At 43.0% G+C, this 121,907-nt stretch overlaps 3 protein-coding genes across 5 annotated transcripts in view; all 3 read left to right on the plus strand.

Moving 5' to 3' along the window:
- LOC110503856 (geminin coiled-coil domain-containing protein 1) overlaps nt 1–6,562 on the plus strand; it is a 14,402-nt gene extending 7,840 nt beyond the window's left edge. Inside the window, exon 4 of the mRNA XM_021582417.3 lies at nt 4,391–6,562. Within this exon, the coding sequence (XP_021438092.3) occupies nt 4,391–5,287 (897 nt within the window). The 3' untranslated portion in view covers nt 5,288–6,562. The remainder of the gene's footprint in view (nt 1–4,390) is intronic.
- A 24,820-nt stretch (nt 6,563–31,382) lies between these two features.
- Nucleotides 31,383–65,556, plus strand: LOC110503857 (carboxypeptidase D). The gene is made up of 21 exons (XM_036961938.2): nt 31,383–32,198; nt 32,917–33,164; nt 53,325–53,467; nt 53,764–53,933; nt 54,320–54,661; nt 54,791–54,903; nt 55,378–55,569; nt 57,851–58,018; nt 58,105–58,214; nt 58,432–58,534; nt 58,614–58,756; nt 58,940–59,109; nt 59,236–59,538; nt 60,111–60,306; nt 60,557–60,692; nt 60,802–60,948; nt 61,028–61,126; nt 61,259–61,323; nt 61,607–61,738; nt 62,176–62,464; nt 62,945–65,556. The coding sequence occupies exons 1-21, from the start codon at nt 31,540–31,542 to the stop codon at nt 63,175–63,177; spliced, it is 4,161 nt and encodes a 1,386-aa protein (XP_036817833.2). The 5' UTR covers nt 31,383–31,539; the 3' UTR covers nt 63,178–65,556.
- A 574-nt stretch (nt 65,557–66,130) lies between these two features.
- Nucleotides 66,131–117,958, plus strand: gosr1 (golgi SNAP receptor complex member 1). Of its 3 annotated transcripts, none has more exons than XR_016491341.1 (9): nt 66,131–66,242; nt 66,976–67,087; nt 67,383–67,473; nt 67,582–67,689; nt 67,882–67,973; nt 76,684–76,758; nt 103,306–103,335; nt 108,189–111,348; nt 117,232–117,958. XR_016491341.1 is itself a non-coding variant. In XM_021582419.3 (9 exons), the coding sequence occupies exons 1-9, from the start codon at nt 66,212–66,214 to the stop codon at nt 117,354–117,356; spliced, it is 747 nt and encodes a 248-aa protein (XP_021438094.1). In that variant the 5' UTR covers nt 66,132–66,211; the 3' UTR covers nt 117,357–117,958. The 3 variants fall into 3 exon arrangements, 2 of the variants coding, with proteins under 2 accessions (XP_021438094.1, XP_021438095.1); XM_021582419.3 differs by having other exon boundaries at nt 66,132–66,242; nt 111,266–111,348; XM_021582420.3 differs by having other exon boundaries at nt 66,234–66,311; nt 111,266–111,348.
- The last annotated feature ends 3,949 nt before the right edge of the window (nt 117,959–121,907 follow it).

Genomic DNA, 121,907 nt, shown 5'->3' on the forward strand with positions numbered 1-121,907 from the left:
TTGTTGGAAAGAAACCACTACTAAAGGACACCAATAGGAAGAAGAGACTTACTTTTGCCAAGAAACACGAGCAATGGACAAGTGGAAATATGTCCTTTGGTCTGGAGTCCAAATTGGAGATTTTTTGATTCCAACAGCTGTGTCTTTGTGAGATGCGGTGTTGGTGAACAGATGATATCTGTATGTGTATTTCCCACCGTAAAGCATGGAGGAGGAAGTGTTATGGTGTGATGGTGCTTTGTTGGTGACACTGTCCCGGAGTCACTTCTTCATTGTTGCCGTTGAGACTGGTGTTTTGCGTGTACTATTTCATGAAGCTGCCAGTTGAGGACTTGTGAGGTGTCTGTTTCTCAAACTAGACACTCTAATGTACTTGTCCTCTTGCTCAGTTGGTACCGGGGCCTCCCACTCTTTCTATTCTGGTTAGAGCCAGTTTGCGCTGTTCTGTGAAGGGAGTAGTACACAGAGTTGTGCGAGATCTTCAGTTTCTTGGCAATTTCTCGCATAGAATAGCCTTCATTTCTCAGAACAAGAATAGACTGACGAGTTTCAGAAGAAAGTTCTTTGTTTCTGGCCATTTTGAGCCTGTAATCAAACCCACAAATGCTGATGCTCCAGATAGTCAACTAGTCTAAAGAAGTCCAGTATCATTGCTTCAATTGCTTTAATCAGTACCACAGTTTTCAGCTGTGCTAACATAATTGCAAATGGGTTTTATAATGATTAATTAGCCTTTTAAAATGATGAACTTGGATTAGCTAACACAACGTGCCATTGGAACACAGGAGTGATGGTTGCTGATAATGAGCCTCTGTACGCCTATGCAGATATTCCATTGAAAATCTGCCGTTTCCAGCTACAATAGTCAATTACAACATTAACAATGTCTACACTGTTTCTGATCAATTTTATGTTTTAATTGACAAAAAATGTGCTTTTCTTTCAAAAACAAGGACATTTCAAAGTGACCCCAAACTTTTGAACGTGTGTATGTGTGTGTATATATATATATATATATACACAGTGCCTTGCGAAAGTATTCGGCCCCCTTGAACTTTGCTACCTTTTGCCACATTTCAGGCTTCAAACATAAAGATATAAAACTGTATTTTTTTGTGAAGAATCAACAACAAGTGGGACACAATCATGAAGTGGAACGACATTTATTGGATATTTCTAACTTTTTTAACAAATCAAAAAATGAAAAATTGGGCGTGCAAAATTATTCAGCCCCTTTACTTTCAGTGCAGCAAACTCTCTCCAGAAGTTCAGTGAGGATCTCTGAATGATCCAATGTTGACCTAAATGACTAATGATGATAAATACAATCCACCTGTGTGTAATCAAGTCTCCGTATAAATGCACCTGCACTGTGATAGTCTCAGAGGTCCGTTAAAAGCGCAGAGAGCATCATGAAGAACAAGGAACACACCAGGCAGGTCCGAGATACTGTTGTGAAGAAGTTTAAAGCCGGATTTGGATACAAAAAGATTTCCCAAGCTTTAAACATCCCAAGGAGCACTGTGCAAGCGATAATATTGAAATGGAAGGAGTATCAGACCACTGCAAATCTACCAAGACCTGGCCGTCCCTCTAAACTTTCAGCTCATACAAGGAGAAGACTGATCAAAGATGCAGCCAAGAGGCCCATGATCACTCTGGATGAACTGCAGAGATCTACAGCTGAGGTGGGAGACTCTGTCCATAGGACAACAATCAGTCGTATATTGCACAAATCTGGCCTTTAAGGAAGAGTGGCAAGAAGAAAGCCATTTCTTAAAGATATCCATAAAAAGTGTCGTTTAAAGTTTGCCACAAGCCACCTGGGAGACACACCAAACATGTGGAAGAAGGTGCTCTGGTCAGATGAAACCAACATTGAACTTTTTGACAACAATGCAAAACGTTATGTTTGGCGTAAAAGCAACACAGCTGAACACACCATCCCCACTGTCAAACATGGTGGTGGCAGCATCATGGTTTGGGCCTGCTTTTCTTCAGCAGGGACAGGGAAGATGGTTAAAATTGATGGGAAGATGGATGGAGCCAAATACAGGACCATTCTGGAAGAAAACCTGATGGAGTCTGCAAAAGACCTGAGACTGGGACAGAGATTTGTCTTCCAACAAGACAATGATCCAAAACATAAAGCAAAATCTACAATGGAATGGTTCAAAAATAAACATATCCAGGTGTTAGAATGACCAAGTCAAAGTCCAGACCTGAATCCAATCGAGAATCTGTGGAAAGAACTGAAAACTGCTGTTCACAAATGCTCTCCATCCAACCTCACTGAGCTCGAGCTGTTTTGCAAGGAGGAATGGGAAAACATTTCAGTCTCTCGATGTGCAAAACTGATAGAGACATACCCCAAGCGACTTACAGCTGTAATCGCAGCAAAAGGTGGCGCTACAAAGTATTAACTTAAGGGGGCTGAATAATTTTGCACGCCCAATTTTTCAGTTTTTGATTTGTTAAAAAAGTTTGAAATATCCAATAAATGTCGTTCCACTTCATGATTGTGTCCCACTTGTTGTTGATTCTTCACAAAAAAATACAGTTTTATATCTTTATGTTTGAAGCCTGAAATGTGGCAAAAGGTCGCAAAGTTCAAGGGGGCCGAATACTTTCGCAAGGCACTGTGTATATATATATATATATATATATATATTCTAATGAGTAAATAAAATAATGAAGATATCATTTGTATTGTTGATATTTACTATTTTCTTCCTTAATTTTCCTAAGCTTCAAGACACATTGATACAAAGAGAGGAGGAACTGGCAAGACTGCAAGAGGAAAATAACAATTTAAAGGAATTCTTAAACTCCTCATGTGTAAAAGCCTTGGAGGAAAAAACGAAGGTAATTACTTCATGGATGAATTGGTTGATTAATTTCATCTGAGTTTCTCTAAAGGTTCATCTCTAAACATAGCATAGTAAATAAGGTTGCCCTTTGGAAAGCCTGCAACCAATGTTCACTCTAAACTGCGCGTGTCCCCCTGGCGCGCAGCAGACCCGAGACTGCCACGCCGCTCCCCTTGGACTGCGGGGTAGAAGAAATGCAGTATCAGCCCATGGAGAGAGAGGCACGAGATTGAACTTCACTCAACTTTCTAGATTTTTTTTTGTTAGTTAACACTGTCAACGTTTCCATTTACTGTGGCAATTGTGATCAAATCAACACAATATTAGTGTTGACATGCTCTACACAGACCGGTTCGGCATAACCAATCAGAACTGCAGTAGGCTTATTTAAGCAATTAGGCCCGAGGGGGTGTGGTATATGGTTAATATACCACAGCTAAGGACGGTTCCTATGCACAACGCAATGCGGAGTGCCTAGACACAGCTCTTAGCCGTGGTATATTGGCAATATACCACAAACCCCCGAGCAAATATTGCTATTTTATACTGGTTACCAAGATAATTAGAGTAGTAGAAATACATGTTTTGTCATACCCATGGTATACAGTCTGATATACCACGGCTGTCAGCCAATCAGCATTCAGGGCTTGACCCACCAAGTTTATAAATGCAATTAAACCATTACCATATATGGATCTGTGCCATTTACTCTGAACTGGACTGTTTAAAGCATGAGTGGTCTTGAGTGGATGCGCTTGTTTTGAGATCAAAGTGAGAGTAGCATGTAGCCACGTGTGCACATTTTGTTAATATCCTTTGTTAGTTTGTGGGTTATTAGCCCAGTTATAGATAATTTGTAGTCAGCAATAGGGGAGTGATTGCTTCTTACAAGAGCACAAAACGTGTACATTTCTAGACTTCTTTGAAAAGTCAGGTAAAGAGCTTTTTTGTTTTTAAAGGGACAGTGGTGTATTTTGAGACAGGCTTCAATAAGCTAAGTAGCCAATAGGCAGAGGGTAGCATAATTTGTCTGATTCTCTTAAATAATGGCATGGGAATAATAATGCATTTAATTTTGTAAAGTGGTTTCTTGCATCAAACACAACCACATTTTCAGTCACCTCCTTGTCTGAAGGACAAGTGGATAAACAGGTTTATGTGAAGTCCTGCATGTTTTTTCAAAAGTCTCATGGAACGTAGGCCTACATTGAACACAACACATTGGCTGCTACTGTAGGCTGAATTATAGAACAGCTATTTCCATGTTCAAATGTTATGGGATGCTTTTTCTCCATTGTTTTAGTAGGTAGGCCACTATTAACTGTAACTTAAAGCAGGTACAGCCTCAGTGTTCACAACATTCAAGTTTGTGCTCAGTAGACCTGAAGTTTGGTCAGTGCCCAACATTTTTTGGGGGAATATTGCCTGCAACATGATGGTGCATTTACTTCATATTCCCACTTTACAGAGGTGTAGTTTCTCTCAAACCGTCTCTTTCACTTCTTCCTCCTTTTCCATAGAGCCTTCTCTCTGCTCAGAGTGGCGATGGGAGGAGGAACCGGAAGCGGAATTCTGAAATCCAGAATCTGCATGGTGTTGGAGAATTCCGGAACCTCAGTGCCAGTCAGCTGCTCCTTGGTTCTCAGGTGAAACGGACCTGCCGGAACTTGTCCATGGAGTTTTGTCCCGAAGAGGAGCTAGCCTGTATCGATTCTGTGGACCTGTGGATCTTGCAGACCTTGGGCCTGAAGGACGAGGATACCATCGATACATCATCCACTGAATACAGCTTCAACTGCTCCATTAGCTCCCTCACCAAATGCAGCTCTGTCACAGACACCTCTGGTGACTACTGCCAAACAACCGATCACAAAAATACAGCTTATGACTCAAATGCTGATGGCCTGTGCAATGGTGCCAGTATAGGACATTCCAATGATTACTGCTTTAACACCAACAGTGACTACAGTCTCTCTACAGACTCAGGCTCTGACTTCACTGGAACTGTGCTGTCTGTCCTATACAGCCCTAGCATAGAAGTCCCCCCCAATTTCCATGTTACCCCTTATGAACCCCCACTGCCCCAATCGTTTAACACTCTCTCGCCACCTGATCCAATACAGTCATTCAGGCCCATCTTAGCCACCTCACCCAAACTGTCTCAAGACAGGAGTCCCGGGCTGCACCACACTCCCAGCCTGCACTGCCATAGCCTCTCCAATCCCATAGGGGGTGACGTGATGAATACCCCATTGTCTACCCCACGTAGCCAGACAGAGCTGGCCTTCAGCGTGTCCCTAAACCCTTCCAGCAGCGTCAGACTCAAGACACACAGCTTTCCTCAGGGACAGGCCTTCGTCCGCAAGAACACCCAGGGAGGCTGGAACTTTACCTGGGTCCCCAAACAAGGCCCGTAAGCCTCATTTATGCCCTACGTACGTACAAACACAAGCTCTACAATTAGCTATGCAAAATGCAGACCCTAAGTAGTTGGATAGCAAAAACATGTTAACCCTACTTTGAGTGTCAATGATGATAGCAGAGATGACGGTAAGAAGTTCCTGTATAGGGACCAGAGTTTTTCATGGTCAGGTCAATTGGATAGGAAAAATGTGTGACCCTAGCTATTATCCTACCCCCCTTCTACAGACCAGAAACAGAGCCTGTCATCCAACCAGAGCTCAATCAAACCAACCGATCTTGACTTGATTCAGCAGCCCTAGTGCCAGGAATGCAAAGTGTTCCCATGTTGAAACATTTAATGTGTCTGAAGGTAGAACTCCGCCTACCCAGCAGGTCCAGATAACAAATCAAGTGCACCTATTAGGCCTACCGCTGGCCAATCAGATCACTCAGATCAGTGTCTGCACAATTTGTTTGAACGCACAGCAAAGTTGATAATGTGATATTTCAAAACTATTTTGATAATGTGATATTTCAACACTATTAAAACCATGATTAGAGAGAGACTCAACAAATACAGCATAGAGCAACTTTTTTAATGAGTAAGTTCATGTTTAAGTTGTTATTCAGCACCGTCAACACTTATACTTTTTATAAGCCATAAAATGTGTGTTGTCCCTACTTCCACTCACGCTACAACCAGCACTGCAGCTGGAATGAATGAGTATAGCAAAGTGTTTCAATGAACTTATGTTTTTATTATTTTTGGCTTGTCTTTTTTAATATCGTGGAATATTTCACTTTCTTTTTTCTTTTTTTGTCATAGGAGTAACAACATGCATTGATGCATGAGGCAGAAATAATACTGTGTGACTTATGTTTTGCCATCAGCTTATAAGAATATTTGGAAGATAAATACACAACGCAGAGGACGAGAGGACTAGAATGAATGATCAATAGGGAATTCTCAATGGAAATAGTTGGTTTTCAGTTCAACAGCTGTTTAGAATCTGTGTAATGTCAGTCCTGAACTCAGAGCTACGTGTCCCATGTTTTCATTGGTTTGTACATTGAGTCTAGAACAGGATACTTGTTATTTGACCATTGGCCCAGTTGTACTGCAAGGACTTCTGATTGGTCAACCCCAGGCTAGGGTGGGGGGTTATAAGTGGCATCCTGTTTCTTTGTTCTGTGGAGAAAAACTGAGGACAGGGAAGACTGAACGTCTACTTCTAATGCATAACATCTATGATTTGTCCTTCTCAAATAAATCTATTTTCTCACCCTGATTTGCTTTGGGGTCTGTGTTATTGAAGAATAACATCAACTGCTAACAAGCTGGAAGACTGTGTCCCCTTTTCTCAGCGGAGAGAGGAGGAACTGTGATTTGGTGAAGGTGTAGGCTACATTACATGGATTTATTAGACTTTTTAAACTGTAGATGTTCCAAAGGTCTGCATCAGTGGCTTGTAGGTTATGTGTGGATGCCAGTAGATGCTAAATGGGTTTATGTTAATTAACTTCTTCGGGCTAGGGGGCAGTATTTGGAGGTTTGGATGAATGCGGTGCCCAAAGTAAACTGCCTGTTGCTCAGGCCCAGAAGCTAGGATATGCATATAATTGGTAGTGTTGGATAAAAAACACTCTAAAGTTTCCATAACTGTTAAGATAATGTCTGTGAGTATAACAGAACTGATATGGCAGGCAATCCATCCAGAAATGTCTTCCCAGCTCACCCTTGATTACTATGGCTGTCAATGGGAATATAAAAGGAATACCTCCCAGATTGCAATTCCTAGGGCTTCCACTAGATGTCAACCGTCTTTAGAAAGAGTTTCAGGCTTGTTTTTTGAAGAATGAGCTAGAATTTGTAGTTTTAGATAGTGGCTCCCATTTTGGCTGTAGTGTTTGTTGCGTGTTCCGGTGAGAGCGCGTACTTCGTTATTTATCTCCGGTAATGGTCTCCAGTATTCTCCGTCTTAAATTTGATCGTTTATTTACATATTAGGGTACCTGAGGATGGATTAGGATCGTTGTTTGATATTTTATGGAGAAGTTTATTGGTAATTTATGGGATTCATTTGTATGCATTTTGAACGAGGGAAACCGGTGGATTACTGAGACTAGCGTGCCAATGAAACTGACTTTTTTGGGATATAAAGAAGGACTTTATCGAACAAAAGGACCATTTGTTATGTAGCTGGGATCCTTGTGATTGCAACCAGATGAAGATCTTCAATGGTAAGTGAATTATTTTATCTCTATTTCTGACTTTTGTGACGCCTCTGCTTGGTTGGAAAATGTATGTAATGCTTTTGTGGGTGGGGCGCTGTCCTCAGATAATCGCATGGTGTGCTTTCGCCGTAAAGCCTTTTTGAAATCTGACAAAGCGGCTGGATTAACAAGAAGTTAAGCTTTTAAAACGGCCCTTTTGTGAGGCTCATCCGGGAACTAGTTCTGTACAATGGTGAGTGGTGGGGTCAATAAACCAGAATTGGAGGGTCCTCCATCATCGTTTAAATCTCTAGTTTGATAAACTTTTTGGCTTCCCAGTAGATTACAACCACAATGGCCAGAGTTGCGGATAAAACTCTTAACAGTATGTTGCTTCGCTCAATGAGAATAGCCTATGCAGCTGCCACTACCTCAAATATGTTGACACATTTACGCTGACATCACTCCCAGTATACCGGAGCAAGACTGAATGTAATGAAACAACTATACTCTATACTGGGCTCTTCTCTGCTCTTCTCTGCATTCAAGCAGCCCTTGAAAATAAATGACAATAGCGATAGGTAGGCTGTGTTTATATTTTTTACAGTCTTTGGTTTATAGCTGTGGATAGGCACTCATGTGTGGTCGAGAATAGGGGGTTGTGGTCGAGAATAGGGGGTTGTGGTCGAGAATAGGGGGTTTCAGCACCTCATGAAAGTGCTCGAGCCACGTTACGAATTTCACTCTTGCACCCATTTCAGCAAACAGGTAGTACCCGCTCTATACAAGCAAGCCAAAGACTAAGTTTTCAATGAATTAGCCAATGCACCCAGTATTGATGTAACGATCTTCTTCATCTGATGAGGAGTAGGAAAGATCGGACCAAAACGCAGCGTGGTAAGTGTCCATTTTAATGAAACATAACTGAACACTGAATACAAAATAACCAAAGTGAAACAACGAAAATTGAAACAGTCCTATCAGGGGACAAAACAAAGACAGGAAACAGGAAACAACTACCCACAAATACCAGGTGGGAACAGGCTACCTAAGTAAGGTTCTCAATCAGAGACAACAAATGACAGCTGCCTCTGACTGGGACCATACCAGGCCAAACACAGAAATACAAAACATAGAACAAAACAGAATGCCCACCCCAACTCACGCCTTGACCAACCCAACATAGAGACCTAAAAAAGGAACTAAGGTCAGGACGTGACAGTACCCCCCCCTCAGACCCCACTCCACCTTAGTCTTGGCCCACTTCTGTGGCGCCTCTGGAGTGGCGACCCTCGCCGCTGACCCCGGACTGGGGACCCTTACAGCGGGCCTCGAATAGGAGGGAGACTCCAGCGGCGCCGGACAGGAGGGCGGCACCGCCGGAGTCTCCCTCCTATTCGGGGCCCGCTCTAAGGGTCCCCAGTCTGGGGTCAGCGGCGAGGGTCGCCACTCCACACCTGGCTATCAGCGAAGTCTTATCTGGCAGCAAAACAGTTCACTCATTTACTGCCTTTTAAAAAACATAGCTGACATGGCTGACTTGCTTGAACAAATTATTTTTTTACTGACAATTGAGATGTACAAACTATGGCATAAGGGGACGACGAGCAGATAAGAGGCAATCTGTAATTTCGATGAAGACATTAATGAGAGAGCTAGGACGAACGTAGTCAATATAACTATCTGTTCAGCACTTTTGAAATTTACAGCGACAGAATTCAGAACATGGGCCGTTCTTACAGTATTCTTCCTGTACACCAAGTCAGAGTCGTAAGATAAATAAAGGAGGCATATAAGCAATGACAGTTCTTACACTATTAGACCATGACATTTCTCCAAAACAGGCTATAGGCTACATGTGCACCACCGAGTCAGAACAGTAGGCTAAATGATGAGGGGAAAAGGGACCAAATTATTAGGGTGAGGCACATGGGCTACTAACAGCTTATGACACAACATCCACTTACTATTACTAGCTACAGTATACATATCTCCCTGGCATATTACATTATTTGTGCAGCAGCATACAATACATTTTTGGACTCACCTTGTGCTGTGCCCAGTCCTTCTTGGGCAAATGTTCTCATCAAACTTTGTCATAAAAGTCTGGCATTCTTTGGATTTAAGCTGCTTTCAAGACAACTGGGAACTCGGAAAAAAACAAGGATGAATCATGATGTTATTGATCTTCAGGTTGGAGCTCTAAAAAGAGGCCAGAGTTCCCGACTTGGAATTGCAAGTTGGATGACTGTTCTAATTGTATTTTCCCAGTTGGAGCTGTTTTTTTCAGAGTTCCTGGTTGTCTCTCTGAATTCTGAGATTTCCCAGTTCCAAGTTTCCAGTTGCTTTGAAAGCAGCAGAAGTCATGTTGGAATGACAGCATGGCCAATGTTGAATGTTTATCATTTTAAGCTTGGAAAAGAGACCCTTAAACCCAGACATGGACCACACATCCACTCCACTGAATAGCAGGCTAGTGATTGCTTTGCAATGCTTGTAGTTAGCCACTGATTCCTTCCAAACCACTCATTGTAGAATTTGCGATTTCCAACTTGTTGTGTAATGTTTATGTCCAATTGCTGATGAGCACGATACGTTTTATCTATCATTTCTCTTCATAATTTCTCTTTACCAGTAGATTGTCGACTTGATTCATGATGATGACTGCTAGCTTGCTAGCTAAGATTTTGAAAGTATGATGTTGACATGATCAGTCCAATCAAAGCTACTGTAGATAGGTGATTTAATGTCATTTTATCTGTGGCCAATGACCTTGAGCCTTCTTGGATGGGCACTTCTAATGTAACTCTATGGCAGCACCCAAGGGGCTTGAGATATTGAGCTCTCCCAGTAGATTTTGCGGTGATGTAGTGTTCCCATGAGTGACAGAACACTGAGCCAATCACGGCGCAACTAGAGAACATTACCAACCTCTATGCTCTGATTCTGTGCTTCCAACTTTGTGGCAACAGTTTGTGGAAAACCAAGATGGCGGACTGAACTCAGCTATGTAGACCACCTCAAGATAAAAACGTAATATTCAATATCGGTAAATTAGACTAAATATTAGCACTACAAAATCTGGTGGGTAATAACTTTCAATCTGGATAACAAAACAAATCAGAAGACTAGAGAAATGTATCGACAAATATTACGAAAACAAGCAACACCCAAACATGACGGAGAGTAAGACTGGAACCTATTTCAAAATGAAAACATGACTTCTACAGACACAGATGATTTAATATTTTCACCACTGGGAATGGTAAAGGTTGAAACCGATCTTTTAATATCAATAAATGACAAACTGGGCATACTTGAACTAGTCAGTAAGGATATAAAAGATTTGAAGGCAAGCCTCAAGATGAGTGACGAAAAAGCTGCGACATTGGAGAAAGACACAAACAAGCTAAAGGTTCAGTCAATAAGATTGAAACCGAAGTTAATGAACTTAAATGAACATTGTTCTGAGAGAAGCCTTACTTGACATACTGACTAAATCCATGAGAGAGAATCTGGCACTTACAGGTATCCAAGCGAAAGAAGGAGAAGTTCCTGAATGTGTAGTTAGAGAGTTCCTCCTGCCAGAGTCTCCCGCCAGTTCGGCGCTGCCAGAGTCGCCCTTCACTCAGGCGCTGCCAGAGTCGTCCGGCGCTGCGCTGCCAGATTCGCCCGCCTGTCCGGCGCTGCCAGAGTCGTCTGGAGCTGCCAGAGTCGCCCGCCTGTCCGGCGCTGCGCTGCCAGAGTCGCCCGCCTGTCCAGCGCTGCCAGAGTCGCCCGGCGCTGCCAGAGCGGCCCTAGTAACCCTAGGTGTAAAATAGTAAATAATGGCTACATCTCAGAAAGTTTAAAACTGTCTAGAGGAGTAAAACAAGGTTGTCCACTATCGGCATATCTATTTATTATTGCCATCAAAATGTTAGCTGTTGAAATTAGACCCAACAATAATATTAAGGGATTAGAAATCCGTGGCTTAAAAACTAAGGTGTCATTGTACGCTGATGAGTCAGGTTTTCTTTTAAAAGCACAATTAGAATCCCTCCACAGCCTCATAGAGGAGCTAGATACTTTTGCTAACCTCTCTGGATGAAAACCAAATTATGATAAATGCACAATATCTTATTTATTGGATCACTAAAAAACTTTTACATTACCGTGTAGTTTACCAATAAAATAGTCTGACGGGGATGTGGACATACTCGGTACACATGTCCCGAAAGAAAGAAATGATCTCACTACAACACATTTTTATAGAAAGTTAGCAAAAATAGATAAGATCTTGCTACCTTGGAAAGGAAAATACCTGTCTATTTGTGGAAAAATCACCCTGAGTAACTCTAGTCATTTCCAGTTTACCTATTTGCTTATGGTTTTGCCTACACCTAGTGACCTGCTTTTTAAATTATATGAACCAAAAATATTCAATTTTATTTGGAACGGCAAGCCAGACAAAAGTAAAAGGGCCTATTTATATAATGAATATGAATCGGAAGGCAGAAATGATTAAATATTAAAGCATTAGACCTCACACTAAAGGCATCAGTCATATAAAAGTTATACTTATATCTGAAATGGTTCTCTAGTAAATTAGTAAGAATGTCTCACCCCATGTTCAAGAATGGCCTTATGCCCTTTATTCAGATTACAACTGCTCACTTTCAGTTATTTGAAAACAAAATAATTTCCAAAATATCGTTATTTTTTAAACAAGCCTTAGAAAGTTGGTTGCAATTTCAGTGTAATCCACCTGAAAAGACAGAGCAAATACAACAAATATTGTGGTTAAACTCAAATATACTCATTGATAAAACTTATTTTTCAATAACATTTTGAAAGAGGTACCATTGTTGTAAATGGTATCATAAATAGGACATACAGCTAACACAGACATATGGAAATGTCTGCTCTACCCAAAATTACAACCAACTAATTGCAGCGTTTCCACAAAAATGATAGAGGCAAGTGGAAGGGGGAGAAAGTAAGGAACTTGTCTGTCGGCCCTGCATTAAAGACCAAAAATGTTTAAAGAAAATTGTGATAATTAAAAATATTTAAATTTCCTTTAAGGACCAAAAAAATGACAGCTGTGCCATATGAATTGCAAAATAGTTGGGAAGAGATTTTCGATGTACCGATTCCATGGCACACGGTTTATGAATTGACACGCAAAACGACGCTGGATTCAAAACCTAGAATTTTTCTATTTGAAATATTATACAAAATTATTGCAACCAATAGAATGTTATATATATATATGGGGGATACAATCCTCCCAGCTCTGCAGAGTTTTCTGCGAGGAGGCAGAGTCATTAGATAATTTATTTTTGTACTGTCCATATGTAACTCGTTTTTGGTCACAGGTCCAGGAATGGCTGAAGATTGCAACATTTACCTAGAACTAACGCTGCAGATAGCAATACTGAGTGATTTGAAAAGTCCTTATCAATTGATCAATAATATAATTATTTTAGCAAAAATGTTTCTTTAATTAACAAGAAGCTATGAAAAAATAAAAGGTTCAGGAATTCTGTGAAGCATCACAGCACAGTTGAAAAATATATGGCAAATCGAAATCCAAAATGGATGATGTTGAGAGATAGATGGGAGGGGTTGAATGGAGCTGAAGGGTGGGACTAATAACAAGGTAACCAATGTAAAACATACACGGTCTGTAAAATGTATATAGGTTCAGATATTGTGACTTAGCACAGTTACAAATAGAAATCAAACTGGATGGACATCAGAAATAGAGGAAGGACTAAAAAGAAACAAAATAAAACCATTATAAAATGGATTGTTTGTAAAGTGTGTATAATATGTATAAACTGAAAGTAGAAGCCTAAGTGTTATTGTTTATTAGGTTACTCCAATTGGAGGAGGGGTGGTAGGGTTTGCGGGGGGAAATAAAGGTATTGTAGCAGGCTTAAGGGTGTGGGGTTTCCACGTCACCAAGTTCAATAACAAAACAGGCACCAGTAGCACAAATAGACTGCAAATGGAAAGTTTATTAGGGGTTTTGGTACACTGGGGAAGAGGGGGAAATGCACCTCACAGTCCACAAGCCGTTCTCATTGTCCATTCCATTTTCCAGTGGTACTCCTCACACTCAGGTCCTCAGCCAATCCGGTACACAAATAGGATACTCTGACAGTCCAGGTCACAAAGTCACACCGCTACTTTTCTCACTTTTCATACCACTCTTGGTTCTCCCCCACTCTGGGCAGGCTGCCTCCTCTTTTATTGCCAAGCATTCCTTGGCTTAATGAAGGACAGTCTTGCCTCGTTGGAGCAGGAAGTCCATATAAGGCTTGGGGGTGGAGCCAGCAACGTGGAAGATATCTCTCCTCAATTACCACTCCCCTCACTTCTCCCCGCAATTTGCCACAGTATATTAAAAAAGTGTGTATATGTATGAATTTTAAAAAGTGTGTACATTATATATATATATATATATATATACACAGTGCCTTGCGAAAGTATTCGGCCCCCTTGAACTTTGCGACCTTTTGCCACATTTCAGGCTTCAAACATAAAGATATAAAACTGTATTTTTTTGTGAAGAATCAACAACAAGTGGGACACAATCATGAAGTGGAACGACATTTATTGTATATTTCAAACTTTTTTAACAAATCAAAAACTGAAAAATTGGGCGTGCAAAATTATTCATCCCCCTTAAGTTAATACTTTGTAGCGCCACCTTTTGCCTGCGATTACAGCTGTAAGTCGCTTGGGGTATGTCTCTATCAGTTTTGCACATCGAGAGACTGACATTTTTTCCCATTCCTCCTTGCAAAACAGCTTGAGCTCAGTGAGGTTGGATGGAGAGCATTTGTGAACAGCAGCAAAAATGTCAGTCTTCCCACAATAAGTTGGGTGAATTTTGGCTCATTCCTCCTGACAGATCTGGTGTAACTGAGTCAGGTTTGTAGGCCTCCTTGCTCGCACACACTTTTTCAGTTCTGCCCACAAATGTTCTATAGGGTTGAGGTCAGGGCTTTGTGATGGCCACTCCAATACCTTGACTTTGTTGTCCTTAAGCCATTTTGCCACAACTTTGGAAGTATGCTTGGGGTCATTGTCCATTTTAGAAAACCCATTTGTGGGTTCCTGACGGGCGTCTTGAGATGTTGCACATAATCCACATCATTTTCCTGCCTCATGATGCCATCTATTTTGTGAAGTGCACCAGTCCCTCCTGCAGCAAAGCACCCACACAACATGATGCTGCCACCCCCGTGCTTCATGGTTGGGATGGTGTTCTTCGGCTTGCAAGACTCCCCCTTTTTCCTCCAAACATAACGATGGTCATTATGGCCAAACAGTTCTATTTTGGTTTCATCAGACCAGAGGACATTTCTCCAAAATGTACAATCTTTGTCCCCATGTGCAGTTGCAAACCGTAGTCTGTCTTTTTTTATGGCAGTTTTTGAGCAGTTGCTTCTTCCTTGCTGCACGGCCTTTCAGGTTATGTCGATATAGGACTCCTTTTACTGTGGATATACATTATATACTTTTGTACCTGTTTCCTCCAGCATCTTCACAAGGTCCTTTGCTGCTGTTCTGGGATTTCGTACGTTCATCTCTAGTAGGCAGAACACGTCTCCTTCCTGAACGGTATGATGGCTGAGCGGTCCCATGGTGTTTATACTTGCGTACTGTTGTTTGTACAGATGAACATGGTACATTCAGGCGTTTGGAATATCTCCCAAGGATGAACCAGACTTGTGGAGGTCTACAATCTTTTTTTCTGAGGTCTTGGCTGATTTCTTTTGATTTTTTTGTATGTAAACTTCCGACTTCAACTGTAACCTTTTGACAAGGTTTATATCACAACTAAAGTGGCCAAATAACATCTTAAAATGAAGCCCATTAATCTGCTTTAATCCGCTTTACAATGGGTGTAGCGCCTAACATCTTATAATAAAAGCATTACATGCACAATCTCATTTGTGGTCCCTTTTGAGAATGGTGTTTTCCTGGTAATGGTGTTTTCCTGGTAATACTGCTGTGTGCACATTGCTGCGCTTGTAATATGAAGAAATAGCCTAATAGTTTATCAACATATTAAGCTAAACTTTCTCATCTGCTGCATCAGGCTCATTGCTTAAAACAGTATTTTGATGCTAGAGGTTGGATTAATTTGAGATCTCTCTTATCCCACATCTGTCCCGGACTATGTTTGGAATATTTATTTCTCGCAAAGAATAGAATAGGTCAACTTTTGTACTATGGGACATAGACATGCTTTTACTGTTTGTTAGGCCTACTCATCTTGTTGGCTGACGAAAAGTAAATGTGGACAGTTCTTCCAATAGATTCAATATTGGAATTGGATAAGGACGCGCACAGTTGTGTCCCGGATGTGAGAAAGATCTGATCACGTGACTGAAAGCCATGTGATTGAGAGGTGCTTTGGCATACAGCAGGGAGAAAGGCCACTGGCCGCAAAAGGCATGGATTTTTAGGGGGATTAGGGCCACACAAAGGGGATGCAGCCGGGAAATTTGAGGCATTATTAAGTGCTTGTGAAATTGTGAATGAGAGACTGAGGAAGTGTGTACACCGTGCGCAAAAAACAAAGCAGAACTCGTGCCTTTCATGCTACTTTTTTCTAATCTTTAGTCGCATCATGCAGCCTTAAATATCAAAACATATAGCCCAACATTTGTATCACAACTAAAGTTACATAAATAACAATAATTTAAGCATATACTGTAGGAGTACCTGTGTCTTTGTTAATCGCTCAACACAGAATAGCTGTGCACTACCTCAAACCGTTTGGAGAAAATATCCTTATTTATTAGACTTTAAAATGTAGATGTTCCAAAAGTCCAGCAGAGACCGGCAGTTATTTGCTTGACAATCAACAGCTGACAAAATGTAATGACCGCCACAGCCCTAGCTGCACAGCTCAATGCAGGGGTCGCTGAGTTGAGTAAGTTTGAGGGGTGAATGTAGCACATGGGGATGTGTGAAACTTCTTAGCCTGAAGTGTCCCAACTTGTGTCAGTGAATAGGTAGCTTTTCGCGTTTTTCCTTCCTAGTAAGACGCTTCAGGAGGGCGGTCACGTGTGCTAGCAAGCCAGAGGTCCCAAGTTCGCGCCAGGTATTGGCCGAATTGGGAGGAAGTGGTACTTGCTAAGAAAGCAGTGTGACGTCCTTTACAGATTGAAATGACATATAGAGGAAAGATAGAGCAGTGAGTGTGCTGAAATAGCAGTGGGCTGGATTCAAACCCATGCTGCAGCAGTATATTTGATCGGGAGGCATTGGTTTAGATAGCTCTACCACCTTAGGTCACTCCAGGCCAACCTTTAAAGCTCTGTTACAGGGGTGACCTATCATGCTACGTTAACTAAGCTCACTACGGCACCTGTCTCTCCACACTTTCCACAAGCTTTTTGTTCCCCTATACTAAAAAACAAGAGATAACCAGAAGCTCCTGGGAGAGATACGCACACTGATCCACCCACCTAGATAACGATGGGCCGCGCCTCCTGGACAGCCAGAGACGGGATACATAACCCCCTCTCGGGCTAAGGGAAAGTTACCAGCGTTAGCCATGGTGGTGCCTGAGCGGGTGGTCTATCCTTAATGACAAGGTAAAGTCCCCTACAGATGTCTACCAGATTGGGTTGGGTTGGTAAAGCGTATGAAAGGCAGACAGACCCTGAGACAGGAAGCTTGGCTGGCTAACCCACAGTCAGTCCATTGTTTCCTGGCAAAGGATCGGGCAGGCAAAGGGGTCATTAGGTGGGCCTACCCTGCTGAAACTCAATGTGGCTCCCAGTGTTTCTGAGGATGGGGATCAGGTTGTCAATTTTCATCTAGCTGACAGCCTTGCTAGCTGCTCTAACTATATCATCATCGCTGGCGTTGACTGACGTTAGTTAGACTCACGTATACTAATTTGCCTATTGCAGATGTTTTTAAATGAGAGAATGAATTGAACATTTTAACCTAACATTATAACCTAACAAATCTTCAACAATAAATTAGAATTAGACACTCAGGGCGGGTTTCCCGGACACAGATTAAGCCTTAAACGTTATTTTAGCGGTAATCGCGGTTAACCCAGAACTAAAATCTTGCATAATTTGGTCAGCTGCGTGAAGTTCTGGGTCTATACGCATTAGAAATGTTGAGTTCCGGTTTGTCAAGTCTCCACCCTCGCAAAAGGAAACTCAGCCAAAGTCCCCAGTTTGTCATGCCTTGATCTGTTTCACCTGTCCTTGTGCCTGTCTCCACCCCCATCCAGGTGTCGCCCATCTTCCACACTTATACCCTGGTTATTTATACCTGTGTTTTCTGTCTGTCTGTGCCAGTTCGTTTTGTTTGTTCAAGTCAACTAGCGGTTTGTCTCAACACTTGCTTTTCCCCAGTCTCTCTTTTCTCGGACTCCTGGTTTTGACTCTTGCCTGTCCTGACTCTGAGCCCGCCTGCCTGCCGTCCTGTGCCTTTGCCCCTACTCTGGATTACCGACCTCAACCCGACCTGACCCTGGGCCTGCCTGCCGTCCTGTACCTTGGCTACTCTGGATTATCGACTCCTGCCTGCCTTGACCTGTCGTTTTCCTGCCCCTTTTGTTGCAATAAACATTGTTACTTCAACACAGTCTGCACTTGGGTCTTACCTGATACAGTTAGTAAGTAGGAATGGTATGACGTGTTATTTATGACTGGGAGTCTACAGTCTGAGACAGACAAAAGGTTTATTTCAGGGGTGTATTCACTAGAAACAAATGTTGTCATAGTTGGATGACAACAACAGTCAGTTCCATTGATCTTGGTACCCTGTGGTCTCTCTTGTGTCTAGTTTAGCGTTTATCATGATTTAGCATGAGGCTGAAATGAGAACTGCTAGGCCTACTATAGGTCTGTTTTTCTGGTTATATTTGTTTTTCATAACTGATGGTTATCTCATAGGCTGCTGTTTTCTAGCTCACTGACATCACAGCTAACCTGTGAACAGAAATCTGGACAAATCATTATGCTGTAGTAGAGAACTATATTGAAGAACATATGTGGCCTCATTTACGGTTACAATACTGAAGGCCGATTTGCTCCAGCTCTGCGCTGAATGTTATTCAAACAAGTTTGTTTTCCTGCTAGCTGGATTAGGTACCCTGTATTCATAGGCCTTGCAGATTTGTGTTTGCAGCTTTTGTCTGGATTCTGGAATGAATCAATTCTTTACTGGCGAATGAGAACACGGCTGGTTGAGTGAGGCAATAAATAGGTCACTGTGGTTTGGGTAGGAAGCCAGTACAAACAGTATTGCAGGCTTGGTAGCCTAATGCTACAAACATTCATCACTGCAAACAGAGAGAACTACAGACATGATGGTGATTGTAGTGATGACGAGCGTAGTTATTGGGGACTTCTCTTTTTAAAAGTTTATTGCCATAACACAATCACATGTCTTGAAGTGAATCTTGTCGAAGGTCTGTCCTCTTATGATTATCAAAGTCAGTCAATGATCCTCTTGTCTTGGGATGTGAGGTTAATGTGCAACAACTCCCTGGGAGACTCTTGGACAATAGCTGTGTTAAGGATGTGTTTTGTGACATTGTGTTGGAAAATATATAATTTGAAATTCAATCAAATTCAGCTACTACAATATACTACTATAGATTTGAAAGTAAAGCCTTACTATTTAAAAAAAAAAAAATGGTGTGTGTGTGAATTTTACCCCTTTTTCTCCCCAATTTCGTGGTATCCAATTGTTTTTTAGTAGCTACTATCTTGTCTCATCGCTACAACTCCCGTACGAGCTCGGGAGAGACGAAGGTTGAAAGTCATGCGTCCTCCGATACACAACCCAACCAAGCCGCACTGCTTTAGCGCGCACTGCGCCCGGCCCGCCACAGGAGTCGTTGGTGCGTGATGAGACAAGGATATCCCTACCGGCCTAACCCTCCCTAACCCAGACAACGCTAGGCCAATTGTGCGTCGCCCCACGGACCTCCCGGTTGCGGCCGGTTACGACAGAGCCTGGTGGCACAGCTGGCGCTGCAGTACAGCGCCCTTAACCACTGCGCCACCCGGGAGGCCTCATTACCTTACTATTTTAACCTAGGCCTGGTTTTCACACATGCCCATTTCGGAATCAGAATGTCAGAAAACCCACAAACCACAACAAGGGCTGATAACAAGTGGTACATTCATTCCTGTTTACCTTTCTCTTTGTCCTCTACCACTTCAGAGTAAAGTAAAGAGTGAGTAACTAACAGGCCTAGTGTATTTACATGTAACCCCACGTAGTCTCTTTAACGCCATTCGTTCTTATATTATGTATCGTTGTCATCTGTGAAAGCTGGGGGCTTTGCCCAGGGCATGGGTCAGGTGATAGATATAGACCCAATGGTTACCTCACAGTGAGATGAGGGTGTGTCGCTATCACTCCGTGTGTATCCTGCCGGGAGGGAGAATGTGGAGGGTGGGTATAATTGAGCTCATGACAGGACCTCTAGCCTATGTCTGGAGGATGTTTACTCTCAGATATGGTCTAATATGACATGTTGAAATATGATAGACATCACAGCTGCTCACAGGCAAATTTTGTTAAACACGAAAAGTCAGTATAAGATTGGTATTTTTACGAGCATTGTTACAATGCACACTGTACAGTCTTTTTCATGCTAAGGTTATTAACCAGTGTCCATAGAGGCACTGTCAGAGACATAGCCTAGGCCTGTTGCACCCTGCTGGTGTCACCATAGGGGACTAAGCCCTTGGGAACTATTATATCTAACATCTCTAAAGTACTCTCTAACAGGCTCACATGGGGCACTGCCCTGTTGATCTGTTTCACCACAGCTGTCGGCTTAGCATAACTAGACTGGGGCTTGCACAAACCCTGACATTTAACAGCCATGCAAGGCAGTCCAACAAGTGTTGCAATGTTTCCTCTACCATGTCTCAAGCAAAATACTCAAGAAATAATATATGTTATGCTGCCACCATAAAGCCTGCATCAAATAGATGTATTATAACCCACCAAATAACTGTCTTGTGGTTTTATATCTAAACTCTTTACCAGTCAATGAAAACAACAGTCAATGAAAACAACAGTACCCATAATGAATCTGCAGGCCAGGCAGTCACAGTGATGCAGCCATTTGAGAGGATGTTCAACAGCTGTACCACTCTGTGTACCACTCTGGCTTGTATTCTAGCTTGTCCTGGGCTGACTCAGTATTGTGTCAGTAAGGGCTTACTCTGTGCTTTCTGATACCTTTCCTCTCTCAGTGAGAAGTTGCCTAACACACACACACATTCAACCCTGATGTGTGTGGATTAAACAGCCTTACTAGAGATGGCTTTTTATCTGGTGCCTGGTAAGTGATTACAGTCACTCACTGAGGATGGATAGATGGATGGACTGACACTTGTTTCCTCTTTTCCTTTTCTCCCCACCTCATCTCCTCTCACTGCATCGTTGTCAAATACCTTCTGAGGATTCCTGTATTAAAGCCACAGCCTGTAGTTGGCCAAAACTAAAGCAGCCATGTTAGCTGTCTCTGCAGCTCTGTGTGTGTGTGTGTGTGTGTGTGTGTGTGTGTGTGTGTGTGTGTGTGTGTGACTATAAATGTGGGGACCAGAAGTCACCACAAGAATAGTAAACAATCTCAAATTTGACCGACTGTGGATATATAGTTAGTCCCACAAGGTCAAATTATATTTCTAAGGGGTTTAGGGTTAAGGTTAGAATTAGTGATAGGTTTAGGGTTAGGAGCTAGGGTTGTCTGGCTCTGTGCTGAGGGCATTCTGGGAATGCTGCCTGAGCAGCAGGTGGCACCAGGCCACAGCAAACACATTCCTCCACCAGGCAGCCCTGGACTGGAGGAAAGGCGGGTGCTGGCTACAGCCTACTCTGCTCTGCCAGAGGCACTTTGCATTGATCAGCACTTTGTAGCCTACATCCTGGGTTATGTGAGGATTTAAGGTTTCTGATTCAAACTGTTAGGCCTGTATCCATGCTGTTGCTTTCATGACCTAAATAGAAAGATTGAGTCAACACACTTGCTTGTGACAGTCAAGTTTATTTTGTATGCTTGCCCACTTTCTTTGGTTTGTGCTTCCAAAAGTAATTGGTTTTGAAGCAGAGACAATGACGTGTTTACAGGTAAAATGTTTGACATAGGCAATTTTTTGTCATCTCTGTTCGGGAGGCATGCAGGACTATAACTACCTGAAGCCAACTTCCTGTTCCTGCCAGACAGGCACTATGTGGGCTACGTTCCAATAGCCAGTCTAGCATTCCACTTAGAATTCTTCATTCACATAGTATGCTAGTACTTATATTGGAACAGAGGCCCAATAGTGGAACAGAAGCCCAGGTTCCGGCCTCAGTCCATGTCTTTGGCTCTTGTGACTGACACTGACAGAGTCTGGCTCTACTCACTGTTACTGACACTGTCATCATTACATTTAACAGATACAAGTAGCTATCCTTGGTTATCTCTCCCAGCGTTATTGAAAGCATTGAATGACTAAATGAATTAAAGATGTAGGACATCATGGAAAGCAAACACATAATTATAAAGACCTTGTACAATCCATCATAATTCTACACAGTATATCTATGGTAAATAGGGCTGAAACAGGTTGAATGTGCCCTGAAATTGACCACTCCTCTGTCTGAACTGCACAGAACCATGAGTCCAATATTGTGGTGTTGGAAAGGGAGAATTTAATTGGCAAACAGTGAACGATGACTACCCCTCTCGTAGTCCATGGGCTGGGGCAACAACGAGATTGGATCCATGCAGGTCCAGAACAGAGTGTAAGTAAAATGAGTAAAAGTCCTGGCTTCCTTTTTCACACTACAGAAGATTATGCTCATAACAATCAGAAATAGAAGAATCAATTGAGTCTAGTGGTCGCAAAACTTGGACAAACTGCAAAAAAGTGCAGTATGCAGTAAGAATAGCACAGAATAGTTCAATATAAAATATAACACAAGCCACTATTGTAAAGCTACAAAGTCTATATAAAGTCTGTGAAATGTATATAAAGCAACTTCATTACTTTTCGGTCTTTTCCCCTTCAACAGTGTTCTGGCCGGGTGGTGAGTCTGATCTACTAGATAAACTGTGACAGGATAATCCTTTCTGTCATTGATCATAATAGAACTAAGCGAAAAACTATTTCAGGCCTGAAATGATGAATTATCTAAATGTGTGTCTTGTGACCTTACTGACCTCTCTCTGTCAAATGTGTTAAAGGGACACTATGGTGAAACATTTGAAACAATGAGCTATTATATGGTGTCCCTGGATATTATACAGAGGACTAACATGCACTGTAGAGGCTAACTCTTTCTGATCTACAAGTGCCTAGATTAAGGGCTGGGGCTTGTTTTGGGATATTTTCTCCCCTCTCCTCTTTTAGCTGGGTGTGTTACCAGTTCCCCGGTTACTGCAGCTACCAGTACATCATGGAGTGCGACTGTCATGGCGGATAGTACAAAAACTACAGGGAGTGGGGCTCCCACACTCAGACTTTCCAGGTCCAGTCTCTGCGCCGCATCCAACAGTGAGCGCATCCACAGCCGCCTCCTCCTCTTATCCTCCACCCTATCATTCCAAGCTTGGCCAGTAGTCTTGTCAGACCAATACCAACGTCTCCTGAAGCTTCTAGTGCTCCACAGCGACAACCATGTTTACCTGCACTTTTGTTTTGTTCCATCGTTGAAAAAAATAAAAAAGAGAGAACAAGAGCAGAAGAAAGAAAATAAAAGTGACTGAACCACCCCACAGCAAGCGGAGAGTAGGGTCTCGGGTGGTGTGGTGGTACAAACCAGACTTTGATGCTGTTCTTCAGTGTTGTCATGGGGAATTCATAGCAACAGTGATCAATAAAGAGAGAATGAGCAACAAAAATAAACAGTGCTATAAGAGTGCTATTAACCTGCTCTGGTGTCAATTGTCTTTACTTGTTTTAACAGTTGTTTCTCTCTACTAGTATATGTTTCAGCAGTTCTCAGTAGTCCCATCTCTTTGAACAAACTATTTCCACCATTGGTTATAAAAAATATAGGAAATATAAATATCAAACTATATTACACCCTATAGCACACAATTACAAACCCCAGAAACCTAAAACATTTTAGCCATAATGCAAAAGAAAATACAAAGCTTCAATCATGAGTACAATTAAATACTTTGTGTAAGGTAAAATGTTTCAATTTAACCCAGCTCTATTGAGATGTCATGAAGTGTTTATCCAACACTGCCCCTCTCAGCAAACACTAAAAACCCCAATCTGTCTCCATTCAGTACCATTCTCCTGTAACGGCAGATTTCCTCTTCGTCTGAAGAGGAGTAAGGATCGGACCAAGATGCAGCGTGGTAAGTGTTCATGCCGATTTATTAAAAACGAACTGAACACTGAAATACAAAACAATAAACGATGTGATGAAAACGAAAAAACGAAACAGTACCATGAAGCGACAAACACTCACACGGAAACAAACACCCACAAACCAACAGTGAAACCCAGGCTACCTAAGTATGATTCTCAATCAGAGACAACTAATGACACCTGCCTCTGATTGAGAACCACACTAGGCTGAACACAAAAACCAACATAGAAAAACAAACAGACTGCCCACAAGAAACTCACACCCTGACCATACTAAATAAAGACAAAACAAAGGAAATAGTACCCCCCCCCCCCCCCCCCCCCCCCCCAAAGGTGCGGACTCCGGCCGCAAAACCTGAACCTATAGGGGAGGGCCTGGGTGGGCGTCTGTCCACGGTGGCGGCTCTGGCGCGGGACGTGGACTCCACTTCACCATGGTTTTAGTGCGCCTCTTAGCCCGCCTCCGTGGCCTCAGGACAGACTGGCGGCTCTAGCAGCTCAGCACAGACGGGAGACTCTAGCAGCTCAGCACAGATGGGAGACTCTAGCTGGAGACGCACTGGAAACCAGATGCGTAAAGCCGGCTTCATGGCACCTGGCTCGATGCCCACTCTTGCCCGGCCGATACGAGGAGCTGGAATGTACTGTACCGGGCTATGCACACACACTGGGGAGACTGTGCGCTCCACTGCATAACACGGTGCCTGCCCGGTCCCTCTCTCTCTCCGGTAAGCATGGGAAGTTGGCGCAGGTCTCCTACCTGGCTTCACCACACTCCCTGTGTGCCAGCCCCACAATACATTTTTGGGTCTGCCTCTCGGGCTTCCAGCCGCGCTGCCGTGCTGCCTCCTCATACCAGCGCCTCTCTGCCTTCGCTGCCTCCAGCTCTGCCTTGGGAAGGCGATATTCCCCTGGCTGTGCCCAGGGTCCTTTACCGTCCATAATCTCCTCCCAAGTCCCGGAGTCTTGTGTTCGCTGCTGCTGCAGCTGCTGCTGCTGCTGCAGCTGCTGCTGCTGCTGCTGCCCGTTACCACGCCGCTTGGTCCTTTTGTGGTGGGTGTTTCTGTAACGGCAGATTTCCTCTTCGTCTGAAGAGGAGTAAGGATCGGACCAAGATGCAGCGTGGTAAGTGTTCATGACGGTTTATTAAAAACAAACTGAACACTGAAATACAAAACAATAAACTATGTGATGAAAACGAAAAACCGAAACAGTACCATGAAGCGACAAACACTCACACGGAAACAAACACCCACAAACCAACAGTGAAACCCAGGCTATCTAAGTATGATTCTCAATCAGAGACAACTAACGACACCTGGCTCTGATTGAGAACCATACTAGGCTGAACACAAAAACCAACATAGAAAAACAAACAGACTGCCCACCCCAACTCACGCCTTGACCATACTAAATAAAAACAAAACAAAGGAAATAAAGGTCAGAATGTGACTTCTCCATCTGAAATATTGAGCATAGGACAAATTGTGCCTAAATGCATGGTATCTGTCAGGCTTATCCAATGCAATTTGGTAGCTAATAGTCTATACTGTATGAGGATTATGTTTGGGATATTGAGACAATGAAAATTAGTCGCTGAAATTGTTGCAACCCCATCACTAACCTATTCAACCTCTCTTTCGTATCGTCTGAGATCCCCAAAGATTGGAAAGCTGCCGGCGGTCATCCCCCTCTTCAAAGGGGGAGACACTCTAGACATAAACTGTTATAGACCTAAATCCATCCTGCCCTGCCTTTCTAAAATCTTCGAAAGCCAAGTTAACAAACAGATCACAGACCATTTCGAATCCCACTGTACCTTCTCCACTATGCAATCTGGTTTCCGAGCTGGTCATGGGTGCACCTCAGCCACGCTCAAGGTCCTAAATGATATCATAGCCACCATCGATAAAAGACAGTACTTCATCGACCTGGCTAAGGCTTTCGACTCTGTCAATCACCGCATTCTTATCGGCAGACTCAATAGCCTTGGCTTCTCAAATGACTGCCTCGCCTGGTTCACCAACTACTTCTCAGATAGAGTTCAGAGTGTCAAATCGGAGGGCCTGTTGTCCGGACCTCTGGCAGTCTCTACGGGGGTGCCACAGGGTTAAATTCTCGGGCCAACTCTTTTCTCTGTATGTATCGATGATGTCGCTCTTGCTGCTGGTGATTCTCTGATCCACCTCTACGCAGGCGACACCATTCTGTAAACATCTGGCCCTTCTTTGGACAGTGTGCTAACAAACCTCCAAATGAGCTTCAATGCCATACAACAGTCCTTCCGTGGCCTCCAACTGCTTTTAAATGCTAGTAAAACTAAGTGCATGGTCTTCAACCGATTGCTGTCCACACCCTCTGGACGGTTCTGACCTAGAATATGTGGACAACTACAAATACTTAGGTGTCTGGTTAGACTGTAAACTCTCCTTACAGACTCACATTAAGCATCTCCAATCCAAAATTAAATCTAGAATCGGCTTCCTATTTCGCAACAAAGCCTCCTTCACTCATGCTGCCAAACATACCCTAGTAAAACTGACTATCCTACCGATCCTTGACTTTGGCGATGTCATTTACAAAATAACCTCCAACACTCTACTCAGCGAATTGGATGTAGTCTATCCCAGTGCCATCCGTTTTGTCACCAAACCCCCATATACTACCCACCACTGCAACCTGCATCCTCTTGTTTGCTGGCCCTCACTATATATTCGTTGTCAAATCCACTGGCTCCAGGTCATCTATAAGTCTTTGCTAGGTAAAGCCTAGCCTTATTTCAGCTCACTGATCACCATAGCAACATCCACCCGTAGCACATGCTCCGGCAGGTATATTTCATTGGTCATCCCCAAAGCCAACACTTCCTTTGGCCACCTTTCCTTCCAGTTCTCTGCTGCCAATGACTGGAACGAATTGCAAAAATCACTGAAGCTGGAGTGTTATATCTCCCTCTCTAACTGTAAGCATCAGCTGTCAGAGCAGTTTACCGATCACTGTACCTGTACACAGCTAATCTGTAAATAGCACACCCAACTACCTCATCCCCATATTGTTACTTATCCTCTTGCTCTTTTTCACCACAGTATCTCTACTTTTACATCATCACCTGCACATCTATCACTCCAGTGTTAATGCTAAATTGTAATTATTTCACCTCTGTATATAGATTTTTCTGTTGTGTTATTACCTGTAAGTTTGTTTATGTGTAACTCAGTGTTGTTGCTTTTGTCGCACTGCTTTGCTTTATCTTGGCCAGGTCGCAGTTGTAAATGAGAACTTGTTCTCAACTGGCTTACCTGGTTAAATAAAAGTGAAATAAATAAATAAATAAATATTGAAAAAACAATGACAATTTACAACCTACCACGTTTTTTGGGGGGGGGGAGGGGGTTATTACAATACTGACTAATATTGTCAGATATACATTTTACAGAACTAAAATACACTCTGTACTGTACTGTAGTCTCAAATGATATATTCTGCAAGCCACTTTAAAGAGAGGATCCTCCTCAAGAAGAGTGACATCCCTGGCTGAGGATACAGAACGGCTGTGTCAGCCGGCTAAATGACCAAATACAGGCCAGGAATGTGTTTGGATTTCCGGCCTATGTCTTTTCGATTAGAAGATCAGAAATGGGGACTTATATGATAGGTGAGATGTTGTGGCTAATATAGCATTGTTTAGCACATCGTGTTTAGCGCCACTCACTCCCTAACGTGAGAGTTAAGTGTTAAGTGTTATTTAATATTAGCGTATATGCGGAGCATCTATAGACGACGAGTTAGTTCAAGCTGTATGTCTAGACACCCTAAGGTTTGTGTGTTAGCCAAGGAGTGCTTCGTTTGGGGAAGTCACTCAGTAAAGGGACGGGAGGGGAGATGGGGTCTGTGTTTTATGTTCACGTTTATTATTAGTACAGGTGGCATGACAAGCTCCCGCACGGCGGGAGTTTTGTATGACAGCAACAATTTGCTCTAAAATAAGAAATGCCACATAGTGACAGAGCACAGAGTAGACCAGGTGGAATAAAGATAGTCAGCTGGAACTGTAATGGCTTAGGGCATGTGGTGAAACGAGCTAAGGTTTTTTCTCATCTTAAATCACTGGGTGCTGACATAGTGCTTCTTCAAGAAACTCATATTAAACGCTCCGCTCAGGCCAAGCTACGAGTCGGCTGGATCGGTCAGATATACCAGTCTATCTTTGACGCAAAAGCGAGAGGGGTAGCAATCCTGATAAGGAAAAACATTCCGTTTGTTTACTCATCCTCGATTTCAGATCCTAATGGTCGGTATATTATTGTGGCTGGTACACTGAATTCGAAACCAGTAACCTTGGTCAATTTATATGGACCCAACTTCGATGATCCATTATTTTTTCAAAGGGTATTTAAGGACATACCAAATATCTCGGATACAAGTATTATTGTTGGAGGGGACTTTAACTGTACGTTAGATCCTCTTTTAGATAAACAGCTATCAAGGTCACTTCAACAATCAAATGCCAGTGTCTGTCTAAATACATTGATGACAAACCTTAACATTGTCGATATTTGGAGACTGACACACCAACAGATAGGGATTATTCTTTATTTTCGTCAGTTCATAAATCATATTCCAGAATAGACTATTTTTTGTTGGACTCCAAACTAATTTCAGCAGCTGAGTCGGTTACCTATCACCCTATTCTAATTACGGACCACTCTCCTGTGACCATGGTGCTGAAACTCGACAATATGTCGACAGGTCGGCGACCGTGGCGCTTAGACGCATACCTGCTGAAAGATTAGGCTTTTTGTCAGTATTTGAAGGAGCAGATTGCCTTTTTCCTCGGAACTAACGACACGGGGGATGTTGACGACTCCACCCTTTGGGAATCTCTAAAGGCTGTGATTATAGGTTACATTATTTCTTATACATCAGAGAGGAAGAAACGCGCCAATACTAGGCTGAGAGAAATTGAAAGAGAGTTAGGGGAACAGGAGAACGTTTTTAGGACGAATTCCTCGTATACAGTCCTTGAGAAGATCACAAAGTTAAAATATGAATACAATACCATCCTTTCGAAACGGGTGGGCTCTATACTTGCTAGAACGCAACAAAGTTATTTTGAACTGGGTGACAAACCACATAAATTATTAGCAAGACAGCTAAGGCATGTACAGTCATCTAGAGCTATTCACAAAATAAAAGACAAGAAGGGTAAAATAGTAACAGATCCGCAGGATATTAATAAATGCTTTGCGCAGTTTTACTCAAGAGCTATACCAATCAAAATGCGATGCTACTGATCCACAAACTATGGAACCCTGAATGTGAACTTCCTAAACTAGACAGGGGGGCAGCTGCTGCACTCGATGCAGGGATAACTTCAGAGGAAATTAACACAGCGATAGCACAATTTCCAAACAGCAAGGCCCCTGGGCCCGATGGATATGTAATAGAATTCTATACGAAGTACTACGCCAGTCTATCTCCACTTATGTTGCGAATGTTTAAACACTCCATAGAAAATGCCAAACTCCCGCAAACACTGTATGAGGCTACAATAGCACTGATCTTGAAAAAATATATAGATTCCATGGAGATGTCGTCTTATCGCCCCGTGTCGTTACTCCCCATAGAAAACAAGGTGTTGACAAAGATATTGGCAAACCGATTGAAAACATATATTTCCGACCTGACAGGTTTTTATCCCGGGCCGACATATATACTACAATTTGAGACGCCTTTTCAACGTAATGTTGAAAAGGTTGAGGCAGTGGTAATAAGTCTTGATGCAGAGAAGGCGTTTGATCGGATTGAGTGGAAGTATATGTATATGATGTCGGTTCTGGAGCACTTCGGGTTCGGAAAGGAATGTATTAATTGGATAAGAATTATTTATGCACACCCAATGGCGTCCGTGATAACCAATCAAGAAATGTCGTAGAGAAGAAAGGCTTGTTCAAGGGATGCCGATAAACACGACATGCTCCTTCTCTGGCTACAAAAAAAGTGAGTTAACGCCACGGCCTGTGGATATGCAAGGTTCACAAGCCTTGGCATTTTTATTTAACCTTTATTTAACTAGGCAAGTCATTTAAGAACAAATTCTTATTTGATGGCCTAGTGCGTTAACTGCCATGTTCAGGGGTAGAACGACACCTCGGGGGTTTGAACTTGCAACCTCCCGGTTACTAGTCCAACGCTCTAACCACTAGGCTACCCTGCAAAGCGAATTGGGACATGAAAATATATCAGCTTAAACAAAATATAGATTTTTGGATGTTCTTGGTTGGTCGTATAAGTGCTATTAAAATGGTTGTCCTACCCAAGTTTCTTTACCTCTTCCAATGTCTACCCAATTTCATACCACAAAGCTATTTTAAGAAACTGGATTCAATAGTAACTCCATTTTTATGGGATAACAAGGCAGACAGAATTTCAAAGAAGCATTTATGCAAGTACAAGATAGAGGGGGGCTTTGGCCTTCCTCACTTTAAACTGTATTATTGGGCTGCTAATCTGAACATCGTGTCTTTCTGGAGGGAATGTTCACCTGCGATGAGACAGAAGGATATGCCTGCATGGCTTTTGATTGAGCAGGCCTCCTGTCAACGTTCCTCACTCCCTGCACTTGTTAATAGCCCATCATATGTGAAAAAAATCCACTCTAACCCAGTCATTTGTCATCGGCTTAGGATCTGGAAACAGATGAGGTATTTCCTTAACATACCCACTGTATACATTGGCAGCCCGATTTGCCTGAATCATGCTTTCCACCCCGCATTGGATGATGTGGTGTTTTCACAGTGGAGGGAGAAGGGGCTCACAACAATTGGTAATCTATACATAGATGGTCAGTTAGCTTCATTTCAACAATTTCATTTCAACAATTACAGGGAAAGTTCATCATGCCAACAACACATTTTTTCAGATACCTCCAAATCAGGAATTTCGTAAGGACACATATCCCACAGTATGGCATGAAGCCAAATAGTCCTACATTAGATAGCTTGATCCTTGTCAAACCCCATTCAAAAGGGTCGGTCTCTAGACTGTATGATGTGCTACAGGCCCACATAGAGGTATCCACAGACACCATTAAAAGGGCTTGGGAACAAGAACTTGGGTCAGAAATCTCAGATGAGGACTGGGTAGAAGCTCTCAGGAATATAAACCACAGTTCAGTGAATGCCAGACACAACCTTGTACAGTTTAAGGTGATACACAGGTTACATTACTCAAAAGTGAAACTGCATAAAATATTCCCGGACACCTCACAGCTGTGTGAGAGGTGCAAGCAGGATGAGGGGACGTTGACCCACTTATTCTGGACATGTCCTAAATTACATGCTTACTGGGCTCTCATTTTTGATTACTTATCTAGAGCCTTTGATAGAGTTCTAGCCCCATTGACATTGGCCATCCCATTCAACAGTACAATGAATGTCATCGTTAGTATTGCTGTCTTTTTTATTTGATTTTTTTATTGTAATAAATATATTATTTAAAAATAAAAGAAGAGTGACATCAAACCAAAGCCCCGCCCCTATGAAAGCTTAACGGGAAGTTGAATGCATACAGGCAGGCTGACCGGAGAGACAATACTCTAGGTTAGCTAGATAGCAATGTTCTAATCGTTGACCTTTTTATTTCACGAGACTGGATATTCAAGAGGTAGGAGAGTAGGAAACATGGCAACATATTTGCTTGAGCATCGACATACAGCGCCGAAACTATGCGTCTTACTTTTCGTCTTCCTCCTTTTTGTTGTTGGCCCCATCACGGCTCTCAGCGTCGGCGAGGCGAGGCTTGTCAGAAGCAACACCTTCGCGGAAGTGGAGGTAGAAGACTATACAAAATACTACAATTATGTCGAAATGACCCGGCTACTGAAGTTCATGGCCATGAAATACCCTTACATCTCCAACCTGTCCAGTATAGGCCAGTCGGTGCAGGGCAGGGAGTTGTGGGTTATGCGAATCACAAAGGACCCCAACGCTGACGTACCAGGAAAACCCAAATGTAAATACGTGGGGAACATGCACGGGGACGAAACTATCTCGAGGCAGGTGTTGGTGTACCTTGTGAACTACCTACTGACGAGGTATGGAGAGGACCCGCGTATCACGGAGTTGTTGACGAGCACGGATATTTACATTATGCCCAGTATGAACCCAGACGGGTTCGAAAGGTCCAGAGAGGGGGACTGTAGTGGCGACGCTGGGGGTCGTTCCAACGCCAAGAACATGGACCTCAATAGAAGTTTTCCTGACCAGTTTGACAAAATCAACGTCCAGCAAGACGATGTTCCAGAGGTTACAGCTGTCATTAAATGGATCCTGGAGAAAAAGTATGTATGTATTTATTTCTCTCGTCTATTTACATAGACCTACATACAACGTTCTTTGTGTTTGTTTAGCTCACATTGTTTATAACCTAATTCAGATGGCTCAAATGTATGGGCTACACCAGGGGTAGGCAACCCTTTTCCTGGAGTGGCGCAGGTACTGCAGAGTTTTGTTCCGACATAGGCACCACACCTGACAAACTGAGGTGATTGATTGCCTAAATTCAACACATCACACACCTGTTCTTCCAGGTCGGTTAAGTAAAAAATATGAAGTGACTGCGGAACTCCAGGACCCTGGGCTCCACAGACATCGCTTACTGCAAATGGTAACTGCTGCACCCAAGATATTTACTGGCAGCCTGCATCTGTCGTTGTTCCTATTGTTCTTAAGCACCTCCACATGGACCCCAAATACCACCTCCCCTGCGAAGGATCTCTCCATTTACCTAAGGGCCCACTGTTGCCAGCTAACCTTTGGGAATGCCCTTGATCAACATTAGATGTGGACACCAAGGAACTTGAAGCTCTCGACCTGCTCCACTACAGCCCCATCAAAGTGAATGGGGGCCTGCTCGTGTGTGTACTCCAGATCAGCCTTGGATAGTGAAAGGTTTCCCCCCTTGGTCTTGACAATAGTATGTAGACTGCAGACAGTAGATACCAGGCTTACTATATATCCCCTGCCTCCTGATAACATTGTGTTGTTATGTCCCTCCAGGTTTGTCCTGTCAGGGAACCTGCATGGTGGCACTGTGGTGGCCAGCTACCCCTTTGATGACTCGGCCTCCCACAAGATGCAGGGTTACTACAGCAGCTCTGTGGACGACAACCTGTTTAAACACCTGGCGCTGACCTACGCCAAGAACCACCCCGTCATGAGGACCGGGGAACCCAAGTGCCCAGATACCCCCGATGAAACTTTTGAGGATGGCATCGTCAACGGGGCAAAGTGGTACGATGTACCCGGTAAGACTTTTTCTTTTTTAACTGTCAGACCACTGATGATGCTCTTTTTAGGCAGGTCATGTTCTTTTTCCTTCGTTTGTTGAAAAGAGGTGATGGTTCACACACAAAGTAGCCTAGACCAGCTCCAATATCTTCCTTTCTTGATTTCTAATATATTTTCTTCTCTTCTTCGTAAGTTGTTTCATTGGCTTTCCATTTCTTGAGAATTGCTTCTTCAGTTGCTTTTTTGATTGTTTAACTCTTTATCCCTCATCACTCTCAGAATAATCGCACATTGTTGAGACAGAGAGCTGAGTGCTGGGTTGCCATGACGATTAAGTCATAGATTGGTGTCTATTTTGACTTTGTCTCTTCTCAGGGACTGACAAAATGATGTGGTAATTTTACTTTTCAGGCGTTCATAATCAGTTGGAGATCAGGTTTTACTCAGCTCAGTGTTGTTTGAGTTCATGGCGACACCTTGAAATGAATATCGAATGACGTACTGTAGACTTATAGTAGGGTAATAAAGGGTATTTGATAACATGTATAATGTGGGCTTTCACTACCATGGTACAGGCCTACTTTTTGTCATTGGGACAAAGCCTGATGTATAGGCTATGTGTTGCCATGAAAAGGGGTGTGATTGTTTCCTCTGTCATTTTCCATGGCCCAATTTTCACAGAATACCCCCCCCCCCCACTCATTTTGGGTCTATTTGAGAACCAATCCAGCAGATCTACAGCTGGGATTGTCTGTCTAGTATTAATTTAAAACCCCACTAATTAGACAATTTAATTAGAGTATGGCTTTGACCATTACAGAAGAATTAGCACTGAATTTTCACAGTGATTTATTGTAATGTTTGTTTGTGTCAATTAATGCCATAAGGGATGGGTTGCCAACTGGCGATTTGACACCAAAATAAAATTGAATTAATTCATAATGTCATGAATTAATTCATTACAGGTGTTCCATTGCACTGACTTCACTATCTAGCAAAGCAGCTGTAGCAGAGGACAACAGACCCAGCTAGCTAGTATTGTTTTATTCACCCCTGCAGGACAGACCTGCTCTCTGTTCTCTCCTCACAGAAAGCCTGACTGGTCTCAGGTTATCCTATCTGTCTTACGAGGTGTGTGTGTGTGTGTGTGTGTGTGTGTGTGTGAGACACGACCTGTCCATGCAGCTTGCTGTCCCCCCACTTCCCCCCTTCATGTTCAGGAATACCAGTGTCTGTGGTCCACAGGCAGTAACCGGACCCCCAGTCTCTGTGTGGCTGCTGTCAGTGGTTTGGGAAGAGAGCCAGACGAAGGACGATGAGATGATACTGTAATCTGAGTCTGAAGGTTTAAGGTGACCGTCATGGCTTTTCCTGTAAAGACATGTGCGGTCATCACTGTGTGTGTGTGCACGTGCATATTTACAGTGAGACTGTTTATCATGTGTCTGTGTGAGTCCAATAGGGAGTTGTGAGTTCCATGTATATTCTCAGACATTCTTCAATAACCCCTGAATCTGCTCTAACAGACTGCCTCTGCTTCAGTTGTAAATTATGACTCGGTAGAAGACAAATTCTGGTTTCTTCATCATTACTCACCTGAATCTAAATTGACTGCCTATGTGGTTAATGGAGACTGCAGGAGATATTTCATCTGATGCATAGATCTCTGTCTTCTATAAGCACTGTTAAAGGAACAGCAGAGGTGTCATTTTGGAACTAGGAACTAGGAGGTGTAAGGATTAGGTGTTTCTAATCCATTAGCTTCTATTTATTTTATTTATTTCATCTTTATTTAACCAGGTAAGCCAGTTCTCATTTTACAACTGCGACCGGGCCAAGATAAAGCAAAGCAATGCGACAAAAACAACAACACAGAGTTACACATAAACAAATGTACAGTCAATAACCCAAAGGAAACGAAAAATAGAAAATCTAAGTACAGTGTGTGCAAATGTAGGGAGGGAGGCAATAAATAGACCATAGAGGCAAAAATAATTACAATTTAGCATTAATACTGGAGTGATAGATGTACAGATGATGATGTGCAAGTAGGGATACTGGTGTGCAAAAGAGCAAGAGGGTGAGTAATAATATGGGGATGAGGTAGTTGGGTGTGCTATTTACAGATGGGCAGTGTACAGGTACAGTGATCAGTAAGCTGCTCAGACAGCTGATGCTTAAAGTTAGAGGGAGATATGACTCCAGCTTCAGAGATTTTTGCAATTCGTTCCAGTCATTGGCAGCAGAGAACTGGAAGGAAAGGCGGCCAAAGGAAGTGTTGGCTTTGGGGATGACCAGTGCAATGTACCTGCTGGAGCATGTGCTACGGGTGGGTGTTGCTACCAGTGAGCTGAGATAAGGCAGGGCTTTACCTAGCAAAGACTTGTAGATGACCTGGAGCCAGTGGGTTTGGCGACCGATATGTAGTGAGTGCCAGCCAATGAGAGAATACAGGTCGCAGTGGTGGGTAGTATATGGGGCTTTGGTGATAAAACGGATGGCACTGTGATAGACTACATTCAGTTTGCTGAGTAGAGTGTTGGGGGCTATTTTGTAAATTACATCGCCGAAGTCAAGGATCTGTAGGATAGTCAGTTTTACGAGGGTATGTTTGGCAGCATGAGTGAAGGAGGCTTTGTTGTGAAATAGGAAGCCGGTTATTTTGGATTGGAGATGTTTAATGTGAGTCTAGAAGGAGAGTTTACAGTCTAACCAGACACCTAAGTATTTGTAGTTGTCCACATATTCTAGGTCAGAACCCTCCAGAGTAGTGATGCTAGTCGGGCGGGAGGGTGCGGGCAGTAATCGTTTGAAGAGCATTCACTTAGTTTTACTAGCATTTAAAAACAGTTGGAGGCCACGGAAGGAGTGTTGTATGGCGTTGAAGCTCGTTTGGAGGTGTGTAAGCACAGTGTCCAAAGAAGGGCCAGATGTATACAGAATGGTGTTGTCTAATGAAATATGAATCCATTCTCTGATGAACTTTGAGAATAGACTTACACAATGCTCAATGAGGAAATGACAGGACTGAAATGTACCCAATGATATCGTAGGATCTTATTAGAGCATTACGAATGTGAGTTTAGAATCTAGATAATTGTCATTATGACCTTCCGGGAGGTGACTGTTGAGAAATAGTAAAAGGGAGAGGGAGGGAGGGAAGTTTAGGTACTTGGCGGTGTGGGTTGACTTTGATAATTGCAATAGATGACTGATAACCTTTTGACAAGCTTTTTCTGTAGACCCATTTTATAGCTAGTTTATCTCTTTCCTGTATGCCAGGGGTGTCAAACTCATTCCATGGAGGGCCTAGTGCAGCATCTCCCAAACTCGGTCCTCGGGACCCCAAGGGGTGCATGTTTTTGTTTTTTCCCGAACACTACACAACTGATTCCGATTATCAAAGCTTGATGAATCAGCTATGCAGTGCTAGGGCAAATACCAAAACATGAACCCCTATTGGTCCTAAGGACCGAGTTTAGGAAACCCTGGCCTTGTGTCTCCTTCTTTTTCCTTTCAACTCAATATTAATTAATGAAGAGTTTATAAACTACGTGGGCCTATAGCCTAAATAATTTAAAGTAGCCTAGTCCTTTTACTAACCAGCAATACCCACTGCTCTCTTTCTGAACGTTCATATTATTATTATTTATTTTACCTTTATATAGTGTCCCCTGAACTGACAAGGTGAAAATCTGTCGTTCTGCCCCTGAACAAGGCAGTTAACCCACCGTTCCTAGGCCGTCATTGAAAATAAGAATGTGTTCTTAACTGACTTGCCTAGTTAGACTTAGGGATGCCATCCGTTAGATTAAATACAGAACAGTTCCGTATTTCACTGAAAGAATAAAGGTTTTGTTTTTGAAATGATAGTTTCCGTATTCGACCATATTAATGACCTAAGGCTCATATTTCTGTGTGTTATTATGTTATAATTAAGTCTATGATTTGATAGAGCAGTCTGACTGAGCGATGGTAAGCACCAGCAGGCTCGTAAGCATTCATTCAAACAGCACATTCGTGCGTTTCGCTGCGCTTCAAGCTGTTTATGACTTCAAGCCCATCAACTCCCGAGATTAGGCTGGTGTAACCGATGTGAAATGGCTAGCTAGTTAGCGGGGTGTGTGCTAATAGTGTTTCAAACGTCACTCACTCTGAGACTTGGAGTAGTTGTTCCCCTTGCTCTGCATGGGTAACGCTACTTCGAGGGTGGCTGTTGTCGATGTGTTCCTGGTTCGAGCCCAGGTAGAGGCGAGGAGAGGGACGGAAGCTATACTGTTACACTGGCAATACTAAAGTGCCTATAAGAACATCCAATAGTCAAAGGTATATGAAATACAAATGGTATCGAGAAAAATAGTCCTATAATTCCTATAATAACTACAACCTAAAACTTCTTACCTGGGAATATTGAAGACTCATGTTAAAAGGAACCACCAGCTTTCATATGTTCTCATGTTCTGAGCAAGGAACTTAAACGTTTACTTTTACTTTCTTCTCCAACACTTTGTTTTAGCATTATTTAAACCAAATTCAACATGTTTCATTATTTATTTGAGGCTAAATAGATTTTATTGATGTATTATATTAAGTTAAAATAAGTGTTCATTCAGTATTGTTGTAATTGTCATTATTAAAATAAAAATTGTCCGATTTAATCGATATCGGCCTTTTTGGTCCTTCAATAATCGGTATCGAGGTTTTTGGTCTTCCAATAATCGGTATCGTTATCGGTGTTGAAAAATCATAATCGGTCGACCTCTACTCTGGGCACCTTTCATCCAAGCTACTCAATACTGCCCCTGCAGCCATAAGAGGTTTAACAAGCAGTGCGGCTTGGCTGGGTTGTGTTTCGGAGGATGCATGGCTTTCGTCCTTCGTCTCTCCCGAGCCCGTACGGGAGTCGTAGCAATGAGACAAGATAGTAACTACTAACAATTGGATACCACGAAAAAGGGGGTAAAATTGAAAAAAATAAATAAATAAAGTGCAAGGATGCATGATTAACAGAGTCCAGTCTCTGTAAAACAGAGGAGGCTGCATACATATACAGTTGAAGTCGGAAGTTTACATACACTTAGGTTGGAGTCATTAACTTGTTTTTCAACCACTCCACAAATTTCTTGTTAACAAACTATAGTTTTGGCAAGTCAGTTAGGACATCTACTTTCTGCATGACAAGTCATTTTTCCTACAATTGTTTACAGACAGATTATTTCACTTATAATTCACTGTATCACAATTCCAGTGGATCAGAAGTTAACTGTACCTTTAAACAGCTTGGAAAATTCCAGAAAATTATGTCATGGCTTTAGAAGCTTCTGATAGGCTAATTGACATAACTTGAGTCAATTGGAGGTGTACCTATGGATGTATTTCAAGGCCTACCTTCAAACTCGGTGCCTCTTTACTTGACATCATGGGAAAATCAAAAGAAATCAGCTAAGACCTTAAAAAACAAATTGTAGACCTCCACAAGTCTGGTTCATCCTTGGGAGAAATTTCCACAACGCCTGAAGGTACCACGTTCATCTGTACAAACAATAGTATGCAAGTATAAACACCATGGGACCACACAGCCGTTATACCGCTCAGGAAGGAGACGCGTTCTGTCTCCTAGAGATGAATGTACTTTGGTGCGAAAAGTGCAAATCAATCCCAGAACAACAGTTAAGGACCTTTTAAGATGCATCTGTCCGTGGAACCCTTAACCGATCCAAATCTATATACTCTGTCAGAAAAACGTCACGAATCGTTGGTTCCCAATTAGTTTTTGCTCATTTTACTTTTTTTTCTACCTTCTAAAAATACCTCATATTTTGTGACAACCTCAATATCAGCAGCCTAGTCACACTGCGCACTGTGCTCTGCTTCATGCGCTGACCAACTTATTCCTGATCTTGCACATCTGCGCTGCACCTTCAGCATTCAAATGCTTGTTAAATGGATTGCGCAATATTAGGCTTTATTATTTAGTGACGGCCAATTGATTTGATAGGTTATTGATATCAAATGCGCTGTTGAAAGGGGTGTTTTACTGGAATATAAGTAAGGTTCCAGAGACACAACTCATCTGGCTAATAGCCCAAATGCTGAACAGGATTTTACATTAGATTTGATTTGAATCAGGATCACCATCAGTAATAGTTTTGGTAGTTTTGCTTTATGCAATCAGTGTATATGGTCATTTTTAGATATACAGGGTAAAGTTGATAATTTCATAGTGATGACAGCCATCATCACTTTTGCGAGGGAGGCGACACTGCATTGTCGAAACGGGAGGCGCTCACTCCATAGAAACTTCCAAACGGTCAAAACCATTTCATTTTAAGACTGGGTGAAATCCGAAGTTGTGCTATATATTCATTGGCTATGTCATGTCTAATTTGTAAAGATACATATTGATACATTACTAGCTCACTTTTAAGTGGGTGATGGTTTAAAGCATTCATTGCCTCCCCCTAATCTAATAGTCGGGTGGTAGATGCCCACTACCACAGGCAGACAGAGGTCAGCTCAAACAGATCCCGCTTATGAACTCCATCAGAAGCAGATTTTAATTTAGTATGGTAAATTAATGTTTATTCACCAAATGTTAGTACATTGAACCGAATCTCATTGATTTGTTTGTTTAATCATACCACATCGCTTCGAATCATTTCAAACTAAAGCGTATTGTTCCTGCATTGTATCGGTTCCATGATATGTACGAATCATCTTGAAAGATGCACATCCCTACCTACTATTTAACCTTTATTTAATTAGGCAAGTCAGTTAAGAACAAATTCTTATTTACAATGACGGCCAAACCCTAACCCGGGCGACGTTTGGCCAATTGTGTCAATTGTAGTCACACCTCTCACACTGAGATGCGGTGCCTTAGACCTCTGTGCCACTCAGGAGCCCTATAGGTCTGCTATTTGTTTTTCATAACTGATAGTTATCTCATTGATGGGCTGTTGTTTTCTAGCTCACTGAGACATCACAGCTAACCTGTTAACAGCCATCGGGACAAATCCTTATGCTGTAGTAGAGAACTATATTGAAGAACAAATGTTGCCTCATTTACAGTTACAATACTGAAAGCCGATTTGCTCCAGCTCTGCACGGAATGTTATTCAAACAAGTTTGTTTTCCTGCTAGCTGGATTAGGTACCCTGTATTCATAGGCTTTGCAGCTTTATGTGTTTGTCTGGATTCTGGAATGAATCATTTCTTTACTGGCGATTGAGAACAGGGCTGGTTGAGCAAGGTAGTAGGCCACTGTGGTTTGGGTAGGAAGCCAATACAAACAGTATTGCAGGGTTGGTAGCCTAATGCTACAAACATTCATCACTGCAAACAGAACAGACGTATGGTGTTTGTAGTGATGACAAAGTTAGTTCTGGGGAATTTCTCTCTTTTAGAAGTCAATTGCCATAAGACTCCCACTTGTCTTGTCGAAGGTCTGTCCTCTTATGATTATCAAAGTCAGTCAATTATCTACTTGTCTTGGGATGTGAGGTTAATGTAGGGCAATTCCACTCTAATGGAATTGTGCTGAGACTCGCTCTATGCATAAGACCTACTCTTAACAATTTAAACAGAACATTTTACAAAAACATATTAATTGGTAGATTGCATATTTGGGTATTATTCTATACACTGGCTATTAAGTAAGCATTTCACTATAAGGTCTACACTTGTTGTATTCGGTGCATGTGACAAATAATATTTTTATTTGATTTTATTATTTTAATGAGCTCCGCCACCAAACAAGACCTAATTTGGTTGGTCCGGACTGGACCACATGTGAATCAATCATAGATGTCCAAACCTGTGAAACAAACATCAAAGTACAGCACAGAGCAGTAGAGTATAGTAGAGTATACTTCAGTACATTATAGTGTACTCAACTCGTGTGCTCAACTGTGTACTGTACTCCTCTACTCTACAGTACAGGAATGTACTGAACTATACTCGACCGCTCTTTACTGTACTGTGCTCCACTGTACTGTACAGTTCCGTCCAAACTTGTGAAACATGGACATCTATGATTAGTTCAGATTTGGTCCGGACCAAATGGAATTATATGTTTGGGCCAAATTAAGGCTGGTCTAGACGTCTGTGGACATTTTAAATCAAGGCTGGTTGGGACCAGACCAAAAAACGATGTCTGTGGACATTTTAAATCAAGGCTGGTTGGGACCAGACCAAAAAACGATGTCTGTGGACATTTTAAATCAAGGCTGGTTGGGACCAGACCAAAAAACGATGTCTGTGGACATTTTAAATCAAGGCTGGTTGGGACCAGACCAAAAAACGATGTCTGTGGACGTTGAAATCAAGGCTGGTTGGGACCAGACCAAAAAACAATGTCTGTGGACGTTAAAATCAAGGCCAGGGCGGACTGACTAAATTTCAACTACATTTCAATGTCCATGGCCTTCCGTGTTGGTCGGTGCTCAGTGGATGAGGATGCTGGTTACAGTAAATGGAAAGAGAGGGGGCTCATGGGTAGGTGTAAGAGCCGGGAGAGGGAGGTTGGTAAAGGGAAGGAGAGGGACTGCAGAAATTCTGTTACAATTTTTTTTTCTGAACTTCTGATTTGGTAAAATAATTTCCTGTTTTAGTCACTTATCAATTATTTGTAGGAATTATTATCAGTAAAAACATCAACTAATTGATAGGTCTACCTTGTTACTTCTTAATTATCCTCCCTCCTTATATGGGAGAACATTTAGAACATATCGTAAAGATATATGGGTTTTTGGTAACGGAATTCCAAGACACAAGCCAATGTTTTATTTTGATGTACAGTGCCAGTCAAAAGTTTGGACACACTTACTCATTCAAGGAGTTTTCTTTCTTTTTTATTATTTTCTACATTGTAAAATAATAGTGAAGACATCAAAAATGTGAAATAACACATATGGAATCATGTAGTAACCAAAAAAGTGTTAAGCAAATCAAAATATATTTTAGGTTCTTCAAAGTAGCCATCCTTTGCCTTGATGACAGCTTTGCACACACTTGGCATTCTCTCAACCAGCTTCATGAGGAATGCTTTTCCAACAGTCTTGAAGGAGTTCCCACATATACTGAGCACTTGGCTGCTTCTCCTTCATTCAATTGGGTTGAGGTCGGGTGATTGTGGAGGCCAGGTCATCTAATGCAGCACTCCATCACTCTCCTTCTTGGTCAAATCGCCCTTACACAGCCTGGAGGTGTGTTTTGGGTCATTGTACTGTTGAAAAACAAATGATAGTCCCACTAAGTGCAAACCAGATGGTATCGCTGCAGAATGCTGTGGTAGCCATGCTGGTTAAGTGTGCCTTGAATTCTAAATAAATCACAGACCATGTCACCAGCAAAGCACCATCACACCACCTCCTCCATTCTTCACGGTGGGAACCACACATGCGGAGATCATCCATTCACCTACTCGGCGTCTCATAAAGGCGCGCTGGCTGGAACCAAAAATCAAACATTTGGACTCATCAGACCAAAAAACAGATTTCCACCGGTCTAATGTCCATTGCTCGTGTTTCTTGGCCCAAGCAAGTCTCTTCTTCTCATTGATGTCCTTTAGCAGTGGTTTCTTTGCAGCAATTAGACCACGAAGGCCTGATTCACAGAGTCTCCTCTGAACAGTTGATGTTGAGATGTGTCTGTTACTTGAAGTCTGAATCATTAATTTGGGCTGCAATCTGAGGTGCAGTTAACTCTAATGAACTTATCCTCTGCAGCAGAGGTAACTCTGGATCTTCCTTTCCTGTGGCGGAACTCATGAGAGCCAGTGTCATCATAGTGCGTGAGGGTTTTTGCGACTGCACTTGAAAAAACTTTCAAAGTTCTATACATTTTCTGGATTGACTGTCCTTCGTGTTTTAAAGTAATGATAGACTGTCATTTCATTGCTTATTTGAGCTGTTCTTGCCATAATATAAACTTAGCCTTATTTTGGTAAAATACAATTTTCTGTATACCACCCCTACCTTGTCACACACAACTGATTGGCTCAAACGCAAGAAATTTCACTAATTAACTTAACAAGGCACATCTGTTAATTGAAATGCATTCAAGGTTACTACCTCATGAAGCTGGTTGAGAGAATGCCAAGTGTCCAAAGCTGTCATCAAGGCAAAGGGTGACTACTTTGAAGAATCTCAAATATAAAATATATTTGTTTAACACTTTTTTTTGGTTACTACATGATTCCATATGTGTTATTTCATAGTTTTGATGTCTTCACTATTATTCTACAATGTTGAAAATAGTAAAAATAAAGAAACTCTAGAATGAGTAGGTGTGTCCAAACTCTATTTCTAATCATTTGTAATATGTTTTCTAAGACTCATTTTCCATCTGTTTGACATGAAACCAAAGCCTGTGCTTATTCCAATATTTTTTTAATAAAAAATGGTTGAAAATGGCTATACGCCATAATTCCCCCCCCCCAAAAAGATGGACTCTTAGCTTTGACATGCTCCTATGATCTTCACATGTTGGTATTTATGGGTTCTTTTACATGGAAGTTACCTGAACAAAAACTTCCTGGGAGCTTACATTAATATGTAGTGTTAAACCAAAGTTTATTTCGAATTTACAGTAAAAAAACATACTTGTTGTTTTTTTTGTTACAGTAACTTACAGCTAACTGGCTGCCAGCAAGTTACCATAAAAACAACTGGATTTTTTTTTACAGTGTAATGTTACATTCATTCCTGTTCACCTTTCTCCTTGTCCTCTACCACTTCAGAGTAAAGTAAAGAGGGAGTAACTAACAGGCCTAGTGTATTTACATGTAACCCCACGTAGCCTCTTTAACGCCATTCGTTCTTATATTATGTATCGTTCTCATCGGTGAAAGTTGGGGGTGTTGCCCAGGGCATGGGTCAGGTGATAGATATAGACCCAATTGTTACCTCACAGTGAGATGATGAGCAGTGTTTTCCCTAATTGCCAGCCGCCGTCTAAACAGCCGATAACAGACTCATTGTCGGCCGGCTACTTTTTCCACTTCACTTCTTCCACTTCACTTCAGGCTTCTGCTCATTTTAAAAGTTTCAAGTTTGCTAGTCAGAAAAGTCTGTATAGCCTTCTCCCGCTAGAATGAACAATATGCATCTTCTAGTGATCTATTGATACGACAGGCGCAAAGCGAGCGATGAACTGGAAACACTGCTGGTTTGTCAGTCAGCTGTCTGTCCCGCTGCTTGGTACCTGTGTTGTTTTTGTTATCTGTGGTTGGCTGCAGTCAAATTTCATTTCACGGAGGAGGGAGAGCATGATGCTCCTTCATCTACTGTGAGTGAATTTACACGTCCCATTTAATGTAAGTGGTAACAATGAGTTGAAATCCACTTAATTACTGTTTTTTGGCACATTCATTTATTTTATGTTGAGTGTTTCAACTTTCATATAGCCAGCCATGGAGTCGGGTGCATAGGCTATTTACTTTCCTTTGATTGGTGACTGAACAGCGAATGTTGACTAGTTTATAAAAGGTGTCGATCTGACTAAATAAAGTAAATCTCCTTATATCCCTTCGCTATTTTTAAATCATACAATATGGTTATGTCCATGGTATCGCATTGGGACACGTTTTTGGCCAGTTTATTAGGTACACCACCCTGTTCACATGGTTCGCTCCTACAGCCAATGAGTCACGTGACTGTGGCTTGCTAAATAAAGCAGGTCATCGAGGCATTCAGTTACTGTTCGAATGAATGTTATAATGGGCCAAATGAGTGACCTTAGTGACTTCCAGTATCTCAAACGGCCTGGCTCCTGGGCTTTTCACGCACGACAGTGTCTAGGGTTTACCAAGAATGGTGCGACAAACAAAAACATCTAGTCAGCGGCAGTCCTGTGGGCGGAGAAAAAAAAAATGCTTGTTGATGAGAGGTTGAAGTAAAATGGCAAGAATCGTGCAAGCTAACAGGTGGGCAACAAACAGACTAATAATGGCTCCATACAATAGTGGTGTGCAGAACGGCATCTCGGAACGCACAACTCGTCATTCCTTGTCACGGATGGGCTATTGCAGCAGGCGACCACATTGGGTTCCACTCCTTTCAGCTAAAAACAAGAAGAAGCCACTCCAGTGGGCACGCGATCACCAACACTGGACAATTGAGGAGAGGAAAAATAATCCCGGTTGCGTCATGCTGATGGCAGTCAGGATTTGGAGTAAGCAGCATGAGTCCATGGCTTCATCCTGCCAGGTGTCAATGGTACAGGCTGGTGGCAGTGGTGTAATGGCATGGGGAATGTTTTCCTGGCATGTTAGGTCCCTTGATACCAATTGAGCAACGTTTCCATGCCCCAAAGAATTCAGGCTGTTTGGGAGGCAAAGTGGGGTCTCACCCGGTACTAGCGATTATCTGCGGCTACATTTTGAAAACATTCAATGAAGATGTTGAATCCTCACTGCAGGAACAGTAGGTTGTGTTAAGAGAGCCTCATTCTGGACCAAAATATGATAACCGATTGAAGGTTATAAAAGGTAATGATACTTCTATGGTATTATTAAAGATATTGATATAGGCCTACTGATTTCATTAAGGTGTCAAAAATGTAGTAGTCAACTGCTGCTTTCTGTGTAGAAAAGCCCTTTTTTAACACCTGCTTCATTCTTCAAAACCTGTAGGTCTATTCATGGGCATCCGATATATATATATATATATTTACACTATGTCGGGTGGTCTTACCACTGAAAATGTTTGCATTTTTAAAACCATTTTCCTGCAATTCTATATTGTTTCTCAGTCTGTACATATGACTTTATTCTCAAGAGGACAGGTTTAATGTTAAAAGGTTATCTTACTTAAATTGTCCTGATCATATAGGGCTAGGCCTAGACGATATCCGAAGAACACACTGAATTCATTTTTACTCAAGACCACAACTCTTTTGATCAATCTGGGAAGTAAAATCTTTAAAGTATTAAATCATTTAGTGCAGTGTATTTGGGATGGAATCAAGCCATTAGAATGTACCAGAGGCTACCAAAATAGAGCTCGTTCTGCAAAGTAGCCAGCCGGAACTCCCTGGCTGGCTACTTTTTCCCTATTTGGCTGGCTTCTCCATGTACTTAGGGAAAACACTGGATGAGGGTGTGTTTAGCCTATTCCAGGAGAGAATGACTTCCCTCTCTCATTGAAGCCACAGAAATTCAAGGCCGACCACGGTACTGCAGGTATTGTTAGCAGAAAACAGAATCCCCATTAAAGTAAATGGAAAAATTGCAAACTTTATGTAAATTGAAAAAACATCTAAGACAATCATGGCATCAATAATTGCTTCTAATACACCAGATGTATGTCATTGCACCGATTTATTTTAAAAATAGCACACCGAAGAAATTATAAGGATAATTTTTAGTTGCTACAGTACAAATACCCGGTCGGCCTTCAACTCAATGAGGAGGGGGCAGACTGCAATGTCACTTCCTGGAGTAGCTCAAACAGCATGAGACGTCATCTTAACCGACTTCATTTGGCTTTAATGTACTATAGAGTATTCATATAGGAATGAATGGTGTCACATGATTGATGGCTTTGTCCATTCATACTACATGACCAAAAGTATGTGGACATCTGCTCGTCGAACATCTCATTCAAAAAATCATTAGCATTAATATGGAGTTGGTCTCCCCCTTTGCTGCTATAACAACCCCCTCTCTTCTGGGAAAGCTTTCCACTAGATGTTGGAACATTGCTGCGGGGACTTGCCTCCCTTCAGCCTCAAGAGCATTAGTGCTCTTGTGCCGATGTTGCTTCCAGAGGCTGTTTGGAAGTCAGTAGTGAGTGTTGCAACTGAGGACAGAGTTTTACGCGCCACCATTTCGGCGGTCCCATTCTGTGAGCTTGTGTGGCTAACCACTTCAAGGCTGAGCCATTGTTGCTCCTCGACGTTTCCACTTCAAAATAACAGCACTTACAGTTGCCCTCTAGCAGGGCAAAAATTTGATGATCTGACTTGTTGGAAAGGTGGCATCCTATGACGGTGCCACGCTGAAAGTCACTGAGCTCATCAGTTAGGCCATTCGACTGCCAATGTTTGTCTGTGTAGATTGCATGACTGTACACAGCTGTCAGCAACTGTTTTGGCTGACAAAGCCGAATCCACAAATTTTGAAGGGGTGTCCACATACTTTTGCATATATCGTGTATATACAGTCATTGGTGTATCCTGCCGGGAGGGAGGATGTAGAGGTCCTGTCATGAGCGCTATGTCTGGAGGATGTTTGCTCTCAGATATTGTCTACTATGACGTGTCATATGATTCTCACATTACAGGTTCCGCCAGGCAAATCGTTAAACACGAAAAAGTCACTATAAGATTACTATTAGGAGCATTGTTGCAATGCACACTGTACAGTCTTTTTCATGCTAAGGTTATTAACCAGTGTCCGTAGAGGCACTGTCAGAGACATAGCCTAGGCCTGTTGCACCCTGCTGGTGTCACCATAGGGGACTAAGCCCTTGGGAACTATTCTAACTAACATCTCTAAAGTACTCTCTAACAGGCTCACATGGGGCACTGCCCTGTTGATCTGTTTCACCACAGCTGTCGGCTTAGCATAACTAGACTGGGGCTTGCACACACCCTGACATTTAACAGCCATGCAAGGCAGTCCAACAAGTGTTGCAATGTTTCCTCTACCATGTCTCAAGCAAAATACTCAAGAAATACTATGAAAACTGTAGAAAAATACTTTGTGCTATGCCTCCGCCATAAGGCCTGGCATCAAATAGATTTATAATAACCCACCAAACAACTGTCGTGTGGTTTTATATCTAAACTCTTCAAATCAAAGTGTATTTGTCATGTGCGCCGATTTAAAACAGGTGTAGACCTTAAAGTGAAATGTTTACTTACAGGCTCTAACCAATAGTTCAAAAAAGGGTGTTAGGTGAACAATGGGTAAGTAAAGAAATAAAACAACAGTAAAAAGACAGGCTATATACAGTAGCGAGGCAATAAAAGTAGCGAGGCTACATACAGACACCGGTTAGTCAGGCTGATTGAGGTAGTATGTACATGTAGTTATGGTTAAAGAGACTATGCATATATGATGAACAGAGAGTAGCAGTAGCTTAAAAGAGGGGTTGGTGGGTGGCGGGACACAATGCAGATAGCCCGGTTAGCCACTGTGCGGGGGCACTGGTTGGTCGGCCCAATTGAGGTAGTATATACATGAATGTATAGTTAAAATTACTATGCATATATGATAAACAGAGAGTAGCAGCAGCGTAAAAAGAGGGGTTGGGGGGAACACAATGCAAATAGTCCGGGTAGCCATTTGATTACCTGTTCAGGAGTCTTATGGCTTGGGAGTAAAAACTGTTGAGAAGCCTTTTTGTCCTAGACTTGGCACTCCGATACCGCTTGCCATGCGGTAGTAGAGACAACAGTCTATGACTGGGGTGGCTGGGGCCTTCCTCAGACTCCACCTGGTGTAGAGGTCATGGATGGCAGGCAGCTTAGCCCCAGTGATGTACTGGGCCGTACGCACTACCCTCTGTAGTGCCTTGTGGTCGGTCGGAGGCCGAGCAATTGCCGTACCAGGCAGTGATGCAACCGCTCAGGATGCTTTCAATGTTGCAGCTGTAGAACCTTCTGAGGATCTCAGGACCCATGCCAAATCTTTTTAGTTTCCTGAGGGGGAATAGGCTTTGTCGTGCCCTCTTCGCGACTGTCTTGGTGTGTTTGGACCATTCTAGTTTGTTGTGTATGTGGACAACAAGGAACTTGAAGCTCTCAACCTGCTCCACTACAGCCCCGTTGATGAGAATGGGGGTGTGCTCAGTCCTCCTTTTCCTGTAGTCCACAATCATCTCCTTAGTCTTGGTTACGTTGAGGGATAGGTTGTTATTCTGGCACCACCCGGCCAGGTCTCTGACCTCCTCCCTATAGGCTGTTTCGTCGTTGTCGGTGATCAGGCCTACCACTGCTGTGTCGTCTGCAAACATAATGATGGTGTTGGAGTCGTGCCTGGCCATGCAGTTGTGGGTGAACAGGGAGTACAGGAGGGGACTGAGCACGCACCCCTGTGGAGCTCCAGTGTTGAGGATCAGTGTGGCAGAGGGAACCAATTATTTGTGTTGTTACCTACCCTCACCACCTGGGGGCAGCCCGTCAGGAAGTCCAGGATCCAGTTGCAGAGGGAGGTGTTTAGTCCCAGGATCCTCAGCTTAGTGATCAGCTTTGAGGGCACAATGGTGTTGAATGCTGTAGTCAATAAGCTGTAGTCAATGAATAGCGTTCTCACGTAGGTGTTCCTTTTGTCCAGGTGGGAAAGGGCAGTGTGGAGTGCAATAGAGATTGCATCATCTGTGGATCTGTTTGAACGGTATGCAAATTGGAGTGGGTCTAGGGTTTCTGGGATAATGGTGTTGATGTGAGCCATTACCAACCTTTCAAAGAACTTCATGGCTACAGACGTGAGATCTACGGGTCTGTAGTTATTTAGGCAGGTTGCCTTTGTGTTCTTGGGCACAGGGACTATGATGGTCTGTTTGAAACATGTTGGTATTACATACTCAATCAGGGACATGTTGAAAATGTCAGTGAAGACACCTGCCAGTTGGTCAGCACATGCCCGGAGCACACGTGGTGGTAATCCGTCTGGCCCCGCAGCCTTGTGTATGTTGACTTGTTTAAAGTTCTTACTCACGTCGGTTACGGAGAGCGTGATCACACAGTCATCCGGAACAGCTGGTGCTCTCATGCATGCCTCAGTGTTGCTTGCCTCGAAGCGAGCATAAAAGTGATATAGCTCGTCTGGTAGGCTCGTGTCACTGGGCAGCTCGCGGCTGTGCTTCCCTTTGCAGTCTGTAATAGTTTGCTAGCCCTGCAACATAAGAAGAGCGTCGGAGCCGGTGTAGTATCATTCAATCTTAGCCCTGTATTGACGCTTTGCCTGTTTGATGGTTCGTCACAGGGCATAGCAGTATTTCTTGTAAGCTTCCGGGTTAGAGTCCCGCACCTTGAAAGCGGCAGCTCTACCCTTTAGCTCAGTGCGAATGTTGCCTGTAATCCATGGCTTATGGTTGGGGTATGTATGTACAGTCACTGTGGGGACGTACTTTTTGTGGCTGTTTATTTACCACCACAGACAGATACTGGCACTAAGACCGCACTCAGTCAGCTGTATAAGGAAATAAGCTTATTTCCTTATACAGCTGACTGAGTGCGGTCTTAGTGCCAGTATCTGTCTGTGGTAGTAAATAAACAGCCACGAAAAGTATGGCTGAAAACTCTCTAGGCAAATAGTGTGACCTGCAATTTATCACAATATACTCTACTTCAGGCAAGCAAAATCTAGAAACTTCCTTAGATTTCGTGCACCAGCTGATGTTTACAAATATGCAGCGTATATCCCGCTACGTTGGCGAGTAGTATTGACGGTAACGGCAGCTTTCCCAGTCGCCCTCGCCGGGTCCTGACCAGGCATCCGGCTCTTTGTCCTCTGTACCTGCGTCGCTTCCTCTTGCAAATAATGGGGATGTCGGTCCTGTGGTGTGTTTGGAGAATGTCTTGTGCGTCGTCCTTGTTGTAGAAAACATCTTTGTCTAATTCGAGGTGAGTGATCGCTGTCCTGATATCCAGAAGCTCTGGATAGCACAATTGGTTGGGTGCCCATAAAACTGCTGCCATTTCTTACTGTGCCATTTTACAACAGTCTTTACCAGTCAACCAAAACCACAGTAGCCAGAATGAATCTGCAGGCCAGGCAGTCACAGTGATGCAGCCATTTGAGAGGATGTTCAACAGCTGTACCACTCTGTGTACCACTCTGGCTTGTATTCTAGCTTGTCCTGGGCTGACTCAGTATTGTGTTAGTAAGGGCTTACTCTGTGCTTTCTGATACCTTTCCTCTCTCAGTGAGAAGTTGCCTAACACACACACATTCAACCCCGATGTGTGTGGATTAAACAGCCGCCATTCTGGATATTACTTTTTTATTAACTGGTCCCTGGTAAATTATTAGTTACTAACTAATGATGGCTGGATGGACACTCACTTCCTCTCCCCTCTGTTTCTCCTCCTCCTGTTCCCTTCCTTTCCCTCTCTGTGTCAAATACCTTCTGAAGATTCCTGTATTAGGGCCACATCCTGTAGTTGGCTAAATCACAAGCAGTCACGTTAGCTGTCTCTGCTGTGTGTGTCATTTGATTATGTAAATGCTGAATCTGCTGTGTTGTATCTTACCCACATCATGCTGTCTAATATCATATGCACACAGCAGCATTTCTAACCTGAGGCTGGTAGGCCTCACACATTCAGATGAAAGAGCTGGCGTTGTTTGTGCTGTTTGTCTCCTGTGAATTAGTGTGTGGGTGCGTGCATTTGTACCCTGGATTGTGTCTGTTTAAGGATGACAGAGTGAGTTGGCCTTGTTTGTGTGAATGAGGAAGAGGGTTGAGTATCCTACTTCTATTGGGTTCAGGATTTCCGTTAGCTGGTAATAACCAGCTTTTGGATGATTTTAATAACTTTTACAAAAATAGAAAAGCCGATAAATAAAATTGATGCAGGCCAATTGTCCGGGAGAAGAAAAAAATCTTCTTGCGAAATAATGCTTTTTTTAGACTTTTCGTTGATTGAAGTACCATTTGATGGAAATAGATTTGATTGGTCATGCTTATCGGTCTATACTCTATAGGTTACTTCGCATAATTTAGTGGAATTAAATTGACGTGTGCGTTTGTTATGCATCTTATTTATCACACGTGTAAAGCATAGAGCGATACAAAACCTTTGAGTGTAAAATCTGTCAGACAGCACGAGCTGCTACTACAGCGTCTCAAACAGCGCGTCACACACCACTTTGCAATGAGCAGTATGCATTTTGAAATCATACTTAAATGTTTGAAACCTGAAAGTGTTACTACGTGTTATGAGGCATGTCTTACCTTGCTTCAAAGTCGCCTAAGCCAAAATCTGACCATATCCTTGAAGGAAATTATTTTATATCAACTTTCTTTCATTGTCCAGTAGTTAAATGCACAACCCTAGTCATATTAGCGACCCATGCTAGTTGTGGCATATTAGATCTCCCCTCTTTCTAAATGTCTAAATAATATTTTAATCTCTGTCACATGAAACTGCTCGCATGTGCGCTGTGCTTTTGACAATTTTCCTGCTAATTGCGTTATGGAACAAATATTTACACTTAGCCTACTGTCTTGTGCACGTTGCTGCGTTTATAATCTGAAGAAATAATAGTTTATCAACATTTTAAGCTAAACGTTCTAATCTGTTGCATCAGACTCATTACTTTTTAACTTTTTAATGTTGTTTATGCCTACTGGTTGTATGAATTTGGCATCTATTGTCCCAGAGTCTGTTTGGAATAGGCAATTTTTTTAATTGTCAAGCTGACCAATAGAATAGGCCTGGGTAAACGTTTATTCTATGGGGACTATGGTATATTGACAGGCTAGTGTCTAGCTGTTCCTTGCTCGGCTTGTTGGCAGAGGAAAAGTACATGTGGACAGTTTATTCTAACATCTTCAAAGTGGACATTCTATTTCAATAAGGACCACACATCGTTGCATCCTCGTCTTGCATGTTCTTTTAACATGGATTACACTGGTTGATTTCTGTCTTTCTGAGCACCATGGATGGACGCCCTAGTCAGGTTAGGCACCCAATGCATATGGGTCTGATTAAAATGCTGCCGGTCAAACCCAGTCATGGCAACCTTCCCGAGGCCTACTGCCTGCCTGCCTGCCTGCTGTCAGGCTTTGTGCTGAAAACAACCTGGGAATGCTGCCTGAGTGGCAGCCCTGGACTGGAGGAAAGGTGCTGCCTGAGTGGCAGCCCTCCACCAGGCAGCCCTGGACTGGAGGAAAGGCTGGTGCTGGCCACAGCCTACTCTGCTCTGCCAGAGGCACTTTGCATTGATAACACCTTTAGCCTACATCCTGGGTTTGGTGTAGATTTAAGGACGTTCCCGACTCAAAGCATTAGGCCTGTGTTCATGCTGTTGCTTTCATGACCTTAGCAGAAGTCAACACACTTTCTTTTGACAGTTTATTTTGTATGCTTGTCCACTTTCTTTAGGTTGTGCCTCTAAAATGAATACTGATGTCATTGTGAGTGGTTTTCAAGCAGAGAGATGTTGAAATGTTTGCAGGAAAACATTTTGACATAAGGTACAATGTGTCATCCCTGTTCAGGAGGCATGCAGGACTATAACTACCTGAATGGAAACTGCCTGGAGATCACCATGGAACTGAGCTGCTGTAAATTTCCACCGGCCTCCGAGTTAAAGAAAGAGTGGGACTATAACAGGGAGTCACTCATTGCCTACCTGGAGCAGGTTGGCTTTCACAAGACACAGTGTCACACTCAAACTTTTTAAACTATCACACACACACACACTTTCATTGCACATATGACTAGCTGTAGTATTTCTAACTACTTTCTGGTTCTTACTACTGTACTCGATCTATTTATTTATTTGAATTGAAGAGATTGTTCCATCTTGACATCCATTTGCAGTAGTTACTTACTTCTAGGCAGCACTTCAGTTATTTGAGCTTCATTTGTTCCCAGCTACTGAGGCAATAGAAAGTGTTTGAGATCTCTTCTGACGTTATCCTGTTGATCTCCCAGGTTCACATTGGAGTTCGAGGCTATGTGAACGAGGCTACCAATGGGACAGCTCTGCCTGATGCCAGCATCGTGGTGGCAGGCATCAACCATAACCTGACCACAGCCAAGTTTGGTGACTTCTACCGCCTGCTGCTTCCTGGGACATACAATGTCTCAGCTATAGCCACAGGGTGAGTACTGCTGGAGGAATGAACTCCTTTCCTGCCGCTATACTAACTTGCAGGCACAGGGTACAGAAAATAAAGTCTTTAACAAAAGAAGCATACTCTACTCCTGATTTTTAGTTCCTGTCTGTTTTCCTTTGAACTGATTAGTGCATGGTGTTTTCTTACATGAAGTAAATGCACATCTTAGAGCTTAATTTCCTCTAAGATATTTCCCTGTTCTGGTACTTTCCCATTATACCTGAAACTTCCTGGTGAAATAAATGTAAAAGATATCACCTAGATTTAGACACACTGCTGTGCACAGGGTTTTTACTTTGTGTTTTTCATTTCTAATATGTTTTATTTTAACTGCAACAAAAGAAACAAATTCAATATTTCTGTCTTCATAGGTACATGCCCATGACAGTAGTCGGGGTTCAAGTGGTGGAGGGCAAGGCCACTGAGCTCAACTTCACCCTGGCACCCCTGGGAAATGAACCCACAGGTGGCATAACTGTACCCTTTACCACCACCACTGTCCCTACCACAACCTCTGTCCCTAACACAACCTCTGACCCTGACTCCACCACCATCGAAACCTCCAGCATCACCTCTGAGATGGGGACCTCTGGGGCCAACGAGAGCTCCACTCCCCAGGAGGCTCGGCCCCCAGCCCAGCCTGAACACCAGCCCATCCAGCCACAGGACTTCCGCCACCACCATTACAATGACATGGAGCTGTTCCTGCGCATGTACTGTTATGTTTACTTTATAGGCTTGCCTTTGCAATTAAGCATTTAAAATATTATGCTAGCAAGTAATGTTAGGATGTGAGAGCTTTTAATAAAATGTGAAAAAGCCTTGTTCTTTCAATACAACAGGTACAGCAACAGGTTCCATTCCATCGCTCATCTCTACTCCATTGGGAAGTCTGCAGAGGACCGTGAGCTCTACGTCATGGTGATATCAGACAACCCCACCGTCCACGAGCCAGGTATGGATGTGTTTTGGTGACACTGGAGCTCCAGAAGAGACTTAACTCTAAAGCAATGCCTTCAATCTACGGCTGTGTGGTTTATGTTGATCTAACTTCTTACAGTAACTGGATTGTGTTCATACACAGAAATTCATAGTCTAAAACAAATAACAGTTTTTCCTGTAAAAGATCCTGATACTATTGCTTCAGCTCAATGATCTCGTAGCTTCATATCCTTTTGAATGTGGGGGTACTCACTCTTATCCGCAGGCCCATTACAGCATTGTATTTTTTCAATAGTGGGTGGCCTAGAAATTACAGTGCAAGGATAAGGAGGGTTTTCAAATGAATGGTGTGCTTTAGTTTAATTGAGTGTGAATTTGTTCAGGAGACTTCCGCCCTCATTCTCTCCCAGCCGACTCTGCCCTACTTCTCTTTTAATAGCACTAACACTTTAACAAATGTATTTTACCACTATTTTCTCCCCTTTAGGTGAACCAGAGTTCAAGTATATAGCTAACATGCATGGAAACGAGGTGGTGGGACGTGAGCTGCTCCTCAACCTCATTGAGTACCTGTGCCATAACTATGGCAGCGACCCTGAGGTCACCCAGCTGGTCAACACGACCCGGATACACATCATGCCTTCCATGAACCCAGATGGTTATGAGATCGCCAGGGAGGGTAAGAGAGGAATGTGTGTGTGGGGTCTATTTGTGAAAGATGTTGCCTGTCCACAATAAAAATACAGTGTACCCCTAAATTAAGACATTAAACATGATTACCAGTAGCATAAAGTCAGTGTCCCCCATCCTTATTTTTGAAGGATCTCAGTCCGGCTTTCAACGTACTCTTGAAAGTTGTAATAGTATCTGCACAAGGAGCAATTTAGAAATTGGGAAGTGCATCATCAGTTTGTCTCTTTTCATGTCAGTCATTGCATACCTTAGAGAGCTATTTATAATTTGGAAGAAATGTCCAGTTGATCAACTAGCCCATGTCAGTTTTTTTAGCTAGGTTTTTTAGCCCATAGATTTGTTGTGTTGGGGTTTTTATTTTTCAGAGTAAAAAACCCACTGACACTAGAGAAGCTTTAACCAAGTTTAATTCTTCCCAAAGGTTCTGTACAGCTGTAATCAGACAGCAAAACATTTCTCTATATACATCCTAAATAAGACACTCCTTCTCTCCAATCCTTAGTTTATGCCCAAGAGAAAGAAGGTAATCAGATACTAACCCTGATTACTCCCTTAAAGGGAACTGACCTCACCCCTCACATCCTGATCCACAAATATCCATCTGTCTTCCCTATATCAACACGGTGCTCTGCTCCCATCCCCCAACACATTCCACAGCTATCTGTCCTTCTACAGAGAACCCTTCACTTTCTCCTTTGATTCTATGCTTCTTTCTCTATCATTTATTTAATATCTCAATGTTCAAAATGTCGAACCCAACAGTTGTAATGCTTGAGTCACTCAAATATCACAGGAATACACATAAGGCAAAATGTATAGGGAGGATGTTTCCCAGTGCTGGAAATGGGGCCTGAGTGAAAAGGTTTGGCCTAAGTTACTGTCTGGCTGTAAACAAAAACAAGTGTCAGACATAAAGCTGTCCCAACAGCAGAGCTTTCTTTTCAGCACCTTGGAGTGAATCCTTACCACTGCTACAGCGGAGCCTTGTCTGGCAGCAAAACAGTTCATTCAGCCTAATTTACTGCCTTTTGAAAAAACCTATGGCTTACTTGCTTAAACAAATGCTGTTTCTACTGACAATTGATATGTACAAGCTATGGTATAAGGGGACGACGAGCAGATAAGAGGCAATCCGTAATTTCAATTAAGACATTAATGAGCGAGCTAGGATGGACATAGTCAATCTAACCATTTGTTCAGCACTCTTGAAATATACAATGACAGAATTTAGAACATGGGCCATTCTTACAGCGCTCTCCCTGTACAACAAGTCAGAACCATAGGATAAATAAAGGGGGCATATAAGCAGACAATAAAAGCTCTTACAATATTCGATGACTACATTTCTCTAACACAGGTTATAAGCTACATGTACACCACCAAGTCAGAACAGTAGGCTAAGTTACGAGGGGGAAAGGGACCAAATTATTATGGTCGAGGCACATGGCTACTAACAGCTTACTACACAGCATACACTTAGTATTACTTTGTTAGCTACAGTATACATATCTCCCTGGCATATTACATAATTTATGCAGCATACAATACATTTTTGGACTCACCTTGTTGTGCTGTGCTCACTTGAACAGGAAGGTGGCGCGGCGGTCCTTCATGTGTGCAAATTTTGTCATCAAACTTTGTCATCAAAGTATGGCATTCTCTGTATTTATGGTGCTTTCAAGACAACTGTGAACTCGGGGGGGGGGGGGGGGGGGGGGGGAAACCAGGTTGAATCATGACGTCAGTGATCTTCAGGTCGGAGCTCTTGAAAGAGGCCTGAGTTCACGACTTGGAATTCTGAGTTGGATAACCAAAAGGTATTTCCGCAGTCGGAGTTTGTTTTTTCCAGTTGTTGTCCAGTTGTCTTGAACGCGGCATAAGTCATGCTGGATTGACAGCATGGCCAATGTTTTCAACCTTTTCTGGCCCATGGTGTTGCATGTGAATGTTTATCCTTTTAAGCTTGGAAAAGAGACCCTTAAACCCAGACTTGGACCACACACCCACTCCACTGACTAGCAGGCTAGTGATTGCTTTGCAACGCTTGCAGTTGGCCACTGATTCATTCCAAACCAGTCATTGTTGAATTTGCGATTTCCAACTTATTGTGTAATGTTGATGTCCAATTGAGCACCGATACATTTTGTCTATAATTTCTCTTCATAAGGATTGAAAAGAATTTGTCAGTAGGTTGTTGACTTGATTCTCGATGATGACTGCTTGTCTAGCTTGCTAGCTAAGATTTTGTTGTTCTTTTGCTCTCACAGGTGATGTCAGAGGGTACACGGGACGCAACAACAGTAACAACTTTGACCTGAACCGTAACTTCCCTGACCAGTTTACTACCATCACTGAACCCAGGCAGCCAGAGACCATCGCTGTGATGAACTGGCTCAAGAGTTATCCCTTTGTACTCTCAGCCAACCTACATGGAGGTAAGCCCTAAGCTCTCCCATTTTTCAATGTTTAAAAAAAATGTATATTGTATTCTCATTGGGTATTTCCTCTCTGCCCACTACAGGGTCATTGGTGGTCAATTACCCATATGATGATGACAAGCAGGGACGTACGGAGTACAGCAAGTGTCCTGATGACAAGGTCTTTAAACAGGTGGCCAGATCCTACTCTCAGGTCAGTGGACTTCAACACACAATTTGGGTCCTTATCACTCCATTTACTAAATATATTCATGCAGTTGTGAAGTTGTTTATTACGTTAATAAAAACATTGGACAGTTGTTAAGTTTACTGTTTCAATTCTGCTGTTTGTATTGCATTGTCACCTTTTCCCTTTTGTGTGTGTGTGTGTGTGTGTGTGTGTGTGTGTGTGTGTGTGTGTGTGTGTGTAGGAAAATGCTCTGATGCACAAAGGACACCCTTGTGAGGACCTTTACCCATCGGCGTTCTTTGAGGACGGCATCACCAACGGCGCCAACTGGTACAATGTTCCCGGTACGTACCTTCCCATGCCAATACACACACTAAGAGGAACAATGTGTGTATCTGACTTCTCTTTGTATTCTCTCGCCAGGTGGGATGCAGGACTGGAACTACCTGAACACTAACTGTTTTGAGGTGACCATAGAGTTGGGCTGTGTGAAGTACCCTAAGGCCCAGCACCTGCCTTTGTACTGGGACCAGAACCACAGAGCCTTACTGCAGTACATCCACCAGGTCAGCATATTTACATACTGTCCTTCACTATGCTATCATTCATTCATCTGTCTCTCTCAAAAAAAAAGAAATGTAAACGTATAATTTCTCTCTTTCCCTTTGCCCATTTACTTTGTCTCAAATGCACCAACTTGAATTTGAGGTATTCATCCTCTGTGTATGTGTGTGTGTGTCCCTCTGCAGGTCCACAGAGGAGTAAAGGGCATGGTGATAGACATTAAAGATGGTACAGGCATCCCTAATGCCACCATCATGGTGGAGGAGATCGATCATCCAATCACAACCAACCTAGCTGGAGACTACTGGAGACTTCTGGTCCCTGGGACGTATCACCTCACCGCCTCTGCACGGGGGTGAGAGACAGAACCGTAGAAGTAACTGAGATAAATTAGAGGGTTAACCCCACCCTAACCCAGAGAAACAGAACTAGAATGAACAACCTTCTATGCCCTAACCCTCCCTCCCCTTCTTCTTCTCAGGTACAACTCAGTAAAGATCTACGCGACAGTGCCAGAGGAGGGGGTGGAGCTGGTAGACTTCCGGCTGACGCGGGTGCGTTCGGAGCCCAATGGCCAGGCTCCCAAGGATCCTGGAGCCACCCAGGACCCTGCAGAGGTGGTGTTCCAGAGCTTCATTAAGGACCTGTCTCTGGGCCAGGGGCTGGAGCAGCTGGTTCAGAGTACCATCACAGAGAGCAGCTTCAGATACAGACGCTACAAAGAGCTGTCAGAGTTCCTGAGGGGTTTGACGCTCAACTTCCCCAAGATCACCTCCCTGCATAGGTAGGCCTGAGTTATGACCCCTGACCTCTAAACCCTAACCTGATATCTAACATCTAGACCTTAATTTCCCTAAGAGGACCTCGCTGCAAAGGTAGGCTGGCCCGAGTTATGACCTCTGACCTCCTCATCAAATGTCACCTCTCTGTACAGGTTAACCCTGACCTCTAACCCCTAGTGTAACTGCCCTTAATCAAAATAATTTAGCTTGTCATGCAAAAACATATGTGCATATGTATTATCACATACACCAGATAGGTGTCGTGAAATGTGTTGTTTTACAAGGTCTGCCATGGTGGTAAGGTGCCCAAGGAACAAATTAGGGTTAAGTGCCTTGCTCAAGGGCATATCGACAGATTTTTCACCTTGTCGGCATGGGTATTCGAACCAGCGACCTTTCGTTTACTGGCCCAACACTCTAACCGGTTGGCTACCTGCCCACCTGTACCCCTAATGGCTAACCTCAAAACCTCTCCTCCAAATGGTTGGAATTACAGTCTACGTGTCATTGCAGAAGAGTCCGCTAGGTAATAATCTACAGTGGAATTGATAATAACATGCATTATTCTGTCTAGTTTGGGCCAGAGTGTGGAGTACAGGACCATCTGGGCCTTGGAGATTTCCAACAAACCAGACGAGCCTGAAACGGCCAAGCCCAAGATACGCTTGGTGGGAGGTATCCATGGCAACGCCCCCGTTGGCACAGAGCTCCTGCTGGAGTTCGCTGCCTTCCTCTGCATCAACTACGACAAGAACCCCACCATCACCAGGGTGAGATGATTTATCTGATATGTTTTTACTATACCAATCATAACTATAGTGCCTAGTGAAATTATTGTTGCCTTAAAATTACTACATTTTCCTACAATTTTGATATTTCTATCGACCACAATTTAAAAAGGAAAGAAAACTTGCAAAAAAGTTTCATGTTCTAAAATAAAAAAGCTCCCTTTAAATATAACTGATGTCCTGTTGTTCTACCCCTCATTCCTCTTTATCCTTCTCCCTCTTCTCTCCACAGTTGATTAACGAGACGCGGATCGTCATCCTTCCCTCCATCAACCCAGATGGACGAGAGCTGGCCAGAGAGAAACAGTGCACCTCTACTGTGGGCATGACCAACACACACGGGAAAGATCTAGACACTGACTTCTTTGGTCAGTACCTGCTGCGGTTGGTGTATAGACGGAGATGTTTGTGTTGTGTGTGTACTTGCATGCCCTTACATGTTTGATGGTGTCCTGTCTGTGTGTGCTGCTGTTGTAGGTAATGCCTCCCAGCGGGTGGTGGAGGCTCAGCCAGAAACCAGGGCAGTGATGGACCTGATCTTAGAGAGGGGCTTCACACTCTCTGTAGCCCTGGATGGAGGCTCCCTGTTGGCTACTTACCCCTACGACAAGCCTGTACAGCCAGGTAGGAACATGGGGCTCCAAATATAGAATACTAGAAATCTATCAAATAAATAGTTAACTAATAGTGTACTTTCTTTCAGTTGAAAATGAGGAAACTCTGAAGTACTTGGCCAATGTGTATGCCAGCAACCATCCCAAGATGCACCTGGGGGATACGGGATGTCCAAGCAATGGCCAGAGTATGTACCAACAGCACCACAAATAGACCACTGTGACCTATAGACTGCATTCCAAGTGGTGAATTGGAAAAGATGGCTTATATACATCTATTGACTCCTATGTTTCATCCTTCTCTTCTCCTCTCTCCCCAGTGGGTAACATCCCAGATGGAGTACTCAGGGCAGCAGAGAGACAAAGTCACATGGGCAGTATGAAGGTATATTTCATACCCTACTTCCTAATGCTATCTAATGCTATATCTCTCACAAGAGAAAGGTTGTTCTGTCACCCGGCCCAAAGAGGCATCTGCTTGTTGAGTTCTGGAACAACACGACTTCCACTGCTAAGTCTGTATTTAACTTCAACTAACTGTGTAAGAGCCTGATCAATTGTTTGATTTTAAAGTACAGTAGCCATTCTGGACTAAGCTTTACTGGTCGTCAATATGGCTATTCTGATGTGTCTGTCCTGTCCTGTCCTGTCCTATCCTGTCTTTTTAGGACTTCAGTGTGGACTTTGGCCACTGTCCAGAGATCACGGTGTATACAGGCTGCTGTCTGTTTCCCCCGGCCAAACAGCTGGCCACGCTGTGGGCTGAGAATAGGAAGGCACTGCTCAGCATGCTGGTGGAGGTCAGTAATACCCTTGACCTCTGACCTGGGGTCATGTAATACAAATGCATTCATTAAGTTTACAAATGCTTTGATGAGTTATTGAGTGTGTTTGATAATAATAATTAATGCATTTCGGGGCTCCAATTGGTTACTAATCAAACGCGTTTGTTTGATACATTATTGAATGCATTTATGGCATACATGTGCAGGTATTGCCACAGAAGATGAAATTAACATAATATTACTTAGTCTATTACAATGTTACATTATCTTCCTGCGATAGACTAGCATCCTGTTTAGGGGGTATACTTGTTCTGTACATCAAGCTGCCTTACGCTACAGTAACAGGATATAGGCTCCTGCCCTATTGGCCGTTCTGGCTCGGACAAGGCTACTTAATAAATTTTTTGTTCTGTGTACTTTACATTCAATCTGTGTTTCTGTCTCTCCCTCAGGTCCATAAAGGTGTGCGTGGCATGGTGAAGGATAAGAGTGGGAAGCCCATCGTGGGGGCCATGATAGTGTTGAACGGAGGTGTGAGGGTGTTCACTGCAGAGGGAGGCTACTTCCATGCTCTTCTTGCACCAGGAAACCACAACATAGAGGCTGTGGCTGATGGCTACCAGCAACAACGGCAGGAGGTGGTTGTGTCGTCATATGAAGCTGCCAGCTCCATCATCATAGAGTTTGACATGGACAACCGCATTTTTGGTCTGCCTCGAGAGTTTGTTGTGGCTACTGCAGGTAAGCATGAGGAGAACTGTTTTTTTGGAGATGTTACCTTTTGTGTAATGTTGCCAGATGATTGCAGAGAATTCTTTTTTTTTTTTTTTTTACGTTTTAGTCATTGGATCCGGCAGGTAGCCTAGTGTTTAGAGCGTTGGGCCAGTAATCGAAAGGTTGCTAGATCAAATTCTTGGTTCTTAACTGACTTGCCTAGTTAAATAAAGGTTAAAAAAAATAAAAAAATTAAAGTAAAAAAAAAAATATATATATATATATATATATATTAATTTAGTAGATGCCCTTATCCAGAGCAATTAGGGTTAAGTGTCTTGCTCAAGGGCATATCGAGAGATTTTTCATGTAGTCGGCCCTGGGATTATTGTAGGGAGTAAAACAAGGTGAATAAGTTACATTTTGTAGGTTTTTAGGACATATGTTTGTTTTGTGCCTCTGCCTCATGTTTATATATGCTTGTCTCTCTTATCTCCTTCCTTGCAGCGGCCTCCATGACGGCCCTGGTGGTGACAGCCTGTATCATCTGGTGTGTGTGCTCTGCTAAATCCAACCAGCAGAAGGATGGTTTCCACCGGCTGCGGCAGCACCGTGACGATTACGAGGACGAGATTCGCCTTACCTCCATGGGCTCCAAGAAGTCCCTGCTCTCCAACGAGTTCCAGGATGAGAGCGAAAGCGATGAGGACACGCTCTACGCCAACGCCAACAAACTCTGAGATCCCACATACATATATACTATAGACATACATACATGGCCAACCTGGGTCCTATTCATTAGGCACCAAACAGATTAAAACGGACGGAAACAGAAACGCTTGTTTTTACTTTGTTGTTTGAAAACATTTTGCTACAGTGTGCCCAAATGAATACGACCCTGTTGTTAGTACTGGGCAATTCCACATTAACAGAGTGATGCTGAGACTCCGATTTAACACTTTAAAACAAAAACCAATGATTGCAAAGTTGAACACACTGTAAAACTCGATGCACAAGGACTACTTTTAACCATTTCCATAGAACATTTTACAATAACACATTTACTTGAAGAACAGTGCAGATACAAAGTTTGTAGCAGAATTACAGTTTGTGCTGTTGGGGCCATCATTCTGTTTACATTTTTGTATTATGTTCGGTGGAAAATGTAGTAGAGTTAGAGTGCATAGAGTTGTATAGTTTTTTGTTTGAAATACATTTTAAAGGGAAAAATCAGAGTTTCACCCTGTTACTGTGGAATTGCGCTACTACTACTGCCCCTCCCTGTGACTTGAGTTGGCCGTTGTTGTGCTCTGTGGCTCTGCTCTACTGGAGAGGACGAGGTGGAGCAGGGAGGGCTTGTTCTTGTCCATCCCTATAAGATTCTCCAGGTCCCATTTGCCTGTCCTCCTCCCGCCCACCAGAGAGCGCTGTTTCAGAGACCACAACAGTCCTCTATGGCTGGTGTCCAAGCCGAATCGTCCAAATTAACACCTGCTTTGCTCTGTTTACAGATGCACACTAAAGGTCTAGTGGAGCTGGGCAACCTTTTTTTTTTCTTCATGCACACAACACACACATGCACACTTTTGCAGTTAGCCACACATCAACCTGTCCATATATTTATTTGATACCTATACTTGGAACTAGTACCAATTAATATACCAATTGCAGTCATTTGAAATGATTAAAGAAATGTCTGTTTCTCAAGGTTTTTGTCCGTGTTGTCACAGTCCAGTTAGCCAGTCTTTCAGAGGGAGCATCAAACACAGTGCCTTGGCTGATGTAGAGTTAGACACGCCACTCTCTTTTAGGGCTACAGTACAGAAGCGTGGTGGTGTGGGTACTAGATATACTAGAATATTGTCCAGATTATGTTCTAGTACAGATTATGATCTGTGATCCATCATATACTCAGGTGATATGGAAGACATTAGTCATCCAGGATTCATCCAGGGGTCTGGAGTATTTTAAGAGATGCACTCTTTCAGAGCAGAAGACTTACAATGGGCCGGGTTCACAGGCTGCATGTGTTTTCACTTCTATTGCCCTCTGCTTATTCATGTGCCCTCTTGAACATACAGCACAAGGCCCTCTGCATTTTACTACAAGCACTGTATGTTAAATACAAATACAAGATTCCCCATTTAATTGTTCAGGGAAAGCAGTTTGAAATAGATGCAAATACTGTAAATCACAAAATGGATGGTTTTCTTAATGTTTTTCCATTTGAAAGAGAATCTATGCTTTTTCTTTCTACACACGTTTCATATCTTAAAATGACCCTTAAGATGGCAAATTACTTAGCCATGCTTTAATAATCAGCCGCAACATATAGATGTATATTTTGTTGTAATTTACTTGTATTTTTTTTCCATGCATTCATGATTTATTTGTACAAATCATAATTCTATCAAATCCTTGTGCTAGATGTCAACCCTACATTACTGAATAGGTGCAGAACGTCTGCTCTAGAACCATCCAGCAGTTGTGGGAGAGTGTTTAGAGAGGAGGGCATCTTCCTCTACAACAGTGGTCACCAACCCTGGTCATGAGGAGTATAAGGTGTGCAAACTTTTGTTCCAGTCCAACACTAACCCTCCCAATTCTACTCTCATCAAGGTATTTTTGAGTAGTTGGTTAGTCGAATCAGTTATGTTAGTGCTGGGCTGGAACAAAACCCTGTACGCTATGTAGTTTTCCAGGACCAGGGTGAAGGACCACTAGTCTACAGGGGTGTCTGACTCCTAACAATCATCTCAGTTGCACATAATCAATATTGTAGCAACGCCAGGTAATCTTAGGGGGAGAAAGTAAGTTATTTTTCTATTTGTTTTACATTGTGTGTTTTGAGAGGGATGGAGAGTGTTATCTGAATGGATGTTGGGGTTTTGATGTAAATGGTTATTTTTGTTTCTTTTTATATGAAACTGAATTGATTGTAGATAATGAACTGTTGCCAAGTTTATTTGAATGACAAAAATAAGTGAAATTCATGTTAACCCTGACTACAACACACATTTCATAACAAACCAACCTGTTACGTTGTATGTGGTGATATGACAGACATGCTAACATGAACACTTCAAGACATTGATGAATTAAACAATATGGAAAGAAAATGAATTATGTCCTAATTCGTTGCTTTGACACTGCTCTCATCTTTTATCAACCAGATTATACTGTATCTGTCATTCAGCAGCAAAATGTTAAAGCTGAATTGTAGCAATTGTAGCATTTTCTATTGACCCACCATTGCCACTAGGGGACAATTAATGTTTTGTATGAAGACAATTTGCATGGTGGCTGCTGTGAGGTGAAAAATGTGTTACTGCAGATTAGGTTTAGCCAATTTAATAGACTGGATTTTGAGATGTCAACATGCTGTTGTTTGTGTGCAGACTACTAGCATTTGCCATTTTTCTTTTTATGGGAAGGGGAAGCGGAATGTTGAGAGAATTGGACCAGTTTCACAGCACTCCTCATTGCTTCTGTGGACACAGTTTATTTGAAAGGAGGCATTCAAGGCAACATATCTTCTACTGGCATGTGTGATCTGTAGCTGTCTTTCTCACACAATCATTCCGCTATCAATTACGGTCTACGAGGCTTTATATACACCATTTTTTGTTCCCAAGATGCTGACCAGTTTGTCAATGGATGCCGCACATGACTAGATAACCGCACCGGGAGGCGCATTTGTAGTGTGGTAGGAGTTTTCAAGTTCCATGTCCTGTAGGTGGGCTGTGCGTCAGCTGATGACGTTGGACAACAAAAATGGCAGGAGGAAGCAGCAACTACTGGGAAGGTGAGGTGGCAAACTGGCACAACTAGGGTGCGATCAGACAGCTATTTGATACATTTGCAACGATGTTTGGTAAATTTGAACGGGGTTTACATGCCAAAAGTGTTGTCAAATTTGGAGCAAATCTACACGCCGTTGGGTCGGGTGGCCTGTCCACGAGCTCAGCTAGCTAATGTTGGTTAGCCTAGCGAGTTACCTTCAAATATCTTGTAGCTAGCTAGCTGTTTTAGATTCGTTGTATAGTTAGCTAGCTAACGAAATAAAAATGTAGGTAGCTAAATTGTGATTTCAATTTCACCTAGCTAGTTACTTAGTTATCAATATGTGCAGCCAACGTTAGCCAAATTATGTTTGTGTGCTAACGTTAGTTGGTTAGCCAGCCAAGTTATTTTGTCAACAGCAGCAGGATGATTAGAGAAGTGCTGCCTGATTGTTTTTTTTTTGTTGTCTCCACTTAGCTGACGTTAACTACCTACCACTATTGTATAGATGGCTAATTGAATAAGGTAGTTATGTTCAGAAAAAGTTGGTTATTTAACTAACGTTTATATGAAAAAGACAGCAATACAACATATTATTAATATGACTCATTAGCTATGTGGATTAGTCTTTCTGTAGGCTTAGATTACTGTTGATGCCAACCCTGTTTCTCAATTCCAAACTGTGTGTGTGTGTGTGTGTGTGTGTGTGTGTGTGTGTGTGTGTGTGTGTGTGTTATGTGTGTTGCACATTCCAGATTTGCGAAAGCAGGCCAGGCAGCTGGAGAATGAGTTGGACCTGAAGCTGGTGTCTTTCAGTAAACTGTGTACAAGCTACAGCAGCTCCAGAGATGGCCGTCGAGGAGACAGGTAAGACTAAAACAAGTTCCATTTAGACGAGTGCCCAGTCCCATTCAAGTTTATAGCCCCTTCCTCTAGATCCTAGCCTTCTACACCTTTGGGGCCAGTTTCCCAAACAGAGATTAAGCTTTTTCCTGGACTATAAAGCACTTTCAATGGAGATTCTCTTTTAAACATGCTTTTTCTTGGTGTTCATGGATCTGATTGGACTGATAGGTGTTACAAATATGGTGATACAGTACCTCCACCAAGCCCACATGTTGAGAGTCCTAATGGCCTCCTTGTCTTCCTCTCCGTGCTTTAGCAACTCAGATACTGCTCCCCTCCTCAACAACTCAACGCAGGACAGAATGTTTGAGACCATGTCTGGGGAGATTGAACAGCTGCTGGCCAAAGTAAGACTAAACACCAAATAATTTTATTCAGCTTCACTATCATAGGCATGTCAACATGGTTGAATCTTGCATTGTGTGTATGTGTACTGATGGTGCTGTGTCTCTCAGCTCACAGGTGTAAATGACAAGATGGCTGAGTACACCAGCACCCCGGGGGTGACGTCCCTTAACGCAGCCCTGATGCACACGCTCCAGAGACACAGAGACATCTTGCAAGTCTGTGCCTGTCTCTTACTCTTTCTACCTTTTTCTCTCACTCCCTCCTTCTTTCTTTGTTTCTCTCCCCTTGTCTCTCATCTCTTAGTCTTAACTTGAGATCTGCATGCATCATTTACATTTTCACTTAACTCCCATGGGGTTAATAGTTTTGCATCCCCTTAACTCCTGTTTTTTGTTGCTGTACCCAAGGACTACACTCACGAATTCCACAAAACCAAAGCCAACTTCCTTGCCATCCGGGAGAGAGAAGATTTGCTGGGGTCCGTCCGCAAAGACATTGAGTGAGTATCTCTCCCTCCAGCACCTCCATAGATCCTTTCTTACCATAAAATGTTTTACTGACTTGAAACAACAGGTTGTTGATTTTATTTCAACTGAAAAGGGTGATTGATAAAGCATATGATTGTATTGATTTATTATGGTTCTGTATGTAAGAACACTCCCTCATTTGTCTCAAATTCCAAATCGATGTCAGTAAAAACAAAATAATAGAATACCAGTCCTGTATGCTATTTAGATGCTGAAGTTTATGTAAAAATTAAAAAGAAAGATTTTTAGTGACATTTCACCCACTTTGGGTGGGATGACACAAGCATATATACATTGAACCTTTCTTTATAGGCACTTTCATACTCACCACATTTGCTGCTACTGCCTATTATCTATGCTGTTGCTTAGTAACTTTACCCCAACCTATATGTACATATCTACCTCAATTACATCCTACCCCTGCACGTCGACACGGTACTGGTACTCCCTGTATATAGCCATGTTATTCAGACCTGTGAAACCTTCAGGTATCATGTCCTCCGTGTTGGACTGGGCGACATGGCCAAAATGATCATATCACTGTAGTTTTTCAATTATTTTACAGTATTTGATATTTCTGAATAATACAAGTTCTAAATATGCTTACTGGCGATTAAAAACGGGTGATTGCTATAATTTTTAGTCATTTAATATAAAAACATCTAACGCTTAAAATACCTTTTTTGATAGTAAAGTAAAAATCCATACGGGTTTGTGAATGAATACCAATCAGTGGAGGCTCTTCAGAGGAGGTGAATTCCCCCAAAAACTATAATAAATATATTCCAAATAATTGATTAAAACTGTGTTTTGCAATGAATGTCTACAGTACCCTCAACAGCACTGTGTAGGGTATCACCGTGGTGTAGCCGGAGAGCAGCTAGTTTCCGTCCTCCTCTTGGTACATTGGCTTACATACAAAACCTAGGAGGCTCTTGGTTCTCACCCCCCTTCCATAGACTTACACAGTAATTATGACAACGTCTGTAGAACGTGCTCCAACCTATCAGAGCTCTTGCTGCAAATCAAATCAAATTGTATTTGTCACATGCGCTGAATACAACAGGTGTAGTAGACCTTACAGTGAAACGTTTACATACAAGCCCTTAACCAACAATGCACTTTTAAGAACATTTAAGTGTTAAGTAAAATATGTAAATAGCAAATAATTAAAGAGCAGCAGTAAAATAACAGTAGCGAGGCTATATACAGGGGGTACCGGTGCATAGTCAATGTGCGTGGGCACAGGTTAGTTGAGGTAATTTAGGTAATATGTAGGTAGAGATAAGAGTAGCAGCAGTGTAAAAGAGGGGGGGTACAATGCAAATAGTCTGGTTAGCCATTTGATCAGCTGTTCAGGAGTCTTATGGCTTGGGGGTAGAAGCTGTTAAGAAGCCTTTTGGACCTAAACTTGGCGCTCCGGTACAGCATACCATGCGGTAGCAGAGAGAACGGCCTATGACTAGGGTGACTGGAGTCTTTGACAATTTTTAGGGCCTTCCTCTGACACTGCCTGGTATAGAGGTCCTGGATGGCAAGAAGCTTGGGGCCAAGTGTTGTACTGGGCTATATGCACTACCCTCTGTAGTGCTTTGCGGTCGGAGGCCGAGCAGTTGCTATACCAGGCAGGGATGCAACTAATTAGGATGCTGTAGAACCTTTTGAGGATCTGAAGACCCATGCCAAATCTTTTCAGTCTCCTGAGGGGGAGACTGAAAGGGTGGTAATTGGAGTCGTGTCTGGCCATGCAGTCATGGTTGAACAGGGAGTACAGGAGGGGACTGAGCACGCACCCCTAAGGGGCCCACGTGTTGAGGATCAGCGTGGCAGATGTGTTGTTACCTACCCTGGCCCGTCAGGAAGTCCAGGATCCAGTTGCAGAGGGAGGTGTTTAGTCACAGGGTCCTCAGCTTAGTGATCAGCTTTGAGGGCACTATGGGGTTGAATGCTGTAGTCAATAAGCTGTAGTCAATGAATAGCGTTCTCACGTAGGTGTTCCTTTTGTCCAGGTGGGAAAGGGGCAGTGTGGAGTGCAGTAGAGATTGCATCATCTGTGGATATGTTGGGGAGGTGTGCAAATTGGAGTGGGTCTAGGATTTCTGGGGTAATGTTGTTGATGTGAGCCTTGACCAGCCTTTCAAAGCACTTCATGGCTACAGATGTGAGTGCTACGGGTCGATAGTCATTTAGGCAGGTTACCTTAGTGTTCTTGGGCATAGGGACTATGGTGGTCTGCTTGAAACATGATGATATTACAGACTCAGTCAGGAACCGGTTGAAAATGTCTTTGAAGACACTTGCCAGTTGGTCAGCACATGCTCGGTGTCCACGTCCTGGTAATCCTTCTGGCCTTGTGGATGTTGACCTGTTTAAAGATCTTACTCACATCGGCTGCGGAGAGCGTGATCACACAGTTGTCCGGAACAGCTGATGCTCTAATGCATGCTTCAGAGTTGCTTGCCCTGAGGTGAGAATAGAGGTAATTTAGCTCGTCTGGTAGGCTCGTGTCACTGGGCAGCTCGCGGCTGTGCTTCCCTTTGTAGTCTAATAGTTTGCAAGCCCTGCCACATCCGACGAGCGTCGTCCACCCAATTGAAGGATCAGAGAATGAATCTAGTACTGAAAGCATAAGCTACAGTTAGCTAGCACTGCAGTGCATAAAATGTGGTGAGTAGTGGACTCAAAGAGAAATACAATAGTTGAACAGTTTTCAACAAATCTTTTTCAAAAATGGTGACGCGAAACTCGTTTGCAACTGTTGGACTAATGATTCTACCCTAGATAAGCTAGATGCAGGCAAGAGTGTGCAAGGCTGTATTGAATGTGTCGTTGTCTAGCATCTCAAATTTTTCTATCGACCTGTGTGCACCTACTTTGTACACTTTCAATCGTAGGCTAGATTGTAGCAACCTCATGATGGGTATAGGGCAAACTAGTTATGTTACATTGAACTGGGTGAATGGAATGTGAGTGAAAGTCATCCAACATGCTGTAATAGTAATAAGGCCATGCTCATGATTTTAAAAAAGTAAGGTCTTCTGTCATCACAAATGGCACTGATTGCCACTGATACCGATATCGTTTTTATGGTTTACTGCCCCGCCCTACCTCCATGGGCCTCTGTAATGAGAGCGAGAGAAGGTGCTCCACTGATTGGCTTGGTAGTAAATGACGGCTGGGCAACCAGACTATGACTCTTGTCTGTGTTTTAATGGCTTATTGATCTATCTAAGATGCAGCAGGCCGCACCTCGAGACCACTGCAGGATTCCTATTGAGCAAACACACACACACGGCAAACTACCCTCCTTTTATATGCAGATAGCCTTTATTCATCAGTGGTCACTGTTCCATGCGCTCATGTCTGTTGTCCATGTGCTCCACATTAACCGTACATCATAGTGCCTGGGAATGAACCTTTCACTGTTCCATGCGCTCATGTCTGTTTTCCATGTGCTCCACATTAACCGTAACCTTTCACTGTTCCATGCGCTCATGTCTGTTTTCCATGTGCATGTCCATGTGCTCCACATTAACCGTAACCTTTCACTGTTCCATGCTCTCATGTCTGTTGTCCATGTGCTCCACATTAACCGTAACCTTTCACTGTTCCATGCGCTCATGTCTGTTTTCCATGTGCTCCACATTAACCGTAACCTTTCACTGTTCCATGCTCTCATGTCTGTTGTCCATGTGCTCCACATTAACCGTAACCTTTCACTGTTCCATGCGCTCATGTCTGTTGTCCATGTGCTCCACATTAACCGTAACCTTTCACTGTTCCATGCGCTCATGTCTGTTGTCCATGTGCATGTCCATGTGCTCCACATTAACCGTAACCTTTCACTGTTCCATGCGCTCATGTCTGTCCATGTGCTCCACATTAACCGTAACTTCCATGCGCTCATGTCTGTTTTCCATGTGCATGTCCATGTGCTCCACATTAACCGTAACCTTTCACTGTTCCATGCGCTCATGTCTGTTTTCCATGTGCTCCACATTAACCGTAACTTCCATGCGCTCATGTCTGTTTTCCATGTGCATGTCCATGTGCTCCTCATTAACCGTAACCTTTCACTGTTCCATGCGCTCATGTCTGTTTTCCATGTGCATGTCCATGTGCTCCACATTAACCGTAACCTTTCACTGTTCCATGCGCTCATGTCTGTTGTCCATGTGCTCCACATTAACCGTAACCTTTCACTGTTCCATGCGCTCATGTCTGTTGTCCATGTGCTCCACATTAACCGTAACCTTTCACTGTTCCATGCTCTCATGTCTGTTGTCCATGTGCTCCACATTAACCGTAACCTTTTACTGTTCCATGCGCTCATGTCTGTTGTCCATGTGCTCCACATTAACCGTAACCTTTCACTGTTCCATGCTCTCATGTCTGTTGTCCATGTGCTCCACATTAACCGTAACCTTTCACTGTTCCATGCGCTCATGTCTGTTGTCCATGTGCTCCACATTAACCGTAACCTTTCACTGTTCCATGCGCTCATGTGTGTTGTCCATGTGCTCCACATTAACCATAACCTTTCACTGTTCCATGCGCTCATGTCTGTTTTCCATGTGCTCCACATTAACCGTAACTTCCATGCGCTCATGTCTGTTTTCCATGTGCATGTCCATGTGCTCCACATTAACCGTAACCTTTCACTGTTCCATGCGCTCATGTCTGTTTTCCATGTGCTCCACATTAACCGTACATCATAGTGCCTGGGAATAAACCTTTCACTGTTCTGTTGGCTGTGGACAGAATTTATAATTGTTCAGCTTGGGAAGATTACATTACTGCCCACCCACACAATGTGATGGGAAATGTGAGCTTTATTTTAGTGGTAGTCCTGTCTAAGTCCCCAAAGGACCATTTTTTTTTTTTGTTTTTAATTATTGTGTGCGTTCTGATCCATGTAGCCTACATGGTGTATGATGTACTGTCAGCATTAATGTAGACATTGTCATTTCTCAAACTACATACATGCTGTTCCTCAAGGATTTAGACTGGTGTTGTAACGCTTTCAAAGCCCACGTGCTTGAGTCTTGTGGCGTGCGAACGCTGAACTAACACACACTAATAGCCAAGCAACTGACGCTAACAGCAGTGCTAATTATCACTACAACACTAGGCTAACAACAACCCCTATTGTATCGTATACAATCAGGCATTGAGTTGGCATCATAGTGGAACTCCTCCTGGGAGTGGGGAGGGCAGTGAGGTGGATGGATGTCTGGAGCCTAGAACGCTGCAGTGAGCCATGCGCACTAGACTGGAGTGATGACATTAGGCTGGGCTGACAGCTCGTGGTTCTAGCTGCAGTCATGGTCCCACACAGCACCACTGGAGAAGAGATGCAGGCAGTCATGCAGATACGGAGACTCGGAGCTTCCATTTCCAGGAAACCCTGAGAGATGGGGAAATTGAGACAGTGAGGGAAGGAAGAGGGACAGAGGGAGGTGGTAGTCTGTTAGGGCACTACTGGGATGCTTCACCACTGTTCTTTAAGTTGTCCATTTTGTCAAGGTCCACAAGTTCACTTTCTCTGATACAGCTATACATGATACTATAGAGTATGAAATAAACTTAGTGATTTTGTCTTCACTCTGCTACTTTTGCTGACCTTGCTATAAAGGAGAATTCAGCATCTCTTCTAGTTAAAGAACTGTTGAATTCTCTTGTTCTTTCTACCCATTTATTGTACAATGCTAGCTAGGCAACTATGGCTAACTTAGTCACGTCAAACAGTGCAGACAGAATAACAGTAGGTGCATTAGTTTAAGCTGTCTTTTAGTGACATTTATTTGGATACATCCATAACAATGAGCTAATGAGCCATGATTTCGCCTGGCATAGACAATGTGCTCTCTCGTTAGGACACTGTTGTTCAGAGGAGCTAGCCAACAACACAGCTAATACAATAACTTCAAACTGAAGCTGGAAAGACTGTAAACTAGTTGCACTTCATTTTGTTAGACTTTAAAAATGTATATTTCTTTGTATATATCCATAAATTATGCCAGCTAATTCATGATTTTGACTGGCAGGCTGAGAAATGCTGCTTGTCTGTCTTGTCCCAACTTCGGCCACATTTATTACTATGGGATAGTTGGAGATGGTTTCTATTTCAATATTCAAATTCTATGTTGCAAATGTCAGTGAGACAGACAGCAAGGTTTATACAAATCTCCACTGTTAAACTAAATGTTAGTCTAAAAGAAATGTGAGATCATGTCTAAATGCTTTTTATAGTGATCAGGTTTACTTCCCTGCCTGGGCTGATGAGACAGTGGATTGCGCAGTCAGATGGAACTGAGTAAATAGGCAGTTTAACGTCATAGATTTAGCCGGTGGTAACTTGTGGAATAGAAACCGTCTGGAATGCACTTTTAACTGATCAGCATTCAGGATTAGACCCACCCATTGTATAATAACACATTATCCACCATGGATGTTCCCTCTCTAGTAGGCTTGAGAGAGACCCCGATATATGGTATAAACAGTATATTTTGAAATACAAATGGTAGGATTTTCAATACTGTAAAAAATAAAAAATGGGGGATGCGTCGCAGCTTTTAACTAGAAGTTAATTATAACTAATAAGAAATCTAAGATGTGTCAAATTTAAATTATGTCCAGCTCAGGGATCCAGCTATGCATTTGGTTTGCTAACTTGCTAGCAAAGTGGCTAGATGTCAAGATCAAGCTTCTTGGTTACAGCAGAGACATTCGATCTATTTAAATTACATTTGTTATTCTAACTCCTAATTCTATGCATTCATCCCCTCCTGGATCAAGAATTGAAACAATGGATGCCTCTCCTTTCCCCAGGTCAGTGGAGAGGAAGGAGAGCATCACTAAAGTGCTTATGGGCTTACAGCCTATAGCTAGTCCAGCATCCATTTCCTATAGCAGCCACTGCAGTGGGATTTGAGAGTAGTGCTAAGGAGCTTTCGGCACGGTTTGCTGGTTGCTCATATCCACTCTGTGAGTGGCCTAAACAACATTCTGCCGTTGTATAGGCTACTTGGTGACCAGTGTAGACTTAAGCAATAAGGCACGAGGAGGTGTGGTATATTTCCAGTATATCACGGCTACGGGCTCTTCTTAGGCATGACGCTATGTGATGACAATGCATTAGCCGTAGTATATTGCCATATACCACAAAACCCTGAGGTGCCTTATTGCTAGCGTAAACTTGTTACCAACATAATTAGAACAGTAAAAATGTATTTTTTTTTCAACCCTATGGTATAGGGCACTCAGCCTATCAGCATTCCGTGTTAAGACCCCCTAGTTTATTTTTAAGCAATAAGGCCCGAGGGGGTGTGGTATATGGCCAATATACCACGGCTAAGGGCTGTTCTTATGCGCAATGCAGAGGGCCTGGATACAGCCCGTAGTCATGGTATATTGGCCGTATACCACAAACCTCCAAGGTGTCTTATTGCTATTATAAACTGGTTACCAACGTAATTAGAGTAGTAAAAAAATGTTGTCTTACCCATGGTATACTGTCTGCTATACCACAGCTATCAGCCAATCAGCATTCAGGGCTCGAACCACCCAGTTTATAACAGTGTGGGGTTTGTGAAAGCCAATCCTGTAAAACTGATGGGATTTTGATAGCGTCTTTGCATATTTTGTGATGTTTTACCATTCAGCTCAAACTTAATTAACTATCATTGAAATGGTTCTAGAAAACCTGACATGTGGGGCTGAGTGGTGTCTGTCTTGTGTAACTATAAACCATTGTTATACAAGCGTAAGCATATGGAAATACAGCGCACATTCCCCTGTTACCCACTAGGTGGCAGTAGACCCATCTGCATTCGCAGACCTGACTGGGTGTGTGTGGCTGGTTAAGTGGTCAGGAGATGAGGGCTCTCTCTCTGTTAACAATACCACACACACACACATGGCTCCAGACATCTTAAAGGGATACTTCTGGGTTTTGGCAATGGTATCTAATTCCAAAGAGTCAGTTGTACTTTTGCATCTCATTTTAAGCATTTGTGTCCAGTATGGAGGAAGTTGGAGGTAGTTTCGCGAGCCAATGCTAGCAAGTGTTAGCGTAATGACCAGCAGGACCACTAAGGTTGTTACTGTAGCAATGACGAGCCAATCCCTCTGAGATGTGAAAAGATAGTAATGGAATGGTTCACATCTATTTCCATTGTACTTCTCCCATGCTGTTTTTCGCTCTAATTACTCTCTTTTGCCCCCCCCCCCCAGCAGCAGTAGTGGTAGGGAGAGAGGGCGAGCTGCATGACCCTACCCATTAGCTTACATGGTGATGTTGACAACAGGATAAACCCTCAGTGTTTTCCATTCAGGCCAGGCTGGCTCTTTAAACAACCACCTCAGCATTGCTGTACTCCTATTATACATGAAGTAGTCCTTTTTACCACACTGTGCCTGTCTGCTGGGACTGTAGCTGCATAGACTAACCGTTATTCAGACAAATCTTGTTTCAAATGGTCACAATGATGAATCCATAGATGAAGTGTTTAATACAATTGTGGCTGAATTTGGTTAATACCTTAGATGAATCAGGATCAATATGTCAGTAAATATTTCAGATGGTCATAGCAGTGACGTCATCTTGAGTTGTTTGTCTGACTAATTTATATGCACAGTATTATATGAATTAAACCCATTCTCTCTCTTTCTGTCCAACAGGACATACAAGAGTGGCTCAGGAGTGAACAACAGAAGAACAGAACTGTTTCTGAAGGAGCATGAGCACCTGAGAAAGTACGATCCTGAACACACACACACGCACACACTGCACCTGACTTTTTGTGCCCCTAAATTACCAGATTACCTCGCAATATCATCTTGCAGTATTCTCCAAGTACCCATACTATCATCTCACAACTATTCTCTCAAGCTTTTTCTGAAGTTCTTATAAACAAGTCCAGTGTCTCTGCTGTTCCCAGAGCAGTTCTCAGAATTGTATCAGTTCTCAGAACTATATCACTTCTCAAGAGGAGATGCTACTTCCCAGAAGCCAATAGCAGTCTGCCGAGCAGCACAGTGCTGGGATAACTCATGTTGATGGGTGAAGTCAGCCATTTTGAATAACTCTGAAATGATCTCCCTGCTCTTGCTGTTAGCTTGCTAACCACTGCTTAAGCAGTTCTGATCCCAAAAATACTGTTTGGGTTTTTCATTTTAAAGGTTGAGCTCGGGTAAGGTTGTTTTGGTGTATAAATCAGTGAGTGTCCTCTTGATTCATGGGCATTTCTGTCTATTTTTTTTTTTTTAGTAGACAGCAACTTGGCTGCTGAAGTTAACGATCTGTTTTAAGGAAATGTAAGAGGAAAAAAGAGATTTAAGGTAAAGGGACATTTAGGCCTAATTGGCTTTTGCATGCAAGTCAATTAATTCAGACTAATTAATGAATAAAATAATTAATGTGTTGTATTATTCTCCCATAAATATAGCAAGGCACTAACTCCTGAAGGTCAAATCCTCAAACCCGACCAAACTCACACGGTCATGTCTTTATAGTACAACTATACATTTGAGTTCAGGAAGGTTACTCCCAGTCAGTGTGGACATACTGTATAAGGTCAGACCATAAGCACCACACAGTGCAACTCAGCAATAGAACTATCATTTTTTATCATATCTCAACTTTAATGGCCTGACATGGAGCACTTGGATTCAAGGGTTAATTCTTTGTTTACCTCTGTGTAGTCAATTTGCTGTCAGCGTGGGACACACACATACATCAACTACAGAGTTGCATGTGTCATGGACAGTGTCAGGAGGGAGGCCTTGCAAACCTTCATCTGATCTGACTGAGGAGACAATTTAGGCATAACGGAGAACTATAAAGATCTCTGATTGGTCTGCTCTCTTCTAACCCTGGTGTTTCCTGGCTAAACTGAAGGATTGTCCCCAAATAGCAGTTTCTCCAGATACACACAAACCTCCATTCATTAAAGAACCTGTCTGACTATTCTGTCACAATTGCTGAATGGTATTTTTCCAGTCACTGCACTGAATGTGCTCATTCAAGTACTGTATCTTTCTGTGTGTAATTTGATAGTAACGGTAGTGTAAGGGGACCCATGGTTTTTGTGTGTGTGACTGTCTCAGCAGTTGCCTTGGACGGCAGGGTCCACTTCTCAGCTTTGTTATCACCAGCATTACACCCTGTGTGCTGTTTACTTTAGTACCAAAGAAATCCTTCCAAAACGCTGTGTTGGTGGAAGACCTGTTTGACTGAGTATTATTTAACTGGGTGCTGCTGATGCAGGTTTTGTTGGTGAAGCAGCCAGTTTCCCTCTCTGTGAATGAAAGAGATGGCCCGTGAACAGAACTGCCGGTGCAGAACATTAAATAAAGTAAAGAAATCCAAGAGAACCTCTACAAACACATTATCCTGTTGTAATGTGATTTAACTACATGACAATAAGAAGGGCATGGGGACAGCTGCTGAACTGTCTTGAGTCTCAGGTTGACATGTATAGGGCAGAACTGCTGCACTTGAAGTAGCACTTATTTGAAATGCTGCAGATGCGCAATATAATTAAGCAATAAGGCTCGAGGTGGATGTGGTATATGGCCATTATACCATGGCAAAGGGCTGTTCTTTTGCAGGACGCAACGCAGAGTGCCTGGATACAGCCCTTAGCCGTGGTATATTTGCCATTATCCACAAACCCCTGAGGTGCCTTATTGCTATTATAAACTGGTTACCAACGTAATTAGAACAGTAACAAGTGTGTTTTTTGTTGTCATATCCGTGGTATACGGTCTGATATACCACAGCTTTGAGCCAATCGGCATTCAGGGCTCAGACCACCTAGTTTATCATTTCTTATGTCCATTGTTAATGTCACAGCTGCATAGTGCGCATATTATTGTTGCCCTCATTACATTGAGAAAAGATGGCACGTGGAGCTGATCTGGGTAAAGTTCTGTCTCACGATGCTTTGGTAGAGAACCTTGGTTTGTTTCGAAACCTGATCCTAGACCCCAGTCCCCAGAGCCTGTCTAAGAGCGCAGGCCATCTATGTCATTAGTACTATCTGAGGTCTGTGCCAGCTCAGACATATAATCAAACATTCAATACGATCTAGGAAAATGTGTTAATATTTGCTGTCGCGGTACACAGCCTCACCACACGACAAAGCTGGGAGCAACACATGATATTTTGATGTGATTTAGGGATAATACCATGTTAACAACAGGAGATAACAGGGAGGACTTTCCCTTACTGCACCAATGACGGATAAGGAGGAGAGAGAGCTGTAGCTTAGTGGGCGTGATTCTATTACCTTAGAGCTATTGTATTAAAGAGAGGGAAGGGATGGAGGAGGGAAGAGATGAAATGTGTTACTGGCTGCTGTGGTAATGGCCTAAAGAGGTTTAGACACAAACAAATGGGAAGTATTTCTTCCTTCGGCTCCTATCAAGGTTTTCAGCTCTGCTCCGTAAAGCAGTGGAAATGTTTGAGGTTGGGTGTGCGTGCGTGCCCAGTTTCCCATGGTCAGGAAAAACTCCTTGCCCTAAGTACATTACTCTACAGGAGGTAAACCTTACCTTGGCAGATGAAAATGGATAGGCTGTCAGGATATACACTAAATGCCCAGGCCAGAAATGCAGAGGCACTGTCCCTGCAGGAGTTGTATTTATTTATTACCAACTCCAATTTCTATATTCACTGGTTGACTTGTAGGACACACGATGTTTCATTGAGGAACAGACTAAATGAATGGGCACCATATGAAACCACACAGAACATAAGACTTCCTGAGACCCCTGCTTGGTGCAGTCTGTAGGGCTGTTGTGGTGACTGTATTACCGCCACACCGGCGGTCATGAAGGAAGTCAATTTCCACGTGACCGTTTAATCACGATAATTAGGCTTCTCCAAGCTCTGATGCTGCTGATGGTCATTAGTAGCCTACCAAACTTGCTAACTGCCTGGTACTCAGCACACTATTGTCCCTCTAATCATTCTGTCATCAATGCAAAAGTAATCGCAAATCTAATCAAACACTTAATGAGAGCTCATGTTGCGCAACATTTCTATAGGCTATGCCGTTGCGTGAGAAAACAGAGTGAAGGCCTCTAAAAAGAGGATCCCATCAGCTGTCTATAGGCTAGGTCTACTATATTTATTTCTCAACCTTCCTAATATTAAGCACATTGTTCATCTTTTCAACAGGAGAATAGCCTACCTGGCTGGCATGAAAATTAACCACGGGAAAGCGTCTTCCATTCGTTATTTAAGTGCATAGATGACATTTTTTTTCCCCGCTTCCCCTGTTTCGAGACAGGTGCATGATAATGGTCCATTCTAAATCAACTAATTTCACATGTATATGTCAAATTAAACAAATTCATCTGATTTATAATTGGTGTAGAGCCTAACCTGCGTACATAAGCAGCATGTGAGTTTAAAGTTTGGGGAAGATAATTTTCGCCATTCAAAATGCACATTTTTATAATTGCATTTGTGGTGACTTTTGATAATGGTGTTTTCTTCTAATGGAACATTCGCGCCTACTGCCATGTGCTCATTTCTGAGCTTATGTGAAGAAATAGCCTAATAGTTTATCAACATTTTAAGCTAAGTTTTTTTGATGCTAGTGGTGGTAATAATTTGAGATCTATCACATCCCACAACTGTCCCAGACTGTTTTGAATATTAATTTCTTTCACAGAATAGAATAGGTCAACTTTTGTACTATGGGGGATAGTAAATTGACATAGGCTAGTGCTTTTACTGTTCGTTAGGCCTACTCCTCTTGTTAGCTGACAAAGTAAATGTGGACAGTTCTTCCAATATCTTCAATATGCACCTCAGAATTGGATAAAGACGCACGTAGTTGTGTTCGATGTGTCGGTCTTCACTTGTAGCCTGTTAGAAAGACCCGATCACATGATGGAGAGCCGTGAGAGGTGATTTGGAGTGTGCAGCACTCAGGGAGAAGGGCATAACGTCCACTGGCCGCAATGATTTTTTAGGGTGCATTAGGGTCACACAAAGGGGATGCAAATGCAAATAGTCTGGGTAGCCATTTGATTAAATGTTCAGGAATCTTATTGCTTGGGGGTAGAAGCTGTTTATAGAAGCCTCTTGGACCTAGACTTTGCACTCCGGTACCGCTTTCCGTGCAGTAGCAAAGAGAACAATCTATAACTAGGGTGACTGGAGTCTTTGACAATTTTTAGGGTCTTCCTCTGACACAGCCTGGTATAGAGGTCCTGGATGGCAGGAAGCTTGGCCCCAGTGACGTACTGGGCCGTTCGCACTAGCCTCTAGTAGGGCTGGGTGATATATGTCGTGTGACGATAGAGCATAATATGAAACGATAGACAGTTTTCTATCATTTATTTCGTTGTGGCAAATCGCTCTTTACGGCAATATATTTTGTCAATTGGACGATGCCTTGCGTTCTTACAAAATTTGCAACACAAACAAATATGGAGGAGAGTGAATGTGATGCAGAGCACGGAGACACGGAGGTCGTACCTAAAAGAGGGTCTACTTCGGTCGCATGGACGTGGTTTGGGTATGAAAAGTCTGACACGGACCAGAAAACCGTCCTCTGCAAAATATGGCGCAGGCCGGTCCTGACAACGGGCTCAAACACCACTAACCTCTTACCACCTACACAAGAATAATGTGAAACCGTACAGAGAGAGTCTACGGATGAGACCCCAAAAAGGTACAGTTGAGTGCTCAAAACAAACCACTGACTCAAATGTTGCAAGAGGCTTTTGCCCGCGGCACACCATATGGCAAAGAATCACGAAGACGGAAGGAGATAACAGCTGCTGTTACAACTTAGATTTGCAAAGACATGGCCCCAATTTGTAGGCTATATTACATGGTGTTATTAGACCTTTTTAAAATGTAGGTTTTCCAAAAGTCTGCATCAGTGGCTTGTTGGCTATGTGTGGAAGACGGGAGATGCTAAATGTGTTCATGTTCATTAACGGTCAATTACTGTCAGGCCAACAGTTTATTTGCTTGACAATCACCGGCTGACAATTTCATGATCGCCACAGTCCTAGTATGGTGTCACTGTGAGATATTATAAACATAATTCTCCACTGTCCCATCTGAAGCCATAGTATTTGTGAATGGTGAAGGCTAGTTTTGGGGATGTGGATACTCATTGATGGAAAGGGGATCTGAAAACACTATAGGCCTATACCTAAGAGGTTATAGCATATACACAAATGTTAAAATCAGAGTACAGTACATGTAATATCTATTAAAACCTATCCATGTTGTAATCAGATTTGGGTGGAAGGTGACTGGTAGTGTGAAGTTTGAGAGACTTTTCACTGTGTACCAAAATGGCTAGGGGAATTCCTGTGCGTGTTTTGTCCTCCACTACGTTACTCCCTAGTTCCCCCTCTCTCAGAGAAGAAGGGGAGAGTGTTTGTTTTCCCCAAAGAGAACACTTGTCTTATCAGGTATGGCCGGGGTCTTGAAGTGTGTTGTGCCGTAGTGTTTAGGCCCATGTCTTTCTCTCTCTCGCATGCATTCAGACATACACCCTCGTACTGTCTCCCACTCATGCGCGCTTTCCATTACACAGCCTCTTCCTTTCGCTCTTTCTATCTGTAAAGAGAGGTCTGGTCATGATTTAAATGAGGGGAAAGGAGGAGCAGGACCAATCAGTCCAGAGTGACGAACTGGTGTTGGTTGTGGCTCTGCTGATTGCAGCTCCCTTACAGATTTTTCCCTTTGTCACTCTCACGCCACTCCTTTTCTTTCTCTTTCTCTGCTGTTCTCTCATTCTGTTTCCAGCCTGGTAATCATCCATCCCTGGCCATTTCAGTCTTGCCTCCAGCAGAATCCTGTACTGCTTAAAGGCAGAACATGTTCCTATTATTTATGTGCTGTTTGAGACAGGAAAGGGGCAAGGGATCCAGTCCTCTCTTTTCTATTGGGAAATACCTTTTCAGGGCTGGAAAATATAATTTCCACACTAAATCAGTGTGTCAATCTGTAGTCTCTCGTGGACAGAAGAAACAAACGTGGCTGGAGGCCTGCAGGCCAGTGACTCAGCACTCAGTTTCAGAGACTAGCAGTGAGAGATTCTCTGCTCTCGTTATTTTGTTCTTTCTATAATTGATTCTCTCTTTCTCACTGGTGAGTGAATGTCTGCAGTATCAACTCAGGGCTAAACAAACATATGGCTTAGATGTTTCTCTCATCCTCTTTAGAGCTGTGTCCATTTTGTCAGCCGGTGATTGTCAAGAAAATAACTGTCGGCCTCACGGTAATTGAGCGTTAATTAACATAAACACATTTAGCATCTCCTGGCTTCCACGCATAGCCTACAAGTCACTGATGCAGACCTTTTGGAACAAACATTTTACTTTTTAAAAAGTCTCTAAATAAATGTAATATAGCATACACGATCACAATAAATCCATTTTGTTTTAGACAAGTCTAAAGAAACATAATATGAAGAAATATGCCACATGGCTGTGGGCTACACTAGTTCATTTAGCAGACTATTTGCGTAATTCTTTATTTTATAGTATGAACAATACAATTGACCGTAGCTTAATAAAACACAGGATATTTTCTCATGCACAGGATACAGAACGTGTAAACGGTACAGTGAATTGGTACCAAAAACAAGTGTACAGAAAATATTTTATCATTATTAGAAAATGCTTACCCGACACACTTGTCCAAATTGATGGGTCATGTGAAAGAAATGCTATAACCAGCCACATATAGCTAAGAGGATGGGTCACTGTTGTCGAGACATGTACACACAATAGATGGGCGTAATCACACCTGCAGACACACCTGGCTAATTTAATAGGTTATGTAAATATCCGGAGGAAGTGGAGTCTGAGATTATTGATTTTTTTATTTATGTATTTTTAGACAAGGAACCGGCATAATCCCAAATCATACGACTACCAATACAAACATTGTCATTCCAGTAGTAGGAATCTGCAGTTAGCTAAAGCCAACCAACTAGATTTAATGTTAGCTAGCTAACATTAGGGTATAACTAGCAATGCAAATAGTTCTGATTCATATATTACTACACAGATCATACCTGTAACGTTAGCTAGCGAGCAAACAAGCTAACGTTTGCTAGCTAACTAACAGTATGCTTTAACTAGCAACAAAAACAACTTTCTGAAAAATATGAACTTATCTGTAAATGTAGCTAGACCCTTACCCGTATACATGGACGAACGCTTTACGGCAGACTGGAACCATTTAACTCCATTTTGTTTGTCTTGTTTGGCCAGCGTTGTCAAGTCAATCCAGTTCATACTGACCGTGGCATGTGCAGAAAGTAGCCCATCACTTTCCAACTGATCTGTTGATAGCGCATGCTAAGTTCAGGGCGTCAATGTTGAAAAAAGCAGCAACTTTTGTAGTTCTCGATGGCTAACGTTTTATCTTTAAAAAATGGCGCGGTAGAAGGAACTGTCAACAGATACTGAACAGCTCACGTTATAGACAAACGCATGCTACATGGCAGACCAATCCAAATCAATCAAGTGTATTTATAAAGCCATTTTTACATCAGCCGGTCACAGTGCTATACAGAAACCCAGCCTAAAACCCCAAACAGCAAGCCATGCAGATTGTTACGTATGCCTCTTGGAGGGGGGAACGCAACACCCCACTACATCATCTCCCTGTGGAGTGAAAAAAGTATGTGATCGTAGGTGCGGGGAAGGACTGCAGAGGCAGAGAAATACCGTTTACAGGGAATTTATTATTCCTTAACACGGTAATGTGGGGAGAAGGGGCTGGACGGAACCAAAGCAAAGATGGTAAAAGTTAAGGAATCCCCTCCTACCTTACCTGCCTTCCCACTCCTTACCTAACCTTAAGCACCAGCTGGCTTGCTAACCTAAATACGGGGTGGTCCGCCCAGGTCTTACCTAGTGTGCATAGACAGATTAAATACTACGGGTTATGTATGCCCGCAGCCCTCTTGCCTAAACACTCCCAAGGTGCGTGTCCCCCCCCCCCCCCGGGAACACATGAAGCAGAATAATTTGCCGGTTCTTTAAGTGGAAAATTTAAATAACCTAAAACACTAAATCCTATTGTCATACACATAACTCTGAAGGAGTGGCTACAAAATATCAAAAACTTTCAGACCACCACAACCATCAACACAGGACATAAAAAAGCTCTCTTCCCTGACTAAGGAATACTGGCTTTTATCAAGCTGGAGAAGGAGTGGGTAAGGAAGAGAAAGCTGTATCCCCTGACGAGAGGGGGATCCATCCATTATCTCAGCCAATCATGGCAAGCGGGAAGGTTCCATCCTTTTTTCGTGGCTCAACCAACTAGGCTCGTAATTTTACTTTTATTTGTATTTATGGAAAACAAATTTTGATAAATTAAATGTTTACATTCAAATGATGCTCTTGTGAAGAAGTGACGTGTGACATACGCCTAGTTTCCTGAAACGAGTCACATTTTCATGCCAGATAGGTAGGCTATACACCTATTTAAAGCGAAGCAATTTGCTTACTATTAGGAAAATGTGATAAATAGTAGGCCTAGTCTAAATACAATCTAATGGGACCCTACTCTTTTTAGTAGAGTCCATCAAAACTCTGTTTTCTCACACAATTGCATAGCCTGTAGAGATGTTAAGCAACATGAGCTCATGGGCTCTAATGAAGTGTTTTTTTATTTAGATTTTCGATTACATTTGCATTGATGTCAGAGTGATTAGAATTACAATAGTGAGAGCTCTGAATACCACGCAGTTAGCAAGTTTGGTAGGCTACTAATGACCACCAGAGCTTGTAGAAACCTAATTACCATGACTAAACTGTCACGTGGAATTTTACTGGCATCAAGACTCGTGACCGCGGGTGTGGCTGTAATACGGTCATGGTAACAGCCCTAGTCCTCAATCTCTTCCCGTTTCTTCCCCTCCCTTCCGCTCTCTCAACCTTTCCCATCTCTCATTATGTTTATCTATCCTGCTTCTGTGAATTTACCTCGTCTTCATGCTCTTTCTCCCCCTCTCTCGCTCCATTTTCCCCTCCCGCTTCTAACTCTCTTTCTGTATCTCCCTCCACTCTCTCAGCTATGTTATCTTCTGTCTGCTCCCTCTCTCTCCCTCACCCACAATCTCTGTGTGTCTCACTCACATACATGCTGTCTCCCACTGGTGCTCTCTCTCCATTTATATTGCCTCATCTCGCTCTCTCCGACCACTTCACTTCCTGTGGCTGGCCTGGTGCATATCATGCTAGCTCCAGATATGTTAATATACTCTGCATGAGTGGGGAAAGCCCTGGGGAACCAGAGAGGGAGTCGCGCCTGCTCCTCCTCTCTGCCCAGGAACTGCTAATGAGTGGGTAGAGCCAGTCCCACCCTGTACTGGAGGTAGCAATAGCATCATCGTTACCCAGTCTGTGCTGAGTATCTACCTGCCACTATGGGATGATGTTCCAAATTCATTGTTTTAAGTCTGGATACTCTCTTCATAATGCATTAAAAGCACACTTTATAATTCTTTAAATCCAATTCATAATGCATTTTATTGCACTGCATCGGTGGTTTCCTTGTGCTTATGGGTGACTGTTTTAAATGTGTGTTGGGTGTGGAAGTTTAGGTGTATGTGGCAGGGAAGGGTAAGGTGTCCTTGTATGTGTTTACATGATGGCCTTTACGAACACTGTACAAACACTTCCACAGTCGCTCCAGGTATAATGTTGATATTGACGTAAACCCACCTTGCCTTTCATAGCAGAGCACATGTTTTTTTGCTGAAGCTTTTGCCTTATAATATAACTGCTAACATTATATTTGTTAGTACTCTTACTACATGTGGTGATTCATTTCTAGATGGTATAGGATGTGTGTGTGCATCTGTCGTCGTTCTGTCTTTGTCTTGTGTAGCAGAAAACATCTGGACACATTCAGACAGAGCCATATTTCTCTACATAAGGCGCACATTTTTCAGGGATATTTCAGTAGGACTAGTCTAGAGGCAATATCTGTGGCTGTAGAGATAAAACCACTAAACAACTGCAGATCCACAGGCCCTTTAGCAATCCACTCCGTTGTATAGAGGAGAATCAAAATTACCTTGGATTCCTCTCACGACACACCAGAAAGACAGAACAACTTTGGAGAATCATGTTGGTGTCGTGATTGGAGTAATCTTTCGCCGTGCATGAGTTTCTTTGTGACTATGAGACACACAGACAAACGTGCATTCGGAAAGTATTCAGACCCCTTCACTTTTTCCACATTTTCTTACGTTACAGCCTTATTCTAAAATGTATTAAAACATATTTTTTAATTCCTCATCAATCTACACACATAACCTGTTGTTGCTTTGTCATTATGGGGTATTCAGAAATGTTAGCAAATTGTATTAATTAACAGATACCTTATTTAAGTATTCAGACCCTTTGCTATAAGACCCACTTGAGCTCAGGTGTATCTTGTTTCAATTGATCATCCTTGAGATGTTTCTAAAACTTGTTTGGAGTCCGTCTGAATATTCAGTGGATTGGACATTATTTGGGTAGGCACACACCTCTCTATATAAGGTCCCACTGTTGACAGCATGTCAAAGCAAAAACCAGGCCATGAGGTTGAAGGAGTTGTCCTTAGAGCTCTGAGACAGGATTGTGTCGAGTCACAGGTCTGGAGTAGTGTAACAAAACATTTCTGCAGCATTAAAGATCCCCAAGAACACAGAGACGTCCATCATTCTTACATGGAAGAAGTTTGGAACCACCAAGACTCTTTCTAGAGCTGGCTGCCCGTCCAAACCTGAGCAATTTTAAGAGAAGTGCCTTGGTCAGGGAGGTGACCAAGTACCCGATGGTCACTCTGACAGCTCCAGAGTTTGTTACGGCGTCTAGTTGATAGGTAATCGACTAGCCGGACTGTTCCCCGGGACTCCAGTTGTAGGGATTTGTACAATGCACAAACAAGGCTATTGAACCTGGTGTCTGTCTTTATTCCTTTATCTAACATATCATACAGAAACATGGTGTCAGAAGTGGCTCAGAAAACACACGTTTGTTATTTTTGTAGCTAAGTACAGTATAGGCGCAGTTACGTTCCATATGCGAACACACGCCGTTTCCTACTCACAACACTGATCAACTCGTTGTTAGCTGGCTAGCTAGAATCACTACCTACGTCGATGACTGAAGGCAAAGAAATCTCATATTCAATTGATATGGCAGCGAAAATTCCGCCACCAAATCCCATGGTTCTCACAGGGGACTGGAATACTAATTGGGACAACTTCAGGGATGAATTCGAGGACTATGCGCTGGCGACCGGTCTACATGAGAAAGCCAACGAGGTACAAGCTGCAACTCTGAGGAGTTTAATGGGCAGCGAATGCAGGCATATCTACCGGCACAATCTCACCCTCACAGCACGACAACAGTGTGATGCAAAGGCTATATTGGATGCATTGGAGAATTACTTCAAACCCGCCAGAAACGTAATTTATGAGCGGTTCGTTTTCGGAAGCTGTAAACAGGAAGAGGGTGAGTCAGTACACAACTTTGTAACTCGTTTGAGAGAGAAATCCGCCACTTGTGAATACGGGGGATTGAAAGATGAATTGATTCGTGACAAAATAGTGCTGGGAATTGCAAATGACGATACACGCCGGCGTGCAATTCACCACGAACAGAGCAATTCACCACGAACGGTGAACACAGAGAGCCCCGTAGCATGTAAATACTGTGGGAATACACACACACGTGGCAAAGAGCACTGCCCTGCCTACGGAAAACCATGCAGAGCTTGTGGAACTAATAATCACTTTGCAAAAGTGTGTCTCAATAGCAAAAGAAGGGTGAGTGAGGGCAAGATTCACTGTGTTGATGATGTCACTCAATGTTCAGAGCTGAAAAGTGAAAGTGACATTTACATGCATGAATCCATTGGGGCTGTACACTCGATGGAAGAAATGGTTTGTGACACTACGATTACACAACAAGCAACAACAATGTCAACTGGATTCTGGTGCTACATGCAACATAATGAGCTACAAAGACGAAATCAATCTGGCACCTGACACACATCTATTGCCCAGCGATACTAGACTAAAGCTGTACTCAGGAGAGCTAATGAGCTCTATGGGCACCTTTTGAGACCGAATGTGTTATTCGGGGACGCAAACACAAGCTGGAGTTTGAGATTGTAAAAACCAGTCAACATCCTCTCCTCTCAGGCTCTACATGCGAACGCCTGGGACTGATGCAGTTCACTGTACCAAATGACCTGCACATTGTGGATCATGTCCAGCATGGACCCCTGTCCAAAGAACAACTACTCAGCAGATATGATGATGTATTCAACATGCCCATTGAATCTGTGCCTTTGGGAGGTACACTTTGAAGTGGATGAGAGCATCACTCCAGTCCAGTGTGCTCCTCGCAATGTGCCCATTGCAATGAAAGTGGCTGTGAAGGCCCAGCTGGACAAGTATGAGGCCGATGGCCACATGACATCTGTGACTGAACCAACTGACTGGATCAGCAATATGGTCATAGTGAAAAAAACAGAGAAGCTGAGGGTCTGCATCGACCCAAAGCATCTGAACCAAGCACTGAAACGATCCCACTACATCATGCCGACACTGGAGGGTGTCCTCTATAAGCTTCCCAAGGCCAGGATTTTCACCTTGGTGGATGCCCGAGATGCATTCCTTCAATGCAAGCTGGATGAAGAAAGCAGCCTCATGACTACCTTCTGGACCCCCTGGGGTCAGAAACGCTGGCTCAAGCTCCCGTTTGGTGTCTCAATGGCGCCTGAGATATACCAACGTAAGCAGCACGAGTTACTGGCTGGGCTCAAGGGCATTGAACCCATCGCCAATGATGTCCTGATCGTAGGCAGTGGTGACACAGACGAAGAAGCAGAACGTGACCACGATGTGAAGCTCCTGGCACTGATGGAGCGCTGCCGATCAGTTAAGCTTCGCCTTGGCCTGAAGAAGCTGCAGTTCAAGGTGAAAGACGTCCACTTCCATGGCCACATTCTCTCGGCAAAAGGCCTGAAGCCGGACCCAGACAAGGTCAGAGCGATCCTCGACATGCCAAACCCGTCTGATGCAAAAGGAGTACAGCGTCTCATCGGCTTTGCAAACTATCTTGCAAAGTTCATGCCACACCTATCAGAAGTCTGTGAGCCTCTGCGCCGGTTGCTGGACAAAGACACACCATGGCACTGGCTACCCAAGCACGAGGCCGCAGTGCAGGAGATGAAATCTCTGGCTTCATCCATGCCAGTGTTGCGCTACTACGACGTCACGAAGCCTGTCACAATCCAGAGCGACTCCAGCCAAAGGGGACTTGGATGCTGCCTTATGCAGGAAGAGCGCTCACCCCCACCGAACAAAACTATGCACAAATTGAGAAAGAGTGCCTCAGCATCGTCTTCTCCTGCCAGCGATTCCATCACTACTTATATGGGCGAGACCTGGTCATCGCTGAAACTGACCACAAACCACTCATTGCCATATTCAGTAAACCTCTCCTCAACGCACCCAAGAGGCTTCAAAGCATGCTCCTGACTCTGCAAAACTACAGCCTGAAGGTCATTTACAAGCCAGGACCAGAGATGTACATCAGCGACACACTGAGCAGGGCAACAACACAATGTACAGGCAGAGGCACTGTCTATCAGCGGCAGGCCATCTGTTCGCTACAGCAGGAACAACAAGATGTTCAACAGATCAATCAGGCAGACTACTTAAACGTCACAGATCACCGCCTAGCCCAGATAAGGCAACACACTGACAAGGACAAACACCTACAGTCACTGAAGTCCATGGCTCTCGCAGGTTGGCCATACCTGAAAGAGGAGACACCTTTCACAGTGAGAGAATACTGGACCTTTCGAGATGAGATCAGCGTGCAAAATGGCGTCTTGTTCAGAGGTCAGAAGGTCATTATTCCCAAATCACTACGTCCAGAGATGCTTACCCGCATACACTCCAGTCACGTTGGAGGTGATGCATGCTACCGCCAGGCTCGTGAAACATTATACTGGCCAAACATGCAAGCAGAAATGAAAGACTTTGTCAGCAACTGTACCACATGCAATGAGTACGCTCATGAACAGCAAAAGGAAACCATGATGTCACACGAACTGCCCACAAGGGCCTGGCAAATTGTCAGCATGGACTTATTCAGCCACAGACAAAAGGACTAGCTGATCTCATCTCGAAAGGTCCAGTTGATCACTACTCTGACTTTTGGGAAATTGAACTGCTCCCTGACTTGTCTGCAGAGACGGTCATAAAGCGCTGCAAGGCGCAGTTTGCAAGGCAAGGTCAGCCTGACAAGGTAATCACGGACAATGGCCCACAATTCACTGCACAGTTCAAGCGTTTCGCCTCAGAATGGGAGTTTGACCACGTGACCTCGTCTCCAAGACACCCAAAAGCAAATGGCAAGGCAGGATCAGCTGTCAAGATTGCAAAAAAACTGTTAAGCAGGGCCTTGCGCGACAGCAACGACCCATGGAAGCCATCTTACAGTGGAGGAACACACCCACCGAAAACATGGACAGCAGCCCAGCACAACGCCTTCTGTCCAGACGTCTGAAGACTACCATCCCTGTAGCTAACAAGCTACTTAAGCCCTGCGTCATGGTTGGCGTCACGGACAAACTGCGTCACAGAAAGCAGCTCGCTAAGTGCTTCTACGACCGGACTGCTCGGGACCTACCAGAGCTGGAGATGGGTGAAACGATAAGGATGAAACCGCTGCCGGGAGACCACACAGGACTTTGGAGGCTGGGCACATGCCTGCAGAGAGTTGCACCACGTTCTTACCTGGTGGATGTTGGTGGCTCCCTCTATTGTCGCAATCGGGTGGATCTGCGTGTAGCAGAGCAGACAAACCAGAACACGCCATACACTCACCTAGATGAGCTGGATCACAGTCCAGGCCTAAGGGTAAGGGGCGCAGAATTGAGACATGGGCCAACTGAAGGTGAGGCTTCTACCTCACCAAGCTCTCCAGCTCGTGCCCCTAATCCTACCCCTGTCAGAGCCAATACTTACTCACGGGTGGGTCGGCTGTGCAAGCCACAGGCTTACTCTAAGCAAGGGACTGTTAACTTGCCCTCGGTTAATTAAAATCTATATTTTTTTCTTAAATAATTAAATTACTATTAAAAAAGGAAGATGACAGCTGAAGTAAAAAAGAAAATGTCATGCTTTTTCTATTGTTATGACCTGACTGTTAAGAACTTAATGTTATGCCTTTATGTTTGCACTTTCTATTGAAAAGGATGATGTTGGGATTTTCATACTCAACAGTTTTGCGTGTGTATCAAGAACGGTCCACCACTCAAAGGACATCCAGCCAACTTGACACAACTATGGGAAGCATTGGAGTCAACATGGGCCTGCATCCCTGTGGAAGGTTTTCGACACCAAAGGGGGGGTGCAACTCAATATCAGGAAGATGTTCTTAATGTTTTGTACACTCAGTGTTTTTCCAGTCTTCTTCACACTCACGTGATTTCATCTACCTCCTTTTCTTCCTCATGGTGTCTCCCCATCACCTCTCATGCCAGTACTATCTCACACACACCATTTCTCCCTCCCTCCGTTTGTGTCAGTTCTCAGGAGCGTGGACATAAATATCTCTCTCACACACACAGTCCCAATGAGAAGCTGTAACAAGACACTTTTTAAACAAAAACAAAAAACAATCTTTCTCCAATATCTGTCTTGTTTGATCCATCAATGAAACGGACATACTCCTAGCAGAGCTGAGGCTGATTGATCATGGTTGAAGAATCACGAGGTCCAATTTGATTGATCACATAACAGGGTCAATTTTCCTCACTGGATGATTGACAGCACCACTGAGCCTTGGAGCCATGCCTGTTTAATTAGCTATTTGATTTCCTAATCTGGCATCGATCTGCTCCCTCACCCCCTTTGTCTCAGAAAAGTTATCAAGACAGTACAGAAGTTTCTATCTGAAAAAGTTATGAAGGTTAATCCAAGTAGTTTCTTTCTGATTTAGGAGGCATTGTGGACAGTGTGTGACAGAATGCAGTAGTGTGTGGATGCCTTCCGCAATGCAGTTGTTCCTGGACATTGGTGCTTCACTGAGTCATTGATCTCTGCACTTGTTGGGAAGTTTTGCTCCTAGAAAAGGTAGGTTTCTAGAGGATAAATTGCAAGGCCACAGAGAATACGCTTTGTTCTAATGGCTGATTTTAATGACCGCAACAACAGAGCACTGAGCTAAGAGGCAGGATGGAGAATACCCTGGTTGTAGCTGTGCCCGCCGTGAGGATACACACATCCCTATCTTGTCCTACCTCCCCTCTACAACTGAACCATAAAGCCTGAGAGCGAGTGCGCAACACACAAATCCGTCCCCAGTCTCATTGGCGCTTATAAAAATGCCATGAATCAGCTTCCACCGCAGCTCTCAGTCGTCGTCCCCCCCCTTCTGCACCTAATGATTTACTAGCTGAGCACCACAGCAGACTGATGGTGAAGGTCCAGACTTTTACCAGTCATCCTTTCTTCCTTCCATTGGCCACCTTGCCTTTTATTAATTCAATCAACCTCTAATAACAGCTTTGTCAGGTGGGTGTCAACCCCTCACTCTCACCCAGCTGTCCTCCTTACCCCCCTCACCACTATCCTCACCAAGCTGTCACCATGATTAATAGACCAATAACAAAGAATGTAAACCTTTCTGCCAATAACAGCTAGTTTTCAGTTACCCCTTCCTGCTCAGACCACTCCCAGACTGTCCTAGAACAATTCTTGCTTGAATTATTTTTGCTAAAACTTTTTTCCTTTTGAATGGAAATCTATTACAGTAGGGTACTTAATTGTTACCCAGAAATTATTTCATATTGATCCAAAAACGGCAGCATTGGGCCATTTCATTGGCTCATTAATTTGACGCATGTTGCACTACAATGTCATTTTTCTTATTTTGTACTCTTTTTTTTTTTTTTTTTTTTCATCCCTACAATAGAGTTCCAGACACTTGTAGAATCTATGCACAGGTGCACTGAAGTGGCTCGTTGTGGCCCAACGCCCTATTGAGACACTTTTTATATTGATTTTGGCACCTTTTTTATATGGCTTACATCCTAAGTCTTTGTCTCTAGCCAAATAGTTAGTCCTAAAAAGTTTAGAAGCTAATTTGATTCGGATCTTTACTCAAGCTCCAATGAGTAGCTAATTGCAGTCTTGAATTGCATACTTGCGTAGGGTATAAATGAGGCTTTCGGTCATCAACAGCTGTAAGACCGATGGGAAGACACTGTCGCACTACTCCTCTAGAGTGGCCAGAGAGACTGCAGGTCTCATGCTGATAGACTTAAGAGAGGTCATCTTTCCAGGAACGCTAGTTAACACCAACGGGAAGGAAGTAATCATCAACTCCCCATACATACACACCATTAGGGCTTGTCAGAGCACACACATTATACCAAAACGCCCTCATTAACTCTCAAGTGCAGTTTAAATCAATATCACGTCTTGATCTCTGTCAACTTTTGACCGCTGTGGTAGGACATTGAGTCACCTGCTTCCCCGTTGGTGAATCCAGCGATGTGCAGTATGTCGTCGTCGGCTCCTGGACCCACAGAGGAGGAGTACTTGGCAAACTCTCTCGTTTCCCATCAAAGTCCTCCATGTCCTTCCTCAGCTCATGTCCGTCCTCATACTTCCTCCTCCGGGTGAGATGGAATATGTCCTCCAGCCCCAGCCAATACTCTCCATCTGCTTTGCCAAACCCTCTCTTGTAGTGATCCCATCGCCTGTGCCGTCCACCCTGCCGCCAGTGGCCAGTACACCTGCACGCTGGACGTTGGGCCAAGTAGGTAGAAGCTGTAGATGCTGCTGGGTTGGGTGTTGTCATGGTTGTAGATGTCAGCACATTATAAAGGCAGGGTTTACTGAGAGTGGACGGCTACAGGAGCCAATAGAGCCAGGAGCAACATTACCTTCTTTCTACCGGATGGAGAGTTGTTTCACGTTGATTTGTGTCGTCTCGTTTTCTGTCTTGATGGTTTTTCTGATTGATTCGGACTCTTATGCCTGTGATGAGCCCAAAATAACATGATCAACTTTACAGATTTGTGTGGAGTTAAGTGTCCAATAGACCTTATCTGCTGACTGGGTGGAAATGTTGTAGCTGTGTGTTCATTGACGTCAAGGTACCAGTACTGCTTTTTGGTTCTTGACTAACAAGCCATGGTTAGAATCAGACGCCTGTGTATTTTTCTGAACCAATATGTGCGTGCATGCTAAGTTTGACAAAAACAGCTTTACAATTTGATAATCTATGAATGTAGGTGGATTTGCACAGTTTTCACAATTTTGTTGCCTTAGACCCTGGAAGCATTTGGTCTTAGCAACTTTTTAAAGCTACTGTGAGATCAATACATCCTTTTTTGGGACTTTTCTGAGATATAGCCATTGATTCTTGAAGAATATAAATTATGCCACATGAGCTTAGTGCAACTTTCTTACCCAATCAGAACCATTCAAAACATGGTAAACTATCATTTTCATTCCGTGGATGGACAGTCTTTACGTTCAGAGCTATGAATGTAAGAGTAGTTCTCCAGCCCCATCCCTCAGACTTTTACCAAAACAGCTTTAAAACTGAATGTTTTATCTCCTCTTGACAAAATGGGAAAAATGTGCAACAAAGGGGTAAATACCTTTTATGGTTATTCATAATGCAGTATCCAGCCTTTATTTTGTATTTTTTACCATGGGCTATGTTTTGGTGGTACATGTGTGATGCTGTGGCTGATGTAACTGTGCGAGGTTAAGACCGTTTGTATTGGGATGGAACACCTGTTTGTATGTGTGACCCATCTGGCCTTCAGAGGTCTGACTGGTCAGGTACCATATGAGAACACTGCCTTTTGGCTATGGTGTCCCTCCACCAGTGACTTTGCAGAGTAATTATTTTAAACCACTATCCTCCATCTCCTCATGGTCATTTGCTGCATTCCTATTGGTCCTCCTGTCCTGACACCTATAGTCCAGATGGTCCCTTCATATGGACAACCTGGCTTCGTTCCAGTTCTCGGGGTGTGCACTCGTTCACTAACAATCATGCGTTGGATTGGTGCAAGCCTAGCTGGAAGGAGTTTCCACCATATTCCTCACACCAGTCCATTCCTTATACACTCCCCCTCATGGATTTAAAAAAATATTTCACCTTTATTTAACCAGGTAGGCAAGTTGAGAACAAGTTCTCATTTACAATTGCGACCTGGCCAAGATAAAGCAAAGCAGTTTGACACACACAACGACACAGTTACACATGGAGTAAAACAAACATACAGTCAATAATACAGTATAAACAAGTCTATATACGATGTGAGCAAATGAGGTGAGATAAGGGAGGTAAAGGCAAAAAAGGCCATGGTGGCCAAGTAAATATAATATAGCAAGTAAAACACTGGAATGGTAGATTTGCGGTGGAAGAATGTGCAAAGTAGAAATAAAAATAATGGGGTACACAGGAGCAAAATAAATAAATAATAAAATAAATACAGTTGGGAAAGAGGTAGTTGTTTGGGCTAAATTATAGGTGGGCTATGAACAGGTGCAGTAATCTGTGAGCTGCTCTGACAGTTGGTGCTTAAAGCTAGTGAGGGAGATAAGTGTTTCCAGTTTCAGAGATTTTTGTAGTTCATTCCAGTCATTGGCAGCAGAGAACTGGAAGGATAGGCGGCCAAAGAAAGAATTGGTTTTGGGGGTGACTAGAGAGATATACCTGCTGGAGCGTGTGCTACAGGTGGGAGATGCTATGGTGACCAGCGAGCTGAGATAAGGGGGACTTTACCTAGCAGGGTCTTGTAGATGACATGGAGCCAGTGGGTTTGGCGACGAGTATGAAGCGAGGACCAGCCAACGAGAGCGTACAGGTCGCAATGGTGGGTAGTATATGGGGCTTTGGTGACAAAACGGATTGCACTGTGATAGACTGCATCCAATTTGTTGAGTAGGGTATTGGAGGCTATTTTGTAAATGACATCGCTGAAGTCGAGGATTGGTAGGATGGTCAGTTTTACAAGGGTATGTTTGGCAGCATGAGTGAAGGATGCTTTGTTTGCGAAATTGGAAGCCAATTCTAGATTTAACTTTGGATTGGAGATGTTTGATGTGGGTCTAGAAGGAGAGTTTACAGTCTAACCTGACACCTAGAATACGTGGACAACTACAAATACCTAAGTCAGAGCCGTCCAGAGTAGTGATGTTGGACAGGCGTGCAGGTGCAGGTAGCGATCGGTTGAAGAGCATGCATTTAGTTTTACTTGTATTTAAGAGCAATTGGAGGCCACGGAAGGAGAGTTGTATGGCATTGAAGCTTGCCTGGAGGGTTGTTAACACGGTGTCCAAAGAAGGGCCAGATGTATACAGAATGGTGTCGTCTGCGTAGAGGTGGATCAGAGATTTAAAAGTACACGCTTCAGGAAGGGTAGATAATCCCAACGCAGCCAATGTCCCATAACAACCCCCTTTTTATGTTCCAGGAAGTTTTAAAACAGGAATCAAGACATAACGGACATGTTATTTTCAGAGCAATGAAATGGTTAAACTAAACATGGTTTAACCATCTCACCAAATGCAGTTGTACTCATAATGGTTTGAAAAGAAGCTACAACAGTTTTGTGTAGGAACACACAACTTGTGTATTTGTTGGAAGTGAGACAGATGTTAAAACATCTCACTAAATAACCATAATATTGTTTCCCCTCCTACTCTATTGTCTACACTCTCCACCCTGATAATCAAGAACTCCGCCCTGATGATCAAGATCTCTGCCCTGATTTGACTACCTATTTCTTCCCCTTGGACACGAGCCAGACCAACTTAGCTCTATACTCGCCTCGCCCTCCTTTCTCTCCCTCCTCTCCTAGTCTTGCTGCCCTTCCCTCTCGCTGTCCTCCTCCCTCTGTCGTGCTGCCCCCCCACTCTCTTTCTCCCCTTCCTCGAGTTGTGCTGTTCCTTCCTGTCCTAACCATAAAATATGTGGTTGTCAGGCAGGGGTCAGCCCATTAGTAAAAAGAGGGCCTTGCCAGTCAGATCTGTCTCTCTCAGTAAAGCCAGGTGGCACAGGATGGAAGGATGGCCAAGCCCGCATCCCCTACTGCCCCCGGAGGACATGAATCACTGGGGGGGGGGGGGGGATATGGGATGAAGTGTGTGTGCTTTCGCAAAGCCGAGACATTGTGTAGTACTGTTGTGTACGACATGATTACAATTGCTTTGACTATCACAATCGCATCCTGTCTAGCAGAATATAAAATCATAATTGTTCCGACCAATAATTGAGGTTTGTCCACCAATGACCAAGCAATACTCTCTGGTGTCCTGTTCCCATGAAGGGAGAACTAAACTCACTACTGACTGCTACTTTGTTTTTGTTTATCCTATTTTCTCTGAGACATTACCAGTATTGATTTAAATTAGGAAATAAAGTGCTGTGACAATTGTTTTTGATGAGCAACTTGAGCCGCAAGGGGGGGACTGTGACACTAGAAGAATATGTGTGCCTGCTCAGAGGTTATTAGGCTCTGTGGAACTAGATGGAGGAGAGTTCTCGCCATGCCCTCTTCCTCCAGGGTAGGGAAGAAGACTCTGGGGACTCTCCCTCTCAGGGGAGCAAGATCCTGGTTCTCCTGAGCCCATCCCTCTTAGTCATCCAGGGCCTGGAAGACCAAACAAATGATTTACTCTGACTGGCTCCAGCTAAACCTCATTATCTCTAGTTTAGATGTTACTGCCTGGTTCCATCAACATCACAACAATATACCTCGGGATTAATTAACCTGTCCACGCACGCGCGCACACACTCACACACACACACACACACTCGCTCTCGGTCGGTCGGTTCAGGAAAAGGGTGGGGCGGGGGTGCTCCTTTTTAAAAGCCACACAGAGCTACAGGTGCAGCAGATGGCCTTGTCTTCAGTATGTGTACAGTATTTCCATTACAGCATTATTTATTGTATGATGCTGCCCATTGCCCATATACTGTAACAGTCATCCCATCCCACCACCATTAGCTCCATTCTAATTGGTTAGCATCCATAATGCTGTAATATATACATACAGGAAGTGCAATGCTTCCTGGCTCTTCTCTCTTCCACTCTGAAGAAATAGCACCTTATTCCCTATATAGTGCACTACTTTTGACCAGGGCCCGTCAAAAGTAGTTCACTGTCTAATATAGGGAATAGGGTGCCATTTGAGACATACTGTGAAGCAGTGCCTGGTCTCTGTGTGCAGCTGGCTGTGTTGCATTCACTGTAGTTCAGATTCACAACATTAATTCTGTCTGTTGAGACACTTCACGACGTTAGCCATTATCTCATCACACCTACAAAGGACAGCCATCCGACAAATGTGTTCAAGTTAAACTGGGGGAGGGAGAAGGGAAGATCAACTTCATTTTGGAATTTTCTGTGGTCTTAGGGGAAATGAGGGAGTTGGCCAGTTCCATGCTGTTGCCTAAAGAGAGCTCTGTAACAACAATTTGGGATAATAGCAATAGACTTGTTTGTGTTTGGTTCATCAATAAATACTTAGTTACAGAACTCCCACCCTAGGTGAGAGGCAGCCTACACTTTTATTCATTTGACCTAATGTAGATGAATGAGTCTAGGGTAAGCTAGTAGTAATTTACCTGTTTTTAAGCTCCATACTTTTTTGGATAACCTGTGTGTGAGGCTCTCTGTACAACCACTAAATGGGGGGTCCAATGTCACTGAGACTATTGCTGAAGGACAGGAAGAGAGACGGAGTAAAGGGCGTCAGCAGCAACGGACCATTTATAACAATTAGCAGCACATTGCTAACAGTGCTCACAGGCTTAATATGTCATCAACGGGTTGGCTGCAGATAAATGACACTGTATGAGGTGACACACCAACTAAACAGGCTATTAGCTGTGTCTGAAGATGAGCTCTGAGGTGATTGGTACTGTGTCACAGTGATGGGGGGCTAGGGATGATAGCAAAGCTATTTGTTTGAAGGATAGGATTGGGAACTGTGGGCAGTAAGAGGTTAGGAGTGGTACTATTTTGTCTGTGTGTTCATATTCAAGTCCAGTATACACTGAGTTTACAAAACGTTATGAACACCTGCTCTTTCAATGACCTAGACTGACCAGGTGAATTTAGGTGGAAGCTATGATGTAAGCCTGACTTTGACTGACAGTGAAAGTGATATAGCACACCTCTCAGATATACATTCAGGAGAGGGTCCCTCATCCCCTTCCCTCCCTCCCTCCCTCCTTCCCTCCTGTCTGGTTATGCAGCATTAGCATGCAAAGTGTTACCTGGGGTGTTAGCGCTAGGCTAGCTGAAAGAGAGAGGGATGAAGGGAGAGATGATGTTGTGGGAAATTAGGGAGTTAGCCATTTCCATATTGCTGCCTAAAGAGAGCTTTGTAACAATATAGGACAGGGATAGAGACTATAGCTTGAGAGAAGGAGAGATCTAGTAAAGTGCCTCGTCAGCAGCAACTGGGGCCATTAATAACAGTTAGCAGCACGGTGCTAACAGTGCTAATCTCACAGGCTTTGTCTTCAATGGGTTGGCTGACACCGTATGAGGTGACACCCCACATAAACAACAAGACTGGGATAGGATGAGGTACCATGGGTAGTAGGAAGTCAGGAGTGGTATGAATACATGCATACAGTTGAAGTAGGATCACCACTTTTATTTTAAGAATGTGAAAGGTCAGAATAATAGTAGAGAATGATTTATTTCAGCTTTTATTTATTTCATCACATTCCCAGTGGGTCAGAAGTTTACATACACTCAATTAGTATTTGGTAGCATTGCCTTTAAATTGTTTAGCTTGGGTCAAACGTTTCAGGTAGCCTTCCACAAGCTTCCCACAATAAGTTGGGTGAATTTTGGCCCATTCCTCCTGACAGAGCTGGTGTAACTGAGTCAGGTTTGTGCCTCCTTGCTCGCACACACTTTTTCAGTTCTGCCCACAAATGTTCTATAGGGTTGAGGTCAGGGCTTTGTGATGGCCACTCCAATACCTTGACTTTGTTGTCCTTAAGCCATTTTGTCACAACTTTGGAAGTATGCTCGGGGTCATTGTCCATTTGGAAGACCCATTTGCGACCAAGCTTTAACTTCCTGACTGATGTCTTGAGATGTTGCTTCAATATATCCACACAATTTTCCTGCCTCATGATGCCATCTATTTTGTGAAGTGTACCAGTCCCTCCTGTAGCAAAACACCCCCACAACATGATGCTGCCACCCCAATGTTTCATGGTTGGGATGGTGTTCTTCGGCTTGCAAGCATCCCCCCTTTTCTTCCAAACATAACGATGGCCAAACAATTATATATTTGTTTCATCAGACCGGAGGACATTTCTCCAAAAAGTACAATCTTTGTCCCCATGTGCAGTTGTAAACCGTAGTCTGGCTTTTTTATGGCGGTTTTGGAGCAGTGGCTTTTTCCTTGCTGAGCGGCCTTTCAGGTTATGTCGATATAGGACTTGTCTTACTGTGGATATAGTTACTTTTGTACTTGTTTCCTCTCGCATCTTCACAAGGTCCTTTGCTGTTGTTCTGGGATTGATTTGAAATTTTCACACAAGTACGTTCATCTCTAGGAGACAGAACACGTCTCCTTCCTGAGCGGTATGACAGCTGCATGGTCCCATGGTGTTTATACTTGTTTACTATTGTTTGTACAGATGAACGTGGTACCTTCAGGCATTTTGGAAATTGCTCCCAAGGATAAACCAGACTTGTGGAGGTCTATCATTTTTTTCTGAGGCCTTGGCTTATTTATTTTGATTTTCCCATGATGTCAAGCAAAGAGGCACTGAGTTTGAAGGTAGGCCATGAAATACATACACAGGCACACCTCCAATAGGCTAATTGACATAATTTCAGTCAATCAGAAGCTTCTAAAGCCATGTCCATAATTTTCTGGAATTTTCCAAGTTGTTTAAAGGCACAATCAACTTAGTGTATGTAAACTTCTGACCCACTGGAATTGTGATACAGTGAAATAATATGTAAACAATTGTTGGAATAATTACTTGTCATGCACATAGTAGATGTCCTTACCGACTTGCCAAAACTATAGTTTGTTAACAAGACATTTGTGGCCTGGTTGAAAAACAAGTTTTAATGACTCCAACCTAAGTGTATGTAAACCTCCGACTTCAACTGTACATTCAGGAGAGGGTTTCTCACCCCCTCCCTCCTTCGACCCCCTCCTGTCTGGTCATGCAGCATTATCATGCAAAGTGTTAGCTGTGGTGTTAGTGCTAGGCTAGCTCAGAGCGAGGGTTGGAGGGAGAGAGTGAAGGAAAGCACTTTAGGAGCTTAGTGCGGCCTTTCTCTCGCTTCTACGTATTATACATGTAATGGAGCTGAAACCTGCTAGACAGTCATTCCTCCTTTTTAGGAGATGTAGAGATGGATGGACAGATCACAGTATAGATATGTTTTCCACACCTCCCCTGAAACCACCTGACAATGACATGACATTCTAAAGAATTAGGCCGAAGATTTATTTAACAGTTTTATGCGGCTCTGAGAGAGGTTGTTTTAGTTGAAAAAATTGACAAGATAACATTTTATATATATGTTTTTTGATTCAATAAATATTTGATTTGTGAAGATAACCGCAATGCTGCTGTAGCCAATAAAGTCTACTCTATGTCGGCTATAGAGAAAGCCGTAGTAGTACCATACTGTGTTGACAATGCTATCCCTGACTGCAGGCTGATGTGTGTGGACAGGACATGACTCCTGTTATGAATGTTTCATGTGACCTTTCACCTCAGTGAATGCAATGCCATGGAGCTGTCATAAAGGTGACACAACAGCTGTCATAAGCAATCCCATCAAATAATTTGGTATTTATGACCCCATCTGTGCCCTGTGATACATTCAGTGGTTCCTCATCCTAACTCAAGATGCACAAAAGCAACTCTGTATTTTCTTGTAAATCATGCATTGAAGTCAATGAGAAATTGGAATGAAGGCCCATAACATAAATCAAAGTTGAGTATTTCAGCTCATCGGCTCTATTAGGCTGGGTGCTGCTGGGGAGGGAGGGAAGGGGGTTCCCGGCCAAGCGCAGCGAGCCCATGGACCTGATCAGAACTCTGGGTAGCTTGGCATCGATTGCTTTTTCCCTGATCCTGACTCCCAGAGAGATGTGGAGATAAAGTCTCCCCCATATCACCACACTGCTGCTGTCTCACCTCAGAAACTAACCATCTCCTTCTTCTCTTTTCTCCTCTCTCTCCTTGCAGCTCTGACCGCCTGATGGATGACACAATAAGGTAAGCCTAATGCAGACAGACATTCTCTCTCTCTGTTTTACTATCATTGTGGGGACCTAAAATGTATTTCCACTCAAAATCCAGTTTTCCCGGACCCTTAAACCTAACCATTACCCCTAATTGTAACCCTAAACCTAACCTCTAACCTCTAAAATAACTGGGAAATATCCCCACGAGGGAGAATTTTCCTTGTTTTACTATCCTTGTTGGGACTTTTTTTTTTTTCGGTACCCACGAGTATAGGCACTCACACACTCACACATATACAGTACCAGTCAAAGTTTGGACAAACCTACTGATGCAAGGGTTTCTCTTTATTTTTACTATTTTCTACATTGTAGAATAATAGTGACGACATCAAAACTATGAAATAACGTAAGGAATGATGTAGTAAGCAGAAATTATTATTATTATGGCAAGGACCGCTCAAATAAGCAAAGACATTACTTTAAGACATGAAGGTCAGTCAATCCTGAAAATGTCAAGAACTTTGAAAGGTTCTTCAAATGCAGTTGCAAAAACCATCAAGCGCTTTGATCAAACTGTCTCATGAGGACTGCCACAGGAAAGCAAGACTCAGAGTTACCTCTGCTGCAGAGGATAAGTTTGTTAGTTACCAGCCTCAGGAATTGCAGCCCAAGTTAATGCTTCAGAGTTCAAGTAACACACATCTCAACTTCAACTGTTCAGAGGAAACTGCTTGAATCAGGGCTTCATGGTCAAATTGCTCCAAAGAAACCACTACTAAAGGACACCAGTAAGATGACTTGCTTGGGCCAAGAAACATGAGGAATGGACATTAGACCGGTGGAAATCTGTCCTTTGGTTTGATGAGTCCAAATCTGAGATTTTTGGTTCCATCCGCCTTGTGTTTGTGAGACGCAGAGTAGGTGAACGGATGATCTCCACATATGTGGTTCCCACCGTGAAGCATGGAAGAGGTGTGATGGTGTGGGGGTGCTTTGCTGGTGACACTGTCAGTGATTTATTTACATTTCAAGCACACTTAACCAGCATAGCATAGCTACCATAGCATTCTGCAGCGATACGCCATCCCATGTGGTTTGCGCTTAGACAATGACCCAACAAACCATCCGGCTATGTAAGGGCTATTTGACCAAGAAGGAGAGTGATGGAGTGCTTCATCAGATGACCTGGCCCCCACGATCACCTGACCTCAACCCAGTTGAGATGGTTTGCGATGAGTTGGACTGCAGAGTGAAGGAAAAGCAGCCAACAAGTCTTCATCATATGTGGGAACTTCTTCAAGACTGCTGGGAAAGCATTCCAGGTGAAGCTGGTTGAGCGTGCCGAGAGTGTGCAAAGCTGTCAAGGCAAAGGGTGGCTACTTTGAAGAATCGATATATTGAAGAAAAGATATATATGTAAATGTATGTTTATCTTTATTTGGATTTGTTTTAAAACTTTTTTGGTTACTACATGATTCCATATGTGTTATTTCATAGTTTTGATGTATTCACTACTATTCTACAATGTAGAAAATAGTAAAAATAAAGGAAAACCATTGAATGACAAGGTGTTTCCAAACTTTTGACTGGTACTGATATATATCATTTCTACCACAACCTATAGAATTGCTACCACAGGGGTTGGTGTGGTAAAAATTCTATAGGAAGAGGGACTGAAGATTATTTCAAACAACAACTTTATTATAAGATGTGCAAAAATGGAGCAGTTTAACAATCCACTCACCTTACACAGTTAAAGCCAAACGAACAGAGTTGGCTTTCTCCTTTTATAGAAAGTAAATCTTCTTGTCATGTGACAGTTAGCTGAATTCTCTTTTTTCCCTGCAATTCCCACGTAGCTAAATTCCTGCCGATCGTGAACACAGGTCACACTGCGGTGTCACACAAGACAAGTTTGTATCAGTAAACAATACTCCCATATGACAACATACAATATTTAAGAAAAAAACAGCATAGTATGTCTAATTAAACAGTATAGTATGTCGTGAATATTAATTTCCTCCACATAGCTACAGTGGATGTGAGACATCTCCATGGGCATGAGGTGAAGTCTAAAGAGTTGAGTACAGAGACATTAGTGATCCTGACAAATCAGATGGTGACCTGTGTAGAGCGCTTTGCCTCTGACCCCACCTCTTAACATCCACTGTGACACCATTAGATGAAGAGATTACACCATTAGCCCAGAGATGGATACAAGATCAGCTTTCAGGCCTAAGTGGGCTGATATGGTCAAGCACAGTTTGAGGAGAGAGGAAGTGGACTATGCCGCTATCCCTCCCACCATCTCAGCCTCCCTGTTGCCTCTGCCTCATATGCCATAAGGGGTGTCCCCAATCATGTGTGGCCAACCAGCCCAACCTCCTCCACCCACCCTCCAGCTATCCATCCTTCCCTCCCTCCCCCTCCTATCCATCTTCTCTCCTTGCCGCAGTCCACCCACAGATTGCTGCCCATAGGGGAGGCTACTGGCACAGGTGCTTCATTAAGTGGACTTGTGAGCCGTCCAGCCCCCCTCTCCCACTCTCCTTCCTCTTGTTTAAGTGAAGCAGAAAATTACACTGGATGAGAAAGTCACCATCATTACCGGTTCTCTCAAAGTCTTGAACACGCCTAACAAGACACACACGCACACAGCGAGAAGACAATGAAGCTTATTTCTTTGTTCTCTTGATTATTTGTGTTATTATACCCTGTGGGGACGAGGAGGGCTGATACACATAATATATATATATATATATATATATGTGTGTGTGTGTGTGTGTGTGTGTGTGTATGCATCTTAATATGCAATCAGGTTTTAAGACCCTTTCACAGGTTGGAGATAACACCTGCAATGTTTTGAGAGTAACAGTTGATCAGGTACTCCAGTGAGTGCCCCGAAGCAGAAAGGAAAGGGGGAGATTCTTACAGCATAAAAATGCTGCTGTTTGTGGTAGTTACATTAACATCTCCATATTTAGGTCTTTCAAATTGCAGTTAGACTGGCGAGAATTGGTCTCAATAAACATATCTAGAAGCCCCACAGCGAGTTTACTTTAGATAATTTTCCTTGAGATGCTAACGGTGGTGAGGTAAGCTAGTTTAGCATTGAGCTGGTGTTCAGCCAGGTTGAGTTGGTGTGTGTATGAGTTAGCATTAGACTAGCCCCTATCAGATAGCAGCTCTGATTGCCAGTAGCACATTAGCGTAGCGCTAACGCTGGCCCAGTGTTACAGTCCGTCAGCAGTGTTGGGCTTTGGGAAGAGAGGCGATCAGTCTTCCCCTCTGACTATGGAGAACATGATATATGAGCTAGACCCTTGGCATAGAGAGAGAGACCCTGCAATACCCTGCAAGAGGTGTTGCACACGCTTACTATATTTACTCAGACACTCGCACCCATGCATACACACTCAAACACACAGTGCACTCACATCCTTGCTTGGTCAAACTCACTCAAAACACCAAACACGCACACATGCTCACTCACCTGACCAAGTCACTAATCTGACAACCAGGCTCAGTATACTAGGTTCTGACAGCCATGTAAACAAGTCTGGTTGACCCCCCATGGGTTCTGCTCACCAAGGGCCATACCTGGCCTAGGGGGCCCCCAGGACACCCTTTCGTGTTTTACTGTTGTCACCTCGTTACAGTCTCTGAGGCCAGGGCAGACTGTTGCGTAATCCTACCTGTCCCTGCAGCTAGGCAATTAGAGACAACAGATTTGTTCCCATATTTGTAACCAGGGATAAATAGTTTACATCTGTTTGATCCCAACCTTTTTTCTCCTCGCTGCCCCCCAAAAAGAGTCTGCCTGTATCCAGAGCACAACGCCATTGAATACATTTGAATACACCCGTATTTAAATCCAGGAATTCCACTTAAAAGCAACTATCAGTATGTTGCCAAATACTGTCTTATTTGAGGTCTTAGCACATAAGGGAAGTCATTGGGAGAGGGGTTTTGGGCTGTGGATTAAGGTGCCGGGTTAACTACATCATATGCCATTGCAGGGCTAAAAGGAGTTGAGTGTTTACTGCCAAAATATATTTAACTGGATTCTCTCAACCAGCTTCATAAGGTAGTCTGGAATGCATTTCAATTAACAGGTGTGCCTTGTTAAAAGTTAATTTGTGGAATTTCTTTGCTTAATGCATTTGAGACAATCAGTTGTGTTGTGACAAGGTAGGGGTGGTATACAGAAGACAGCCCTATTTGGTAAAATACCAAGTCCATATTATGGCAAGGACAGCTCAAATAAGCAAATACATTACGTCATGACAGTCAGTCAATCTGGAAGATTTCAAAACTTTGATAGTTTCTTCAAGTGCAGTCGCAAAAACCATCAAGCGCAATGATAAAACTCTCTCACGAGGACCGCCACAGGAAAGGAAGACCCAGAGTTACCTCTGCTTCAAAGGACAAGTTAATTAGAGTTATCAGCCTCAGAAATTGCAGCCCAAATTAATGCTTTAGAGTTCAAGTGACAAGACACATCTCAACATCAACTGTTCAGAGGAGACTGTGTGAATCAGGGCTTCATGGTTGAATTGCTGCAAGGAAACTACTACTAAAGGACACCAATAAGAAGAGACTTGCTTAGGCCAAGAAACACGAGCAATGGACATTAGAATGGACATTTTGGTTCCAACCGCCGTGTCTTTGTGAGATGCAGAGTAGGTGAACGGGTGATCTCCGCATGTGTGGTCCCCACCATGAAGCATGGAGGAGGTGGTGTTATGGTGCTTTGCTGGTGACAGTCTGATTTATTTAAAATTCAAGGCTTACTTAACCAGCATGGCTACCACAGCATTCTGCAGTGATATGCCATCCCATCTGGTTTGCACTTAGTGCGACTGTCATTTTGTTTTTCAACAGGACAATGACCCAACCAACCTCCAGGCTGTGTAAGGGTTATTTGACCACGAAGGAGAGTGATGGAGTGAAGCATCAGATGACATGGCCTCTACAATCACCCGACCTCAACCCAATTGAGGTGGTTTGGGATGAGTGAAGGAAAAGCAGCCAACAAGTGCTCAGCATATGTGGGAACTTCTTCATGACTGTTGGGATATCATTCCAGGTGAAGCTGGTTGAGAAAATGCCAAGAGTGTGCAAAGCTGTCAAGGCAAAGGGTGACTCTCATATCAATGTATTTTTTTTTTTTAACACTTTTTGGTTACTACCTGATTCCATATGTGTTATTTCATAGTTTTGGTGTCTTCACTATTATTCTACAATGTTGTGTGCACCTACCCTTGCCACCACTCCTGAAAAATGACCTAGGGGAAACGCTGTGTGTGTGTGTGTGCTAGCAGTACATGCCTCAGTGTTCCTGTGCGCTAATATCCACCGGTCCTCAGTGACTCAGCTCCCCCTGTAATGCTCTCTGCATTTTAAGTTAATGTGAACCCCCCCAATGGATTTCTCCTCCTCCACACACCTTCTGTCTGTCATGGTAGTTGCACCTGGGGGACCTACACACACAATTGTGGCCCATACTCTCTGCTAGAAAAAAGCTGTTTATAACATAGCAGAAGTCTTACAGGGTTGATATTGTAGGGTGGGTCACCTCGCTCATTTAACCTATGTAAACTACCGTTCAAAAGTTTGGGGTCATTTTAAAAATATCTTTGGTTTTGAAAGAAAAGCAACAAAAAAAAATATTGTCCGTTAAAATAACATCAAATTGTTTCGAAATACGGTGTAGACATTGTAAATGTCTATTGTAGCTCGAAACGGCAGATTTTTTATGGAATATCTACATAGGTGTACAGACGCCCATTATCAGCAACCATCACTCCTGTGTTCCAATGGCACGTTGTGTTAGCTAATCCAAGTTCATAATTTTAAAAGGCTAATTGATCATTAGAAAACCCTTTGCAATCATGTTAGCACAGCTGAAAACTTGTTCTGATTAACTTCTAATGGCTGGGGGGCAGTATTGAGTAGCTTGGATGAATAAGGTGCCCAGAGTAAACTGCCTGCTACTCAGGCCCAGTTGCTAATATATGTATATTATTAGTAGATTTGGATAGAAAACACTCTGAAGTTTCTAAAACTGTTTGAATGATGTTTGTGAGTGTAACAGACCTCATATGGCAGGCAAAAACCTGAGAAAAAATCCAACCAGGAAGTGGGAAATCTGAGGTTTGTAGTTTTTCAACTCATTGCCTATTGAATACACAGTGTCTATGGGGTCATATTGCACTTCCTAAGGCTTCCACTAGATGTCAAGTCTTTAGAACCTTGTTTCAGGCTTCTACTATGAAGGAGGAGGGAATGAGAGCTCTTTCAATCAGGTGTCTGCCATGAGCTGATAATGCTCACTCCAGTGAGAGGTAGCTCCGTTCCTTTTCATTTCTAAAGACAAAGGAATTCTCCAGTTGGAACATTATTGAAGATTTATGTTAAAAACATCCTAAAGATTGATTCTATACATGGTTTGACATGTTTCTACGGACTGTAACTGAACTTATTGACTTTTCGTCTGATTCGATTGATCGCGCCTCATGAATTTAGATTTGTGAACTAAATACGCGAACAACAAGGAGGTATTTGAACATAAATTATGGACTTTATCAAACAAAACAAACATTTATTGTGGAACTGGGATTCCTGGGAGTGCATTCTGATGAAGAGCAAAGGTTAGTGATTCATTTTATCTCTATTTCTGCTTTTTGTGACTGGAAAAATTGCTGTTTTTTGTGACTAGGTACTGACCAAACAATCGCATGGTATGCTTTTGTCGTAAAGCTTTTGTCGTAAAGCACTCATAGTACTTCATGTTACACAATACATGTATGTTTTGTACGATAAAGTTCATATTTATATCCAAAAATCTCTGTTTACATTGGCGCTTTAAGTTTTGCCTCAAACGTCCGGTGAAAGTGCAGACAGCCACGTCAATTTACAGAAATACTCATCATAAATGTTGATGAAAATACAACTGTTATGCATGGAATTAAAGATATACTTCTCCTTAATGCAACCGCTGTGTCAGATTTCAAAAAGCTTTACAGAAAAAGCACACCATGGAATAATCTGAGTACAGCGCTCAGAGACCAAAACAAGCAATACAGATACCCACCATGTTATGGGGTCAACAAAAGTCAGAAATGGCATTATAAACATTCACTTACCTTTGATCTTCATCAGAATGCACTCCCAGGAATCCCAGTTCCACAATAAATGTTCGATAAAGTCCTTTTTGTTTGCGCATTTAGTACAGTAATCCAAATTCATGAGGCGCGAGCAGACAAAGTCAAAGTTCCTTTATAGTCCGTAGAAACATGTCAAACGAAGTATAGAAGGATGTTTTTATCATAAACTTTCAATAATGTTCCAACCGGAGAATTCCTTTGTCTTCAGAAATGCAATGGAACGCAAACTAACTCTCACGTGAACGCGCATGACCAGCTCATGCCACTCTGGCAGACCATTCAGCTCCCATTCCCCCCTTCTTCACAGTAGAAGCATCAAACAAGGTTCTAAAGACTGTTGACCTCTAGTGGAAGCCTTAGGAAGTGCAATTTGACCCCATAGACACTGTATATTCGATAGGCAATGAGTTAAACAACAAACCTCAGATTTCCCACTTCCTGGTTGGATTTTTTCTCAGGTTTTTACCTGCCTTATGAGTTCTGTTATACTCAGACATCATTCAAACAGTTTTAGAAACTTCTGAGAGTTTTCTATCCAAATCGACTAATAATATACATATATTAGCAACTGGGCCTGAGTAGCAGGCAGTTTACTCTGGGCACCTTATTCAGCCAAACTACTCAATACTGTCCCTAGCCATAAGAAGTTAACAATGTCTACACTGTATTTCTGATTAATTTGATATTTTAATGGACAAAAAATGTGCTTTTCTTTCAAAAACAAGGACATTTCTAAGTGACCCCAAACATTTGAACAGCAGTGTATGTCACTGTCTTCTTCTCTCCCTGCAGTATTGCCATGGCGACCAAGGAGAACATGACATCCCAGAGAGGGCTATTGAAGTCCATACAGAGCAGAGTCAACACTCTGGCCAGTATCCTTTACAACACCAAGCAAACATTATGAACATTGGAGATTCTCCATTAAAAATCAGTTTTTTTTCCTATACTAGGCTTAATCTTTGTCTGGGAAGGCAACCCTATGTTCATGTCTGTGTGAGAAAGAACAAATTCACAAATATGCCATATTTTTCCTTTTAATCAGACAAGAACTTCTGGAGATTAACTTTTATTAGATCATAGTTGTCTTTTAAGGCCACCTAGTAGACACTTTTATCCAAAGCAATTTACAGAAGTGAGTACATGTTATCTGATCCCGGCAAGAACTGAACCCACGACCTTGGCATTGTTAGCGCAACACTCTTACTCATTAGGCTTCTTATTTTACTGTACTATTACCTCCCGTGAGCTGCAACCAGACACAATACAGCTATAGAGTCCCATAAACAATGAAAGCCAGAGTGCCTGTCGGTTCACATTACCCATCCTAACTGTTTGAAAGGCACACTGAGCATGTTTCAATTAGAATGCGTTATCTCAGTCTGAGGCCCCAGAGACATCCTCCAGTGGTCTTCAAACTTTTCCTGTTGAAAAGTGATATCCCAAGTATAAATACAGTAAAGTACATGCACTAAAGTGGTAAAAAAAAAAAAAAATTGAGCAAAATTTGTGTTATTTTTACACAACTGCAAACTTCAAGGAGTATGGTATTCAATGAGTTGGCCTGATGTGAATTTGTGATGTCATCTGCCTCCCACCTTGCTTGAGGAACAATTGAGAAGAAAAAAAAGAGGAAAGCCCCCCCCACCCCACTACTTGTGTACATACCTAGATTGCAGTGTTACTGTAATTCCAAAAGTGTACATTCAGATTTTATTTTATTTTGTATACCTGGACCACCTATTGAGATGTGCCTTTTGTTAAGTAAATCAGGTGTTAAATGAGGTGAAAAGGAGACTGGAGCACCACTAATGGGTGCCTGATTCTGTCTGGTCTCTTTTCTCAGAGAGCATTGTTATCAGGCCTTCTGGCCGGCGATTCCATTGTTTCCGCACATGGGACACCAGCCTCTGGTGAGAGAAACTCTTCTCTAAGGAAATATCTGAGCAATCTGGTCCATTTAACTGTGTGGGAGGGGATTTCACTGCTGCTAGGGTTTTCTGTGAACAACACCGTTCCTTCGGAAAGTATTCAGACCCCTTGACCTTTTCTAAATTTTGTTACATTACAGCCTTATTCTTAAATGGATTTTAAAAATGGGTCCTCAGCAATCTACACACAATACCTCATAATGACAAAGCAAAAACAGTTTTTTAATTTATTTTTTTATATACCTTTTTTCCGTAAGTATTCAGACCCTTTGCTATGAGACATGTAATTGAGCTCAGGTGTATCCTGTTTACATTGATCATCCTTGAGATGTTTCTACAACTTGATTGGAGTCCACCTGTGGTAAATTCAATTGATTGGACATGATTTGGAAAGGCACACACCTGTCTATATAAGGTCCCACAGCTGACTGTGCATGTCAGAGCAAAAACCAAGCAATGAGGTTGAATTAATTATAATTAGAGACAGGATTGTGTTGAGGCACAGATCTGGGGAAGGGTAGAAAATAAATTATGCAGCATTGAAGGTCCCAAAGGACACACTGGCCTGCATCCTTCTTAAATGGAAGAAGTTTGAAACTCCTAGACTCTTCCTAGAATTGGTCGCCCAGCCAAACTGAGCAAAACCCAGTAGTCACACTGACAGAGCTCCAGAGTTCCTCTGTGGAGATGGGAGAACCTTCCAGAAGGACAACCATCTCTGCAGCACATCACCAATCTGGCCTTTATGGTAGAGGGGCCAGACGGAAGCCACTCCTCAGTAAAAAGCACATGACAGCCAACTTGGAGTTTGCCAAAAGTCATCTAAAAGACTCTGACCATGAGAAACAAGATTCTCTGGTCTGCTGAAACCAAGATGAAACTCTTTGGCCTGAATGCCAAGCGTCACTTCTGGAGGAAACCTGGCACCATCCCTACGGTGAAGCATGGTGGTGGCAGAATCATGCTGTGGGGAGTCTGGATCGAGGCAAAGACGAACGGAGCAAAGTATAGAGAGATCCTTGATGAAAACCTGCTCCAGAGCGCTCAGGACCTCACTGGGGCGAAGGTACACCTTCCAACAGGACAATGACCCTAAACACACAGCCAAGACAATGCAGGAGTGGCTTCAGGACAAGTCTCTGAATGTCCTTGAGTGGCCCAGCCAGAGCCCAGACTTAAACCTGATGGAACATCTCTTGGGAGACCTGCAGCAATGCACCCCATCCAACCTGACAGAGCTCGAGGCTGTAATCGCTGCCAAAGGTGCTTCAACAAAGTACTAAGTAAAGGGTCTGAATAGTTTTTATTTTGTATAAATTTGCAAAAATTTCTAATATTATTTTTGCTTTGTCATTATGGGGTATTGTGTGTGTGTGTGTGGGTTGACTATTTTAATACATTTTAGAAGGCTGTAACCTAACAAAATGTGGAAAAAGTCAAGGGCTCTGAATACTTTCCAAAGGCAATGTATAGGATACTATTTCACTTTGCTGTCAAAAGAGATCAGTTGCCTTTCAGAAAGACAATTTCAGAACAGACAAATTTTGCAGATACAACAGAGAAGCAGGCAGTTTGGCATTTTTAGATTCTAAGTCGGCAGTACCAACCACCTCTTTATTGCAAGTAATGTTCAGATAATTAAATTGGAAATATAAACTGGGTGGTTCAAGCCCTGAATGCTGATCAAATCAAGTCATATTTTATTGGTCACATACACGTGTTTAGCAAATGTTATTGCGGGTGTGGCGAAATGCTTGTGCATTTCACAACATATACCCAAAATACACGCAAATCTAAGTAAGGAATGGATTAAGAATATACACTGCTCAAAAAAATAAAGGGAACACTTAAACACAATGTAACTCCAAGTCAATCACACTTCTGTGAAATCAAACTGTCCACTTAGGACGCAACAGTGATTGTCCATAAATTTCACATGCTGTTGTGCAAATGGAATAGACAACAGGCGGAAATTATAGGCAATTAGCAAGACACCCCCAATAAAGGAGTGGTTCTGCAGGTGGTGACCACAGACCACTTCTCAGTTCCTATGCTTCCTGGCTGATGTTTTGGTCACTTTTGAATGCTGGCGGTGCTTTCACTCTAGTGGTAGCATGAGACGGAGTCTCCAAACCACACAAGTGGCTCAGGTACTGCAGCTCATCCAGGATGGGACATCAATGCGAGCTGTGGCAAGAAGGTTTGCTGTGTCTGTCAGCGTAGTGTCCAGAGCATGGAGGCGCTACCAGGAGACAGGCCAGTACATCAGGAGACGTGGAGGAGGCCGTAGGAGGGCAACAACCCAGCAGCAGGACCGCTACCTCCGCCTTTGTGCAAGGAGGAGCAGGAGGAGCACTGCCAGAGCCCTGCAAAATGACCTCCAGCAGGCCACAAATGTGCATGTGTCTGCTCAAATGGTCAGAAACAGACTCCATGAGGGTGGTATGAGGGCCCAACGTCCACAGGTGGGGGTTGAGCTTACAGCCCAACACCGTGCAGGACGTTTGGCATTTGCCAGAGAACACCAAGATTGGCAAATTCGCCACTGGCGCCCTGTGCTCTTCAGATGAAAGCAGGATCACACTGAGCACATGTGACAGACGTGACAGAGTCTGGAGACGCCGTGGAGAACGTTCTGCTGCCTGCAACATCCTCCAGCATGACCGGTTTGGCGGTGGGTCAGTCATGGTGTGGGGTGGCATTTCTTTGGGGGGCCGCACAGCCCTCCATGTGCTCGCCAGAGGTAGCCTGACTGCCATTAGGTACCGAGATGAGATCCTCAGACCCCTTGTGACCGGTTTGGCGGTATGCTGGTGCGGTTGGCCCTGGATTCCTCCTAATGCAAGACAATGCTAGACCTCATGTGACTGGAGTGTGTCAGCAGTTCCTGCAAGAGGAAGGCACTGATGCTATGGACTGGCCCGCCCGTTCCCCAGACCTGAATCCAATTGAGCACATCTGGGACATCATGTCTCGCTCCATCCACCAATGCCACGTTGCACCACAGACTGTCCAGGAGTTGGCGGATGCTTTAGTCCAGGTCTGGGAGGAGATCTCTCAGGAGACCATCCGCCACCTCATCAGGAGCATGCCCAGGCGTTGTAGGGAGGTCATACAGGCACGTGGAGGCCACACACACTACTGAGCCTCATTTTGACTTGTTTTAAGGACATTACATCAAAGTTAGATCAGCCTGTAGTGTGGTTTTCCACTTTAATTTTGAGTGTGACTCCAAATCCAGACCTCCATGGGTTGATAAATTTGATTTCCATTGGTCATTTCTGTGTGATTTTGTTGTCACCACATTCAACTATGTAAAGAAAAAAGTATTTAATAAGAATATTTAATTCATTCAGATCTAGGATGTGTTATTTTAGTGTTCCCTTTATTTTTTTTGAGCAGTGTATATACACATATGTCAGAGCAGCATTGGACTGAGACAGTCGCATAGTATAGAGTACAGTATATACATATGAGATGGGTGATGCAATATTTACAAACAATTAAAGTGACTAAAATACAGTATAATAGTATAGAGTACAATTTACACATATGAGATGAGACATTTAAGATACGGAGACATTAAAGTGGCCAGTGATTCCTATTATATGTCTATAGGCAGCAACCTCTAATGTGCTGGCTGTTTAGCAGTCTGATGGCCTTGAGATGGAAGATGTTTTTCAGTCTCGGTCCCAGCTTTGATGCACCTGTACTGACCTTCGCCTTCTGGATGATAGCGGGGTGAACAGGCAGTGGCTTGGGTGGTTGTCCTTGATGATCTTTTTGTCCTTGCTATGGCATCGGGTGCTGTAGATGTCCTGGTGGGTGGGAAGTTTTCCCCCTGTAATGCGTTGGGCAGACCGCACCACCCTCTGGAGAGTTTTGCGGTTGTGGGCGGTGCAGTTGCCGTACCAGACAGTGATACAGCCCGACAGGATGCTCGCAATTGTGCATCTGTAAAAGTTTGTGGGTTTTAGGTGTTATTTTTTAGCCTAACTTCTTTAGCCTCCTGAGGTTGAAGAGGCTCTGTTGTGCCTTTTTCACCACACTGTCTGTGTGGGTGGTCCATTTTAGTTTGTTAGTGATGTGTACGCCAAGGAACTTGAAGCTTTCCACCTTCTCCATTGCGGTCCCATCAATGTGGATGGGGGGGTGCTCCCTCTGCTGTTTCCTGAAGTCCACGGTCATCTCCTTAGTTTTGTTGATGTTGAGTGAAAGGTTGTTTTCCTGGCACCACCCTCCGAGCCCTCACCTCCTCCTTGTAGGCCGTCTCATTATTGGTAATCAAGCCTACCACTGTTGTGTCGTCTGCAAACTTGATGATTGAGTTGGAGGCGTGCTTGACCACGCAGTCATGGGTGAACAGGGAGTACAGGAGGGGGCTGAGCACGCACCCTTATGGGGCCCCTGTGTTGAGGATCAGCAAAGAGGTGTTTCCTACCTTCACCACCTGGGGGCGACCCGTCACGAAGTTCAGGACCCAGTTCCGCAGGACGGGGTTCAGACTGCTCTAATTACGTTGATAACCAGTTTATAATAGCAATAAGGCACCTCGGGGTTGTGATATATGGCCAATATACCACTGCTAAGGGCTGTATCCAGGCACTCTGCGACGTGTTGTCTAAGAACAGCCCTTAGCCGTGGTATATTGGCCATATATCATACCTCCTCGGGTCTTATTGCTTGAATATACCCCGGCTGTCAGCCAATCAGCATTCAGGGCTCGAACCACCCAGTTTATATTTCCAATGTAATGATTATTTGAACAGTACTTGTAATAAGAGGTGGTTGGCACTTGTTTCTGTTTGCCTTAACTTCCTCGTCCAGATCGTTTCCCAGCCATCAACAACCTCGTCCAGCGACTCAACCTGCGGAAGAGACGAGACTCCCTAATCCTGGGCGGAGTCATCGGCGTTTGCACCATCCTCCTGCTGCTCTACGCCTTCCACTGATGACGAACAGACCGGTCGAACAATCGTTACTTTGCGTTTGTAACATCGGAATCAGAACTCTGGAGAATGGGCTTTAGTGAGTGGAGGCTACTGGACAGACAGACACCCTCTTTGCCCAATCGCTTAACAGGATTGATCGAAGGCAGCATGGACTACCTGATTTTGTATTTAGCAGTGGGAGGGAAGGAGGAGAAGGATATGTGAGATGGAGCAGCACCTTTTTTCTTTTTTTATCAAAAGTTTGCTGTTCAACGCTGGTTAAGGGAACAGAGACCAAATGTACTGATATGACTAGATTTGAAATAATTATATATATATATTAGTACATTGAGATAGGCCAAAGTCCATATATGACTTTCGCCCATCTCAAGGTAGTAATATATTTGAAAGAATTATATCTTAAAGAAAATTAAAAATAACACTTGCTTTAAGGAGTTTAATGCTCTGAAGACAGTCCCTCTCTTTCGTTTCCACCATCTGTCTGATTTCTGTGATGGAAGGATTTTTAGTTGAATGGTCCTTTTTCGTGATGGGATATTCAGGAGGTTCGTATTCATCATGGGCTGTACATTGCATTATTAATAAATTATTCATTTACAGTATGTGATACTAGGCACTTATTTTATTTGTCTATTTCTTTTACTTCGACATGTATTGATAAAATGTATTTTTCATTGAAGAAACTCCAGTGCTGCAAGTACAGTTATTCTATAAACAAAGGCCACATACAGGTGTATGGTTAAACTGAAACTGAAAGTCTCAGACTTCTTTCATTACGTGTTTCCTTCAACTCACAACCTCTACATCAGGGCTGCCCAACCCTCTTCCTGGAGATCTACTGTCTTGTGGGTTTTAGTCCAACCCTCTTCCTGGAGATCTACTGTCCTGTGGGTTTTAGTCCAACCCTAATTTAACACACCTGATTCTACTAATTAGCTGCTCAACAAGACCTTAACTAGCTGAATTAGGGTTGGACTGAACCTACAGATCTCCAGGAAGAGGGCAGCCCTGGGCTACATTCTAAGATTAATCTACAGTGCCTTGCGAAAGTATTCGGCCCCCTTGAACTGTGCGACCTTTTGCCACATTTCAGGCTTCAAACATAAAGATATAAAACTGTATTTTTTTGTGAAGAATCAACAGCAAGTGGGACACAATCATGAAGTGGAACGACATTTATTGGATATTTCAAACTTTTTTAACAAATCAAAAACTGAAAAATTGGGCGTGCAAAATTATTTAGCCCCTTTACTTTCAGTGCAGCAAACTCTCTCCAGAAGTTCAGTGAGGATCTCTGAATGATCCAATGTTGACCTAAATGACTAATGATGATAAATGCAATCCACCTGTGTGTAATCAAGTCTCCGTATAAATGCACCTGCACTGTGATAGTCTCAGAGGTCCGTTAAAAGCGCAGAGAGCATCATGAAGAACAAGGAACACACCAGGCAGGTCCGAGATACTGTTGTGAAGAAGTTTAATGCCGGATTTGGATACAAAAAGATTTCCCAAGATTTAAACATCCCAAGGAGCACTGTGCAAGCGATAATATTGAAATGGAAGGAGTATCAGACCACTGCAAATCTACCAAGACCTGGCCGTCCCTCTAAACTTTCAGCTCATACAAGGAGAAGACTGATCAGAGATGCAGCCAAGAGGCCCATGATCACTCTGGATGAACTGCAGAGATCTACAGCTGAGGTGGGAGACTGTCCATAGGACAACAAACAGTCGTATATTGCACAAATCTGGCCTTTATGGAAGAGTGGCAAGAAGAAAGCCATTTCTTAAAGATATCCATAAAAAGTGTCGTTTAAAGTTTGCCACAAGCCACCTGGGAGACACACCAAACATGTGGAAGAAGGTGCTCTGGTCAGATGAACCCAAAATTGAACTTTTTGGCAACAATGCAAAATGTTATGTTTGACGTAAAAGCAACACAGCTGAACACACCATCCCCACTGTCAAACATGGTGGTGGCAGCATCATGGTTTGGGCCTGCTTTTCTTCAGCAGGGACAGGGAAGATGGTTAAAATTGATGGGAAGATGGATGGAGCCAAATACAGGACCATTCTGGAAGAAAACCAGATGGAGTCTGCAAAAGACCTGAGACTGGGATGGAGATTTGTCTTCCAACAAGACAATGATCCAAAACATAAAGCAAAATCTACAATGGAATGGTTCAAAAATAAACATATCCAGGTGTTAGAATGGCCAAGTCAAAGTCCAGACCTGAATCCAATCGAGAATCTGTGGAAAGAACTGAAAACTGCTATTCACAAATGCTCTCCATCCAACCTCACTGAGCTCGAGCTGTTTTGCAAGGAGGAATGGGAAAAAATGTCAGTCTCCCGATGTGCAAAACTGATAGAGACATACCCCAAGCGACTTACAGCTGTAATCGCAGCAAAAGGTGGCGCTACAAAGTATTAACTTAAGGGGGCTGAATAATTTTGATGATGCTGCCACCACCATGTTTGACAGTGGGGATGGTGTGTTCAGGGTGATGAGCTGTGTTGCTTTTACGCCAAACATAGCATTGTTGCCAAAAAGTTCAATTTTGGTTTCATCTGACCAGAGCACCTTCTTCCATGTTTGGTGTGTCTCCCAGGTGGCTTGTGGCAAACTTTAAACAATACTTTTTATGGATATCTTTAAGAAATGGCTTTCTTCTTGCCACTCTTCCATAAAGGCCAGATTTGTGCAATATACGACTGATTGTTGTCCTATGGACAGAGTCTCCCACCTCAGCTGTATATCTCTGTAGTTCATCCAGAGTGATCATGGGCCTCTTGGCTGCATCTCTGATCAGTCTTCTCCTTGTATGAGCTGAAAGTTTAGAGGGACGGCCAGGTCTTGGTAGATTTGCAGTGGTCTGATACTCCTTCCATTTCAATATTATCGCTTGCACAGTGCTCCTTGGGATGTTTAAAGCTTGGGAAATCTTTTTGTATCCAAATCCGGCTTTAAACTTCTTCACAACAGTATCTCGGACCTGCCTGGTGTGTTCCTTGTTCTTCATGATGCTCTCTGCGCTTTTGACGGACCTCTGAGACTATCACAGTGCAGGTGCATTTATACGGAGACTTGATTACACACAGGTGGATTGTATTTATCATCATTAGTCATTTAGGTCAACGTTGGATCATTCAGAGATCCTCACTGAACTTCTGGAGAGAGTTTGCTGCACTGAAAGTAAAGGGGCTGAATAATTTTGCACGCCCAATTTCTCAGTTTTTGATTTGTTAAAAAAGTTTGAAATATCCAATAAATGTCGTTCCACTTCATGATTGTGTCCCACTTGTTGTTGATTCTTCACAAAAAAATACAGTTTTATATCTTTATGTTTGAAGCCTGAAATGTGGCAAAAGGTCGCAAAGTTCAAGGGGGCCGAATACTTTCGCAAGGCACTGTATTTAGCTTAATATGCCACTTAGCAGACATTTATGTACAGTGAGTGCATGCATACTTTTTTCATGTGTATGTGCTCCCCTGTGGTGATGGAACCCACGACCTTGGTGTTGCTAGCACCACGCTTTCACCAACTGAGCCACACAAGATCACTTGAAATACAGAGATCTGGAAGAGTGATCAGCATTCAGGCCTCTGTCCTTCTTCATGATCTAGGATCGTATACTGCTAAGGCCTACCTTGAGATAGGCAAAAGTCAACACACTTTAGGTCATACATTGATGTCAACTGAACATTTCCCCCAGCTCTAGGCTGAATAATTGCTTATTCGACTAACATTTAACATCACTAATATGAACGTTGATTTGAAAGATGCTACAGTTCTAAGAAGTTTAGTTTCTTTCTCTTGAAATTGTCAGTGGCATTTTAAGTGGTTTTAGTGGAAGTGGCTGGAGATGTTACAGTAAACAAAGCTGCAGCAGCTAGATTACTGTTGGAGGAATGAGGTGCTCTCACATTAATTCACTCTGACAGAATCTGAGTCACCCGCACACACTCCCTCAGACCTCTTTTGTAAAACTGTGTGCACCTGCCTGCTTGTGAGCATGTGTGTGTCGTGACAGCCACACTGCAGGGGAGATGTTACTGCAGTCTGTGGGGGGTGACGGCTTCCCCCCAGGACTCTACAGGAACCTGTCATGTCTCCCCTGTCATCTCCATAGTCAATTACTGAGTTTTAAATGAATTACCTCGTCTTTCTGTCTCTGTTTTACATCTCTTATCATCTGGTAACTAGACAAGGATGTTTTAGTCTCAGTTGACTGATATATTGAAGTTTGTTATATTTGTATAGCTACATGAAGTGGGATTATCGATAACCATTCCAAGTACACCAATTTTCTCATTTTTCATGTGATGTCACTCCTTTATTCCTTTCATTCTTTATCTCTTTTCAGGTTTCTTCTCTGAGGGTAAATGGGAACTGTATTTTGGCACCTGAGTGCAGTACTGCTATTGGTCTATAACTGGTTCAACAAACATCCTTACAGTAAACACAGCTAGCCTACTCTGGTGGTACAGTATAGAGTCTGAATATTTCATATCCTTTTGTCTGGTTTGAAGATCACTGGAGCAGAACT

Source organism: Oncorhynchus mykiss, chromosome 24, assembly GCF_057628025.1.
Source record: "Oncorhynchus mykiss isolate SJ-2025 chromosome 24, ASM5762802v1, whole genome shotgun sequence".
Taxonomy (NCBI): Eukaryota; Metazoa; Chordata; class Actinopteri; order Salmoniformes; family Salmonidae; genus Oncorhynchus; species Oncorhynchus mykiss.

What these genes read in the sequence shown, in the direction of transcription:
- gosr1 (XM_021582419.3), top strand. Translation starts at nt 66,212, where the DNA reads ATGGCAGGAGGAAGCAGCAACTACTGGGAAG. An exon ending in GATGGCCGTCGAGGAGACAG is followed by an intron (nt 67,088 to 67,382) that starts GTAAGACTAAAA and finishes TCCGTGCTTTAG; the next exon opens with CAACTCAGATACTGCTCCCC. An exon ending in TCCGTCCGCAAAGACATTGA is followed by an intron (nt 67,974 to 76,683) that starts GTGAGTATCTCT and finishes TCTGTCCAACAG; the next exon opens with GACATACAAGAGTGGCTCAG.
- LOC110503857 (XM_036961938.2), top strand. Translation starts at nt 31,540, where the DNA reads ATGGCAACATATTTGCTTGAGCATCGACATACAGCGCCGAAACTATGC. An exon ending in GTCTCAGCTATAGCCACAGG is followed by an intron (nt 53,934 to 54,319) that starts GTGAGTACTGCT and finishes CTGTCTTCATAG; the next exon opens with GTACATGCCCATGACAGTAG. An exon ending in ATGTCCAAGCAATGGCCAGA is followed by an intron (nt 61,127 to 61,258) that starts GTATGTACCAAC and finishes CTCTCTCCCCAG; the next exon opens with TGGGTAACATCCCAGATGGA.